At 41.3% G+C, this 144,179-nt stretch overlaps 4 protein-coding genes and 1 long non-coding RNA gene across 10 annotated transcripts; 1 reads left to right on the forward strand and 4 right to left on the reverse strand.

Moving 5' to 3' along the window:
- Positions 1–23,020: 23,020 nt before the first annotated feature.
- LOC308405536 (uncharacterized protein) lies at positions 23,021–27,486 on the reverse strand. Its single transcript, XM_080896207.1, has 6 exons — positions 26,953–27,486; positions 26,753–26,872; positions 26,478–26,596; positions 26,117–26,284; positions 25,381–25,505; positions 23,021–25,268 (listed from the first exon to the last, which is right to left on the reverse strand). Exons 1-6 carry the CDS (start codon positions 27,242–27,244, stop codon positions 23,936–23,938), a joined length of 2,157 nt encoding a protein of 718 aa, XP_080752333.1. The 5' UTR covers positions 27,245–27,486; the 3' UTR covers positions 23,021–23,935.
- A 567-nt stretch (positions 27,487–28,053) lies between these two features.
- tbc1d31 (TBC1 domain family, member 31) lies at positions 28,054–38,757 on the reverse strand. Of its 2 annotated transcripts, none has more exons than XM_080895891.1 (23): positions 38,359–38,757; positions 36,307–36,447; positions 35,992–36,107; positions 35,496–35,674; positions 35,165–35,316; positions 34,923–35,082; positions 34,485–34,685; positions 34,189–34,362; positions 34,022–34,101; positions 33,797–33,943; positions 33,189–33,322; positions 32,807–32,940; positions 32,509–32,688; positions 32,183–32,415; positions 31,993–32,065; positions 31,773–31,852; positions 31,546–31,681; positions 30,855–30,947; positions 30,371–30,499; positions 30,102–30,257; positions 29,286–29,355; positions 29,034–29,204; positions 28,054–28,778 (listed from the first exon to the last, which is right to left on the reverse strand). In XM_080895891.1, exons 1-23 carry the CDS (start codon positions 38,427–38,429, stop codon positions 28,630–28,632), a joined length of 3,159 nt encoding a protein of 1,052 aa, XP_080752017.1. In that variant the 5' UTR covers positions 38,430–38,757; the 3' UTR covers positions 28,054–28,629. The 2 variants fall into 2 exon arrangements, with proteins under 2 accessions (XP_080752017.1, XP_080752016.1); XM_080895890.1 differs by having other exon boundaries at positions 34,022–34,116.
- Positions 38,758–39,922: 1,165 nt separating this feature from the next.
- Positions 39,923–45,252, forward strand: derl1 (derlin 1). The gene is made up of 8 exons (XM_080895429.1): positions 39,923–40,259; positions 41,675–41,786; positions 41,899–41,963; positions 42,599–42,625; positions 43,161–43,256; positions 43,429–43,481; positions 43,599–43,709; positions 44,820–45,252. The coding sequence occupies exons 1-8, from the start codon at positions 40,107–40,109 to the stop codon at positions 44,959–44,961; spliced, it is 759 nt and encodes a 252-aa protein (XP_080751555.1). The 5' UTR covers positions 39,923–40,106; the 3' UTR covers positions 44,962–45,252.
- Positions 45,253–48,450: 3,198 nt separating this feature from the next.
- Positions 48,451–74,837, reverse strand: zhx2a (zinc fingers and homeoboxes 2a). 4 transcript variants are annotated; one of them, XM_080895427.1, is made up of 14 exons: positions 74,403–74,837; positions 62,164–62,324; positions 58,162–58,641; positions 57,228–57,944; positions 56,430–56,642; positions 56,012–56,275; positions 55,688–55,903; positions 55,213–55,297; positions 54,167–54,352; positions 51,924–52,327; positions 50,129–50,375; positions 49,839–49,995; positions 49,367–49,486; positions 48,451–48,770 (listed from the first exon to the last, which is right to left on the reverse strand). In XM_080895427.1, exons 3-13 carry the CDS (start codon positions 58,258–58,260, stop codon positions 49,369–49,371), a joined length of 2,706 nt encoding a protein of 901 aa, XP_080751553.1. In that variant the 5' UTR covers positions 58,261–58,641; positions 62,164–62,324; positions 74,403–74,837; the 3' UTR covers positions 48,451–48,770; positions 49,367–49,368. The 4 variants fall into 4 exon arrangements, with proteins under 4 accessions (XP_080751553.1, XP_080751552.1, XP_080751551.1 ...); XM_080895426.1 differs by lacking the exon at positions 62,164–62,324 and adding an exon at positions 72,786–72,838; XM_080895425.1 differs by lacking the exon at positions 62,164–62,324.
- A 23,933-nt stretch (positions 74,838–98,770) lies between these two features.
- On the reverse strand, positions 98,771–100,326 carry LOC308405259. 2 transcript variants are annotated; one of them, XR_013973294.1, is made up of 3 exons: positions 100,160–100,326; positions 99,448–99,970; positions 98,771–99,358 (listed from the first exon to the last, which is right to left on the reverse strand). It is a non-coding gene; the product is annotated as an uncharacterized lncRNA (long non-coding RNA). The 2 variants fall into 2 exon arrangements; XR_013973295.1 differs by having other exon boundaries at positions 100,117–100,326.
- Positions 100,327–144,179: the final 43,853 nt, after the last annotated feature.

Raw genomic sequence — 144,179 nt, forward strand, 5'->3', positions numbered from 1 at the left:
AGCTTTAATTATTATTATTATTATTATTATTTCGGCAAATGAATTGGCCGTTTGAGAGCCTAAACATGCTCGAAAACTCATGAAATTTTGCACACGCGTCAGGTCTGGTGAAAATTTACGTATTTTAATGTTCTCAGACATGGCCAGGGAAAATTAGCTCAGTAGCGCCACCTAGAAAAATGAAAAACGCGAGCCCCCGGTATGGGTATGACCTACACGTTTGAAAGTCGGTACACCTATATAACGTTCAGAGTCGAACAAAAAAGTCTATTATGGCAATGTCCTAAACCCAACAGGAAGTCCGCCATTTTGGATTGAAGGTGACATTTTGGGTCTGATTTTACCGTTTCCATGCCTTGTACTTTAACGAACTCCTCCTTGGGATTTGGTCCTATAAACTTCAAATTTGGACAGTGTCAACTACACCGTTGTGCCATGTTAAATTGCGGAGCTTTTGAGTTTTCACAATACTATGAGGCCGTGGCGCCATGGCGAATTTCGATGACTCGCCATCAAAATCTTATTGCCTCTCATTCTGTCATACATGTTCCGATCTGGACCAAAGAGCACACATATGATAAGGCTCCACCCCTGAACATATTTCAACTGCCATATTTGACATCAAGGACAGCGCCACCTAGTGGGAACAGGAAATGTCATGTTTTACACTTTGGGGTACAGTATAGTGATGGGTGACATCTGCAGCCTCAAATTTCTCCAGGAAAGCCTTAAGGAGTTGGTCTTGGGTTACAGTGAAAACTGTGACTTTTCGCAAAAGGGTGTGACCCCAGCAGCATGGCGAACTTTGATGTCACGCCATGAAGAAACAAATTAGTATAACTCAATGAAATCCAGTCTGATCAGTACCAGACTTTACAGGCATGATATCAGACCCACCCTGAACAGATTGATGTGCCCATTGTCGGAAATACGGACAGCGCCACCTAGTGGCAACAGGAAATGTCATGGCTTTAATTTTGTTGTACTGATTTTCACAGGTTCATCGTGGCCACCTCAAAAGCGGTGAATATCAACATCAGTCCCTCGTGATGCTTCAGTGCGAAAATTGTGACTTTAAACTGAACGGCGCACCCTGGTGGCAACGCGGTTCACCATGAAAGATGAAGTGGCTTTTGAGGGACTTGGAAAGTTTATAGAGGCTTGAAATTTGGCACACACCTCCAAATGGATGTAGGCTTTGTTGTCATGTGATCATTTTCATTGAATAGCTCGAAATTGCTCCACAGCGCCCCCTACAAAATTTCAAAACAACAGCCCCTGCTCTGTGTTTCATCTATGAGTCTGAAACCTGGTAAGCTTATGGAAAATATCAAGATGTACAAAAAAGTCTCTTGGAGCAATATCCCAAATCCAACAGGAAGTCAGCCATTTTAAAGTTAATGTGTAATTTTGGCGACATTTTCCCCTCTTTTCAGGCTTCATACTTTGACGAACTCCTCCAAGGGATTTCATCATATTGAACCATTCTCCAGTGTGTGGAATCTAAAGACCTTTGTGATGTTAAATTGCGAAGCTTTTTACGTCCAGGGAAACGGGGTGGTTATGGCGGCACTTAGAGTTTCAATCACTCGCCAAAAAGCAGTAATCTGCTGTCACTCAAAAACACAATGTCCAATCTCTCCCAAACGTGTCAGGTGTGATGAGACTCGAGCTTGGAAGTGTTTGTTATGCCATTTGTACATAATGGTTAGAGCGCCACCTAGTGGAACGACTAACTAATCATGAATGAATGAGTTGAAATGTTAGCTGGTGGTTAAATGCATGAATTCCATCAATGTGACATCAGATCGGACGTGCTGGTTTTAGGTGTTGGGCGTGGCTCGACGCGCCGGGGGTGCGAGGGCCCTCATAACGCTGCTTGCAGCTTTAATTATTATTATTATTATTATTATTATTATTATTTCGGCAAATGAATTGGCCGTTTAAGGGCCTAAACATGCTCGAAAACTCATGAAATTTTGCACACGCGTCAGGTCTGGTGAAAATTTACGTATTTTAATGTTCTCAGACATGGCCAGGGAAAATTAGCTCAGTAGCGCCACCTAGAAAAATTAAAAAACGCGAGCCCCCGGTATGGGTATGACCTACATGTTTGAAAGTCGGTACACCTATATAACGTTCAGAGTCGAACAAAAAAGTCTATTATGGCAATGTCCTAAACCCAACAGGAAGTCCGCCATTTTGGATTGAAGGTGACATTTTGGCTCTGATTTTGCCATTTCCATGCCTCGAACTTTAACGAACTCCTCCTTGGGATTTGGTCCTATAAGCTTCATCTTTGGTCAGTGTCAACTACACCCTTGTGCCATGTTAAATTGCGGAGCTTTTGAGTTTTCACAATACTATGAGGCCGTGGCGCCATGGCGAATTTCGATGACTCGCCATGAAAATCGTATTGCCTCTCATTTTGTCATACATTTTCTGACCTTGACCAAAGTGAACACATATGATAAGGCTCCACCCATGAACATATTTCAACTGCCATATTTTACATCAGGGACAGCGCCACCTAGTGGGAACAGGAAATGTCATGTTTTACACTTTGGGGTACAGTATAGTGATGGGTGACACCTGCAGCCTCAAATTTCTCCAGGAAAGCCTTAAGGAGTTGGTCTTGGGTTACAGTGAAAACTGTGAGTTTTCGCAAAAGGGTGTGACCCCAGCAGCATGGCGAACTTTGATGTCACGCCATGAAGAAACAAATTAGTATAACTCAATGAAATCCAGTCTGTTCAGTACCAGACTTTACAGGCATGATGTCAGACCCGCCCTGAACAGATTGATGTGCCCATTGTCGGGAATACGTACAGCGCCACCTAGTGGCAACAGGAAATGTCATGGCTTTAATTTTGTTGTACTGATTTTCACAGGTTCATCGTGGCCACCTCAAAAGCGGTGAATATCAACATCAGTCCCTCATGATGCTTCAGTGCAAAAATTGTGACTTTAAACTGAACGGCGCACCCTGGTGGCAACGCTGTTCAACATGAAAGATGAAGTTACTTTTGAGGGGCTTGGAAAGTTTATAGAGGCTTTAAACTTGGCCCACGCCTCCAATGTGATGAAGGCTTTGTTGTTATGTAACCATTTTCCTTGAATAGCGCAAAATGGCTCCACAGCGCCCCCTACAAAATTCCAAAATATCAGCCCCTGCTCTGTGTTTCATCTATGAGTCTGAAACTTGGTAAGCTTATGGAAGATCTTAAGATGTACAAAAAAGTCTCTTGGAGCAATATCGCAAATCCAACAGGAAGTCAGCCATTTTAAAGTTAATGTGTAATTTTGGCGACATTTTCCCATCTTTTCAGGCACCGTACTTTGACGAACTCCTCCAAGGGATTTCATCAGATTGGACCGATCTGCAGTTTGTGGAATCTAAAGACCTTTGTGATGTTAAATTGCGAAGCTTTTTACGTCCAGGGAAACGGGGTGGTTATGGCGGCACTTAGAGTTTCAATCACTCGCCAAAAAGCAGTAATCTGCTGTCACTCAAAAACACAATGTCCAATCTCTCCCACACGTCTCAGGTGTGATGAGACTCGAGCTCGGAAGTGTTTGTTATGCCATTTGTACATAATGGTTAGAGCGCCACCTAGTGGAACGACTAACTAATCATGAATGAATGAGTTGAAATGTTAGCTGGTGGTTAAATGCATGAATTCCATCAATGTGACATCAGATCGGACGTGCTGGTTTTAGGTGTTGGGTGTGGCTCGACACGCCGGGGTGCGAGGGCCCTCATAACGCTGCTTGCAGCTTTAATTAGGGCCCGAGCACTGATAGTGCGAAGGCCCTATTGTAATTGCTCTGTTTATTATTATTATTATTATTATTATTATTATTATTATTATTATTCCGGCAAATGAATTGGCCGTTTGAGGGCCTAAACATGCTCGAAAACTCATGAAATTTTGCACACGCGTCAGGTCTGGTGAAAATTTACGTATTTTAATGTTCTCAGACATGGCCAGGGAAAATTAGCTCAGTAGCGCCACCTAGAAAAATGAAAAACGCGAGCCCCCGGTATGGGTATGACCTACACGTTTGAAAGTCGGTACACCTATATAACGTTCAGAGTCGAACAAAAAAGTCTATTATGGCAATGTCCTAAACCCAACAGGAAGTCCGCCATTTTGGATTGAAGGTGACATTTTGGGTCTGATTTTACCGTTTCCATGCCTTGTACTTTAACGAACTCCTCCTTGGGATTTGGTCCTATAAACTTCATATTTGGACAGTGTCAACTACACCCTTGTGCCATGTTAAATTGCGGAGCTTTTGAGTTTTCACAATACTATGAGGCCGTGGCGCCATGGCAAATTTCGATGACTCGCCATGAAAATCTTATTGCCTCTCATTCTGTCATACATGTTCCGATCTGGACCAAACAGCACACATATGATAAGGCTCCACCCCTGAACATATTTCAACTGCCATATTTGACATCAAGGACAGCGCCACCTAGTGGGAACAGGAAATGTCATGTTTTACACTTTGGGGTACAGTATTGTGATGGGTGACATCTGCAGCCTCAAATTTCTCCAGGAAAGCCTTAAGGAGTTGGTCTTGGGTTACAGTGAAAACTGTGACTTTTCGCAAAAGGGTGTGACCCCAGCAGCATGGCGAACTTTGATGTCACGCCATGAAGAAACAAATTAGTATAACTCAATGAAATCCAGTCTGATCAGTACCAGACTTTACAGGCATGATGTCAGACCCGCCCTGAACAGATTGATGTGCCCATTGTCGGAAATACGGACAGCGCCACCTAGTGGCAACAGGAAATGTCATGGCTTTAATTTTGTTGTACTGATTTTCACAGGTTCATCTTGGCCACCTCAAAAGCGGTGAATATCACCATCAGTCCCTCGTGATGCTTCAGTGCAAAAATTGTGAGTTTAAAGTGAACGGCGCACCCTGGTGGCAACGCTGTTCAACATGAAAGATGAAGTGGCTTTTGAGGGTCTTTGCAAGTTTATAGAGGCTTGAAATTTGGCACACACCTCCAAATGGATGAACGCTTTGTTGGCATGTGATCATTTTCATTGAATAGCGCGAAGTGGCTCCACAGCGCCCCCTACAAAATTTCAAAACCACAGCCCCAGCTCTGTGTTCTATGTATGATTCTGAAACCTGGTAAGCTTATAGGAGATATGAAGATGTACAAAAAAGTCTCTTGGTGCAATATCCCAAATCCAACAGGAAGTCAGCCATTTTAAAATTAATGTGTAATTTTGGCAACATTTTCCCCTCTTTCCAGGCACCGTTCTTTGACGAACTCCTCCAAGGGATTTCATCATATTGAACCAATCTCCAGTGTGTGGAATCTAAAGACCTTTGTGATGTTAAATTGCGAAGCTTTTTACGTTAAGTGAAACGGGGTGGTTATGGTGGCACTTAGAGTTTGAATCACTCGCCAAAAAGCAGTAATCTGCTGTCACTCAAAAACACAATGTCCAATCTCCCCCAAACGTCTCAGGTGTGATGAGACTCGAGCTCGGAAGTGATTGTTATGCCATTTGTACATAATGGTTAGAGCGCCACCTAGTGGAACGACTAACTAATCATGAATGAATGAGTTGAAATGTTAGCTGGTGGTTAAATGCATGAATTCCATCAATGTGACATCAGAACGGAGGTGCTGGTTTTAGGTGTTGGGCTTGGCTCGACGCGCTGGGGGTGCGAGGGCCCTCGTAACGCTGCTTGCAGCTTTAATTATTATTATTATTATTATTTCGGCAAATGAATTGGCCGTTTGAGGGCCTAAACATGCTCGAAAACTCATGAAATTTTGCACACGCGTCAGGTCTGGTGAAAATTTACGTATTTTAATGTTCTCAGACATGGCCAGGGAAAATTAGCTCAGTAGCGCCACCTAGAAAAATGAAAAACGCGAGCCCCCGGTATGGGTATGACCTACATGTTTGAAAGTCGGTACACCTATATAATGTTCAGAGTCGAACAAAAAAGTCTATTATGGCAATGTCCGAAACCCAACAGGAAGTCCGCCATTTTGGATTGAAGGTGACATTTTGGCTCTGATTTTACCATTTCCATGCCTCGAACTTTGACGAACTCCTCCTTGGGGTTTGATTTCATAACCTTCATATTTGGTCAGTGCCAACTACACCCTTATGCCATGTTAAATTGCGGAGCTTTTGAGTTTTCACAATACCATGAGGCCGTGGCGCCATGGCGAATTTCGATGACTCGCCATGAAAATCTTATTGCCTCTCATTCTGTCATAGATTTTCTGACCTTGACCAAAGTGAACACATATGATAAGGCTCCATCCCTGAACATATTTCAACTGCCATATTTTACATCAGGGACAGCGCCACCTAGTGGGAACAGGAAATGTCATGTTTTACACTTTGGGGTACAGTATTGTGATGGGTGACATCTGCAGCCTCAAATTTCTCCAGGAAAGCCTTAAGGAGTTGGTCTTGGGTTACAGTGAAAACTGTGACTTTTCGCAAAAGGGTGTGACACCAGCGGCATGGCGAACTTTGATGTCACGCCATGAAGAAACAAATTAGTATAACTCAATGAAATCCAGTCTGATCAGTACCAGACTTTACAGGCATGATGTCAGACCCGCCCTGAACAGATTGATGTGCCCATTGTCGGGAATACGTACAGCGCCACCTAGTGGCAACAGGAAATGTCACGTCTTACACTTTGTTGTACTGATTTTCACAGGTTCATCGTGGCCACCTCAAAAGCGGTGAATATCAACATCAGTCCCTCGTGATGCTTCAGTGCAAAAATTGTGACTTTAAACTGAACGGCGCACCCTGGTGGCAACGCGGTTCACCATGAAAGATGAAGTGGCTTTTGAGGGGCTTGGAAAGTTTATAGAGGCTTGAAATTTGGCACACACCTCCAAATGGGTGTAGGCTTTGTTGTCATGTGATCATTTTCATTGAATAGCGCGAAATTGCTCCACAGCGCCCCCTACAAAATTTCAAAAAGTCAGCCCCAGCTCTGTGTTTCATCTATGAGTCTGAAACCTGGTAAGCTTATGGAAAATATCAAGATGTACAAAAAAGTCTCTTGGAGCAATATCCCAAATCCAACAGGAAGTCAGCCATTTTAAAATTAATGTGTAATTTTGGCGACATTTTCCCCTCTTTTCAGGCTTCATACTTTGACGAACTCCTCCAAGGGATTTCATCATATTGAACCAATCTCCAGTGTGTGGAATCTAAAGACCTTTGTGATGTTAAATTGCGAAGCTTTTTACGTTCAGTGAAACGGGGTGGTTATGGTGGCACTTAGAGTTTGAATCACTCGCCAAAAAGCAGTAATCTGCTGTCACTCAAAAACACAATGTCCAATCTCTCCCAAACGTCTCAGGTGTGATGAGACTCGAGCTTGGAAGTGTTTGTTATGCCATTTGTACATAATGGTTAGAGCGCCACCTAGTGGAACGACTAACTAATCATGAATGAATGAGTTGAATTGTTAGCTGGTGGTTAAATGCATGAATTCCATCAATGTGACATCACATCGGACGTGCTGGTTTTAGGTGTTGGGCGTGGCTCGACACGCCGGGGTGCGAGGGCCCTCATAACGCTGCTTGCAGCTTTAATTAGGGCCCGAGCACTGACTGTGCGAAGGCCCTATTGTATCTGCTCCGTTTCTTATTAGGGCCCGAGCACTGACAGTGCGAAGGCCCTATTGTAATTGCTCTGTTTATTATTAGGGCCCGAGCACTGACAGTGCGAAGGCCCTATTGTAATTGCTCCGTTTATTATTATTATTATTATTATTTCGGCAAATGAATTGGCCGTTTGAGGGCCTAAACATGCTCGAAAACTCATGAAATTTTGCACACATGCCAGGTCTGGTGAAAAATTTTGTATTTTAATGGTTTTACATATGAGCACTGGGAAATGGCTCTACAGCGCCACCTATGCCTTGTTAAATGCAGCCCTACGACCACATCGTTTCAGCTACATGTATGAAATTTGGCACACATGTGTATCATGCCGAGTCGAACAAAAAAGTCTGTGGGCCCATTGATGCAAACCCAACAGGAAGTCCGCCATTTGGAAGAGAAGGTGACATTTTGGCTCTAATTTTGCCATTTCCATGCCTCGAACTTTTGCGAACTCCTCCTTGGGATTTGGTTGTATAAGCTTCATCTTTGGTCAGTGTCAACTACACACCTGGGCCATGTTAAATTGCGGAGCTTTTGAGTTTTCACAATACTATGAGGCCGTGGCGCCATGGCGAATTTCGATGACTCGCCATGAAAATCTTATTGCCTCTCATTTTGTCATACATTTTCTGACCTTGACCAAAGTGAACACATATGATAAGGCTCCACCCCTGAACATATTTCAACTGCCATATTTGACACCAGGGACAGCGCCACCTAGTGGGAACAGGAAATGTCATGTTTTACACTTTGGGGTACAGTATTGTGATGGGTGACACCTGCAGCCTCAAATTTCTCCAGGAAAGCCTTAAGGAGTTGGTCTTGGGTTACAGTGAAAACTGTGACTTTTCGCAAAAGGGTGTGACCCCAGCAGCATGGCGAACTTTAATGTCACGCCATGAAGAAACAAATTAGTATAACTCAATGAAATCCAGTCTGTTCAGTACCAGACTTTACAGGCATGATGTCAGACCTGCCCTGAACAGATTGATGTGCCCATTGTCGGGAATACGTACAGCGCCACCTAGTGGCAACAGGAAATGTCATGGCTTTAATTTTGTTGTACTGATTTTCACAGGTTCATCGTGGCCACCTCAAAAGCGGTGAATATCAACATCAGTCCCTCGTGATGCTTCAGTGCAAAAATTGTGACTTTAAACTGAACGGCGCACCCTGGTGGCAACGCGGTCCACCATGAAAGATGAAGTGGCTTTTGAGGGGCTTGGAAAGTATATAGAGGCTTTAAATTTAGCACACCCCTCCAAATGGATGAAGGCTTTGTTGTCATGTGATCATTTTTATTGAATAGCGCGAAATGGCTCCACAGCGCCCCCTACAAAATTTCAAAACCACAGCCCCAGCTCTGTGTTTTATGTATGAGTCTGAAACCTGGTAAGCTTATAGGAGATATCAAGATGTACAAAAAAGTCTCTTGGAGCAATATCCAAAATCCAACAGGAAGTCAGCCATTTTAAAATTAATGTGCAATTTTGGCGACATTTTCCCCTCTTTTCAGGCTTCATACTTTGACGAACTCCTCCAAGGGATTTCATCATATTGAACCATTCTCCAGTGTGTGGAATCTAAAGACCTTTGTGATGTTAAATTGCGAAGCTTTTTACGTTCAAGGAAACGGGGTGGTCATGGCGGCACGTGGAGTTTCAATCACTCGCCAAAAAGCAGTAATCTGCTGTCACTCAAAGACACAAAGTCCAATCTCTCCCAAAGGTCGCAGGCGTGATGAGACTCGAGCTCGGAAATGTTTGTTATGCCATTTGTGCATAAGGGTTAGAGCGCCACCTAGTGGAACGACTAACAAATCATGAATGAATGAGTTGAAATGTTAGCTGGTGGTTAAATGCATGAATTCCATCAATGTGACATCACATCGGATGTGCTGGTTTTAGGTGTTGGGCGTGGCTCGACACGCCGGGGGTGCGAGGGCCCTCATAACGCTGCTTGCAGCTTTAATTATTATTATTATTATTATTTCGGCAAATGAATTGGCCGTTTGAGGGCCTAAACATGCTCGAAAACTCATGAAATTTTGCACACGCGTCAGGTCTGGTGAAAATTTACGTATTTTAATGTTCTCAGACATGGCCAGGGAAAATTAGCTCAGTAGCGCCACCTAGAAAAATGAAAAACGCGAGCCCCCGGTATGGGTATGACCTACATGTTTGAAAGTCGGTACACCTATATAACGTTCAGAGTCGAACAAAAAAGTCTATTATGGCAATGTCCTAAACCCAACAGGAAGTCCGCCATTTTGGATTGAAGGTAAAATTTTGGGTCTGATTTTACCGTTTCCATGCCTTGTACTTTAACGAACTCCTCCTTGGGATTTGGTCCTATAAACTTCAAATTTGGACAGTGTCAACTACACCCTTGTGCCATGTTAAATTGCGGAGCTTTTGAGTTTTCACAATACGGTGAGGCCGTGGCGCCATGGCGAATTTCGATGACTCGCCATGAAAATCTTATTGCCTCTCATTTTGTCATACATTTTCTGACCTTGACCAAAGAGCACACATATGATAAGGCTCCACCCCTGAACATATTTCAACTGCCATATTTGACATAAGGGCCAGCGCCACCTAGTGGGAACAGGAAATGTCATGTTTTATACTTTGGGGTACAGTATTGTGATGGGTGACATCTGCAGCCTCATATTTCTCCAGGAAAGCCTTAAGGAGTTGGTCTTGGGGTACAGTGAAAACTGTGGGTTTTCGCGAAAGGGTGTGACCCCAGCAGCATGGCGAACTTTGATGTCTCGCCATGAAGAAACAAATTAGTATAACTCAATGAAATCCAGTCTGATCAGTACCAGACTTTACAGGCGTGATGTCAGACCCGCCCTGAACAGATTGATGTGCCCATTGTCAGGAATATGAAGAGCGCCACCTAGTGGGAACAGGAAATGTCATGTCTTACACTTTGTTGTACTGATTTTCACAGGTTCATCGTGGCCACCTCAAAAGCGGTGAATATCAACATCAGTCCCTCGTGATGTTTCAGTGCAAAAATTGTGACTTTAAACTGAACGGCGCACCCTGATGGCAACGCTGTTCACCATGAAAGATGAAGTGGCTTTTGAGGGTCTTGGCAAGTTTATAGAGGCTTGAAATTTGGCACACACCTCCAATGTGATGAAGGCTTTGTTGTCATGTGATCATTTTCATTGAATAGCGCGAAATGGCTCCACAGCGCCCCCTACAATATTTCAAAACCACAGCCCCAGCTCTGTGTTTTATGTATGAGTCTGAAACCTGGTAGGCTTATAGGAGATATCAAGATGTACAAAAAAGTCTCTTGGAGCAATATCCCAAATCCAACAGGAAGTCAGCCATTTTAAAATTAATGTGCAATTTTGGCAACATTTTACCCCTCTTTTCAGGCACCGTGCTTTGACGTACTCCTCCAAGGGATTTCATCAGATTGATGCAATCTCCTGTGTGTGGAATCTAAAGACCTTTGTGATGTTAAATTGCGAAGCTTTTTACAGTCAGGGAAACGGGGTGGTCATGGCGGCACGTAGAGTTTCAGTCACTCGCCAAAAAGCACTAATCTGCTGTTACTCAAAAACACAATGTCCAATCTCTCCCAAAGCTCATAGGCGTGATGAGACTCGAGCTCGGAAATGTTTGTTATGCCATTTGTGCATAAGGGTTAGAGCGCCACCTAGTGGAACAACTAACAAATCATGAATGAATGAGTTGAAATGTTAGCTGGTGGTTAAAAGCATGAATTCCATCAATGTGACATCAGATCGGACGTGCCGGTTTGAGGTGTTGGCAGTGGCTCGACGTGCCGGGGGTGCGAGGGCCCTCATAACGCTGCTTGCAGCTTTAATTAGGGCCCGAGCACTGACAGTGCGAAGGCCCTATTGTAATTGCTCTGTTTATTATTATTATTATTATTATTATTATTATTATTATTATTATTCCGGCAAATGAATTGGCCGTTTGAGGGCCTAAACATGCTCGAAAACTCATGAAATGTTGCACACGCGTCAGGTCTGGTGAAAATTTACGTATTTTAATGTTCTCAGACATGGCCAGGGAAAATTAGCTCAGTAGCGCCACCTAGAAAAATGAAAAACGCGAGCCCCCGGTATGGGTATGACCTACATGTTTGAAAGTCGGTACACCTATATAACGTTCAGAGTCGAACAAAAAAGTCTATTATGGCAATGTCCTAAACCCAACAGGAAGTCCGCCATTTTGGATTGAAGGTGACATTTTGGCTCTGATTTTACCGTTTCCATGCCTTGTACTTTAACGAACTCCTCCTTGGGATTTGGTCCTATAAACTTCAAATTTGGACAGTGTCAACTACACCCTTGTGCCATGTTAAATTGCGGAGCTTTTGAGTTTTCACAATACTATGAGGCCGTGGCGCCATGGCGAATTTCGATGACTCGCCATGAAAATCTTATTGCCTCTCATTCTGTCATACATGTTCCAATCTGGACCAACGAGCACACATATGATAAGGCTCCACCCCTGAACATATTTCAACTGCCATATTTGACCTCAAGGACAGCGCCACCTAGTGGGAACAGGAAATGTCATGTTTTACACTTTGGGGTACAGTATAGTGAAGGGTGACATCTGCTGCCTCAAATTTCTCCAGGAAAACCTTAAGGAGTTGGTCTTGGGTTACAGTGAAAACTGTGAGTTTTCGCGAAAGGGTGTGACCCCAGCAGCATGGCGAACTTTGATGTCACGCCATGAAGAAACAAATTAGTATAACTCAATGAAATCCAGTCTGATCAGTACCAGACTTTACAGGCATGATGTCAGACCCGCCCTGAACAGATTGATGTGCCCATTGTCGGAAATACGGACAGCGCCACCTAGTGGCAACAGGAAATTTCATGGCTTTAATTTTGTTGTACTGATTTTCACAGGTTCATCTTGGCCACCTCAAAAGCGGTGAATATCACCATCAGTCCCTCGTGATGCTTCAGTGCAAAAATTGTGACTTTAAACTGAACGGCGCACCCTGGTGGCAACGCTGTTCAACATGAAAGATGAAGTGGCTTTTGAGGGTCTTGGCAAGTTTATAGAGGCTTGAAATTTGGCACACACCTCCAAATGGATGAAGGCTTTGTTGTTATGTGATCATTTTCATTGAATAGCGCGAAATTGCTCCACAGCGCCCCCTACAAAATTTCAAAACCACAGCCCCTGCTCTGTGTTCTATGTATGATTCTGAAACCTGGTAAGCTTATAGGAGATATCAAGATGTACAAAAAAGTCTCTTGGTGCAATATCCCAAATCCAACAGGAAGTCAGCCATTTTAATATTAATGTGTAATTTTGGCAACATTTTCCCCTCTTTCCAGGCACCGTTCTTTGACGAACTCCTCCAAGGGATTTCATCATATTGAACCAATCTCCAGTGTGTGGAATCTAAAGACCTTTGTGATGTTAAATTGCGAAGCTTTTTACGTTCAGTGAAACGGGGTGGTTATGGTGGCACTTAGAGTTTGAATCACTCGCCAAAAAGCAGTAATCTGCTGTCACTCCAAAACACAATGTCCAATCTCTCCCAAAGCTCATAGGCGTGATGAGACTCGAGCTCGGAAATGTTTGTTATGCCATTTGTACATAATGGTTAGAGCGCCACCTAGTGGAACGACTAACTAATCATGAATGAATGAGTTGAAATGTTAGCTGGTGGTTAAATGCATGAATTCCATCAATGTGACATCAGATCGGAGGTGCTGGTTTTAGGTGTTGGGCTTGGCTCGACGCGCCGGGGGTGCGAGGGCCCTCGTAATGCTGCTTGCAGCTTTAATTATTATTATTATTCACCCCAAACAAGGGCCTTTTTGAGGGCCTAAACATGCTCAAAAACTCATGAAATTTTGCAGACATGCCAGGTCTGGTGAAAAATTTTGTATTTTAATGGTTTTACTTATGAGCACTGGGAAATGGCTCTAGAGCGCCACCTATGCCTTGTTAAATGCAGCCCTACGACCACATAGTTTGAGCTACATGTATGAAATTTGGCACACATGTGTATCATGACGAGCCGAACAAAAAAGTCAGTGGGCCCATTGATGCAAACCCAACAGGAAGTCCGCAATTTAGAAGTGAAGGTGACATTTTGGCTCTAATTTTGTCGTTTCCATGCCTCGAACTTTAACGAACTCCTCCTTGGAAATTGGTCGTATAAGCTTCATATTTGGTCAGTGCCAACTACACCCTTGTGCCATGTTAAATTGCGGAGCTTTTGAGTTTTCACAATACCATGAGGCCGTGGCGCCACGGCGAATTTCGATGACTCGCCATGAAAATCTTATTGCCTCTCATTCTGTCATACATTGTCCGATCTGGACCAAAGAGCACACATATGATAAGGCTCCAGCCCTGAACATATTTCAACTGCCATATTTGACGTGAGCGACAGCGCCACCTAGTGGGAACAGGAAATGTCATGTTTTACACTTTGGGGTACAGTATTGTGATGGGTGACATCTGCAGCCTCAAATTTCTCCAGGAAAGGCGTAAGGAGTTGGTCTTGGGGTACAGTGAAAACTGTGACTTTTCACGAAAGGGTGTGACCTCAGCAGCATGGCGAACTTTGATATCTCGCCATGAAGAAACAAATTAGTATAACTCCATGAAATCCAGTCTGATTAGTACCAGACTTTACAGGCATGATATCAGACCCGCCCTGAACAAATTGATGTGCCCATTGTCAGGAATATGAAGAGCGCCACCTAGTGGGAACAGGAAATGTCATGTCTTACACTTTGTTGTACTGATTTTCACAGGTTCATTGTGGATACCTCAAAAGCGGTGAATGTCACCGTCAGTCCTTCATGATGCTGCAGTGCGAAAATTGTGACTTTATACTGAACGGTGCACCCTGGTGGCAACGCTGTTCACCATGAAAAATGAAGTGGTTTTTGAGGGGCTTGGAAAGTTTAAAAAGTCTTGAAATTTGGCCCACACCTCCAATGTGACGAAGGCTTTGTTGTTATGTGATCATTTTCATTGAATATCCCAAAATGGCTCCACAGCGCCCCCTACAAAATTTCAAAACCACAGCCCCAGCTCTGTGTTTTATGTATGAGTCTGAAACCTGGTAAGCTTATAGGAGATATCAAGATGTACAAAAAAGTCTCTTGGAGCAATATCCCAAATCCAACAGGAAGTCAGCCATTTTAAAATTAATGTGCAATTTTGGCAACATTTTCCCCTCTTTCCAGGCACCGTTCTTTGACGAACTCCTCCAAGGGATTTCATCAGATTGGACCGATCTGCAGTTTGTGGAATCTAAAGACCTTTGTGATGTTAAATTGCGAAGCTTTTTACGTCCAGGGAAACGGGGTGGTTATGGCGGCACGTGGAGTTTCAATCACTCGCCAAAAAGCAGTAATCTGCTGTCACTCAAAAACACAATGTCCAATCTCTCCCAAACGTCTCAGGTGTGATGAGACTCGAGCTTGGAAGTGTTTGTTATGCCATTTGTACATAATGGTTAGAGCGCCACCTAGTGGAACGACTAACTAATCATGAATGAATGAGTTGAAATGTTAGCTGATGGTTAAATGCATGAATTCCATCAATGTGACATCAGATCGGAGGTGCTGGTTGTAGGTGTTGGGCGTGGCTCGACGCGATGGGGTGCGAGGGCCCTCATAACGCTGCTTGCAGCTTTAATTATTATTATTATTATTTCGGCAAATGAATTGGCCGTTTGAGGGCCTAAACATGCTCGAAAACTCATGAAATTTTGCACACGCGTCAGGTCTGGTGAAAATTTACGTATTTTAATGTTCTCAGACATGGCCAGGGAAAATTAGCTCAGTAGCGCCACCTAGAAAAATGAAAAACGCGAGCCCCCGGTATGGGTATGACCTACATGTTTGAAAGTTGGTACACCTATATAACGTTCAGAGTCGAACAAAAAAGTCTATTATGGCAATGTCCTAAACCCAACAGGAAGTCAGCCATTTTGGATTGAAGGTGACATTTTGGGTCTGATTTTACCGTTTCCATGCCTTGTACTTTAACGAACTCCTCCTTGGGATTTGGTCCTATAAACTTCAAATTTGGACAGTGTCAACTACACCCTTGTGCCATGTTAAATTGCGGAGCTTTTGAGTTTTCACAATACTATGAGGCCGTGGCGCCATGGCGAATTTTGATGACTCGCCATGAAAATCTTATTGCCTCTCATTCTGTCATACATGTTCCGATCTGGACCAAAGAGCACACATATGATAAGGCTCCACCCCTGAACATATTTCAACTGCCATATTTGACATCAAGGACAGCGCCACCTAGTGGGAACAGGAAATGTCATGTTTTACACTTTGGGGTACAGTATAGTGATGGGTGACATCTGCAGCCTCAAATTTCTCCAGGAAAGCCTTAAGGAGTTGGTCTTGGGTTACAGTGAAAACTGTGACTTTTCGCAAAAGGGTGTGACCCCAGCAGCATGGCGAACTTTGATGTCACGCCATGAAGAAACAAATTAGTATAACTCAATGAAATCCAGTCTGATCAGTACCAGACTTTACAGGCATGATGTCAGACCCGCCCTGAACAGATTGATGTGCCCATTGTCGGGAATACGGACAGCGCCACCTAGTGGCAACAGGAAATGTCATGGCTTTAATTTTGTTGTACTGATTTTCACAGGTTCATCGTGGCCACCTCAAAAGCGGTGAATATCACCATCAGTCCCTCGTGATGCTTCAGTGCAAAAATTGTGACTTTAAACTGAACGGCGCACCCTGGTGGCAACGCTGTTCACCATGAAAGATGAAGTGGCTTTTGAGGGTCTTGGCAAGTTTATAGAGGCTTGAAATTTGGCACACACCTCCAAATGGATGAAGGCTTTGTTGGCATGTGATCATTTTCATTGAATAGCGCGAAATGGCTCCACAGCGCCCCCTACAAAATTTCAAAACCACAGCCCCTGCTCTGTGTTCTATGTATGATTCTGAAACCTGGTAAGCTTATAGGAGATATCAAGATGTACAAAAAAGTCTCTTGGTGCAATATCCCAAATCCAACAGGAAGTCAGCCATTTTAAAATGAATGTGCAATTTTGGCAACATCTTCCCCTCTTTCCAGGCACCGTTCTTTGACGAACTCCTCCAAGGGATTTCATTATATTGAACCAATCTCCAGTGTGTGGAATCTAAAGACCTTTGTGATGTTAAATTGCGAACGTTTTTACGTTCAGGGAAACGGGTGGTCATGGCGGCACGTGGAGTTTCAGTCACTCGCCAAAAAGCAGTAATCTGCTGTCACTCAAAATCAAAATGTCCAATATGTCCCAAAGGTCGCAGGCGTGATGAGACTCGAGCTGGGAAATGTTTGTTATGCCATTTGTCAGTAATGGTTAGAGCGCCACCTAGTGGGACGACTATAATCATGATTGAATGAGATGAAATGTTAGCTGGTGGTTGAATGCATGAATTTCATCAATGTGACATCAGATCGGACGTGCTGGTTGTAGGTGTTGGGCGTAGCTCGACGCGATGGGGTGCGAGGGCCCTCATAACGCTGCTTGCAGCTTTAATTAATGAATTGAATTTTGTTGAAGGGAATTTTGTTCGCTCAAATTAAACTTCTCTTTGCTCAAAATAATTTTCTCCTCAAAATGCAACATTTGCACTTGCAATTTTTAATTAGTGTTTTTTTTTTTATTATTTTTAAGTGCGCTCAGAATAGAGGCACAAAAATTATGCCATAGTGTTTGTTACAGAATAAATATATATTCTTAGTGCTTATTTTTTGTTTATATTGTTTTATAGAGGCCAGTGTAGAAAAACGTCACTGAGTTATAATGTGAGCTAAAGGTCACAGAGTACTGTGTAAGACAGGAAACTCTGCACGCTTTGTGCACCGTTGCAAAAGAACAGGTAGACAGGAAGTGAAACTAGGCAGAGGGTACTGCAGAGTTGTTTTGATCGAAACTGTGTGTGACGTATGACAGAACTATATTATATGCATTTGGCTTGTAATGCTTTAGATTTGCTCAGAATTTTGCCTGAGCACATCCCTTTCCGGAAATAATTCTTGAATAAAAATAATAATTATTTTTGACCACACTGAGTCGGGTTTTCTCTGTTCAGTTCAGGGGATAAAAGAATCGGGTTTAATATGTTACTCCAACTTTAATCTGGGCTTCACACAACTCAACTCACAAGGTGGCAAAAACCCAAAAACATTACCCTTGTTGCTGGGTGTAAGTGGAGCCCCCTGGTGGTCTGTTTTTGCTTTAGCAATAAACATTTTCTTGTTCTTCATCTCCCACTTAGCGTCTAGTTTCAAAAACATGTAACTTTCTGTATTTAGAAAGTTACATGTTACATTTGTGCTGCTACTTGGATGGACGCACAATCTAGGATGAACATGGTGATCATAACAATCACGCTATGTTCACATCTGCAAATCAGATGTAAAAGTCTGGGAATGCTTTGCCTACTGAACATAACAGCCTCACTCTGAGTCTAAACAGGAGAAATGAATATTTTCATGTTGGCAGCTGTGAGGGAAGTGACAGAAATACAAATCCAGCTCTGACTCAGAGAGGGGATCATATCAACATCAGTGTGTCTACAGAAAACTCCAGAGTGAGGGTAGAAGTCTTTTCTTTCTCTTATTAGAGGACACATTTGTGCAAAGAGTCTAAAGTAAAGATGCTGTGGAGTCTGTTGTTCATCACTTTGATTGGTAAGTGGATCATTTGATGTTCCTGCCTGGCACAGTGATGTTTCAATGATCGTTATAAAGAATGGAAAAGTAGTAATTCACTCATTCTTACATCGTTCTCTGAAACTTCACAGAAAGATCAACTCAACAGGATCCAGGTAAGAGTGCATTTCTAATCAGTTTCTTCAGGTTATATCGAAAAGTATGATGGTGCTTCTGTTGTGAATATACTTATTTGTAAAGGAAATAATATCCTATTTCTCAATTCGTTTATTTATGCATCACAGTAGACGTCGCATCTGTGGGAAAATGTTTCATGTGGGGATTTTCTGTTGGACCAAAGCAATATTACAAATATCTGTATAAATATGTTATAAATGTAAATTTATATTGAATTCTTTTATTAGGATACATGATCCCTGTGATTATAAACATGCAGTCATTGGTGTGTGGGTGCGAGTGGATTATATTAAACTGGGTCATCCTTCGGGATGTTTTTAGAGTCAAATTATAAAATTTCATTAATTCTGATGAATTTTTATTTGCTAAAGACAGTGTTGGGAAGGTTCTGAACCGTAGTAAAGGGACATCTGGCTAATACATTGGGTTCCGTGTCGGGCTTGTAGCCGAAAAATAGCTTTACTTTGTTGTCTGGGTCAAGTTTGAGACAGAGAGAGGTGTTAAAAGGCTGCTCCAAAGGAACTTATTGTTTCGGAGGAAAACACGAACACAGTGTACAGTAGATAATATTTTGTATTTTAAATACGTAACGGCGGTACATGTATTCCATTACTCCCCAACACTGGCTAACGGCATAACTATTCAACATTAACTGCAATGTAATGTAGTGATGCTGCTTGGGAATAATCTGCATGCGTGTGTGTGTGTGTGTGTGTGTGTGTGTGTGTGTGTGTGTGTGTGTGTGTGTGTGTGTGTGTGTGTGTGTGTGTGCAGTAGTGGTTTTTGATATGGTCAAGGCGGCATCATGGCATGGCAAAAAAAGAAGTTGCTCGTACCCATTCTGCCTTGACATCATGCTAGCAAATTTTGGGGATTGCATAGTCACTGACCGTTTTCTATTGCCCATTTCTGAAGTATTATTACCACTGACATTGCTTTTTTTAATTTTTTAACTTTACTTTCTGTTACATCATCAGGATGTAGTCCAGGCTGGGAAACTATCAAACTGGATGACAAAGTGGCATTTCAGTCTTCAGTCTACACAGATAAGAATGGTGTCAAATTCAGTGCTGACAGAGCTTTTGATGGGAATATCTTGATATCTGCTCACACTGCACAAGAGACCAACTCCTGGTGGACAGTTGACTTATTGGGTCTATGGGAAATTTCCTGCATCACAATTTACAACACAAATCAAGACAATGTTGATCTAAGAGGCGCTCACATCCTCATCGGGAACTCATCTGAGAGAAATCCTGCTGACACCACTGAGTAATACCTTCATCTTACTTTGAATCATTCTGTTCTCAGTCAGTCCAATATTTTTAGATGGTGTCCATGAATAATTTCAAGGATTTTAATAACCAAGAACAAAATATTGGAGTTTTTTCTGGTTCTAAAACACTTTGATTATTATGCTTGTAGTGAAATTTGTATGTCACAGTGACTGTAGAGAAACCTCTGTGGTTTGATTTTGCTGATTGAATGTAAATGATAGATGTCACAGCTGATATACTGAGAGGCTGATGATGTACAAGTTAGAAAACACCTGCAAACAAGCAAAACAAAAGCAAATGAGGAAAATATTTTCAACATTTTCTATCACATTAAAGTGAGAAAATGAGAACTGAATAGAGAAAAATGTTGTCAAACATAAAATTCAACCAAACACTTAAATGTCTTTAAATACAGTAACACTGTCATGGTCCTGAGTCTGAGGACTCAGTGTTTTGTGTTTCCTTATGCTTTTGTTCATTCCAAATGTGTATTCTGTTGTGATTTTTGCCATTTGTTAGGTTTCTGTTCCTTGCCTGCCTGCTCCCACTTCTCTGTGTTCCCTCTGTCTGTCCATGGTGTTATTGTGTCTGCTCATGAGTCTGCCTGTCAAGTTCAGTGTCCTGTCTGGTTCTCTGTGTCTGTTAAGTTTCCTGTTTTATTCTGAAAGTTCATGTCTCATGTCAGTGTGTTCAGTTTTACCTCTCCCCTGTCTCGTTAGGTCTTATTTCTCCCAGCTGTGTCCCCCTTCTGTCTCTAACTCCTTGATGACTCCCTCAGTGTATTTAAGCCCAGTGTGTCTTTGTGTCAGCGTCGCGTCGTTAACGTCTGTTCACCCTCACTTGCTGCGTGTTTAGGATTTCCAGTCCTCCTGCATCTCTGTTTAGAGTTTTGTTTGCTTTTGTGAGTTTTATTTTATCTTGATGTTCTGCTCCAGCAATAAAGCTGCATTTTCTGTTTAAACCTCGTGTCCTGAGAATCCTGCATTTTGGGTCCACCACTCCTGCCTGCCTGCCACACAGCCGACCATGACAAACACAGAGAACCCTGTATCAGTTCTATCAGATGAAATAGGAGGTCTAATATGGTGTGATGTGGTTTGGAGTAATAATCAAGTATATGTGAAGAATATAAAAATCTTTATTTATTCTCATTTTCCTTTGTTGTTTATTTGTAGGTGTTTTCCTTCTTTCTAAAATGTTCTCAGACAGCAGCTCACATTTATTATCCAGCTGTTCGACTGTCTCCACTGTTTACAGCATGATTTAATCAAACAGAGCCAGAAACTCTTTCTGTACATCTGTCCAACCTTTTGTCTTTGTTTACAGGTGTGCAACAATAAGCACAACTACTAGAGGAGAAAATAAAACATTTAACTGTGAAAATGGAACAAAGTGGGGGCGTTATGTAACTGTGTACAAAAACACACCTGGGCTTGTGATTCTGTGTGAGGTGACGATGAAAGGAAGAAAAAAAGGTACAATAAAACATTCTTACCCACTAAGTTAACTGGTCAGTCAGTAGAGTCAATATAAATGTGTAAATGTTGACAGTAAGAATTATGTGCTTGAATCAACGCAGCATGTTAGACACTCAGAAACACTGTTTGGTTTTGATGCTTCTAAGTTTCATTTTCTTGATGTTTTTCCTTTTAGAGCCCTTTAAACTGATTAAAGAGAACAAGACATGGGCAGACGCCCGGTACCACTGCAGAGAGGAACACATGCATCTGGTTTCCATCCTTGATAACGAGACCCAGGTCTGGGTTGGGTTGGAGGCTCAGAAGGCTGACACTCCCTTTGTCTGGCTGGGTCTTCAATACATCTGTGGCTTCGACTTCTGGATCTGGGTCAACGATCAGTGTGTATTTTTTGATCAGTGGGCTCCAGATGACACAAGAACAGCAGTCTGTGGCATGAACACTGCCATGAATAAAGGTGGGAACCATTTGTGGTACAAGAAGTCTGTTTATGATAAATATAATTTCATCTGTGCAGTGTAAGAAGATCCATGGGTTGGTTTTGTTTATTCAGTTAGACAGGTGTCAGTAGTGGCTTGTTGGGTTCTAGCAAACTTTCCTCTAATAAATCAAAGGTGATGGGTTCAGGCTCAGTGTAGCAGGAAGATAAACAGTGGAGAAATTAAGCAGAACTTTTCTATTAACACTCAGAAAGATGTTATTGTTTATTTTTAACAATCTTCTACAGCCTATTTAACTGTCTTCACTGCCTCCTTTGTGTGTCGGAAGTTACATTTAGGACAAGCTTCTGCTGCATGTATTTTGATATGATGGTTATGTGAATCAATAATTAGTTATCTTTTCCCTTAATTTAAAACATGATTTATTAATGTCTGTCATGTGTGAACCTGTTGTAAAAATAAAACTGCAAATGGAGCACAAATGTTTGTCAATTCATTTTTTTTTCATCTCACCACATCATCACGCCACCTGGTGGATGGGTGATCTGGAGACCCAACTTTGTGAACACAGTAACTCCTTCATTAAGGAAGCTGAGTAGCTGCTGGATCATGGCAAAAGTAAGGACATGCACTTCACTGGCAGTGAATGACTGAGCAGCATCCTCTAACAGCTTTGTGTAGTAAATTTGTTTCTCTCTGCAGTGGTTTTGTCACAGTGCTGCTCTGGATACTGAAGCAGAAAGTTTACAAGTTCAGAGGTGAGCTGGCTGTGAGACAAGGAAACTATCAGGTACTGTCACTCATTCAATTTAGTCTGTGCTCTCTTATATCAAACACTTCATGAAAAAACATCCAGCTTAGTTAACTGGTAATTTTATAGCTGATAAACAAGTGTCCATTCATGACCATCAGTTTACATTTTTATCAGCAGCATCAGTGTTTGAATATTTCCCCGAGTCTTGATCCTAGTTTGCTCATTTCCATGTTTCCTACCCAACAAGTTGTCTCATTAAAAAGGACATTTCTGTCATTTCATTTCACACAGCCAAAGTGCACAGATGTAGTCAGCACTGTGTTACATTGTGTTTTTATTGAAAGTTAAGAAGAACTTGACAAATTTTCTTTCACCTTTATTTTGTCATTTAATTTGCCTTTAAGACCTACAAAATGTAATTTTTCAGTTTTTTTTGTATTTAAAGTTGCTCTTGTCACAAGGCTTAAATTCCAGACAGTTTGGATTAAATTGGCTCCTTTTTATAAACCAACAGTTTTTCTCTCTTTGATCTTGGTGATGTCAGAGGACCTGATCCCAGAGAAGATGAGGGAGGACTACCAGGATGGGGAGAGCCTGACCAGTGTCTCTTTGCACATCTTCAGACAGCGCTGGTGGAACAAGATCTTACTGACAGGCGTGTTAGAGACTGACGGGCAGCAGCATGAAACACAATATCCTCATGCTGCAGTGTTGACTGTTTACAAAGGTGAACACAGACAGGAAGGAAGTGAAGAACCAGCTGAAGATGGTTCAGACAAAGAGCATAGTGACTAAGCCATCACTATTTCAATAACTATACAGCAGTGACTCTTTTTTGCATTAAACCATGAAACAAAGTGAATTATTTTAACTGCTTCATGTTCTGCTTCACATGTTGCTTGTGGTTGTTAGTTTAAACACAGTATTTCTATATTTCTGATAAAAAAAAGTCTGTTTCAGATGCTGTTTGTATCAGACAAGCTGTTCTGAGCATTATGCAGATAATAAAATCTCTCAGGACAGTGTAGGCTTGTTGTTTGTTCTCTTCACGTTAGTGGCAACAGATTAACTCCTCACATCGCTCCACTCAACATCAACCTTAGCAGATGTTTAATAACAGAAAGCACTTTCGTGAGTGTGTGTAGCGGCTGTAAAATTACCCCAAATGTTCTACTTTAACACACCTTTCAGGATTAAAGACATGTAACAGATTACACGTTGTCATGAAGTTATATTTTATTTTAACAAAAATACGCAGATACAGCTGCTGGACTTGTAGCAATAATAAGCTCATCTCTTGGTCTAGTATAATTTCAAGAGGTTTACATTAAAATATCACCCAAGCTCAGTGAAACTTATGAGGATATTGTGTTGTTTTTATAGCTGCAGCTCCTGTGTGTCTGTGGGTGGATAAATGTGACCAATATAGAGTTAGCTAAACGTTCTGTTTAGACTGAACCCTGCTGTCTGTCTCTCGTTCATACTCTTGCTTCTTCTCAGTGGTGTATTCATGCTGCTCTGTAAAGGCCCCCAGCCAGCCATCTGTCCCATCCTATGGGGGGTCCTGAAGGAGCTGTGACGCTCCATAGGATGATTCTGGGGGCTCCAGTTGAGCCTCCAAAGGGGATTAGGCTGCTGGAAAGCGTGGGACTGAAGATTAATCTGGGCTGCTGTACCTGGAAGAAAGAGCTTTGGGTCTTTCTGAAGCTGAGGCCTAAGATGAGCTCCTGTTGAAGCTGGAAGCTCTTTGATAGTTTGTGGTTGGAGCTGGGGCTGGTAGTACCTCTGTGGCTGAGCCTGCCTCCTGGTTTCTAGAAAGGAGAATTTGGTTTGCACACCAGGTGTGTGTCCTCTTAGAGGTGTAAAAAGAAACTGATGAGTGGTGTTTGCTTGTTTGTGTTGTGTTGTAGGAGGAGGGTGGAGTTTGGGATTATCATGTTGAAGTTCCGGTTTGGGTTTGAAACTGTGTGAGGAGCTCCGCTGTCCTCTCTGTGTGTTCAGGTCTGCAGCAGTCCTCAGAGGGTTTGTGTTTCTGTTCCTCTGCTGAAAGAAGAGCCCTTCGGTAGCCACGTCTGCAGGATCAAGATTTGAATTCTTCAAAGGTGTTTCACAGAGTACAGTCCTGTGCTGTCTGTGTGTCGGGGACACAGTGTGCAGAGGGTCTGACTCTTGAATCGCTGCATTCTTTTCAGCTGTAGTGCTGATGTAGTGGGTATGATCAGGCAGGTTTAGGTGGCTCTGAATCTGGTATTCGCTCTTCTCTTTTTCATTATGCCTTGTGTGTCCAGATTCCATTGTATATTTGGGCTTTTCCACAGATTTACTCTGCACCTCACGCTCCATTTCTGGTTGAATCAAAGGCTTCGGGTACAGCTGCAGAGGTTTTCTTTGGATTTGTGTACCAGTGTCTGCTCTGTGCTGAGGTTGGTTATCCCCCCGGCTGCTCACCAGTGCTGGGCTCTGGGGTTTATGTAGAACTGTCCCAGCTGCTTTTGTCTGAGTGTTTTCAGCATCTTTATTCCAGTCCCACTGAAGACCTGTCTGGTTTGATGTCTGCTTACTGATACCAGTATCGCTATGAAGAGCCGCATGTGATGTGGCGTGTCGGCAAAGAGTGTGGGGCACAGTGATAAAGGTGACAAAGCCGGTGACGGGTTTGGAGCTGGAGTGCAGCCTGTGAAATTCCTGCAGGAAACATGTGACTGCGCTGCCCTTTAACAGAACAGCAAGACTCCGATGGACCTGCCAGGACAACCAGGAGAAGCTGAAGGGATCACACGATCACACACACACACGGTTACTAATTGTACAACAGAAAATTTAAGAGAATACATACAAAAATTGTTGATAATGATGATGTTCCTGCATGTTTATACCTGTATGAACCAGTCAGCACTTCAGTCCAGTCACTGATGATAAAACTCTCTGCAATCTGACCTTTCAGCTTCCTGCCTGTCTTTGCACAGTAGGTCTGTCCATAGACGCTGTGTACTGACAGTTTCTGTGCACACACACACAATTATTTAACACAAACTGTATCATTTGTATTTTTATTGCTGTATCATTGATGGATGTAGATGTTTATCTTGACAAACATATCATTTGTTTACTGATTGTCATAAGCAGTCTTTTAAGCAGCAACCTCCAGGGCTAAGAAAACAAATCCTAATTTGGAAGTGATAATTGTGGTACCTGCCTAGACTACAGATTACTGAGTTAAAATGCCCATCCCAGAACAACAGGGATGGGCATCAGCCATTTTTGTTACATGATCCAGTGGCAGCAGCGTGTTTTAGGAAAAGTCCCTTAAAGATCAAATGCTGGCTCATGAAAGAAGAAAACATCACATCAGACAAAAAAGAAAACAGCATGGTCATCATATAGAGCTCGGTGAAGGTGCTTTCCATGTACAGTGTTTGCTTGTGCTGTACTGTTGCATCAGAGATACTGTGGTTCTCTGGCAGGCTTGATTTAAGGTTGCATGGTTACAAGATAAAAAAAAGAACAAGATATAAAGCATGTATATGGATACTTAACGTTTTTACTCTTGATTTCTTCAGAAGAGTGCTGCAATTTGAAGGTAGTGAGAAAGAGAATGACGAGTGGACTCACAGGAAAGTTTTTACTGTCGAGTTTGAGGTCCTGCCACATGCTAACAAACAGGTTCAGGTTCAGCTGGTCCAACAGCAGATGTACAGACACGTTTCTCTTCTTGCTCGCCTCCAGAAGATCGCAAAGCAGCTCCACGTCACTGAAGCTGTCCACCACTATAGCCAGGGCCTATAGACACGTGGTTATGAGTTACTGAGGAATCACTTTACCAAACACCTGCAGTCACAGAGATCACTCACACTGCCTCAGCTCACAAGATCCAGCACTGGGTTTTTATTTCACATGCGCGGGTATGCATGCTATATTCCTTTTTACATGTACAAACATACACAAAGAAACACACAGACACATCCAGGCATACCAGTTTAGCCTTTCTGATGAACTGCCTAACCAGGTCTTTCATGCCAGCTGCTCTGCAGTCTGAGGGGAAGAAAACTTGAATCATCTGTTTAACCAACACAGGACCGCTCGATTTCACGTCTATGAAAAGGAGCAAAAGAAAACTATAAACAGCAGTGAATTGCAACAGAAAGCTCAAAAATACATTGCCCCCAAAATGTGCACTGACCTACAGAGGATTTAAACACTTTTACAAAATATTTAGTACTCCATTAGTACCTTTCAGCTGACACTGACCTGACTCTGCCAGAGTACAGTCACTGTCTGCTGACACTTCAGAGCACTGTGTGGGAGAGTTTGAGCCAGCAGATAAACTCTCCAACTCTTTGCCATCATCATGCTGCTCACTAGGATCATCTGCATGAGACAGAAAACCATTTAAAGCAACTCAACCTGGGATAATGGGAACATTAAAGATGCACGGAAATATTTCTAACCTGTGTGACTATCCCTCCCATTCTTCAGGATGTAATTCTTCTCTGGCTCTGACAGAAAGTCCACTTCTCCCTCTGCTCTCAACACCTCGTGGTAATCCTCCAAGCCCCGGCTGAGCAGACAGTCCGCTGCAAGACGAGCGCTCTCGTTGTGGCTCAGGTCCACTGTGGAGCTGCTAGATATGAAATCATAGGAGGAGGAAGGGATGCGGAGGTCTTGGAGACGTCGTCTTACCTTCCCCAGCGGCTTGGACGTCCTGTACCACAGCGCAGACACACTGTTGGAGGCATCCATGGATACAAAGCCTTATTTTCAGGTTAGAGAAAAGTTAGCATGCTGACGTTACAGCTCTGGAAATCAGTTTCTCTAAGAGAGATCTACTGATTCAGACATGCAGACAGGTAAAGAGAGAAAGGTAGATCCACCCCTGCTGAGGGCAAGATGGTTTCCTAAAACATAATGAGAAGTGACAGGTGAAAAGTGAGTCAGTCAGACTGTGGGTGTAAGACAGTGACCTTCAAGTGTGTAACTGTGAAGGTAAAGATAAAGAAATTTACAGGAAATGATGCAAAGATAGAATAAAAATATTAGCCTGTAAAATTTGAGACATCATTCAAAGAAATTCTGCTTTTAGATGTGATTCTGTGGCTCCAATACCTCCCTGTTTGTGCTTTTGTTTGTTAATTAACTTTGGCAGTGACAACAGGGCAGTGCATGCTTTGCAGTTTCCTTCCCATGGCCTGTGACAGAGTGATGCAGAGCAGGTGAGCACAGATAAAACATGGGTGGAGAGATAGAAAGCAGTGAGTGACAGGAATGGAGATCGCTGCCAGTTCAGCTCATGTCAAATAACACCTGGATGCTCACAAGACCAAAAGTGATGACAGTTAATGCCACACCCAGACAGTGAGAAGAGGCCCATAGGTCAGTGTTTTTGCACTTCTGCTTTGGTAGAGTCTAATCTCTAACTCTAATCAAATCATAAATCCTCTCATCTAAATATAACCCAACCTAAATGCATTCTGAATACAGAAAAGTGTGACTGCAGATATTTAAATTAAAGTTTGTTTTTTAAAAATACATGACTCTGATAAAGAAAGTCATAATGACACAAAGATCAATGCAGATTTTTAAATGTTTTTATGCAAATAGATTTTAAATAAAGCAAATACAAAATACATTAAAGTAAAAAAGGACTCATGTAAGAACTGCACATCTGTTAAAAACATGACAGCAAATTTAAACAGTTTATTCTTCACTATGGACTCTGCAGAAGAAGCGTGTGAGTCCGTTACACACAGTACCGAGAGTATGTCAGATGGTCTTACACACTGCTTAAAGAAAAATAGTCAAAGCTGGTTTTTGAGAGAACCACCCAAACATTACAGGTTGATGCGAGCAACAATGTGCACATGACATGAAGCACAAACAAAGCCAGAAACTGAAATAAACTGTTTCTGTTCTCGACTGGTGTTTTGCTAAAACATGAGTTTTCATGAGGATGAAGAGTGGAAGCTGTTTGACTGCATTTGTACTTTAAGGTGGAGGGATGGATGGCAAAAACATTCTTTGGAAGCAGTTAGCTCATCGGTCTGATTCACTGTCCGTCTGTTCCAGAGGTCTCGAGATAAGAATATGTTTCTGTGACTCTGTGAAGCCAGAGTTTGAGGGAGTTGTGGTCACTGGGAGGACAGTGTGTGGACAGACTGTGAGGAGGCAGAGCTGCCCTCTTTGGCTCTTGCTGCCAGCTTCTGTCTCAGTTCTCTGATTTCCTTCAGCAGTTCTCTCTCACTGCTGTCCAGCTGGGCCCGACCTCGGTCCAGTGAGACTGACAGGAAAAGAAAGAAAGGATTACTGATACAAAAACACATTTGACAAAGGAGGATAGAAGGAAGGCAGCTTCACAGTTTGTAGTTGTGCTCCAACACTTGACAGATTAGTAACAGATTATTATAATCAGATTATAATCGTGCGGTGGTTACAATAGATCATTACTTGAAATACTACCCAGCTTTGGTAAACCGATGGGGAAATACATTTTGCCACTTAATTTTTAAAAAACATGGTGATAACAAGGACTTACAGTTGGTGGAGGTGCTCTCTGAGGGTGAGCTGCTGTTCAGACACAACATCTGACTTCCTGCTGGTCTCGCAGTGGTGAAGGAGTTAGTCCTGACAGGAGTGAAGGCACCGTGTCTGTGTAGAGGGTCTCTACTCAAACACGGTGACCTTATCCTCGTCTGCCCCTCACCATCTGATAAACAATAAATACACTGAGATGAGTCTGAATAATAGACTGTGTGTGTGTCTGTGTGTGGCAGTGAGGCGGTAATACCTGTAAATGCTGAAGGGCATGGTTGGTGATGATCCTGTAGCAGAGCTCTGAGAGTCATCACCTCATCCCACTGCAAATTAACAAGCAGTCATTCTTTAAATGAACAATGCTCACATTACATCAGATGATGATGATAACAATAAACTGGGATCACAAAGATTTGTCTTAAGGTCTAAGCCCAATAAAAACTCATATATTCTGTCACTTTTCAAGCCGACACATAATAAAAATCAGGGCTGCAGCAAACAGTTATTTTAGTAATCAAGAATTCCACTGGTTATAAATAATATATAAGCACTCTCAAGTACAGTAATGTCAAATAAAGCATACATGCAATCTAAACTAAGGCATAAAATAAAATTCCCATTACTCTATTTTCTTGAAGGGGGGACTTTCTGACATTAGGAGGCAAAAAGAGACTGGATAGATTTGGTGTGTGCTCGTGTGCCCTGTGCTGTGATACCAAGTCGTTGTTATGATGTTTTTAATAATAATTCAGTGTCCAGCCTAACAGCCCAAGGTCAGTGGCTTTTTACTGGTATATGTACATTTTATCGGGCTTTATAAAAATCTTTTATTTTTATTTTATGTTTTTTTTTATTTTACTTTATAGAATTATAATCTAAAACAAAATATTTTATTTCTCTATAAATCTGAAAAACAAAAGCCTTGAAATAAATATGGTCTAGTACACCCCATGCCGCCCCTCCCCCATTAATCAGTACTTCAAGTTTTACTCAAGTTTGTAACACAAGTGTATGTACTTCTTAAATGCAGAATGTCTGTATTTTTGCCAGCTCTGCATGTTGTTCTCACCTTCCTTCCTGCCACATCTCCCACAGTGTCCGTCTCTGTCAGTCCCTCTCTCGTCCTGTCCTGCCCAGAGTCCGCCTGCTGCAGGCGTTCCCTCACCTCCCTCCAGTCTGACTCCAGGCCCAGCTGACGTGCCCCTCCGAGGAACTCCTCCCGGCTCTGTGTGTGTGTTTGTGGAGAAATATGATTTAGGTGACTCTACTGCTCCTGTTGAAAAGCCAGATGGACACACGACTTCATGTTTGACAATTACACTGGAATTTGTAACTAGCCTGCATGTCTTCCTCAGCGTTACGCAGCAGCTCTGTGCAACTCTTTCCCTCTCTTTCCGCCGGCCTCGTTCTCCTCTCCACTTGCTCCTCGTCCTCTCGTCCTGCACGCTCCTGCTCTTTCAACAAACGCTGGGACAGTGGTGGAAAAACCATGAAAGAAAAGCAGCAAAACTGATTAGACAGTGGAACTTTTAATAACAGTCACAGTGCTGGGAATTATATAAACATCTGTGAAACCACATTTCACAAGACTTTACCCAAAGCGTAACAGGTCTCATGCTTGAGTGATCTTAATTGAGCATTTAACTGGAAGCTGTAACTGTTTTGGCTATAACCAAAACTTGGTTCGTGAAACACATTTTACTTAGAAATTGTTTTCCAGGTTAATGAGAGTCACTATTGGAAAGAAATGTACTAACACAAAGGGAAGAAGTGCAGAGTGAAGGAGGTGAGGCTGGTAGGGAGTCAGGAGGGTGTTTGTCACCTGTTCAAGTTGTTTCCTTTGAACCTCCATCTCCATCTGTCTGACCTCGAGATCCTGGACTGCTGCAGCTGTCTCCTGGTCATAAAGAGTCATCTGCAGCACAAAATATCAACAAGCACATAAATCTCTGTGACAATACACTGAGTCATTTTGGTGTTCCGGTCCATTACAGGATTTATAATGTGCTAAACTTCCACTATATGAACCAGATTACTAACATAGTGAAGTGTACACATACACATCTAAACATTAACATCCATCCATCCGCTTATCCTTTTCAGGGTCGCGGGGGGTGCTGGAGCCTATCCCAGCTGTCATAGGGCGAGAGGCGGGGTACACCCTGGACAGGTCACCAGTCTGTCACAGGGCTAACACACCTATGGGCAATTTGGATTTATCAATTAACAATTTGGATTTATCAATTAACTTGGACTGTGGGAGGAAGCCGGAGTACCCGGGGAGAACCCACGCAAACACGAGGAGAACATGCAAACTCCACACAGAAAGACCCTGCTGGCCTGATGGTGGGATTGAACTCAGGACCTTCTTGCTGTGCAGCAACAGTGCTAACCACTGTGCCACCGTGCTGCCACGTGCTAAACATTACCATCCACAATACACAGAAGAGATAAATCATTGAAACTTGAAATCTACCAGTATATATGTTTTATGTGTAACTTGCTGCATTTACCTTCCTGCTGATCTCCTGGTCTAGTCTTTGTATCTGTGAGGCTCTCAGGTCCTGCTGGTGTTTGAGAAAGCGTCTTCTGGTTGTGTCCAGCAGCTCTAACTCCTTCACCTTGAGCTCTCTCTTCATGGCGGCCAACCTGAACAACACAGCACAGTGTCACCAACCCATTCTCTGAACTCCCGTCATTCATTTAAGTCATACTTCATTTTCAAAGGTGCAACGTGTACTTTGCCCTCTGCTGTGTCAGTCTCTCCTCTTCCTGTGACAGAATGTTTCTGCGCTGTTCTTCTGCTTTCTGCAGCAGCTCCTAAAACAGATTCAATTAAAACAGTAAAAACTGATTCCCTTTATTTCCACTTTATTTTAAGTGTTTGTTTGTGTTGAACGCCGCACAGTCTGAGGATTACAGTAATATACTCCTTTCAGAATTCGGAAAAATTAATCTACCTGTTGTGCATAAAAGGCCTCCTCTTCAGCCTGGCGACGTAAAAAATCTGCACGCATTGCTGACACCTCCTGCCTGAACACACACTTACATGTTATGCCTTCTTCCTCCCTCCTTATATTAAGTTTTAATATTTACTATTACAAAAAACTTTTTTTTTCTTTCTTTATTATTGTTTTGTTTTAATCTCACCTCTCTCTGAGATACTCCATCTCCTGCAGTCGTATCTTCTCCTTCTCCCTGCTTTGGTATTCCACTATGAATTCTGGGTAATGATTGAACACAGGGTACTGGCCTTTGGTCAGTGGTGTAAAGTCAGAGAGCATGGCCCTGGGATGGATGTCAGCTGGTGTGCTGCTCATGAGTCGGTAGGCCTCCTTTACCATTGCTCCAACATCCAGGTTGTTACGATGGTGGAAGAAATACTACAGAAGAGGAGAGACAGAAAAGTTCATTATGTGTCAAAATTTGTGTTCTCCTGGATTAGATTAGATGAGAAAAAATGATGGGAAAAGTACCTCAAAGTCTTGCTTCTGTGAGCAGAGGAGGAGAGGCTCACGGCAACAGATGATGTAAGCCACACAGGCCATCAGCAGAAATGATGGATGGTTGGAGAAAATGTTGTCAAACAGTTTCAGCCACTCATCCCGAGTCAGAACCTCTGAGAAGAAGGTCTCCAGCAGGGGCCACACGAAGAGCTAGAGCAAGCGGGGAGAAGTGTCATAAAAGTGCAGAGAACGTGTGATCCCACTGAGCGCGTGCAATTTTATGGCACATTATCTGACAGCCTCTCTGTGGTTCTGCAGCTTCTGTTACCTGCGAAGTAACGCCACAGTCCACCAGGTGCTGCAGCAGCTCCTTGTCATGATGAGCCAGGACATTCTCTGCCATGTTCAGGATATTCAGTGGAGGGTTGGGGAAATACTCAAACCAGTGCTGGCACCAGTTCACTGCACAACCAAACAACTGAATCAGCAGAGATTCCTGTGAAAGGTTCAGGTTGACTAAAAGAAAAGAGGACTTTTGCATTTGGATCAAATTTATATAGCAATCAGAAGTGTCTGTACACTCTAAGCAGCAGTGTATTTTGACCTCATGCTTGTAGCAGTACCATTCTCAGACTGATCAAGTTTTCAAATGTTTGCCGATGTAATATTGCAAAAACACACAGCGATGATGGAGCTCTGTAAGAAAATACCTATGACAGTGGCCACCACTTCGAAGCAGAGCATCGGATTGTTCTGGAAGAGCTTGACAAAAGGAAAAGCTACCAGAGGAAGGTATTCCACCTCTCCAAAGATGGCTGCCCAGTGAGCTAAAGCAGACAACACCCTGTGAAGAAGACAAAACAAGCAGTCACAATGTTTTTGGGTCCAACTATGCTGTATGCTCATTAAACATACAAATCTGGCGGTGGTGGTTCTTGAGTTAACCCATTAGTGCCCTTTTACACACGGAGGAAAAGTTCCTGTTAAGGTTTCAACATCGAGTCTTCTATAGTTTTCTTGACAGTAAAACTGGGTCAAGATGGACTGAGAGACACCAACACTTGTGTAAGTTTTTGATTTGCCTTTTTGTCCTGTCTCGCACTCTCTTTTCTTTCCCCTCACCCCCAACAGGTTGCGGAGGATGGGAGTTTTTCCTTCCCATTGTCGCCAAGTGTTTGCGTGATTGTTAAGGTTTCTTTCAAATAGGTACTCTATCTTTACCCTCCAAAATAAAGCGCCTCGAGGTGACTGTTGTTGTGACCTGGTTCTAAATAATTAACACTGCATTGAATTGGATTATATGCGTGAGTGTGAGCACCTCTGCAGTCCTCTCAGCAGTTTGTGACTTTTGATGGGGTATTTCTCATGCAGAGTGAGGAAGGCTGAATGTAGGCCTTTGTCTGTCAGACTGCTGTATGCTGCATGATTCTCTGGCAGGCACAGCAAGGACCGCCACACAAACATTCTGCAATGCAAATATAGAAAATTACTTATTATTTTTCTACATGCATGCCTAAATCTTCCTGGTGAAAGTTGTGTTTACCTGTATTTAGCTGGGTATTCTCCAAATGCCTTTAGCAGAGCCACCAGTCTCTTCTTATTTAAACCAGCTGGAAGTTCATTCTGTTCACAAAGAAACTAAATTCAAAACAACCCTTTAGCTTACACAGTCATTACATCCACAAAATGATGTGTGTTCTAGCAGTTTACCTCTTTATCCTCAGCTGTAGTCCCAGCAGGAGGTCTAAGGGTCTTCACTTGTGTGCGTCTGCCTGAACTCTTGGTTGGTCTTTGAACAGCCTCTGACCTTACCTTGACCTTTAGGTTTGAAAAGTCCTGATCAGCTTCACCACCAGAGACTACTGCCACCTGAGAGGGAGGCGGCTGTGGAGAGTGCCAGGGTAAAACAAACAATCAAACACACACACGCGCACACACAAAATTTCCAATCAAGACATGTGGTAACTTTTGGTATGAACCCTATTCATCACATTCTTGCTTGTCACCTTGTTTAATTCCTGCGTGAGACTCTGGACGCTGTAGATATTGACGCTTCCATTATCCATGATCGCCACAATGTGTCGGCCGTTAGGGCTTACTGCCACTGTAGTGATGGATTCATCATGGGAACCCACGTGAAAGAGAAGCTTGCATGTGTGAATGTGGATGAACCGCATCACACCATCCTGGCTCAACACACCCAGTGTCTATAAGACATCAAAATTATAACCAAAAAGGAAACTGAGAAATTCAGAGGAAATGTACAAATTAACAGCATATAGCCATATTAGTTACATGCCAGTTAATTTTCTCTTCAATGTACAAGATATGAGATTATCTTAAAAAAAAACCTACTTGAGGAATAATTTTTGAGAACGTTATTTTTAACATGAAAACAAGAAAACTGGAAAAAACCTAAACCCTTCTGGTAGTGCTGTTTGTACCTGGCTGGCTCCTCCGTCGAAGCTGTCGGGCAGGAATTCCAGCTGTCTGACAGTTCGAACCTGCGTGGGCATCTGAATCACCCTGAGCAGCTGTTTGGTGTCCAGACACCACAGGTGCAGCAGGTTGGAGCGCCCACCTGCTGCAAGGCTCTTACCGTCACTGCCAACACAGCACAAGTATGCATTAGTTAGAGACTTTTGTAAGGGGCTGTTAATGAGTGGCTGTGAGATGAGAGACCCACCGTGTGACAGCAAAGGCCTTGTAGAAGATTCTGGGTCCACAATCGGGAACAGGGAGCTGGTATTTGCAGAAAAGTGTGTCACTCTCCCACGCAAAGATGGAATCATCACTGAAACAGCTGAGGATGGTGTTGCTGAGAGGCAAGAAAAACACCTGCAATGCAAACAACACCTGACGTGGTCAGTCTACAGTGTGGATGTCCATTCATTTATATCAAATTAGTGCGTCTCGACCTATAGCACCTAGAACAAGCTCCAGCTCACCTGCAACCATTAATTGCCTAAGCAGAAGAAAATGGATGGATAGTTTGCAGAGCATGTCTGCATGCTCACCCTCTGTATGCCTACAGACTGCCTGATGTTGAGCTTTCTCTTCCTTTGGAACGTGTCCAGGTCCCAGAGCTGCGCTGTGTCTGAGGATGTGGTGATTGCATAGCGGCCTGAGCTGTGGACGGAGATTGATGAGACTGCTCCCTCGTGACCTCGCATCCAACTCACCAGCTGCTTAGTGTCTATGTAATTAACCAGAACAAGTTAATTTGTAGTTCAAAAGAAGAACCAAATTACACATTTTGGATTAAAATGACCAGCTGCTACTGGGAGAAATGAAAAAACCCGCAGAGTGCTGGCTGGCTGTGGTTACAATAAAGAAAATCCTTTAAAAATTTTTTGTTAAGAATAAAATTACAATTCAATTTTATTTATATAGCGCCAAATCACAACAACAGTCACCTCAAGGCGCTTTATATTGTACGGTAGACCCTACAATAATTCCGTACAATGAACTACAAATGAAAAACTAAGCAGCACTTTATGTGTGAGGACGTACCTTTGTCGAAGCATTTAATAGTGTAGTCAGCCAAAGCCACGAGGAACTCTGTAGTCCTGCGGAGGCTAAATGCCAAAGAAGTGCACGCCTGTCCTGTTTTCTGCACCAGCCGAAATCTATCAATAAAATAAAATCAAATAAATTTCAAAAGCATCAAAGGTTTTAAGACTCCATTCTGAATATATTTAATATTCTAATTCAAAGGAAGAACATTTATGAATCAAACAATCCTGGTTGATAAAAGTAAATCCTAAACAATACAGAATTCTGTACATTTATATACTAAATAACCAAGTGTCCCTCATAGCCACACACCTGTTTCTACTGATGTCAAAAACATAAATGTTGCCATGGTGATCCCCAGCCAGGAAGGAATCACCAGTGGTGTCGAAGGCCACGTGGAGGAAACGCACCGTCTTGGCCTGCTGAGCAGTGCGGACCACAGTCACTAACACACTGAAAAAGGCAAACAAGGCACCTCATCAGAGACAAAATAGTGTCTGAGTGAATCATCGCTGCTCCCTAGTGGTCACCTAGAAAAAGATCTACTACGATCTCTCTGCACCTGTGTGCATTAACCACCTGAGGTCTTACTTACACAGGTGTGGGATATGAGCTATGTTAACATTACCTTAGGAATAGAACAATTTCTCACTGGCACAGATTCTTTATAAAAGAACTGAAATCGAAATCAAATTTCATCTCTGGGCTCCTTGATGGTGGTGTGAGAGAATGTTAGAAAGAAAATGAGTGAATAGATCATTCTTGCATTATTTAATATTTTCTAAAAACAATAACCTAAAAATGAATGATTAGCAACAAGGATTCGACCTAAATGAAAAGAACAAAATTTGCTTGTTACTAAGTATTATACAAATTTTGCATAAATTTCGTTCACAGCAAAATATGATCAACTAGCACGAGACATTCAAAGCATGTTTTCTGTAAGAGAAAGAATTTAACTACATAATTTAACAACCCCAAGATGACATCTGACGACCTCCCATGAACCCTTAATGACGAGTTATGACACGTTAGTCAAAGATGTGGCGTGACGACCATGTGATGTTTCCAGTTTTTTTCAAGGGCAGCTGCAGAGGCAGAGACCACCCTCTTTAACTTCTGATGCACACTCACTCGTTCTGTTCTACAACCAAATATGACAGGAAGCAACAAAAGACCTCCAAGGTTTTACTCCTAGTAGGGTTTCAAGGAGTAAAGAGTTAAAGGTTTTTGCAACTTGAAAACAGTCACTGTGCGTACTACAAGAAAATATTTTTGTGTTTCTGTGTGTGGAGTGAAACTAGAACTGAAGCAATGTGCAAAGATAAAGCAGTTCAGAAACAGGTATAAAGATAAGGTTTTCGTTAGGTATAAGAAAGAGAGAGATGTTTGAATGTCAATAAATGTCTCTGGTTAATTAGTTAGAATTCCAGGTTTATTCAGATTTTGCAATCAACACACCAAAATTGGAGGTATTTGGATTTTGTATTTCACACAGTGTATGTAAATGCAAGTAAAAGTGAAATTATAAATATGTATATTGTTGTTATTGAGGTTAATATCAATAAAGAGGCAGGATAAACAATAATGGATTTACTGGCAAAGAGTCGGGTTAAATAAGTGTGCACTTCTTCCCACTCTTTTGGATATGTCAACTAAGTCAGCCAAAGTGAAGCAGTGTATTTTGCATGACTTTCTGTGTACTGCTTCCATGTTCAAAAGAAACTGAACTAAACAGCAAACAAATAAATGCCAGGTCTCTCTTGGAAATGAGATTTTTAATCTCAATGAGATTTTTTACCTGGATAAATAAAGGACTAATAATAAATAATTGCCATAGACAATTTCATCCATGTCTCATCCACGGATGTTTGATTGGGGTGAAATTTGGGGTGAGGTCACAGTGCACTAGTCGCAACATTTTTATATTCATGAAGCCAGTCAGAGACTTGTGAAGAAGATTTTCATTTATTTATTCAAAATTTCCTTTAATTTGATTCACATTCAAACATAAATCATTTGTAAATCTGCGATTTGCTAGAACTACAGTTAAAGTTTCATAGTTTTCTAGGATTACTGCTGCCTTAATGAACTAGTAAAACATAACTAATTCTTTGATTGCAATTAGTAAATAAAATAACTCATCACAACAGTAGTAACGAATCAGTATTCGTTATGTAAATACCAACAGACAGCAAAAATACTTAAAGTAAGAGTGCCAAAATACAGCAATCACGGGAATACAGACTGACAACTTAGAGCGCTATGTGTAATAAAGATGCCCCGCATGTAAATGAGTCCGTGCAGCATCAGCTGCTGACAGTCTGAGAAACTAAAGAAGACTTTTGTGAAAATTAAACCTACCTCTTCCCCGGTGTTGGTTTTCGATGCCAGATTTTACCCTCCTCTTTGTTCCCAATGTCCGTCACCTCCATTTTCAAAAAAGTCCACACAGTTCAGGAGGTAAATTTACAAAACACCGCTTGAGTTAACTTAATGTCACTATGATATAGCATGGCTTCCCCGCTAGCAGGTTAGCCGGCTAATCTTTTTACAGGCGGGGTAAACAGCGGCAAATTTAAAAGAGTAACATTGACGAAGTGCGGTAATGAGAGAAACCGTTAATGCCCTCGATTAAGGCTTAGCAATGTAATTCAGATTTAAGTAGTGCCCTAAAGGTTTAGCTGACCCCCTACGAACAGGTTGTATTCACTTGTTATTGTTTTGTTTATTTTATTGGTTGGGTTTAAGAACAGTTATTTTGTCGCCCAAAATTGACGAAATACGGCAGAAGGCGTGGCCAAGGAACATGAACGCGAGGTTTTTTTTCCCACCCCTGTAGATTTCTTTTTCCACAAGACCCAGAAAAAAGTGAATATTAAGTAAATTTTTATTTAAAAATAAAATTGAAAAAATAAATACGTGACGTTTATTTATGTATTAGTGTATATTTGTTTATTTTATATATTTATTCATACATTCATCTACATCCACACAATAAAGCTCCGAGTTTTTCAGTTATTCTTTTTATTATCATAAGTTTTCTTATCTCATATGTCAGACCTCCAAAAGCCATTCTAATACTTAAGTATGTAAGTAAAATATCCAAATCCTTCACCCACTTCTTTAAAGGCAGAGTGAAAGATAAAAGGTAAACTCCAGCAACTGAACCCTGAACTGAACTGATAATTAATTACGATTAACTGATCGCCACCACTTTTTTAAAAAGCATTATTTCGTGCCCAGTTCTCTTCTTGTGGTCTGTTTTTAGATCTCCACAGGGGGCTGCGAGAACGGCGTCGTTCGGCACGCCTCTTTGTGTTGCTGGCTGCCTCTGGATGGTCAAGTGAGCGTGTTTGCAAATTTCACAGGAAGTGCAATAAAATGTAAGGCAAACAAGATATTGTTAGATACTGAAAACACATCCGGTTTAAATGGTTAAATTAAGAGCTTTTTATAAACGAATTTGGTCAATATATGTGCAAGCACACACGGGTTGGCATGTATTTACACTTTATCGTCAACTGTGCACATCCTTAATATTATAAATGACCCCACGAACTGATCATACTGCCTAAGGACCTTTGTAACACTTTTACACAGCGCGAACAGGAATGGTTTCTCTAAAATTCTTCATTTTATGTGTGTATCCAATCACAAGTGCTGTTTTCTGCAACAAGCGTTTAACTTTAAAATGAAAGCATTCCAGTACGCTCAAAAATGCGTAATTTTCCATTATTTGCCTCGGATAAACGTAGTTTGTTAATTGGTAATAATAATTTAAATTATATTTTTGATTTTATTTGTCTCTAGTTCAGTAATAGTCATATAGTAAGTAAATTTTTTGTTTTTGTTTTATCCAGTCTGTGGTAACAGTTGTCGAATTGGGTTTTACTTTGGAAAGCTAAACCGGATGTTTCCTTTCTGATGTCAGTGGCTTCATCGTATTTTGAAGCTAGCTCACCGTGATTAGCCACGTCATGTAAACTTAACAGTGGAGCAGTTGTGATATAAAGACAGGAAGCAGTCGCTGATTTGGGAAGGACTTTAGGGAATTGTTAAAGAAGAAATTTTATTTCAGGTCTCAAAGTTGGCAGTAATCCTATGGAAAGATGTCAGATATCGGGGACTGGTTCAGAAGCATCCCTTTCATCACCCGGTACTGGTTTGCTGCCTCCATTGCTGTTCCCCTTATAGGCAAATTGGGATTGGTTGATATCAGGAATCTCTTGCTATTTCCGGAGATGGTCTTCAGCAGATTTCATGTGAGTGTTTCTTGGTTTTTGGTAACTTGTCTGTCTGTTGGATTAGATAGCGGATAAATGCTGAGTTACTGTCTTTTGGAAACTAGGAGTTAGTTAGCAGGTGGCTAGCACTGCTAACTCAGGAGGCCTGAGTGTGGGGCAACCAATGAGAGGGCGAGACGCAGGAGGGTGGGACTTCCGGATGTTGTCAAAATGCTTGGATATGTAGTGACGCTGAAATGTAAACCAAATATGAAAACAAATACATATTTTTTATAATTTAATTACCAGAGAAGTATAGACATGTTTTATTTTAAAGTATTTGTTGTGGAAATATAAGTTAGTTTTAGTGCGCTCTCGTCCACAAGGTGGAGACATGTATTGCAGGGGATGTTATGAAATTAGGCCCTCAGGCACTGTGAAGGCCTCTAAGTGGGTTCGTGCAAGCTTAGGGCATAGGTGTAAATCAGTAATCAAACACAGCTCAGGGCAAAGGGAATCGGTCAGTGTGATCACTTTAAGTGCTGAAAAGTAGCTACCAAGTAATTCACTTCATATCAGTTCTAGTACTTAACTTAGAAGGACATGTCATGATTTCCACCTTCAGTAATTCGAAATGTATCTCACATCTATAGTTAAGGGATAATCTGAAGAATATTAAATATAAATAATTACAGCATTAATACAGTACTTTGCTATGTACTTTGTTTGCAGTGGTATTACTGTGTTTTCTTAAGTGAAGGAATAAGGTTCTTTTCACTGAACAATCCATGCACCTTCTGGAATTATTGGACTTTCTTGCTGTGGATTATTAATCTTAGGACATGTTGATTAAAACCACAGTTAATTTCATTATGTAGGCAGCCTATTGTATGGCTAATGAAAGAAAGCAAAATAAACTGAAATAAAAGTGTAGTGCAGAGTCAGTATACTATATATAAGCCCCTGATCTTTATGAGCCTATAAAATGTCAAGTTATAGTTAAGATGGTCACGCAAGCTGTGTGAAAGCATTGAATATGAGACTCTGTTGATTGAAAAGTTATTAACCTTTTGTCAAGTCCCAAACAACAAAATAAGATTTTTTTTTTTTTGTTTGACGGCACAAAAACTGGATAATGGTATGATCAGACACTCCTTTAAATTGTAACTGCATCTTGTCTTTTGCCTCCGGATTAATGGGAATTTAACCATTAATTCCCATTAATTTTTTAAATGTGGTATTGATTCAACTTCTTTTACCAATTTTCAAATATTACTGTGAGGAAACACACACTCTGCAGAGGAATACCACACAGGAAGTAATAATTTGCAACCCACATGAGACTTAATGTGTTACAGACTTGGTGGTGAACATCTGGATGTGCAAACAGGCACAGCGACGCTGATGTCTTACTGATTTTTCTGTTGGGTTAATAACTCTTCTGCTTATTTCAGATCTGGAGACCAGTGACAGCCACTCTTTATTTCCCAATAACCCCTAATACCGGCTTCCTGTACCTGGTCAACCTTTATTTCCTCTACCATTACTCCACTCGGCTAGAGACAGGTAAGCTCACCGGCCTAGGCGGTTTATAAACATACAGTGCTCTTTCTAGCATCTTGTTTTCATTTGTGTCATCATCATCATCTTCGTCCTGATTTTCTTTTTCTTATACCAGGGTCATTTGATGGCAGGCCTGCAGACTATATCTTCATGCTTCTCTTCAACTGGATTTGCATAGTTGTATCCTTTCAAACTGGCAATTCCTGTTTTAAAATCTCACATTTTAATCTACCTAACAGGAAATCATTCTTTCATCATCCAGCTACCTCCCTGTTAGCCTGTTTCCCACTCTACCATTCATTCTGACCCCTCCTGCATTTCTCTTTCATCTTCTCTCTGCCTCTCTCTCGTTCGCTGCAGCAGTGTGCCATGTCAGGGTGGCTCTGTGCCAGGGCCCAGTGTCAGTCTGCCCCTGCAGAGCAGAGAAACCTAATCTAGGTCACATGCAGCACCAGCAGTACACTCAGGCCCACATCTCAGCTCTCTGTCTTCTTGTGAGAGTTCAGCTCAGATTGGGTGTTTGCTGCTCAGACATTTCTCCTTTATATGGGAAAAGCAGCAAAACTCTACCTCATCCAAACAACATGTTCAGTCTTTGTCAGTTCAGCTAAATGGTGAGAACGGTTAAAAAAAAAAAGTGGGGGTCTCCCATGCCAAGGTCAGATGCCTTGCTCAAGTGGAAACGGCAGAGGTGACTGGCAGCTTCCAAAAACTGGTGTAGGGGATTTGAACTGGCAACCTCCCGGTCCCCAGCTGTTCTAATTGTACAGCTCCAGCTGTGATTCTATTGTTGTCGTCCTTGACTCAACCTGCAGATAACCGGGCTGCTGATAAACATGCAGGTGAGCATCTTCCTCGTCTGTCTCTCTCTCTGCATGTAGACTGCTGTAGCGTCTATATAAAGCATTTGTTTACAACTGTCCTTTGAAATCTTAGGAGTGTTTCATAACACAAGACACCCACTTTAAAAAGGAAAGATTTACATTTTGGAGAAAAAAAATAAACACTGCAGAGACGCTGCCACCTGCTCCTCTAAAGCTTACTAATTTATGCGGCATTTCACAAAGCGTATCCAGACCATTTCTTTCTGCTCCTGGCCAAGAAGTTGCATTAGGAAAAAAATAAAATTGCACAGATTAAAGAGCAGCGCATTAACTATTAGGTGTGCTAGTACCGGTAAGTGGATTTGACTGTCTTTGGACAGAGCCAGGCTGTTGTGTTGTTTGATGGTATGTGACAATGAACTTGTGGTGGTCGTGGGATGACAATGTGCAGAAAAATGAATCAGACTTACATAAACTAGATGTTTTGCAAACGTACTGTAAAAATACTCCTGGCATGTTGATTGTGACTTGCTGGTTTTGTTCATCTTTTCAGCTGCTGATGATCCCGCTGATTATGTCTGTGTTGTACATCTGGGCTCAGTTCAACAAAGACACCGTGGTGTCCTTCTGGTTTGGAACGCAGTTTAAGGTACGCCCATCAAATGTTGAATGCTCTATCTTCTTGTCAGGTTCACGTTTCACAGAAATATCAGAAAGGATAAAATACACATACCAATGACGTAACTGTGACGGTTTATGCTAACTCAGCATAAATAATTCCAGGATTTTTATGAACACAATTTTCTGCTGCTTTGTTCTAGGCTCATTATCTACCTTGGGTCATTCTGGCGTTCAACTTTATCATCGGAGGATCGTAAGTAACAAATTTAGATCAAAGCCTTTAAATCTGTATTCCAGTCTGGGGAATAACTTGTACTAACTGTGTAATGGTGTTCCTGTGAGTAATCTTCCTCTCTTTGTTCTTGTGCAGATTTGTGAATGAACTGACAGGAAACCTGGTGGGCCATCTCTACTTCTTCCTCATGTTCAAATACCCCATGGACCTGGGAGGACGCGCCTTCCTCTCCACGCCAGAGTTCTTGTACGTTTGTGTGCACGCGCAGCATTTCAGAAGCGCCGTTTTAGTGTTTAAGTGTTATCACTGCATTTACTGAAGTGCACTCAGCTTTAAAACAACACTATGGAGCTTTTTATTAACACATCGCCTGTCACAATCCAGAGTTTAAACTCTCATTTATCTCAGTACACTTGGAGAATCTGCTGCTTTAGCCTTACTTTGTGAGAAGACTTAGTTATTGTGGCTCTTACAGAAAATGTGCATTCCTGCCTAATGAGTCAGTTTTACAGTTTACTTCTTTGCAACTCCAAGACTGTTTTATCAGTTAATGTCATGTTGTAATTGTCACTGGTGGCCACACTGATAACTAACAGGCAAAGTTATATAGTCTTTTCAAACCAGCAGCACAAGGGGTAACCACAACTGTAATGACATGGGGTTTGAAAGTGTTTGTTGCTCGTCCTTGCAAGGTGCAATCATGAAGTCATCTGTGGTTTTGGCTCTTTAGAAGAGCTGCACTGCTTCTAGCAAGGCTCCCATATTTAGATCACTCTCTGAAGGTCCTAATCGGACCATGTGCAAGTGAGCATGACTCAGAGACGCTGAAGGAGATTCAGACATGCACACATGGAAATGGCCAGACTGTCACAGAATGATTCAAATGCAGCAGTGGTGTTGGAAACATTGCTGCACTGCCTGAGGAGATGACCACGAAGGGGAGAGTGGTCCTGTTTAAATTGGGTACTGTTTATTTTTAATGATAGGGTTGTATTTCCACAATTATGAAACCCTCTGTTGCTCGGTTAAAATTTCAAACACAAACTGATATCTGAAGTGTCTTTTAAAAGGGTTGATTTTACCTCTGATTTCCCGTCCAATCACTTATTTGAGTCAAATGTTTGAAAATTAATTTCCCAGTGGAGGGGCTGAGGGTCTGCCACAGAATCATGTAACAACAAAGTCAAGGCAGACAACAAATTATCAAAAAACCGATAACACAGATATGTTTGTGTGGTGTAGCTATGGGTGCTTTTGTCACACTTAAAATTTATAATGCTAATTCTTCTCACCAAAACCAAACAGATTTTGTTGCTTGATTGAGTTCAGAGATCACATTTTAACATCTCTCTGCAGGTACCGGTTCTTTCCTAACAGGAGGGGAGGGGTGTCCGGATTTGGAGTCCCTCCGACCAGGAGGCAAGCTCCCCAGGACAATGCAGGGGGACTCGGAGGACGTCACAACTGGGGGCAAGGTTTCCGACTTGGGGGCGAATGAGAGAGAACTGCACTCTCTCAGCTGCCAGAAGAGCTGGGCAGCTGTTCTCAGATTTAAACGCTTGTTTCATTGAATTTGTTCTTGTTGAATCTTGAGACTTTAAATTTAATTCATGGTTAACTTTAGAAGATGCAACAGGATCAAATTTGAGAAGGCACGCATTTCACTGCCCTGCACAGCAGGACCTGGACTCTGGCTGTAGGCTCTGTTCACTAAGTAAAGTCAGCTCTACTTTTACTACTGGAAATGTGTCCATGTTAGGAAGATAGAAAATTAAATTGTTCTCTTTTTTTTGTTTTGGTGATTATTCTTGACTGCCGCGTCTATTTTCTTCTTTCTTTCTCATCTTCTTCTTACCATCCCTCTTCCGCCTTTCTAACCCACCCTGCCATTGGACTGTCAAGATGAGAGATGTTGCAGCTGCACACCAGCACGCTGTGGATTTCAACTCTTGTGTTCCTCCCCCTCCTCCTCTCACTCTCTGTGATGCCATATCAGATTACATTGTAATTACCAATGCACTGGGAGCGTGCTCCCAGCAGTCCCCTCAGCAGAACATGGGCAAAGCTATTTAGAGAGCACTGTCTCCAGGTCTGATTCTACATTGGTGTGAAATGTTTGTGAGCCTCTGTGGCACAGACCTGGATCTTTTACTGATTTCATCTGAAAAAAAAAATATAGGTAAAGATAGGATCCTGCTCTTTTTTTTGTAAATATAGCAATTGTTTATTGAAAGGTTGAGTGAGTCAGTGTGTCATTGTCTTACTTATACAGGAGACAACCATTCAGCCAATCAGGTGCCAACAAGACATATTGGAAATCACCTTAATATAATAAAACACACATTTAGCACTCATTGTCAATATTTATCCATCTGGATATTAACTTGGAAATCATTTGTTCCCTAAATATCAGGAAATAGTCGGGGGAAGCAAAGTAACGTTTACAACAGCCACAAGTAGTAAAGTCAAAACTCTTTGTGCAAAAGTCTTGAATTCCTGATTTCTTTATATTTTGCTAGGAAAGTGGGTGCAGTGATTTATTACAATGTGCAAACATACATGGACATGCTGTATTTAATGCCAAAAAAAAAAAGAGAGTAGTTGTACAGAACAGACTTCAGGGATGGTTCTCCAGACTTCTTGAAAGGATGTTGAGGTGCGGGCTCTGGCTCTGATGGTGTTCCATTGTGTGGTTTTTTTTTATCCAGGTATGATTTTACTGCATTTGTAAGTGTTTTTGTGATCATTATGCTGAAAATGGAGTGATTGCCAATCAGATGCTTTCCGTATTCTGTTACATGAGGATCAACGTACGTTTCTGTGTCCATCAATTCTGACAATATCTCCAAAACCACTGGCTGATGTGCAGCTGCACCCCGTGACAGAGCCTCCACCGTCCTTTACAGATGGCTGTACACACTCACTGTTTTACCTCTCTCCATCATGGCAATGAACAGTTTGAACCAGCAATTAATTTCAAATTTGGATTCATCTCTCCATAGGAACAGTTGCCAGATTTTCAGTTCATTTTTTGCGTAATTCTGCATGTCTCTACCTCGTTTGTTTCCTTTCCCTATAAATGGCTTTTTGACAGCCATCCTTCCACGGAGAACATTTCTGATGAGGTTTCAGTGAACAATAGATGGATCAACTGAAGCCTGGTGAATACGTGGTGCTAGGACCAGCACCAAAACCTCATCCCAACTCTGTAGCATGGTGGAGAGAGTACATTTTGTGGCTGCTGGCCTGGAACATTTGCGATCGCCAAGTGAAACAATTCAAAATTTTGCCAGGAAATGTTACAGAAGACTATCAGAGCAGCAGTCAATCAACTGAAGGTACAACAGAATGGTTAAAGAGGGGGAAAAAAACCTGATCTTGATTTAAATTCTGTGGTATGACTTGATGAGGGTTCTTCAGTCAAAACACTCCAGAAATATTGAAGTGAAACAGGTGTGGGTGGGGTGGGGTTCTTCTAAATTCCTTCGCATCTTTGTACACAAGCTACAGCTACAGACATCCTTTTCCCCCAGCCCACACAGTGATAGCCCAGTTCATTTCAATGCAAACCCCCTACAGTCAGGCTGTGTTTGCAATTGTGACTTAGATGAAGATTAGACCACATTTTATGAGCACTGAATGCAGAAATTCTGTTAATGCCAAACCTTCACAAAAGGCTTTAAATTTGGTGTGTGTCATTTACACCGGAAGACCAAGGGAAGGCTTTACAGTTGGTTGTGTTTTTATTGAGTTACAGCAGACTGTAAGTAGAAAATGAAAATACAAGCTGTATTTCATACTAGCAAAAAAGAAAAACAAAATTACAGTATCCCAGATACATAACTGAAAGTGAAACTAAAGCAGTAGCAGCAGCAACAGACATTCAGCCAGCACACAGCCATACACCTGCTGTTAAACCGAGGGTTAACTGAACTTTCTTTGACTGCACAAATATTTAATATTTATTATTAAATATTTATTTCTTTTAATCATTCTTGAAAATGAGTAAGAAAAAAAAAAGTTGAAGTACATGCAAGTATTTCATGACAGCTTTGGGTGCTGTGACATTCCAAATGTCTGTCTGTACAGAAATCAGCTGAACCCGATCTGGCTTTGATCAGAAGAACCTACGTAATCACCAGCGGTGTGCTCACAGATCGCAGCTGAGCAAAGTGGATACCTGACACGGCTCAAGTAAAGGAGCTTTGATTATTGTGTGCCATGCATTAAAAGGTTTTTCAAAAATATGCTTTTGGCGTTTTCAGGCAAGTTTTTAAAAACACTGGACCGCTAAGCTGAAATCCTCAGCCCGGCTGTGCTCTGCCCACTTCTGAAGCCGACGGGAAACGTCTGATAAGAGAGCTGAAAAGGCAGCACGGTGCGATCGAACAGACACTCCGCCCTCCGCTCGGTGGAGTTAATCAGGAACGTGAACATTCTGTACTGTTTCAGTGTCTTGGACATGCCCCGGGTTCTGATGCAGGAGCGAGCCGATGAGGAAAGATAACAGAGTTTAGGATGTACGGAGCGTTCATGCATCCACCCTAATGCGGTTAGTCTTGGTCTGTGGCTGTTTGTGTTCATTCTCTGGTCTCTCAGCGGTGAAGCTGTAGCTGTGTTCAGTTTGCCCAAAAGAAAAAACAAAAAGATACCATCACTCCTTCTACTTCCTTTGCTCTGACACTTCTGAGTGATTTCCATCTTCTCTACTGTAATTCTACAGAGGGCGAGTTAAGGTGCAGAAGACAAGCAAAAAGTTACAAAAAAGTTCCTAACAGTTTTCATTCAGGCGGTCATGACAATATCTATCACTACCACAGGGAAATATGCAAGTGCCATCAAAGTCTACTCATAATGAGTAGTGATTTTCAAAAAATACGTCTGATCTTCAGCAAATGACAGACTATATCATACAGTTTGATCTCAAAGAACAAAACCAAACCGAACATTCCAGGTTTTTGGGACAACAGTCAGCCTTTTTCTTTAAAAAACCAAAAAAAAAAAAAACCAAAAAACGTTTTCTCAGGAAAACTGTACAAACTCTAGTAATACAGAAAATATTTACAGGGCTCTTTTTTTTCTTAAAAAACAAAAAACAAAGAGAGCAAGCACTGTAGTAAGAGCAATGCATCAAGTCCAGCTTTGGCACTCCTCTAAATGTCAGGGTCTACGCTTCCATCAAGTGCTTTAATGGTGCAACTCCACAGTCCCCCAGGATGTTGGGATGACATCACAGGCAGACAATGACATCACTGCTTCCATGTTTGGCCATCTCAGGTCGTCGGTGACTCAGCAGTCAGTGATGTACTGTACAGAACCAGAGACAAAGCCTGAATCAATACTTGTGTTACAGTTCTTCCTTTCGTGTTCAAATTAAATGTGTTTCATCTGCTTCCCCAGATTAGAATTCAATATTTTTATGACAGTTTGCTGTTGTGGACATACAGTAGAAACAGAAATCTATTGTCATCTGCTCCCTTTGCTCTGCCTTCTTGTGACTGTAATGATTTGTGTGTGAACATGTAGTCCATCTCCATGCTAATTGATGGTGTCTGCTATCTTTGTGAAGGACCAATCAGAGGTAATTGCACACTAATAACTTCCTGGATAGCCGGAGGCTGCAGCTGTGGCATCTTAAAAAAGGAGCAGTTCACCATTTATTTAAGCCAAGCTTCACTTGGCATGAATAAATCTCTTAGCACGATCCATGTTTCCTATAGGATGGTTGCAGAGGACTGGAACATATCCCAGCATGAGTGAGAGGCAGCGAGACACCATGAAACCTTTGTGGCAGACTTTGAAGGTGCAATGCTTTCACACATCAGTCTTCTGTTTTTACTGCAACAGATTTAAGCTCACACTGCTAACAAATAAAAAGGGCTGTTTCACCCAGTTCAACTCACCATCAACCAGTGACCCTCCCCGGTTGCTCCAAGGTCAGAATGTCCGTGTCAGTTGCCAACCTTTGTCTTTCCGCTCCTCCTTCACCATCCTCCCCCACAGCCAAGGTCACCTTTACCCACCTGGCAAGAAAACAGACTGAAAGTTTGAACACAAACAGACTGCTTCTGGGAACTGGAAATAAAGAAAAGACTTTCTCTTTAAGCTTTGCACTGATGTTTCTAAGAAATGCAGCATAAACCCTTCATGAAAATCAGTAGCTTGGCACCCACAGCTTAGAGTGTCCATATGATGCGGTACTTCTGGACTGCTCTTGGAAAGGTATCTTAAAATAACTCCTCAGATAGGAGTTTAAAATAAATACATAAATAAAAATCAAATATTGGCAGCAAGTTTCTTCTTTTTTTTTTGTTCTGCCTAACATGACTCTGACAATAGAAGATAAAAGACTTTCTTTGCCTCTTCTTCACTCACCTTCCTTTTTCAGTGGCATTTGAGCTGTTCTGGTCCGGCCTGGTCCGGCTCAGGTCGGTCACACCATCTGCCAGTCTGTCTGTCAACCGCTGGACTTTGTCCTGCTCTGGCTGTTTGGACTGTTCTGGAGTAGATACTTTCTCAACAGCCTTGTCCACTGAACACAGAGATGTAGAATTTGGAAAATGAGCAAAAGAAGCACCAAAACAAGCCAAAGAGTTTCAGACTCTACAAAAAAGTAAAGAAAAGAAAAAAAATGACACTACTCTATGTTCTCCTCCAAAACTTACCTTTTACAGCCTTGATTTCCAAGGAAATGCACTTGTTCTTCTCAGAACTCTGACCGTTCTGTTCCTGGCTTGCTTTCTGCTTCTCTGCAACGCCTTGGAAACCTTCCATCCAGTCGAGAGTTTCGCCGTTCTTCAGTGCAGAGCGGTGGTCCTTGAACCAGCGTACAATGTCAGTGCGTCCAAGACTTGTTTGCACCTCCAGCTGACTGTACTCCTCAGGAGATGGCCACTGGGTCCGGCAAAACGTCTGTCATGGCAAGCAACAAAGATATACGTGGAATTCAAAAATTACAAAGCAAAAACAACATGTTTTATTGGGCCTCTGTGCTCTTGCTTCAAGTTAAACAATTAGCAACTAAATAACTTGTCATACAAATATTAACAATTGGCTTATGGATTATTAAAATCTGGAATGCAGTGTTATACATTAAATGACATGTAAAAATTTGTAAAGAGCACCAATAACCAACCAAAACTAACTACAAAAGCCAACTTAAAAATGCTCACCTGAAAGGAACACGTAAATATATTTTATGTACTTTATAACATTATCCAAAATAAAGCGTTCAAAATGACAATGTATTTGTTCCACCCTGGATAACACATGCAGTGCTGGCACACAGGAAATGATGTCAATATCAATCACAGTATGTCCTTTGCCGATTAGTCACATGACCTTTTCCAGCAGAAAAAGGCAGCAGCCTTGACAAGCAGCGGTGAAATCAGCGGGTTACATGTGCAAGGAGCTCTTTTGTAGACGCAGTATTACTTCTTACACTCCTCACCTCCTCTACAGGACATCACCACTTGGATGACAGTCAATCAGCTCAGTATCAGTGGCAATAAAAGTAAAGTTATTCTTATCAAAAGATCAAAAAGCCTCACTTTCCAGAATAAAACCTTTTGTAATCTCTAGTGGATGATTGTCACTCTAATCCCACATGAGTAACGTCTCGTGCTCAGCTTACTTCCACCTTTGTAACATTTCTAGACTTCGCCCTTTTCTTTCTTTCTCAACACAGCATACAAGCCTTGGTTCATAGTCCAGTCACCTCATTTGGATTATTCTAACTGCATTCTTTCTGAGGAGTTCTTTTCTGGGACACCAATTGGCTCCAGATGGTAGAGATCTCTACAACAAGTCTACGGACCATATTACGTCCACCCAGCTCACTCGCTCCCCATTTCTTGGAACTTGTTACGATAGCACCTTCGTCAGCTTGACTCCTTGACAGAGTTCAAATATCAGCTGAAATCCCATTTGGTTCATTTACATATGATCCTGTTTTAGATGTTCTATGTTTAATATTTTTGTTATCCTGACCTTTCAATACTGTTCTTGTTGCTTTGTGTTGAAAGGTGCCCACAAATAAAATTTATTATCATTTATTTTTATTATTGCAACTGCCAGCATTTACAGCAGGCATGTGCAGTGTGTGTTAATGGTTATGCAACATGTTATTAGGTGTTTTCATGTGGAAGATAATATGTGAACAAAGTGCTAAAAATATACGCATGTTATGTGTGAAAATTTTTCTGTTCCAAATTTGCAGAGTACCGTACGTGAAACTCATCTACGGTATTATCTTGCTGTGTGTTACAGAGTCAATCATGTAGATTTTTTCTATATGATAACCGTCCACAATGTTTCACTTCTTTAACATCTCACCAACTAACTTAAAATACCTTTTCCTAAAATTAGGTTTACATTAGTTCATGTTTATACTCTGTTGCATATTCTAACACTCTGCTATGTAATCAGCATAAATGGAAATGTGTCTTTATCAACTCTTACCTCCCTGAGGAGGGCGAGGGAGCGGCTGCTGATGGGAGCTGGGCTCGTGGAGGCTGACAGGATGGGAGGATGTGGAGAAGAGGAGCAGGATGACGTGAGGATGGGAGGCGATGCAGATGAGGGTTGGGTCGGAGGCCGAGGGGAGGAAGCGGCAAGCACAGGGGGGGAGGAAGACGAGGAGGAGGAAAGGACAGGCGGATGCGGAGAGGAGCGGAGAGGCTTCCCGTCCTGCTCTCGATGAGAAGCCCCATTAAGCAGCGCACCCGGCCGCTCTATTCTGTCCTCCGTGTTCTTAGCAGCCATTGTGAGTAAAGTCTTCTCCATGTTGTCCCTCAGTGCCCTGCGCTCCGAAAACCAGCAGTCAACCTCTGTCTTGGACAGCCTGGTCTCCTGGGCCAGCTGATCTGCAGGAGAACAATAGGAGTTCAATAGCTCACAGTTTTATTTATTTAAGTTCTTTTTTTTTTTTTTTAAACCTTGGAATTTGGTCTGTCTCTGGGGGTCTTAAAAAATGGCCTCATTAAAAATATTCCTGCTATTCCTGCCAACCAGGCACCCACCAGGGACGAGCCCGTAGCTCCTCTGGGGCGGAAGGGAATTAAGTCGCATGCTGTGAACTAGTAAAGACTGAAGAAAATATTACTTTTTTCTTAAAGAAATTTTAACATTTACATCCTAAATTTAGGACCATGATATAGAACATAACTAACTAGTTGGCTAATACCACTTCACTTTTTAACGAGTACATTAAAAGTTCTGTAATTCACAACATTTTTTGACTGACACAGAGCGCTCTGTGCATAATTAACTCCTGATCTCCAAGGCGACTGTCCTATGTCTCTGATCTGCACACATCAAAAAATGTGGAGTCAGATGGTTTAACCACCAAGAAATAAAAGAAAAATTACATTCATTACATGACATCAGTTTCTCAGCAAATTTAGAAAGTTTGCAGATAACTTCTTTGGCTGAAGCCTTCAGTGCTCAAATGTTTCTGTCTACTGCAAGATCTGTGATGTGCGGGGGCTGGCCTGGTGTCTTGCTGTGGTGGGAAGGTTGAAGGTCATTTCCTGGCACTGGCCAGAGCGGGTTCGGTGCTGGATGGGGGATGGATCCACCCCAAGGATGGCATCCAATGGGTTCTGCCAGGTTGGCTTTGGACTGGGTGACCTGCAGCTGGTAGACGTATGGAAAAGCATTTTTCTTTTCAGGCCCTATCTAAGAGCTGCGGCTCTCTACCTTGGGTGGTATGGGTTGTTGTGGGACGTGGATCTATAGGGGCCTCTTTTTCTTTCCCGTGGTCTGCCCCCCTCAGTCACGGTGGAGATCAGGTGGGTACCTTGTGGGGCTGGGTCATATTGTGCCACCGCGGTTATGTCCCAGCACCCTGGTTGTGCTGGCTGGTGTCCTTCCTTTACTGGGCTCTGTGTCTGTTCACTTTCCCTCGGCTCATTTTTCTCACTTTTCCTGGGTGGAAATGGGACATGTTATCTGGCCTTTGCTGCGCTCAACAGGGGCACCAAACCGTGGTGGAGAGCTTCCTGCATGTTTCTAGCTCACCACACCAACATGCCAATATCAACTATGGACTAATTTTCACTGTTGATTTTGACCACTTGGTCAGGTCCTCATCACCACTTTCAGTTGAAATATTTAAACTCTGGTGACCTTGATCTTCATAACATAAATCCCTACTCCACCCATTAATGTTTCTTCTTGTTTCTTCATCTCTGCTTGAAAGTTTTGTTCCTGGGTTTCACTGATTTGTCATGAAAGATGCTAGCTAACTAAAACGTAGGTTAATCTTTCAACAAAGCCTGGTGAAGCTCAAAAAGGCCTAATGAGGTATCAGAAGAACACAAGTTGACAGGACAGATGTCTCCACCTGTAGCTGGTGTTACATATAACATGACAGTTTTATATTCATGAGCAGGACACTTGCCAACACTTTCCTGAAGAAACGCGTTTGTATCATTTTGCTACATCCAGCTTTTCTGTGCAACCACTGGAGTTCATCATTACAAACTAGGGGTGTTGCAAGGCAGTGGGCTTTCTGGGCTTGGGCTTATTGTGATATACGTCACTGATGTTTGTGCAGTACTGCCCGGCAAAATTTAAACGACAAGGCTAATGTACAACACTCCAACTTGACCCACAGCCTTGTTTTTTATTTTTTAAATACTTTTCCCTATCATGCACACAGCTATTCCCCCCTGTGAGAGAGACTTTGCTGCAGGCTTTACCTAGCTCTGCCTCTGTTGGAGAGCTACTTTTCTGGAAACTCTCCTCCAGCGCCTTCAGCTGCTCCGACGACTTCCCCTTCACCCGCTCTAACAGTGGAAACTGGCTGGGGACCGCTTTCTTTATTGGGGCATCTTTAGGAAGTGGTGTTACCTCTGCTTTGACCAGCACAGGTGGAGGAGGAACACCTTCAAGTACGACAGAAAGAAATATTTACGGACCAAAACATGCTAGGATATTCTTCTAACACAACACATGTGAGTATTATTTCTGGATGATACAGCGCAATGCCTAGAAACGATCCTTAAAGGCCAGCTTTAGAGTATAATTTTCTAATTATGGTGATGTAGCCATTGAAATCCACCTTTTAGTACTAAATGTACTTGTTGCACATAGAGAAAAATGTAGTTCTCTTGCCAAAAAGAGGCAGTTTGTAATGACTTGTCCGTTAGCAGATTAGTATCCAGTCTTCAAAGATATCATTTTCAAATTCTGTAGAATATTAGATAATAACAGAAACTCAAACTAATTTAATTTAGGTGAAAATCAGGTCACAGTCACACCAAATGCGAAAAATGAAATCAGACACTGCAAAATAAAGATATAATCTTGTAATTTTTTATTGCTTATAAAGATAATAAAATACACTATTTTAGTAGGCAATGCTTCAAGCTCATGACGGGTCATATGAATTAGGAAAAAGAATTAGTTTCCACTGGATCATCTCCAAACTTTAAAGCAATGTATTAGTCACTGGAGGACATAAGCACTCTGTTTGAGCTCTTTAAAACATCCCCCCTGTACAATATTCTGACTTCACAATGAATGAAAAAGATTAAAATACTACACTAAATTTAAATGTTGACATGAGCACAAATAATCTATGAAAACAATACAGAGGTCAATATTAGGGATTCCCAAAAAACAGACTGACGTCAGTATGTTGTAATAAAAACATCATAAAACACAAGTTTTAGTATAGCACTTGCCCTTCAGTGCTCTTGTTTTTCACATGTTTCCTTATTGCAGCACTAAATACGTCACATACCTTTGAGATTGAGGAGTCTTTGCTCACTGAACCACTTCTTTATCTCTCCTCTGGATAACCCGGTGGTCTCTATCAGCCTGTAAATCTACCACATGACAAGATACATCAAAGTAATAACTACAGTAATTTTCCCCTCAACTGCATGTTTGGAAATGGACATGTACACAGCAGGGATATGGGATATGGAAAGACCAAAGAGGACTACCTCTTCCCCACATCCATGAATCTTCCCAGAAAAGATTCATGGTTGTAGTGAAGGAGGACATGGAGGGTTAGTGTGACTGATCAGGATGCTATGGATAAGTCAGATAGATCCACTGTGGCAACAACTAAAAGGAGCAGCCAAAAGAAGAAGAAAAAAACAAAAAACAAAAGAACCACCTGGGTGTTTGGGGAAAAAACAACAACTAGAAAATACAAGCAGTGATACCTATCACGGTAGCACAAAAAACTTTTCTCACTCGCTTATTCTTACCTCATCTTCCTCAGGGAAAGGGCACTGTGTGTAGCTGGACCTCAGCACAGACAGCTGCTCTGATGTTTTATTGGGGTCAACGGTGAAACTCAGCACTTTAGATGATGCCAGCTTGGATGTGGCCATCGGGGCAAAGATGGTCTGAATGATGGAGGGCCGTTTACTCTCTGTAGCAACCGAAGGAGAGGCTAAGGGTCGTTTGAGCGACTGCGCCACCTGCAGTAATCATGAAAGAACATTTTCCATGCTCAAAGCTAAGGCAAGTTACCCCTCCCCTGCTTCTGCTGCCTTAAAGACTGCCATTTTCCACCTAGAGTTTTGTACCTGGTTAGCCACTGTGAGTGCCAGTGGTGCACAAGTAACAGTAGAGCCATTGGCTACAGGAGTCAGCACAAGGCTGGTCTGTCCCAGGAGCTGACAGGGCAGGGACTGCAGGACAGAGGCTGCTGGCTGCATGGGTTTGGAGGGCGTGCTTGAGGTGGACTGGTTGGTAGATGATTGGGAGTTGAGCTGAGGAGTAACCACGGTGAAAGTCTGAGGCACGGAGGATATTGTACCATTGAACATTTTCTTCCTCGCTTCTTCCACCTGTCATTGAAAAACAGACATTTTATACATGTCCCACAACCTGATTGGTACATTTAGTGACTGTAAATTAAATACAGTTATTATTTATATTACTATGTTTTGTTTTTATGTTTATTGTGAAAAACCGGGACAAAAATAAACACAATTCTCCTACCTCCTCAGGTGACCAGCTGATACCCTGTTTGAGCCGCTGTGTGGTGAACCAGACTTTGATCTGCTCCTCTGGATGTTTTGATGCTGCGGTGAGCCACGAGAGCTCAGCCTGTGTTGGGTAGGGGAACTTGTTGAAGGACGAGATCAGCGTCAGGTTGTCGTCCAATGTGGGGTTGTATTTGGTTGTGTTGAGGGGCACTGCAATCTTCGGCACCTAAAAAAAAGAAAGAAAAAAAAAAAGTGCAATGCAACAATGAGATGCCCTCCTAAGAGTAAGCACTTGGTGACAGTGGGAAGGAAAAAAAACTATTTTAACAGGAAGAAACCTGCAGAAAACTTAATTCGCCATGTAAGCTATTCTGCTTTTATAGACTGCAGATGAAGATCGTGTTTTTTTGCATGCAATGATAAACTGCACAAAATAAACACTTATCCAAATATCACAAAACTAACTGGGTTATTGAGTGCATGGTTGTAACAAAGCATTAACAGCAAAATCTTCCAACTTTTGTATGGTTCTAGCGATATCGCTCTAACTACTATCTACTAAATATGGAGCTAAGCCCAAGAATTAGAGTTAGCATAGTTAGCATAAATTCTTCAGGAGAAAAAGCTAGCCAGGCTACTAAGCTAACTAATAATTATGTTACATCTTGTATAATTTAAAACAATGACTTTATTTTAAAAAATTGCTTCAAAATAAAGGTTTTAAATGTGAACAGAATGAAGTTAGTTGTTTCCACTCATGTCCAGGTAAGCTAAGCTAATTCCTGCTTACTGTTCCTCCACTTTTTCCTACCTGGGTATAGTTTAGAGGCCGCTGCAGGGAAGGCATGATGTGAGAAAGGCCGTCTGCTTTAAGGAGAGTCGACTCCGGGATGATGACCGTACCATTCACATTGACAGCTGTGATTGGTTTCTTGGTGAGATCCGCAGTTATTTTTCCCAACTGGGAGTCTGTCCGTTTGTTATCCGATGTCATTATTTTTGGTTTACCGATTTTGACTGTGGTGGGTTTGCTCAGTGGCACAGTGCCGAGTTCGTCCCCTTTGCCGGAAATGGCACCAGAAGTGTTGTAAATGACAGCGTTGTTGCTGCACCCCTCTATCGTCTGTTCTAAGATTGTCTGGTTGTTCATTTTTATACGTTTAAATTTAAAGTTGCTCTCCCCTGGGTGGCACCTCTCGTTGTGTTCCGTCAGGGTGTCAAACTTTTTTGTGTTGAAGTTACAGACAGCACACAGGTACAGGGGGTTAAGGATGACATTTGGGTGGTTTGCGTCTACGTGTTCTTTGAAAGTATTCAAATTCTGGGTAGAAAAGGGGCAGTATTTGCACTCATATCCCCCCTGCTGTCTGCGCTGAGGCTTAGAAACGTCTGGTGGCTCAGCTGCTGGTTTGTCAGGAGCCAAAGGAGGGTCAGAGGCCTTTTCCATTACATCCAAGTCCATGGATTGCTCGGGTTGTGTTGAACTGCTATCCATAGGCACCCCTTGGGTATGGTTCTCTGTTGTTGTCTGGCAGGAGAAGGTACAACAGAATTACATTTTTAAATCTGGATATATCAATTTATCATCTGAATCATGCCCACTGAACTCCAAACAAATCTAATTCTTCCTCCCAACAATTATTCAAATATGGATTACTAAAAGTAATTCAACTAAGTACACCATTAAAAAATAAATAAATAAATAAAACAATACTGAAAACCCACATGCTGTTGGCAGAGCCTACCTCCATGTTCTGAGAGTCCTCCACTTCATCATCCAGCTCCACCATTGTCTGCTCTGGTCGGATCATACAGGGAGTGGAGGCCTTACGTCGACTGGACATGTTGGTGGATGGGTTTGTCCCGGTGCTCGTGTTTGGCCAGGGATGCTATAAAGGAGGCTATGGCTGAAGTTCCAGGATGCAGGACTTGTATGCAAAGACCTTCTTAAGGTGCTGAAGTGCAGTCAGGAGGACTGCCTACTAGAAGAATACAGATATAGATCCCGAGGTAGCAAGCACCGGACAACTTGTGAGACTGGGATCAGAGTCCGAGGAACACTCACCCCCCCCAGAGTAAAATTATTGGCTGGAGAAAGGAGGAGGACAGTAGGCGGTGAAAGTCTGGCAGAGATGGGACTCCTGTAGTGTCATGTAGGCTGGGCTCACTGACAGTGTCAGCTCCAGTGCTGGCTGATCTCCTCGGACTGCATGATAGGACGCTACCTAGATGGCAGAAAGTAGAGAAAAAGCAGTGTATTTTTTTATATATGTTTAAAAACATATATTTCCCTTTTCTTTGCATGTACTCTACTTCCTAAAACACATCTATGAAACTATGATAACTTTAAAGACAAGGAAATCAAAGCTGAGCTAGAATGACATATTTGTATGCAGACAGCAGCATGTTACAGTTATATCAGCAAGGCATGTGTGGCCTAATGTGTCTACATAAGACGCAGGAATATATGAATAACATGAGTCATACCAGCTTTTCACAGGAATGATTTTAAAGAATTACACCAATAAATAAAATGTGTTGGGCTCTAAAATAAAATAAAATAAAATGTTTTTTCTATAATGTACAATATATGCAATGCACCACAAAGTAAGAACCATAAACATTCCCACAACATCAGTTCCCTTTAAACAGACACACACACAAAAAACCAACATGGGAAAGAAGAAACATGAATATTTTTGAGTTGGCACCAAACTGACCCATGTAGGGGTGCAGCACACCACTGTCCAAAGGAGGTAAAGCCAACTGCTGGGCAGTGAGCAAAAATGGCTCAAAGTAAAAAAGGTGGCTGATACATAAGCACAGCAGAAAGCTTACAGGTGGTCAGAGCAGTACAAAGCTGGCCCTCGAAAGACTGGGAAACAGAAAAAGTCCAACAGTGCTTTGGACTTTTCTGGCCAACTACCTTTTAGAAGCTAGGTGAAGTAAACTAGAAGAGCAAACAACACTATACACTGGAAGACTGATGCATAACTCTGTACTTCTTCATTTTAATTCATATACTGCCAAGTTCAACAACCGCTGGGAACTCAACATGCATGCTACATATTAAAAAAAAAAAAAAAAACCTCAAACAAAGAATCAGATGATCACCTATGAGCAAACATGGCAATGGTGGAGAGAAAGAGGACGTCTATTTATCAGGAAGATACCATTCAGAGGGGTGCAGCTGCAACTGGTATGGGGGTTAAGGGATCAAGGGATATTTAAATCCCACATTAAGTCTTGATGAATGAAATATTCAAGTTGAAATCCTTTACTTATAATTTTTTGAGCAGCATAATCATTTTTTCTTCTTTCAACTGCTTCCTTTTAAAGTTGCCACAGAGGATGAAAATCTTATTATTTCTGATCTGCATATTTGATTTGGCAAATATTTTGTACCTCATGCAACCCTCTAATTTACCAGCAGTACACTGGCTCGTGACCTCCTGTGGGTGGGTTGTCTATACTGCAATTTGGATTAATTATTCATTGATCAGACACATCTTCCTGTGCGTGGCTAATGAAAAATGAATATTGGATCAAACAGCAATTCTCTGAAATGGCAACTGAATAAATACAAATATGTGACAAATTAAAAGAAAATCCGAGATACTATACATCAGCGGTCCCCAACCCCCGGGCCTCGGACCGGTACCGGTCCGTGAGAGTTGAGGCTCAGGTGTGAAATGTATGGTTTTCAGGGTTTTTAAAATCGGTTTTCAGCGTTATTTTGTTATCGTTTTTATCGTTAACTCGGTTTTCCTGGGTCTTTTCACGTGTGTTATGAATAAATCTTCTTTTTTTTTGGTACCGGTACTGGTTTTATTTTGTTGCACTTAAAGGCCGGTCCGTGAAAATAATGTCGGGCGCAAAAAAGGTTGGAGACCGCTGTTATACATTACACCTGTGTTTTATTCCCTGCAACAGTCTCTGTCCATGGGGTTTGTAGCTCCCTGTGTTTAGTCTACAACAGAGCACAAACCTGGTCTTGTCAGGTGTTGTCCCAGCATCGATTCTGCCTCAAGACTCTGGACAGTTTGAGACCAGTGGACCCAAACAACGCCAGTATAATGCCATCCATAACAGCATGACTGGATCCCCTGACTAAAGGAGCTCACGAGTCCAGTTCTCCAATCTGTCACTCAAGCAACATTTATTTAAATCACACAAACCTGCTATTGTTACAGTCTGTCGGTTTCACTTGGCCTTCATAAGTGGCAGATATATTCAACTAGATGAGATGATTTTTATTTTAAGTTCCACAACAGTGCTCCAGTGTTGTCTATTTATGTAGAGTAAAACTTTTAATCATCACACTTTCATCACTGTGACTCGGCAACACGGCCGGTATGCAAATATATGCAGCTGACAGGTCTGCTGCTGTAAGACAAGTTGTCCTGAGAAATATTGACTAATCATTCATAAATCAGATTGTGCTGCCAAGCGTGAACAGAGTGAGAAACCAGAGATAAAGCAGCTTCTGATCCAAATCTTTTAAAGCTGCGAGCTTCTTTATTTGAGTTTTAGTGGAAATGAGAACTTCATAAAGTAGCAGCAGTTACAAAAAGCTGAAGGACTGAGAGAATAGGAAACTTTTCTTGGGTAATATTGTACTGAGTGGGAAGAGAGAGGAAAAAGAAAAGCTTATCTGACTGAAAAAGTCTATTGATATTCTGGAGGCCTCACGCTGAAGCTTCATACTCATATCCACATGAGTAAAAATCAAATGAGTCGATGCAGCAGCGGTGCTCTTCTATCAAGCCGCATAAGCACAGAGGACGAGAAAACCTCTTCCAAATATGAATCCCACGTATACAACACCATTTAAATATTTCATACTTCTATTTACCCAGAAGCATCACATGGCAATTTAATCTGGACAGAAGAACGATAAGTAGTATGATTGTACGATGCAGGGCAGAGCAAGAGCAACAATGTGACTTCAGGGTAATCCATCAGCTGCAAATATTAGGCCTGAACTTCGATCATGCGAAAGTCTCACATACTTTTCCTGGATCTCTCCATCAGCTACACATTAATCAAAAGGCGCGATTCCCCTTCAACACGCCATCATTCGCAAGTCCACTCATTGTCCCGAGATATCTCATCCCCTCAAACGACCCACTGAGGCATCATTAAAATGCAGACTCATTACCATGGTGTCGCTATAGCAACTGTGGAGCTGTAGTCAAGTGGCTGCTACATCCTGACGGAGGCTGTATATACACACACACACCACCCAACTGTGTTTGGTGCTTTTAGAGACAAAAACTAAAATAAATTTCAGGCTCAGTGTTTTGACAGTCTGGGAATTTGCAATCCTGCTGGATCCATACACTGGCACATTTCTTGTATTTTTCTGAGCCATTGTGGAAGGTCAAGGTACAGTCAGTGGGAAGGAAAAAAAAAGAAAAAAGAAAACCCACTTTCCAGAATATTGACTTCAAGGCATGAGCAGCACTTTGAAGAGAGTTCTCAGTCTTTTCACCATCCAAAAGCAAAGTAAGCAAACTTACAGTATGGCAGACAGTCTTTACACTACTATGTAAATATGGAGCTATTGTATGCCATGTTATTTCTGGCCATTTAACAAAGAGAAATACTATGGCTGAGCTCATTTAACAAAACGGATATAAAAATACTGCAGTTCTGTTTTTGGCTCAGTTTAAAACCTCCTTGGGATGCTTTTTATGTGGGAAAAAAAAAAAAAAAACATTTGAGCCCTCAAGAGCACCACTTACCATCAGTGTCTCTCACTGGCCTTGCCCAAAATCCAGCACTGTAGCACACATCTGGTAGGGCAGAATGGGAGATGCATCTGTCAGCTGCATCTGAAGAGCCACTTCATATGACCCACTGAACCAGTGCCGCCTCACCGGCCTTGAATGCATTTTTTGGATTTCTGCAGTTACAGTGGGGCAAAAAAGTATTTAGTCAGCCACCGATTGTGCAAGTTCCCCCACTTAAAATGATGACAGAGGTCAGTAATTTGCACCAGAGGTACACTTCAACTGTGAGAGACAGAATGTGAAAAAAAAAAAAATCCATGAATTCACATGGTAGGATTTGTAAAGAATTTATTCGTAAATTAGGGTGGAAAATAAGTATTTGGTCACCTCAAACAAGGAAAATCTCTGGCTCTCACAGACCTGTAACGTCGTCTGTAAAAAGCTTTTCTGTCCCCCACTCGTTACCTGTATGAATGGCACCTGTTTGAACTCATCATCTGTATAAAAGACACCTGTCCACAGCCTCAAACAGTCAGACTCCAAACTCCGCCATGGCCAAGACCAAAGAGCTTTCGAAGGACACCAGGAAAAGTATTGTAGACCTGCACCAGACTGGGAAGAGTGAATCTACAATAGGCAAGCAGCTTGGTGTGAAAAAAATCAACTGTGGGAGCAATCATCAGAAAATGGAAGACATACAAGACCACTGATAATCTCCCTCGATCTGGGGCTCCACGCAAGATCTCATCCCGTGGGGTCAAAATGATCATGGGAACGGTGAGCAAAGATCCCAGAACCACACGGGGGGACCTGGTGAATGACCTGCAGAGAGCTGGGACCAAAGTAACAAAGGTCACCATCAGTAACACACTACAACGGCAGGGAATCAAATCCCGCAGTGCCAGACGTGTTCCGCTGCTGAAGCCAGTGCATGTCCAGGCCCGTCTGAAGTTTGCCAGAGAGCACATGGATGATACAGCAGAGGATTGGGAGAATGTCATGTGGTCAGATGAAACCAAAGTAGAACTTTTTGGTATAAACTCAACTCGTCGTGTTTGGAGGAAGAAGAATACTGAGTTGCATCCCAAGAACACCATACCTACTGTGAAGCATGGGGATGGAAACATCATGCTATGGGGCTGTTTTTCTGCCAAGGGGACAGGACGACTGATCCGTGTTAAGGACAGAATGAATGGGGCCATGTATCGTGAGATTTTGAGCCAAAACCTCCTTCCATCAGTGAGAACTTTGAAGATGAAACGAGGCTGGGTCTTCCAACATGACAATGATCCAAAACACACCGCCCGGGCAACAAAGGAGTGGCTCCGTAAGAAGCATTTGAAAGTCCTGGAGTGGCCTAGCCAGTCTCCAGACCTCAACCCCATAGAAAATCTGTGGCGGGAGTTGAAAGTCCGTGTTGCTCGGCGACAGCCCCAAAACATCACTGCTCTCGAGAAGATCTGCATGGAGGAATGGGCCAAAATACCAGCTACTGTGTGTGCAAACCTGGTAAAGACCTATAGTAAACGTTTGACCTCTGTTATTGCCAACAAAGGTTATGTTACAAAGTATTGAGTTGTATTTTTGTTATTGACCAAATACTTATTTTCCACCCTGATTTACAAATAAATTCTTTACAAATCCTACCATGTGGATTCATGGATTTTTTTTTCACATTCTGTCTCTCACAGTTGAAGTGTACCTCTGGTGCAAATTACTGACCTCTGTCATCATTTTAGGTGGGGGAACTTGCACAATCGGTGGCTGACTAAATACTTTTTTGCCCCACTGTAGGTGATTGAGGCACAACAGGGCAGAGGGAGCACTGAGCTTAACCCACACAAGCAGGGTGGATGCAAGTTAAACGCTTTCCTTTACGCAACATCTGTATTTGTATGCTATAGCAATTTCTACGCGCCTCAACAATGACTCAGTGCTTTCAACTCGCTGCTCCAAGCTTCTCAAAAATGTTCACCAAGTCACTGAATGACATCAGGAGGAGTTTGCTTCATAAGTCAGTACTACTGAGTCACCGGTTTTATTTAAAAAAAAAAAACAAAAACAAAAAACACGCCGAGAACAAGTTTGACTCAGACACTGCTCAGAATCTGATAGAAGTCCATCATATTACACAACATAAACACAGACCGCACTGCAGTCTGATTTGTTGCAGTTAAGTTAAACATGTGCGTGGACTGTCTCAAACAAAGAGAAAAGCCTGTGTAAATACTGGTGAACACTGAGGAAACACTGGCACAGAGAGCCTCTTCCTCTCTCTACTCTGTCATTTTCAGCAGAGGAGGGAGGGGTTGCACTCCCGCTGGCTACTTGGGAGCCCCAAATCCAATGATGGAAAAGACAAGTACGATTAACAGCCACAGTGCTGAAAAACTGTCTAGGTTTATCTAGATACCTTAATAAACTTTTTAATGGATACTCTAAAGTCTCACGCATTAAAAAAAAAAAAAAAAAAAGTATATGTATATATTATCAGGTGTCCTTGAAAAGAATATGAGGCCTTTCCAGAATGATTACTTGGCTCTAAACACCTCAGCTGCAGAGCTGAACGAAATGTGAACTAGTTGGCTGTCTGAGCTTTCGCCATGGCAACTTTCACTTCATACCAAATACCAAAAATATTAATCACTCCGTACTCAAACTTGGCTACGGCCACAACCCAGGTGAAACCTTCAGTCTCCCACCTGTTTGTTAGTGTGTCTAACCTCATCAGCCAGTCAGCGTCTGTGTGCAGAGTGAGCTCCGAGCTGGAGTCACAAACTCCCGACTGTCTGGATGCTCATTAAACTTGTATGAATACTCAGCCTGGCAGCCCCCTTGCCTGCCTGCCTGGCTGCCGTCTGTCTGTCTGTACTTTCCCGTTGTCTAGCTGTCTGTCTGCTTGGTGCATTATATTAGTGGAGCAGTCTTTCTGAAGAAGCAACATTTTAATGCTGCCAGGCAGCGAATACATTTATCATCCCAGGCAGTAATCAGCGTAAGATACACACTGGCATACATACTGAGGAGGACACAGGGGAAATCAATACAAACCCTGCATACCACTGAGCCTGTCTAATGTATGAAGACAGACATCATGATTTAATATGACAGAAACATAACAGTGGTATAAGGCGGGACATCTATCCAAGCGGTAGCGAGAAGGAAACGACAGTGAGCAGATGAGTCACAGCAGCTCTCTCAACTCAACTCCTATTTCTGGACGTCATTAACATAATCTCAAAGTGGGGTAAAGGATAAAAGTGTCTCAAAGGCCGGACTTTTGGTCAAGCAGGGCAGCCTTCTGTCGCACAAAAACACCTATCAGGAGTATAAAGCCCACGTGCCAGCTTGTCACTACCTATTAAACTGCTAATAATTCATAGCAATGCTTTATTTTTCTAGAAGTTAGCATTTTTTAATGGATAACTTAAAAAACTGCAATGAATCAAAGTTATAAAGCAAAAACTGATCAGGAGTCTTTTGCAAGACCACACTGGGTCTGAAATGTGAAATGGTTAGCGTTGACTCATTGCTCTATACAACCTGAACTAAGATTGAGCTAAACAGCTGGTGGATTTCATTGTTAGCAGAGGAGCAAATACGACTGAGGAAATTGATGTTGTAACACATACATAGTACCAGAGTTTTCAGGCATCCAGTCACAAAGGCACATGAATGGCAACCTCTGCGGTTACCGCACTTGAAGCCATGCATGAAGTACAATCCAACCGGGCACACTGAAGCTCTAAAATAACAAGCAGAGGACAAGAAGGCGGCAGAGAAACCAAAAAACTGCAACTGCACCGACTATAAGAGTGACACGACTTTGCTGATACTTTAATACAGGGAAGAAAGAAAAAAAAAAAAAAAGACTCCATGGCTCAGTCACACATCTATCACTAAAACGTATTGCACGCACTGCTCTTTTGGCTTTGCTGTATGGGGCGTGCTCCTCTCTCCCCGTCTTGTTTTGAGAGTTTTCCCTCCTGACTGCTTGTTCCAAGAGTCAGCCACTGCAGTGAGGAGGACAATGCGTACGTCTCACTTGTGTGGTTGAGGAGAAGCACCGTCGCCATTAATACAACGTGTCCCAGTTGGGGCGTGTGTGTGTGTGTGTGCGTGTACATGTGGGGAGGGGAGAAGAGCAGAATTTCGGACCGTCGCAGAATTAATTTAAATCTCATCACGCGGCTCCTCTAGAGCAAAGCAAAGTACTGCACTGTGTTTGAGGGCTTGGTATGTTCTGCATAGCAACAGAGCAGTGCTACTTTTGCTGGGCTGGTATGAAGACTAATGATGAAAATGGTGATTCTGCCAAAAGGGAATGTGGCCCGTCCTATGCTTCTTAAATGGCATTTTATTGTTACATGTGCCATCTTGGAGTCGTGATTAAAATAGTGGTACAAGGACTACTTTTTTCAAATCTACCTGCCCTACTGTACTCTCTAAGCTACTAAAGTTGATGGGACTGAGCAGGAGTTTTCTTTACTAGAATAGATCAATTCACCAAATCCTGATATGACATCTCCAGGAAACTAGGCTCATCATCCCTGTGGTGACCTCATTACAAGTTCCCCATACAGTACACAGGAAACGCCGTCCAGCAGGCTACACTGCATTTGATCATGAATCCAGTCCTCCATTTAATCTTGTTCACACATTAAAACTGCGCGAGCACACACACCTGTCTCTTCATTGAACACACACAAGAGCACCGTCTCTCACACACACAAAAGGGCAGGCTATAAAAATATCCAAGTGTCACCCACTCTACACCCGATGGTTGTGTTACTATGGTAACACTGTAACCAACAGAAAATGTGCGTGAGTGTGTGCTTGCATCCAAGAGCAGAGATGCTGCAGAGGTCAATCAGTGTCACGACAGCTGCGATGTGAATAATCCAACTCAATGTTAATTTTTTTTTTTTTTTTTTTTTAGAGTTTCGTCTTTGGAAAAAAAAAAAAAAAAAAAAAAGGGGGGGGGGGGGGGGGGGGGGGCGCTAGATCCTAAAAAATAAATATATTTGTATGGCATTGGATCCCACATTACTGGACTCTTATGGGATGCATCTTAAACATATGAGTCACACTATGGTGGGCTATCTTAGATTTTGTGTTGCCTGAAGTGTGACAGAAACTGACTTGTAGCCAACACTATTGTGCAACACGTACACAGTCACAACTTACATGTGGGCAGCTATTGCCACTAGGATTTACTTGGGACCCTAGTCCAGGGGACAGTACCTGAGGCCTGCTAAGCTAGTGTAATGTGTGGCAAGGAGACACTTGAATAATGTAAATTCCACTATCATCATATTTGCCATTAGCTAACTTTACTAGCAGAGCAGCCTGGTGCTTAAGCTTTGCTGACATGACCGAGACGTATGCGTACAGCTGCGAGTCAGACTTGGGATACCAGCAGTTAACTGAAGGCTGAAAGAGTGTAGAAGCTAGTTACAGTATTTATATTTACTTCATAACCATCAGCTCAGTCTTAGGCATTGTTACACAAACAAACTTGGTCTCTGCCATTTCTAGAGTAACGTTTTACCTGTCATTTTATAGGACTGTTGTCATAACATATGTTATAACAATTGTGATGAACACTCGTTGATGAGGTTCCCCTGGCGACCCAAATGATGAGGGCCAAAATGTCATTGAGCACTCATTTGATACAGCAACTACAAGAAGTAAGGAATTGATAGCACATGTGGTGTTGGGTAACCACAAATGGGAAAAAAAAAAAAAAGTTTAAAAATATATCTCTCATTAACATTTTTTTTTGTTTAGGCGAATTGGTTCTGTGTTCCTCTTTGCACACTACTCATCCACTGCAACCACACCCACCCCAGCTGTGCACTCTTTTTTCACTCTCCCATCAGATAAAACTCTTGTACTCCACACACTTTTAAAAGCTTAAACGACTTGCCAAACCTTACTATATTAGGCTTTTCCGATCCCTCCGGGAAGGGCAAAAATGTGATTATTCGGTTATATTTAGGGAACAAATTAAGTAGGGCAAAGGTCAAATCAGGTCAACAACAGAACATGAGAGGGATTTTTAAAGCTTTAGTCCAAAGTTTGCCCCAAGTGAAATTGCACTGTAGCGTAATGCGGTGTGATGTTTGCATATAGTATGTCCTCAATATGCAGAGGACACTCTGCCTCCACATTTCTCTAAACTACCTTGCAATGGAGTGTTTCGTGTTTGCCACGAGCCTCGGTGAGCAGTCAATGCTCTGTGCGGATGGATTTCCCACCTGTCAATCTCTGCCTTCCCTGCAGTGGGTGTGGCTTATGTTGTGAACGATCTCCAGCCTTTCCCCATTGGGCTCGGCTGTGCAGAAGGGGTGTGTCTGAGCGTTTCCACTGGTTGACGTGGTGCAGTGCAGAAAGCCTTTTAGCAAGCTCCCTCTTCTCCAAGCACCCTCTCCCTTTCCCTTAAACTTGAAATTCTTGAGGACACAGCCTAATGGTAGCAGGGAAGCCAGTGTGTACACATCCTCAGGCACAAATGGTCTACATGACTGTGTGCAGGAAGATAAAACCCAACTTTTTTTTTTGTTTAACTTCCATGTGGTGGTTGTTAAGTTCAGATTTCACCAGTGGATTTGTTCAGCACAACTTATTTTAAATGGTAAATGGCCTGCATTTGTATAGCGCTTTACTCAGTCCCTAAGGACCCCAAAGCGCTTTACACTACATTCAGTCATTCACCCATTCACACACACATTCACACACTGGTGACGGCAAGCTACATTGTAGCCACAGCTGCCCTGGGGCGCACTGACAGTTTAAGTTTGACCCTGCGGCAGAAGCTGTGAGAAACAAGACCACTGGCTGATGGATGATGTACACAGGAGGGTAAAATCCTTACACAAGGAAAAAAAAAAAGAATTATTTAAGCCTATTGGTGAATAGCAATGTGGCAATTAAGCAGTGAACACTTTAATAAAATACAATGATCCACTGCTTATAAAATGACTGACTGCAGATATTAATGGTGGGTTCCAGTGTACACAGTTTTCTCCCACACACACCCACCTATCTTGCAGTCTCAATGCTAGACTGTCTCTTGTTTCTCTCTCTCTCACACTGCTTAGACATTCTGGCTCTAGTGTCTCCTTTCTTTTCTTTGTCACCCCTTCTTTCTCTCCGTGTCACCAGTTTTCTCCTCGACACCCTTCATTCAGTTTGAATTTCTAGCATTGTAAACGTACATTCAGTTCCTTATCCGTGACCCGCCCCCTATTCGGCGATAAGATTTTCAAGAGAACGAGCGGGCGACACCATATCAAGTGATCCATTAAGAGATGGGGATTGCCTTAGTGGAAACGTAAAACTGTCAGCGGTTAAGAACGCTGCGACCTTTTGTGTGCTTTACCTGGAAATGTTTCTGCTGTGGGGGAATATTTCAAGGAATTCAACTAGGTCCTGAGCTGACGAATGGCAGCTCTTTTAAGCTGAAATATCGACCTGATGCTAACATGGAGAATTACTTTTACAGGTTAAAATGCGTGTGAGGCTCAAGTCTCCATTGGCTCCAGTTGTCCATCTGCATCACTTTCAGTACGGTAAGTGCTAACCAACGTCTTCTTGTGTACCAAGCTCAGACATCACAAGTGGTCTCTAATACAAGTGTTGATTTCTTGTTTTCCCTAAGTTGTCTCCTCACATCCTCCCTCTCAGCCCCACCTACAGGTGATGAGCTCATCTCTGTGGTTGCCTTAGTCACCTAACAACACGTCTGAGAAGCCGGCGGAAGCACAGCGGAGAGGAGGACCTGAACTGAGAAAACACTGGAACAAAGCACAGCGTAGATGCTGGTGATGTCAGTACTGTGCCAAGCTGAGCACGACAGGCCGTGATGACAGCAACAACCTCCATCCTCCAACCCGTGATGACTCATTCCAGTGTTTCACCAAGAGAATGGACAGCCATTATAGGACTCACAGTTTGATGTGGAAATGTGATGTGTGGTCAGGAAATGCATTCCCAATTAGTGTAAAAGAAAAAAAAAAAAAAGTCTGTGTTAAAAACCCACGACAGGTCTGCTAGTCTCTAAAAAACAGCAGCCGTAGATTGTGGAATACAAGCGTGAGCTAAAGACAAACATAAAAATGTGTGACCATAAATTGATGCTTGTGCACTCACATGCAGTTTATATTATTTCTATCCGGATGCATAAACCTGGAGGGAAAAAAAAACAAAAAAAAAAAACAAGCAACGTGGGTTGATGGTTCACTGTTAACATACGGCTGTAAAAAAATAAAAAAAATCAAGCAGACGCCCATCGAGCTACTAAGCGTACATTATGGCAATGACCCCTTTTAACACAAATTTCCCATCATTACACCCTCCAAACTGTCACTGTAAATTGAACAGGCTCTGATGTTATCGTGCTTCAGATTATTGTTTGAGTTAAACAAACTACAACAATCTGCCCGGGGTTAATGTGGAAACCTGTTGCTTACTTCAAATGCTGACAACAGCAGAAAAGAAAGTATATTTTAAAAGTACACATTATATATAGTACTGTGTAAAAGTCTTGATTCACCACATTTGCTTCAGAGGATTTTTGTTTGTTAAGAGATTTAACACTGATCTATGAATTCCAGTAGGCATCCAACTCAAGATATATGAACTATTGTGTGCAAACATAACAGACGACTTATCAAATAACCAATTTTAATAGGTTTCTTTTGTTACTAGCAGCCTGTCACAAAAACATCATTCTGTCCTTTCTTTAGTTGAATTTACTTTTTTTTTAAAAAATATGCCAAAGATAGAAGTCTGAGAGGTGCAAAATAACATTTTTGCACCAACAAGATGATTCCCAAAGAGCTATTAGCCAAAAACCTGCATGTCTCTCCATGGCGTGTAGTGTTCTGTTGGAGGATAAAAGAAGTGGCAGGCCTAACATCCTTAGTGAAAGGGTGGCTGTCAAGCAACCATACTTAAGGAAGGGAAGGTATGACAAATTACACAAGAGCTGGACTGGGAAGAGAAAAGCAATCCAAAAACCAAGAACAGTTCAATCTGATCAAATATGTTATCTAATCCTAATGTCATTCTCTGCCTTCAAGGAAGCTTAGACCCCTAAGGGGGAAAAAAAAACAAAAAAAAACCCTCAAGCTGCCTGTCCACTTTCATTTATCGAAAAAAAAAAAAAAAAAAAAATACAGAATTTCTCTATTACAAAAACAGAAACAACAACAAAAAAAAAAAAAAAAAAAAAAAAAAAAAAAACCCTGAACTGATAGCTTTCTGCTCCATATTAGCTTATTTGCACTCTGACAATCTCACAAGATTGCTAGCATGATTGGCACATACAACATCTGTGCCAATCCTGATGACTGTCAACAATGAGATATCACACGTCCTCTCTAAAAGTCACATTTGACGAGACTGCGCTCAATTCATTGTCAGAATACAAAAACAATGTTGAAAGATTAAAAGCTAGTTTGGTTGCAGCGTGTGTGTAATTTTTTTATTTTTTATTTTAAATAAACAAAACATCAGCCTTGACTTTTCCCGCTGTTAACGCACCTTTTGGCTTTGCTTTGATTTGGAACAGCTTGTGTACAGGCTGTCGGGAGTGAATCAAACAGAAAGATCTTTTTGTTTTCATTCAGTTCCTCGGTTATAATTTGACACCAATTCTTGATGCTCTGATTTTTTTTTTCCCCCTCGTTATTTGAATAACTGTGACAGACTGAGTCTTGTTCATTTTCCACCATCTGACTAGAGCAAACGAATAAAACGCCCCTAGGAACAAATAGAGCGGCTCACTTCCCAGCTGGATGTTTTGGCTGTGACATTCGAAGGGGTCACAGTACATTGAGAAAGACTGTTGAGGAAGCTAGGAAGGAGAGAATAAATAAAATCAGCTTTTAAACAAGAGCAGATTTGTTTTTATGCCAGTTCTTTAAAAACTATAGCAGCATAACGCTTTAATAAATAAACCCAATGATTGTCTGTTTGCTAAAATTCTCCACAGTGTTGTGATGGTGGACCGATGGCTGATGCATCGGACAAGGTAGGACACCGACATCTGTGCATTTCGCTAATCCCTAGAGCTATACCAAGAACACATCCCTTAAAAATAAATAAATTAATTAAACTGTTTCTCACGGGATTAAACACATCTGCCAAACTGTAAAAACAAATCAGTAATGTTGTCCCATATACCTGACTTCAGATGGCAATAGGGATTTTACTGGCTTGTAACAGACTGTTTGTTGAGCAAATTTTCTGGTTTCTTATTAATTTTGGCAGCAACGCTCCCTACACCATTCTGCAATAAAGCAAATTACGATTAAAAAAAGAAAAGAGAAAAAAAACGAAATGTGATTGTGTACTTCTAATCCAGAAAAGAAGGTATCCGCTCTGATTATTCAGCTACCAATGAAAACGATCCGGCTGTCATTCCAAATTACATAACATCTTCTCTGATTTTGGCAGATCACAAGTGGAAAACCACGCGAAGAACAAAAACACGAGCCAAATGTCTCTTCACACAGAAAGAGCAAGGGTGCGTGGCTTAGTGAGCGGAGCCCAAGTTTATACCCAGAGGAATTGCTGGTAACGCGGCTGACAGGAGGGTTAACTGCACTCTGATCAAAATCACTTACATCTTTAACACAAGAGGGTGGGAGGGGAGGAATCGCTGTTGTTCAGAGAAAGCCTAGAAACACAAAACATCAGGTCATCGTAGAGCTGAGGGAACAGCGTGAAATGAACAACACATTTTAAAAATTTACACCAGACAGACAACTGCGGGAATGTTTTCTTTTTTAACCAACTAGTTTTTTCACTTGTAGGGAGTGACCATGCCGACTATACGTGCACTTTTAATTATTATAGACAGTATTTGCAGTGTGGCTTTATATTTAATCTGCGCACTGATAATCAAACCACAAGTGCCACTGGCAGTTGCTGCAGACTGCTGTAACTGAATGTCACCATTAATTTTCCTTATTACAAACACCTCGGTCTGTTATTTGGTAAATAAGAACATTTAACAGTCACCCACATTAATGATTTTTCCCATGTGCTGCATGGAAAATAATAATGATGACTGCCCACATGAATGAAGCGCTAACAGAGCCAACGGCACTGCATTTTACTGCATAGCTGGTAAAGAAATTTAGTGCCAGACTGAGGTATCACCCAACTCTCCTAAAGCACCTCAAATGTTCATAATGAGTATTTATCCAGTAATAAAGATGACAGAGCCAGATCTGTATGCACTGTTATGTGTAAAAATAAATAAACAACGATTAATATAGGAAACATCCTAAATGTATAACTGGGCAATGTGTTAACATTTGTGTTTGGGCATTGTGTCACCTCAGTGTGTACACGCAGGTTACTTCCAAAAACGTACTGGTGGACAGAGAGCACTGACCCCAGCTGAGTGCTACAGAGGCTGCTCACAGTTTGGGCCACGGGCCTCATGACCAAACTTCATATTATTAATAAAAGAGAACCACGCCTGGCTTTTACAGCAGTTTCAGACCCACTGCAACAGCACTGCCTGCCTGCAGTAAGAACCGCGGTCTCGGGAGGGGAGGAGGCATCACCAGGGGTAACGTTACGCCTACATCGCAGAGACTCACGAATCAAAGTCTATAAACAACGTCGGACTCCAAAAGTTACACTCAAACCTCAGCACGCCTGAATGCGAGCTGGTGCACGCCGCTGGTAAGGAGTCCCAACGGTTGTTTCCTCTGGCCAGCCCGAAAACGTGACAGAGGGGCGCAGGGAGGAAAAAAAAAAAATACTCTCCCCAAATGTTCCCCCTCTCGCCATCGACGTAACAACATGTCGGCAAAGGACGGCCATGTTTTGCTGGTTATGTCGACACGGGGAGGAGGAAAAGTAGGCACGATGTTCCTCCCGTCTGCCTTCCCCCGCCACGGTCACACAACACACCGAACACACAACTTGAAACGCGGAGGAGGCGAAAACGTCCAATTAAGAAGTTGTCGGGAAACGTTGCGAGAGCACGCAGGTGGAAACGGCAGGGGCAGGCAAAGTTCACGCGGCCAGACAAGTTAAAATATTTATCCAGAGGCGCGTGGGTGTTTTGGGAACCACGCTAAGCCCGAACGAGCCGCGAGAGGGGCGCAAACAAACAACTACACGCAGTTTTAACTTGAGAGACTTTTCGAGGGGGGAGCCGTGGGGAGAAGGAGGGAGATGAGGGAGAGAAAAAAAACACGAAGAAGAGTTTCTCCATTTCTTACCTGCCCACCGTTTTGGCGCGACGCTCAGGTAGTGCGGTACAATCCCAGAGCCGCTGGAGAGCCGACAAACACGCCGAATCTGTTTCAAACACTCTCTCGGCGGCTCGATAACCGAGCAGACAACAGGCGACAGGAAAGAAAAAATTGGCGATCACAAGGAGGATCTACGCCAAAAGCCACATGATCGCCGACGTCAGAGTACGTATTTGCATGCCGTACCGAAGCGCCGGTGCCCGTCCACAGCGGGTCCATGGTGTTACGGCCGTGAAAAGTTTAACGGCAGGCCGGAGAAAGTGAAACAACTCTCCGGGAACACAACAGGAGTGCTAGTGTCTCCATGAAGCAGTCCCGCTGCTCCAAAAATGAATGAACCGAGTCTTCTTGCCGTCAAGTTTCCCCCCGTGCTGATGCCTGCCTCTCTGCTCGGAGCTAATTGAATATTTAAGAAGCTCAGGGGGTGGGCTTTTGCGGCCCTTAAAGTCCCGCCCCCCGCCTGTTACCACGCCCACTCCAGTATCTCCCTGTATGCAACGTGCATGTGATGTGAGGTGTGGGGCTGCTGCTGCAGTGCCTTCTCAGCTGGAGGCTGTCCTGCATTATGCAGACGGGAATCCTGTATTCACCTCTGCCTCTGCAACACGCTTACATCTGGATCCAAGAAGGTTACTCTGAGGTCAGCTCATACTCAGGAGTTTGTGTTGGTAAAATTCTGCCCTGAGGTGACACATGAGGACCAGCTCCCACGCAACAGTGACCTCCACTGGATTCACTTTAGAACTGATATTGACCTTGGATTATCCATGCATGTGTCATTCATGTTTTCTAACTGCATACTGATGGATTCAGGAGAAATATTAAGAAGCTCTGATTCTCTCTGGTATTCACAAAAGTCAGTGTCAAGAAATGTTCGACAATCAGAGATCAGTGGAGGTTAGATAGGCCAGGGTTGGTTGTTACAGAGCAATGACCCTGGAGTTTTCATTGTTTGGCTTAGACACATGAGCAGGATTAAGCCACTGCGAAGCTTGTTGTTGATGTGGAGACACTGAAGAGGTTGATGAAGAATAGAATAGAATAGGCCTTTATTGTCATTGTACATGTACAACAAAATTGTGGGTGCTTCACACCAACTGTGCCGGAATAAAATATAAATAGTAGTAGACAGCAGGAATTAATAGCAAACAATACAAATATATACAAAACAAGAGAAATATATACAAAAACAATAGAAATGCACACATTAGAGAACAAGTTGCAAAGTGCTTGGAAGTAGTGCAAAGATAAAGACTTGGTCTGAATAGGAAAGTATCTGGGATTTTAAAAAAGTAACAAAAATATTTATAGATTTGGGATCTGTAAATGCAGGAGGACACTGAATTCATCCCATCCATCAGTCATCAATTCATTAATCCCAGCTGCCATAAGACGAGAGGCAGAGTACACCCAGGACAGGTCGCCAGTCTGTAGCAGAGCTAACACATAGAGACAGACAACCATTCATAATTAAATTCATACCTATGGCCCAATTTAGAATCACCAGTTAACGTAACCCCACTGAATGCATGTGTTTGGACTGTGGGAGGAACCCGGAGCACCTAGAGAGAACCCATGCAGACACTGGGAGAACGTCCAGACTCTACACTTAAAGACCCCGACCCCAGGGTGGATTTGAACCAACCCAGGACATTTTTGTTGTGCCACCATGCTGCCCCACACTAAATACAGATATTAAAAAATAATAATAATAACAGTGTAGAGAAACAGTTAGCAATTTAGAAGACAACTGCAAAAAAGGTCACTAAAAGTATCAGTGTGTTGCATACAATGCTACCACTGTTTTGTTGTCTTGGTTAATCCAGTGATGTTTGATCTGGTTTTCTTAGCTCTGTGCACATTGGGCATATTAATTAACTTGTTGCAGGAGAGCTACTTGTCTGTGGCTACTTATTTGATTGATGGTGTGGTATGCTGATAAGCTAATGGCTTCTATTCAGATTTCAGCCACAAATCATCTTAAATATTAAGGTCAGAAATACCAGCTAAATATAAAAATAGATAAATTGTTATTTATGCAGAAATGGCATGCATTGGATTATATAATTTAGGGCAGTATATGTCCGATATAATTTTTTTCAGTCCCTGATTTCCTGATTAGTCAAGTCATAAAGAGGAAAAACTTGATCAGCAGCTTGTTATTTGCATTTAGAGCAGATAATCTACAAACTCATCTGGCTAAATGAACGCAAATATTTAATCTGAAGGGCTGTCGTGTTTGGCCATTGATTCAAGATTACAGCGCTGGTACTGACACCTCCAGAGGAAGTTCACAATCGTTAATATCAAGGTTTCAGATATGACTAAAAAACTTTAAAAAATAAGGACTTGAGTTTAATGATCAAACTGTCCGCACAGATCCTTTGCCACAAAACAGCCCCACTGTTTGAATGATGCTGGGATCACGCTAGTTCTTAAAGCTAAGTGCCTCTTCACCGGTGTCTTTCCTGCCTAATCTGTACCTACAGTGGTTTAGTTGAGCCTTGATATCGTTAAGGATTTTCTGCTGAAGTAGATGAAATTAATTGACCTGTCACAATATGTCTTGATCTCATGTGGCCCTTGGGGAAATACTGTAAAGCACCATGTTATCAAAATATAACAGGGAGAGGTTTTCTTGCCTACCTGTCAGCATTTTTTTAGAACAGGTCAGTGCAGTCAGATCTTCAACCAGTTGCATTTCTGTTGGGGGCATTTCACACACTCTTTGAATATTTAAAAATGTTTCATTTAGCAAACAAGTGTTTTGGGGTCAAATATATGCAGTGCAGTCTTAAGGTTTTAGTTTTAGTTCATCACGGACATTTTTCTTTATAAAATTAAACAAGAACAGAACAGACATTGACTAGGACAAGCCCACAAGTTCATTAAAGCTTCAGTTGTACACAACTATCTAGGGTCATTGTTAAGAAATACAGAGGTAAGAGCTGCTTACTTTGAGGAGGTTGAAGTCTTGTGCGTTTTTATTGTAGATAATGTCTGCTGAAACACTCGCCAAGGCTTGAGTGGGCCTTAAACTCTTTTTGATAAATGACTTAGCACAAAGGATAAGTAATTGAATTAGAAGACATCTGTTTCTTTGCTAAGAAGAAAGCTCATGCACATAAAATGAGAGTTAACTCACAAGATGTGTTGTGTAACAAAAAAAACAAAAACAAAAAAACGCAATTACATGAAGTTCTCCTGCATGCTGAGCCAGTGGCAAAGTTTTCATAGAAACCTTTGTGTATTCAACACTTTAGATAAGTTCCCTTTAAAAGTGTGGGTAAAATGTGCGTCTCTAACTGTGGTACCGTACTACACTGAGTTTGCTGCTCTTTCATTTGAAGATCTCACTTCCTTCTTTGCTGTAAAATGCTAGCTGAGATGCATATTTATGGTTACATTTTAAGCCTTCCAGCATGATATCTGTCAAGCAGAACAGTTATAATTCTGTGCAAGTTAAATGCATTTTAAATATATAAAATAGAGGTTTATTTATTAAAATAATTGATCATTAAGCAAAATATGCTTGGCACTGTATACCAGCTGAGTAAATTTCATTTGACCAGATTTGATGAGATTTAATGTTTTACATTGTGCTTAGGGAACAAATTTACATGGAAATATTTCAAGTGATCAGACTGCTTAAAATCAAAATTTTAGGCATATATATTATTTTTTTAATTATTTCATCCAAAAGATCTTTTTTTATGCTAATGCACACTGGCAGCTGTATGAAAGGGAATCAGGTATGACAAACTTTATTACGAGAAACTTGATAGAAATATTTTCATCTTCATTTTTTCTGTGTTTTTAATGGTAGAAACAGATGTGCATCAGGACTTGTGTGCAGATCAGAAAATCATTACTCTTCCCAAGATAATCGTGATAGATAAAAATGGTCACTAGATGGTGCCAAATAACTGTAGCATCACGCCTGACTGGCATCGAGCTGTTGTGTTTGGATGTGCACACTGTGAAGACTGGAGGTGCTGCCAGCTAAACAGTGACGTTAACTGTCATTTATATTTTTAAATAAAGATGTCTTTAACATGTTAGTCAGCCAGTATATTTGCGGCCTCAAAGACAACTCCAAATATGACGAACATTTTTAACTTATTACTTATTCCTTTACTTATTCCTGATTCTGACAAGATTAATATCACTGCAGGAACTATAGAGTTGAAAAGAGCTGGGAGAGGTTCAAAGACTGAGAAAGAAAGAGGGAGATGCATTCAAGGAAAGCTGATTTAATAATGATATAGTATTCTGACAGGGTGGTTTGTTGAAATGAAAGTGTCAGCATGTGGTATGTGCACGGAAGCTTGCTCATAGTGATTATGTAACATGGAAAAATCTCTCTTGTGTAGATTCATATATGTAGAGTGATGCTTAAGTTTCAAACAGTGTTTATCTGCTGGATTTTAATTTGTTAGACATTTGATTTTTGACTAATACAAATAATAATAAAGCTAGCCTGTGTGAGTTTTCCAAGTTAATTTTTCCTTTGTAACCAACAGGCTTATTAAAAAGAACACATCATCAGAACAGAAACATTTGTCAGTCTTCAGGCTTTGCTAAAAAAAAAAACCACACAAATGTTTCCTGACCAGCTATTGGTAGCTTCCTCTTACACAGCCTAGGGCTAGTGCATGGAGTGACAAGATGATGTGTTCAGACCCAGACGCCTAAGCATTAAAAATCTATATCACAAAGGTCTTAAGACCTTAAAATTGACACAGATTGAACTTGCTTTGGTGGATTCTCCAGCTTAGCATGTTGAAAAAACTGTGCTGAAACAACAATTAAGTTTAAAAATGGTTATTTTCTCTGAGTTTGCCTCCGGTCCAAGTGAAACGTAATATAGAAGGCTGCAGATTGTCATATGGCATACCATTTTACCATCCTCATGCCAGGACACATACAATTTTGACCACTTCTAACACACGTGGTAAGTCTCAGTTTTCCCACTCTGTCATCCCCTCAAATATGCGATCCATTCACAACAGCACCACCAGTGCCACCTCACTAATGTTTTTATCTTTATTATTATTAATTTGTTAGTACCAATAAGTGCTTGGGTTCTTTTGGCTTCCAGAAATAATATAAGCTTGGCCTTTTGGACCTGTTATGCTAAGTTCTTTCTCAACTTTTTTTATTCTTGACTACAAGAGAAGCTTTACATGATCCACGGCTCAAAATAACCCGCATTTATCTTATCTTAGACTGCAGTGCTGCCCCAGAGTTCATCAGCTGTCCTAAACAACTCTGCTCCTCCCTTTAAGCAAACCTTCTTCTGATTGGCTGTCTCTTATAAACACAAGGTATAAACAGCAGCTGGGTGGCTGTTCTATGATCACAGCTTGAGCTGTGTGCTCGGGATACTGGCTCACAGTGACATCATACAGAGCCAAGAAAAGAGAAAAAGAAAATCTTAAAATGTTTAGAGGAGCTTTTGGCTCTCAGGGACTTGCACAGACACTGACCCCATTATTTCAAATTTAGGCCTGGAGTATGAGCATGACCATAACAGTGTACATAAATATGAGAGAAAACATTCAAAAGCATGCTGACTTGTTTAAAAGTCTCAAAAGGTGAGACTGGAGAGTCTTCATTTGTAATGAGCTCTGTGGAGGATGTAGTTAGTGAATGATGTGAATGTGTTTAGATGTTGTCTCCAAGTTGTGCATGTTCTTCCCCTGCGAGAAGTTTTGGCCCATTCACACATTAGACAGCTGTAATATTATCAAGAAGCTGCTTTGGTAACAATACATTCACAGACAGCTGATCCATTGGGAGTTTATAAATCCTGTCAAGGCTCTTCCCACATTACACACACACATCCCGATACAACCATGATACAGGAAATGAAGAGTGGGGATACTATGAAGAGGGAGAGGGAGATGAGAAGGAATGGCAGAAAGATACAAGGAAGAGGAAGGGATGGCTGGGTGGCTAAAGAGAACATGTTCTTACAGCTGCGCTCCCACAGCGTGTTCTGGCAAAGCAGCTTGGTAAAATATCTCAAGAGCTAGACAAGAAGAAATGAGAAACAGGATGCAGAGTTGAGCAGCTAAAAAGTGGAACAGGTAACATTTTTGGAATAAGAGCTATGCATAAATCCTCTGTCGGTGTGTTTTAGGTAGGAATGCATCCTGGATTGTAGTATCAGATGGTCCTGTCTCAGTCTCCGGAGAATCTTAGGATCCCCTTGTTTAGCCTACTGCCAAGATCTAGTTCTTTCTTGTAAAGAGCTTCACTTTCTGTCATCTTAATGATGCAACATATTCAACAGAAAGCATTTTCATAAACTAGAATCCACTGCATCCACGCCAAGTGCTTGTTCACATGCTGATCATGGTCCAGAATTACCAGCTCGTGCACATCTGCTCACCACCTTAGCATCTGTGTGTCTGCATTTTTAAGAGTGGCTGCATAGTTCTTAACTGGAGAACACTAAACGCTTATAAACTGGTGAGCGGACCAAACTGGCAGTAGCAGAGGGCTCACTGCCTGGCAGGAGAGCGACTAATATTTCCTGTCTTTCATGTTTTTTACACCAATCTTCACTAACAAGCTGAAAGAATTTAGACTCCTTATTGGAGAAAATTGTACATACTGCATTCACTTTTAGTCATAGTTTATAAGCAGAACCATTAATATACTCTTAGCTACAGGTCTTTTGAAAGTTGTCTTCCTCCACAAATGTTTTCCTTACTCCTTTCACATGTTCTTAGTTATTATTCATCTGTAGCTCTTTTCCACAGCGTGTCTTTGTCCTGTCTTCCTCCCCTCACCTCTTAATGGTCCCAGCAGATGGCTGCCCCTCCCTGAGCCGGGGTCTACCATGGGTTTCTTCCTTTTAAAAGGGAGTTTTTCCTTACCACTGTCGCAAAAGTGATTCCTCATACAGAGTCATATGATTGTCAGGTTTTTTATTATTGTACGGGCTTTATCTTACAATATAAAGTGCCTTGAGGTGACTGTTGTTATGATTTGGCGCTATATAAATAAAATTGAATTGAATTGAATTCTTATTGACAGCAAAACCGTAACGACTACTTGCTCATTTCGCTCGACTTGAGAGCACAATCCAAAGTAGCACAGCGCTGTAAGAAAATCCAGCTTTCTAATGGTCGTGCTGGAGTGCCACTGGAGTGGCCCAGAACGGACTGCACATACAACCTATAACTTAGCCTTCGTAGGTCAAAATATTTATCAAGCATTTTAAATTTTTTTAAAGGAACTACTTAATGTGTTTATAACAATGTGCTTTGGAGGACAGGGCATTTATACCAGAGTAATAAACTTAAGTGGATTTACTTTTAAATGGCAGCAGAAAGAAAATGCGAGAAACCTGGATCCTTCTTTCTACTACATCCTTCAGAGGAACAGAGAGTCTCAGATTTCTTTGGGTTTCAATAGGTGATTATAAGTGAGAATATACAACGGCATTTTCTCAAATGTGTTTTTGAGATTCCCATCTGCTTCTACTAACTTGATGAGGAAAAAAGCCCAAACCCTTACTCTTCTCCTCTTAACAAGCAGGAAACCAGATCGCCGCTCTTCCTCTTCTCTCATGCCCTCTGCTCCTGCCTCTCTTCCCTCTTTGCCCCAGCTTTCTTTAATTTCAAATCCATGTAATTCTTTTGTTTTGGAGGACAAAAACAGCATTCTTTCTAATTGAGAAAATCAGCAGCACAATGCACAAAGCCTGGCACTATTATATTTTCCCAGGGCATACAGAAAAGAGGAAGAGGACCATTTATCCAACGATTTGTCACCCCCATTTCCATTTCTGTGAAATCCTTATCCTTGCGGTTTGGACCACTGTCACTTCACAAAACCATGATATGAAAATATTTACCACAGTGACATGAATTGGGAGGAGACACTTTGAAATTGCTTCCTATGCGTTTTTTTCCCTTCTTCTCTGGAGTCATCAATGGCACAGATGTGTGTGTGTCTGTATGTGTGTGTTTATCTGCACACACGTGCATGTGTAGGTGCCGCCTCTCTGTGCTATACTTGCGTTTCTCAGAGTCTGACAGAGCTACCACTGTAATCATCAAACACACAGATGGTTACAATTAGATATGGCTTTGAGTATCCGAAGGGGAGGGGTTGGGGTTGGGGGTGGGAGCAGAGGGAGAGATAGCAGAGGCAAAGCCGATTAGCTGAAATCACAGGGATAGGTAAGCAGAAAGCGTGATGCAGGGAAACAAGAGAAGATGATGGGCAAAAGATGAAGACAGTGGAGACAATAATGAGAAAAAAGATTTTTTTTAGAAAGCAAAAAACAAAGCAAGGGTGCAGACAATGAAAGAGTGGCTCCAAGAAACTTACAGCCACTTATTTATTTTAAGGTGTGAGCAACAAACTGTCTCTTTACTTGTCATCATTTGGCTAAGTGGCACTTCGGGCCCAGATCAGCACAATGAAACCAGTCAGTCTAAACTCTCTTGCTGAACTCTATTGTTGCTCCCTCTCCTTTTCTTTCCTATTCCTGCTCCGGCATACCCATATGTCATCTGCTTCCAGCAAGGTATAGTTATGGCTAATTTATAGTTCCGCAAATTTGTCCGTCTGCATACACGTTTTTGTTAGGACAGGGGGTTCACCCACCTCAGACATGCTCTCGTGCAGGCCAGAAAGAGCCTGACTGACTGTGCATCACTGATGACATAAGCATTTCACGAATGTTGATTGGTTGAGAAACGCGTGGGAATACGGAAGGGATTGACTGAGGAGCTAACTGGGAACAGGAGAACTGTGGGAAAAAAAGCCATAAAAGATCAAACAATACAATATGAACAGCACTAACCATGCTAGATACTTGTCATTGTTTTTAACATTTGGTTACATTCAGCTTTGTGTGTTATAACTTTGTTCTTCTACGCGGCTAGCTGATGGACCAATAACAGCAGAAGCAAGAGTGGCCCGCAGACTGGTTGTTGCACATACTTTGTACACTGCCTCCATGTGGCAGGTAGATGGGCAGTCCCTGGACAGGTGAAGAATGTGAACACGCTACACTGAACCATAAATTTACAAATTTGGAAGATTTCATGAGTACATGTCGAGGCTGTGTAATTCTGCTGGAAAGTGGTCATATTCACTATTTTTGTTGTACAAGTGACAGTGAGGGTCATGTTAAGGTAAAGTATTGCAGTTAACTACACATGAAAGGCAACTTTTCTCACCATCACACACTTGACAAATTGATGCGTTCAGTGAGTGACTGTCAATGACTGTTTGTTGGCTTGGGAAGTGCACGAGAGCAGAATGTACTGCAATCTGCTGCCACAGCAAATATAAGAAGAGTGGTGGAAAACCCGAAGAATACAAGAATGGTTTGTTCAGTGTGTAGTATGGGACACAGCAAAGGACCGGAATAAGGAAGCATAGACATGATAACACGTTACTAAATATAACATCTTTAGCAGGACATATGCTTAAATGTATTTTACATGCAGATAGTTCCAGAAACCTCAGTGGGATTCAGCGCAACGCAAACTAACTGTGTTTCCTAGCTGGAGTAGGAAATCAGGCTCCACACAGAAACAATGCTCTCTTTGTGGCATAGTCAGTGCAGCCATATGGATAGGCCTGACAAAACACAGTTGCATGTCAAAGCATAGAAACCGATCTCATCTACTCTGTAACCATCCACCTTGTTGCTGATTCTTTGTTCCCTCCCTTCAGTGGACGCATTTGTGTGTGCATATATGTGAAACTTATGTCAGTTTCACTGTGTATCTACCTCGTTTATATATGCATGATGCACTTGGCCTCATGGTCTGTAATCAAAGTATACAAGACCAACATTATGTAATCTGTTGCAATGTGCTTCCCATTTCCCCTTTCATTTGGTTGTATACAGCGTGTCAGAGAACCTCTCTCTTGCTTGTCTGGTAGGAACTTAACATGTACCTTGTAGCAGAATTCAGACAGGGCTCTAAACAGCACTGTGGTTGTATTTGGTAAATACACAGCTTATATATTTATATGAAGTTTTTATTGCAGGGCTGGGGACTAAGGCTATAATCACCTAAAGAGCACTACATCTTCTCAGCATTTTTCTCTGTTTTTGCTTGTTTTTGAATAAATATTTTTCACTGAGTCATTTAAGGGTTTCCCTTTTTCACTCTCTCTCTCTCTCTCTTCCTCTCTTCTCTGTTATTTGGAAACCGCAACATTTTTTAGCTGTCATCATTTCATTTTGCTGATTACAGATGTTACAGTATATTGTAGCAAGTGCTTTTCTGTTTCCCTTTTATGTCTTGTAGTTATTGAATGAGCAATGTGTTCGTGTAGTCATTAAAGCATTTCAGGATGCTCAAAAATCCTCTAGTAAGACTAAAAATACTGTAAATTACCGTGGGATACAGATTGAAATCAACACCAAGTTCTGATTCACTGCCTCACATCCTTTCCTTTTCGGTCTCTCCTTACCTGACCTTTCTACCTCTCCGCTCCTTCTCATTTCCTTCCTTTCACTCCCTCTTTGAAAAGCGTCAGTCTTTAATTTGCAGCCAGCATAACACAATAATGGATGTTTTGTTATTAAGCATTAAATAAAAAACAGCTTTCGTGCTCCTCACAGTCTCCCACTTCTTTTGTCTTTGTTAAAACCTAAACACGAGCTTTCCAGCTGAGTGTGTTGCGTGTCAAGGAACGTTAATTGGCCTAAAGTGGCTTAACGACCCTACTGGCTAATGGTGTCCGTTTACAGCCAAGTGAAAAAAACCCAGCAAACGAGTGAATGGGTGCACTGCTGTGACCACAGCCTGAGCCGGTCAACTTGAATCGGGTTCATCTTGGAAGCAGGATATATTCCAGCTTGATTCACTCAGATTTACTAGTTTAATTGAACGTCTGACCCATGGTCATGGGCGCGGGTTAAACAGCTTGCTTGAATAATGGGCTGGAACAGAAGTGAATAGATATGTGATCGCTGAAGAGGAAAATTGTTTGAACCCTGAGAACACTGTTTGATGTCCAGTATGGGTTCTGGAGGGCTCCCTGATTTCATGCTGTTTCTTCTTTGTGTTTTGTAACAAATTCAGTTTTGGCTGGTTATTTAAGAGACGGCAAAAGAACCAAAAGTGATGGATACTGCGTACGCTGTTATTCTGGGCCTAAAGTTGTACACGTTTAAATTGTTTCTAACTTGCTGGATGTAATACTTCAGGTTGTTCTTGGTTAATGGTAATTTGCTTCCATCTAAATCACAGTTAAACATGATTATCTCTTAATCTTATCGTGTATTCATGTAGCAAAGACTGAAGAAAACCACTAATGTGGGCATGCAAGGGGAGGGTAGCAAGCTGCTACATGTTTGCTTATTGTCACGAGACAAAATGAGATTTTATTCGGTGCCAGTTAACCATGTCACACAGTCATCTACTGCGATATGGTCAAAAGCCACAGAACATGCAAGTACTGTACATAGATCTTAATTACTAATAGTTACTATTGATTTTCTCTAATTGGTTGCAGATTTTGCACTAGCCGTGGCTGGCATAGTGCTTCATTGTGCAGTTTCAATCAAGTTTAAAAGTGACTAGTGCTGATGTTTACCAATGTAATGCAGTTCTCAGCACTAGTCACTTTAATCTTTGTGTTCTTTACAAGTTCATTGAGGCATACCCGGAAATGTGATGGAACAAGTGGCAGTACTCATCCATCCCTCAAGAACTTACTGCACATCAACTGAAATTATGCATGGATTGAGAAGTTTCTTCACATTCTTGCTACACTTTGACACTTAGATAATTAGAGAGGAATCATCTTATATCTAGCTATCCATGCACGCTTTAGCAAACCAATTAGACAATTGGTAAACTTCAGCATGGAATTGACTATGTGCACGTTAGCATGCTACTTCCGGTGCGGAAACTCCTGTGGGGAGCTTTGTTTCCGGTGTCCTATTCACGCCCTGTTTATGGTCCAAAACAAGTTAAGCAAATGAATGAATCAAGCAGTGATTTACATTTCTATAGATGTCTTGGGCATTTACCCAATATATCTGTAAATGATGTTCATCGACTTGTCGATATTTTTTCCCCGTGCCTCAGAGCAAAAGAGAAAAGGGATTCAAATGTTATATTTCTCAGCTGTCCCTCGTTTATCGCGGGTGTTATGTTCTAAAAATAACCAGCGATAGGTGAAATCAAGTAGCCAATTTTATTTTTTGACGATGCAAAGCGTTTCGTGGACATCGTGGACATACAGTACTGCACTTCAGAGTCACACTGCTAGCGATCGATGCAGCGATTCTGTACTGTACAGGAGAGACGTCACGGAGGAGATCGTCTGCAGCAATCAGGACGCAGGACACAATGTGACGTAAAAAAACCCGTGCAAACTTGCACTAAAAAAATCTGTGAAACAGCGAGGTGAAAAGTGAACCGTGTTATTAGCAAGGGACCACTGTAATTTTGAAGGTAAGTCACAACATACCCTTCGTAAATACTAATGTATAGAAACCGTTACCAGCAATCATTCATTTTTTGTGTGGCTTTTTTCACGGTTTGTTAACATGCTGTGTAGGTGTGTACTTGACTAGCTGATATCGACATAACGGGGAAACATCTGGTTTGACTATTCTTCACCTGTAGTTTGAATGCTGAACATTTGCCTGTTTAAATCATAAGACCAGTCACTATACAGAGATGTGCTTCTGAATGTGGATGATGTGTCTTCTGCTGCAGTAATGCAGTTCTGCTTGTGTTGAGTGATGTAAACAACTGATCGATCTAAACTCTTTAAACATCAAAATTGATCATTAGATTTTTTATGACACAACAGCGGTGAGTGTTCCCACCTTCTGCTCTTTGTAACTTAACGCGATCTTTCCGTTTTCGAGTTTTGGACATGATTTTGGAGGATATCTTCGCAGTAGCGATTGACCGCAAAGTAAAGCTACCGGAAATGTACAACCCCACATTCAGTCTCAAACCAGGAAGTTAGCATTTTCTCGTGCACAGGGTCTATAAGATGCAGACCCTAAAATGACAACCACAGTATCATCTACTGTTAGAAGATGACCTGTCTCTGTGTTTGGGATTATTTAATGAAGTTGCTATGCATAAATAAATAAACTTTCTCGCTTTGGAAATGTTCATAAATGATTTTACTCCTGTTTTTCTTTTTCTTTACTGCTGAGACTGTGCCTCCATTTGAGTGAGACAAACCTCAACATGAAGAAAAAAAAGGTGTTTGGTGATTTTGGAGAGATGTCTAGTGTTGAAATGAAAACACATATTCAGATTTAGTCTAGTATGCAAAAAAAGAAAAGAAAAAAAAGCTGGTTTTAACAAATATTTGATATTTGTTGACGCCACAAAGGCGGCTTCTGTGACATTAGTTTCAGAAGCATATAACTGTGAGAGACAGAGTCTGACAGATGGGTGAGTCACAAAAGTCTGTTTTTTTTCTGATGTTGTTGCTTTTGAAGGCGTTTCCAATACATGTCTTTTAGTAAGCTGAGCAATGCAGGATGCAGACACTGACAAACAGTCCTTTATTGTTTGTGCCTATTCATTAAGGTCAGGCTATGCACGCAGACTTGAGCAGTGATAAAAGTGAGAGGTAAATGTTAATAGCAAAACTGACAAAAGCGGGCAGACATGAAACTGATGCCTTCAGATGCTGTCAGATTAAACGAAAAGAGTGCATCTCAAAGGGGACTAAAAGAGGCTTTGGGAGCCTCTACAAAATAGTCGTATAATAATCTCAGCAACAAACATATTCAGAATTCGTTCATGCACAAAGCCCCATCCAAGTATTTTTTAAATTAATGTCTACTGCAGTGGCCAATTTGGTGCTGATCTGGTTCCAGATGGACATTTTCTAACATTAAGATAATGAATTGAGAGAATGAAGTGGCCGTGTGGAGATACGTGCTGTTTGGGTGGTTTCTAGTTAGGCTTACTGGTAACCATGCTTTGGTTGCTTGCCAAACTCATGGATGGGCATCTCATCAAAGCAGCAAAACATAAATTATTTTTTTATTTTAGTTTATTTTGTTTTACCACTCACCCTTTGGGGGAAATGAATTCTTAAAGATCCATTCCACCAGTAGCCCTGCCCAAAAATGGTCATTGTCTATCATTAATGTTTGATTCGATAACACCAATCATTTGTTTGTGTCAGGAGGTAAAAAAAGAGCATGCACTCCTAAAGGAAACCCTCTTCGCTTTAGGCTGCTTGTTGAAGTTTTCTTGTAAATGTGGCCACAGTTAGTCCCCTCCTCTTCACTTTTTAGTGGCATGTGTGTGTGTGTGTGTGTGTGTGTGTGTGTGTGTGTTCTGGTTTCCTTTCCTCAGATCTATAAAAGCTGGGAGACCATTTGTTAACTGTCAGTCGGTTAACCTCTGTCCCCACTCTAACCCGGAATAAAAACCACTGCATCCATACCAGCTTATACTCTGCTGTACCTTCACCACCTGGAGGCTGGGGCACTTAATGTCAATGGGCAGTGTCTTTGATCTTTAGTGTTTTCTCAACACTGGGTTAGCCTTGTCCACAGGCCATTTTGCAGTTTCTGAATGCTGAAGCACTGAACATTACAATAAAAAGTGATTCACATCCGTGCCTAGTAAAATAAGGATGTCTTGAAGACCTTGTACTCATTACCAAACACATGGAATTCAGATGCATTTCTGGACCAAACCAAATGATGTCACTAGATAGCTAAATAGCTATAACACTAATTGCAAGAGTCTTACCAGTTTCCTCCTTTTGCACGAGCCATTCACAGCTTTCACTTTGATCTCACTTTTCAAACTTTTTAATAATGGCAGCTGCTCTGGAAATGTAAAAATTCGCCTATGTAAAATAACTTTCATATTGTCATTTTGGCTGCTTGAAGTGTGGACAAATAGTACATCACAGAATAGTAAGTGTACCATTAAGGATTTGTTATGTTTTCCGATAAACTAAACAAATCCACCATTATGGTTTTCACGGTACTTCAACAGGAAACATTAAATATAAATCACGTCTATCAGCTGGACTTTAGCCTGGTGCGGTCATCAACAATGGGAGTATTGCTCCAGCACTCATGACTCACTCAAACACAACATGATAAGTCTCATGTCTTTGACCAATAAAAGATGGTTGGATAATGCATCCGTCTTAAACTTCCTTCGCAGCTGTTCTGTCCCAAACGAAGAGAAAAGTGGAGCTATGCATAAATCTCCAAATCAGACTAGCCAAACAGCTCATAGCTCCAAACTGTAATGTGCAGGAACTCAACACGGAGCTTCTAGAAACTGTACGGTTTCATAAGGACTTTCATGAGATGCATCCATATCATATTATCACATAGAGAGTCTGATGTAATGTAAATAGATACCAGAAATTTTTAAGAGCCCTGATGGTAGGCTGCGCTATGTGCAACAGTATAGTTGCAGTTTAGATTGTAGTGTACATCAACATCCTGCCAGCTTTATAACACAAACAGAAATCTAAGTTTTATAAGCCTGGTGCTCATTTAGAAAGCTGTAATCAGAGCTCAATAAGATCAGTAGCTAACAAAAAGATAGATTTTAAGTATATTTTACTTATTGCAAATATAGACTGTATAAATGATGGATTTCACTACCATAATTTAACTTACTGGTTTGTGAAATTCTGGGTTGAAATCTCCAGGTGAGTGTTTTCACCAACATCACCTTGATGTTTTGAAACTAGATGTGACAATAAAGGGGTGGGTCTGAGTCTGAAACTAGTTGTTAGTTGATGAACACACATAAGCCCTTCTTTAATTCAGTATAACCTGAAATGAGCTGTTAGCCTATAACCTCATCAGGAAAGTGTTTACAAAGGTCAAATCAGAGAGTCGCTTTCCCACACAGTTCTGTTGGACTGGAAGTCTTTAGCAACCACACCTGCTGCCCCTGGTAGCACACTAAGACTGCAGGTTTAAAGCACTTCATTGCTTTCACTTTTTAGACCTGGAAGCCACATACATCTTTTACATTGTCTACAAATAAGGCAATGTCCAAAAAACTGACAGCGTCTTTAAAATTTTTAGTTAAACATTAATAGCCCTGCTACCACTTGGGCTCCGGATAGGCAAAGACAGTATCCCATCTGGTTCACCACTTTGGTTTAGACCTAAAAAAAAGTCATTAAAGGGATTACCAGAAACCTTTGCACAGACATTTGTGATCCCCAGGGTGTTAAGCGCCATTTAATGCAAGAGTGGGCAATCATTTTCCCAAGGGGCCACGTGACAAACTGGGACTGTTGTGGAGGGCCCCACCAGTGTGTGTAAAGAGATTAAAAAAAATTAATACTGAGCATGTTATTGGTGGGGGCCAACAACAACAACAGTCGCAGTTTCTTATGTGGCCCCCGGGGGAAACTAATTGCCCACCCTTGATTTGAGCGATCCCTTAGTCTTTCTTTTTTTACTACACAACAGACATTTTGGTCTTTTAGCAGAAATTTGTGAGCAAATATTGGATGAAGTGTCAATCGGTAATCTAATTACTATCCTACTGACCTCAGCTTTATTTGTTGTTTAGCTCTAATGAGCTATTAGTAATTTAGTGCTAATGCTAACATTTTTAGAATGCTAAGTTTAGCACGCAGGTCAAAGCACAGATGCAGAACAAAACTGCTAACATTATCAATTTTTGACAGAAAGAAAGAAATCCCAGAATTTAAAGATTGCAGTGGACTACAGAACAGATTATGACTTTGTATAAATAATAATAATAATAAAATAAAAAGTCCAAATACAGCATGTGTAATTACTGAATGAGGAAGAGATACAACAGAGAGAAATAAAGGGTGTGATGTCCAACACAGAGGCACAGTGTCAAAGGTCATTCGCAGTAATTAACCCTGGGTGGTCTACTGGTATAGGGACTCCAAATGACTCAATAAGTGCTCATCCTGAGGGGACCCCAGGCCAATTAGAGAAAGTACAAACACCAAGAGTGAGCTTGAGTTAATAACTGGACCATGAGAATATACGTGTATGTGCTCAGGCTGATGTAATCTTGATACCAAAGTTCACGGCAGTTAAAACAACCCATTGGTCCGGCACTTACAGAGTTCATTAACAGAAACACGTGCCTATACACGCATGTGGACAAAGCTGGTTGATATTTTCAGTGTAAGCATGATGACATAGGAAGTGACCATTGACCATCACTGAATTGTACAAAAGCATAATGTATCATTCAAACGTTGTTTTTTTTTTTTAAAGGAAATGACATTTTCCCCATTGCATGTGAAAATGGATCACAGTGGAATCTTCTGATCTAATGTGTTGAAATCCCCATAAGTGCTCATTATACCAATGCAGTGACTCGCAGTCCAACCCCTGTGCAGCTCAGTGGGCTTACTGTGGGGGCTTTGTTCAGTCTGTGAGCCTATATTTTAAAACAGACGGTGGGGACTGCCCTGGTGGTGGCCTGTTATGGAAAAAGGCAGCAGGAGGCTAGGTACACACACACACATATGGTGCCTCAAAACGGACATAGATACATGTGCATCCGCGCACGTAGCTGCCGCCCCCTCCCCCCTTGCACACACAGAGCCTCATCAGAAAGGTTACTGGAGGTAATTGTGTCAGAGATGTTTGGTGTAGGAAGCTGAGCAAAGGGGGTAGCTGTAAAGAGAGAACAGAGGGGGCTGAGTAAAAGGGAGGTAGAGAAAGAGGAAGCTGGAGCTAGAGGGGGCTGCAAGCTAATTGGAGCCAAATGGGCAGCAGATGAAGTGGTCTACTATGTAGCCTCAACATTCACACACCCAGATACACATGCACTCTGTCTTCATTGTTCTTTATCTGTCTTTTTCAATATAGTTTTGCATAATTACTTTGTGTTTTATCCCCTTTTCATCTTCCTCTCTTGCTCAGCCCCTCTCCACAACATACAGTGTTGGACTATAAATCACACGGGATAAATATATACGATCACAGGGAGACCATTAACCGTAATGACAAACTTAAATTAACTTATATGGCTGTTGATGCGTTAACAAACAGGCAGGTATATTAAGAATACCAAATACCAAATGCTCCAATGTATTCAACAGAAACTAGCTTTGTATATTTTCGGGTGATGGTGGAAGCCACGGCCAGTATTCACAGACATTCAAAATATCCTCCAACAAAAAGTTGGAGGATATAATGTAAACTTTTGTGTTACATTGCTGCATACAGAATATTAAAGCATGGGGGAAAATAAAATGACTGCAAATGTTCAAATAAGTCTTTTAGCCATAGTGGATCCACACAGACTTTGTGGATTATCTTCGGATGGCTCGTGTGGATTTCTGACTCCTCTTGGTCTTTGACTGGGCTCATTCACACAATAGGCAAATGTGTTAACAACTACACTTCTGGAACACAAATAAAGAGAAAGAAAAAGCTATTCAAATCTTTAGATACAACAGGAAGAGACAACCAAATGCCCTTTCCAGGGACTTTTTTGATTTCCACTTTTGATTTTAAAACATTACATTGCAGACTAAACAATCAAAAGGAGTCAGGCAAAAAAGCAACATATCTTATTAAAGACAAGTTAGAAAAACATGACAATATAGAGGAAAACCCTAAGAAGAAACCTAAGAGATTGCTAAATTGAAGACATAAGTAAATACAATAGAGAGATGCTGAAAAATTTGACATGTTTGATTTCCAGTTATGAAACTGTTGTCGAAATAGGGTTTCCTATGAGCTTCAGCTTTCAATAAAGCACTTAGCTTAGTCTTTATCTTAATTCCCAAGTCTTTACTTACATAGTAAATAGCATTACAACAACAGCAAACTGCTCACAGAACCTTATCATCAAATAGATGAGATTACAAAATCCGTTTTACATACATATGTAAGATAACATCGATGTGTTTGACTGTGCACAAATGCATGCGAATATAATGTTCAGTTTATACATCCTTATATCTATAAGTGTTTCAAATAAAAATTTGGAAGAAAGAAAACCTCAGCATAGATAATAATGTGAATAACTGTGTTGATCCAATTAGGTGCTGGCCTGCCGTGTCAAAGCCACTCAGGACACAGAGCACCAGGGGGTGGTTAGAGAAGAAGCAGAGGCCAAACACTAATTAGCCGGCTAGCTTTTAATTCTAGCAGGCTCTGTGTGAAGAGGAAGAACAGATAGGAATAAAGGCACACAATCAGGCACCAGACATACTTCCTCTAACAGAGGCACAGGCACACTGGATGTAGTGAGTGTGTCCGCACAGTATTCACCTGCTGGGATATTTTTGAGAAGCACGCTGTAATCCACCTGTTAATGCTTGACTTAACGATGAAGGTTAACACTGGAGTGCAGCCACCAAATCAAAGAGAACATCTATACAAAATATCCAACTGTGACTAAATGAAAAATGTCACAATTGTATGTAAGAGACCAAATTTAGTTATGTTTGCCTTGTGTGCGCATATGTGTGTGTAAAGGTGTAAGAAGATTAACAAAAGTTTGCTGTGCTGAATGTGCTGACCGCTAACTGCAACTGCAGAGTCCAGAGCAAACCGCTGACTCCGTGCTTATAGTGATGTTATCTATGTGTTAATAGTAAACAGTATAATATATTATCTAAACTCCCCATAAAACATAAATTACCCAAAAGTGCAAAAGCAAGATAAGAATAGAATACACTTAGAAACTGCATTCACGCTAATGATATGTAATTGACCCACTGGTTTAAAGTGTCAGTGTCTCACACTCTCTCGGACTGTCCGAGAGAGTGTGTGGTGCTTTTCCACGCTGGCTTGAGCCACACCTGCCTCCTTCACCTGTTCCTCATCGCTGGCAATCAGCATGAGGGATATTTCAGAACACTCAGAACATTAACCGACTTCTCCTTCTTTTTCAGTGTCACCCCTTCAAAATCATCCACACTTTGTACCGGCCAGATTTCAGATAACATTGTTGTCCCTTCATTTAAAGAGGGTTATTTGTCCACAAGATTTGGGGCATTTTACCAATGACTGAGAGAAAGAGTTGCTCCTGTGGTAACTGGAGTATTTGGGTAGGTGCCCTCAAACTGGGCAAGTGGCTAAAGGAGATCCCAGAAACAACATCTGAAATGTCAGTCCAGAACAGTGCAGTCCTAGGGACAGCAAAGATGCTCTACCACAGGTGCAGGACGTCTGGTAGAGTATCTTTGCTCTGGTAGGGGGCCCAAGCTTTAAGGATAAAGAGAGCCCACAGGGGTGACTTAATTAGCTACCAAAACAATTAGACCAAATGTGATAGGAGCATACATTCCATGGAAACATGAGCTGTAATAATTGGGGTTTGTTGGAGTTTATGAATTTTTGCTGTTGGATCCTTAGTCTTTACATTTTGCCACTTCTTAAATATAGTTTCCTTTTAGAGTCTATTAATTATTTGCATCGGATTCTTTCTCCCCTCCGCTCCCCTCCCCAAGTATTCCTCTGAGTGTCAGTGTCTTACTTCTGTGTGTAGTTTGTTACTTTGTGTTTGATGTCGTTAGTTTCTGGCTTGACTTTAGTTTTATGTCTTGTGTGTGATTATCCTGATTATGTTCAGCCATGTCTTTTTTTCCACCTGCCCCAGATTACCTTTATGTGCATGTATAATCCGGTCTTTCCTTTCATTCTTACTGTCTGTTTTTCCTCTGCATGCACATGTTTCCGAGGTTGCTGTAATTTGGGACTCTGATGTCAACCTCAATGAAAGGTTCTGGTTTTTTTTTGTTTACTACAACCTGTTTCTGAGTCCTGCATTTAAATCCTTTAACCTTCAAATCATGACAGGAATTTCTCATGTTGGACTGAGGGAGCTCAGTGGATACAATGTCATAGCTTTATTTTTTAATACACTAAATATTTTAAAATCAGACTGCAACACGTCCCGCATAAATTTCAATGTATGACAAGCTGTGCGTGAGATCAGTCTGATTATTGCATCAAGTCACAGTCAAAGAGCTGCCTGGGCCCACGTCTAATGAGACTGCATTAAAATGCTTCTTTCTGTATGAACATTTCAGTATAGATAAGTAGTAAAAAAAAGCATTGATCTTACAGGGTTCAGGATGATTTCAACTATGGTTTTTAGGGCCATTTCTTTTATATTACCATTTGAAAGGAAATGTACAGTGTACAGTTGACATTTGGTGTATAGTACAAGTTTAATTTAATTTATCTCATTATCCTTACAATGGGAATACATTTCTTATCTGAACGCATATAATTTATGCAAAAAACAGTAAACTTTCTATTGATATTGGCTATATAAGAAGGAAATCTAATAATCTTTAAGAATTTCTGGGCTTCGTTTTATGGAGTTTCTGTTGTTTTCCAGCTGCTAACCGTCTGAAGATGAAGCAATGGCAGATGCCAGCATATAAATCAGAAATACAATGTCCTATCATCTCCACAGCGATGCCAATAAGAAGTTAAGTGAGTTTCTGGCAAGATTAAACTCTTGTGGGAAAACCTCTTGAAAGTATCATTATTTAGTGTATGAAAAAAAGAAAACAGATGCACTAAATGTGTGGGGCTATGCAGTATCTTTGTCTGTATGTACAGCACTGTGCACAAGTCTTGAGCCACTTCCTTACATTTCGAAATGGGAAGTAGGAGCAGCAGCTTTGTTGAAATGTGTAAACAGACATGGAAATTAGGTTAATATGGTTTGTACATTTCTAACAAGCTTAAAAGTGAACGGCCACCTTTAACTCTACAACGCAGCCTGAACTATCTTAGGAAAGCTTGTAATTTCTTTGTTTTCAGGTATGGTTCTCCAGACTTTTTGAAATATACTCAGAGCTCATCTTTGGATGCTGACTGCCTTTTGTTCTGTTGTCAAGCTGATTCACCGCTGCATTGGGGAGGCCAATCCATGACTGACAGTGTTTAACCCCCCCCCCCCCTCCCTCCCTCCCCCCAAAACCTGAAAAATAAAGCTGTTGCCAATTACTTTCCAGATGGTACATGGTGGATCGCAATCTGAAAGTACTTTTCTGTACTTTTTTTTCTCTTGTAATTTTCATCAATTTCAACAAAATCGGCAACACCAAACCATGACAGACCCTCCATGTTTAAAGATTGGTGCAGAGACTCACTGTTGTGCACCTCTTCTGATCTGCTCTGTACGTACTGATAGTGATTTTAACCAAAAGCCTCAAATTTAGATTAATCTTTCCATAAGATCTTTTGGCAGGCCTTGTGTAATTAGGCATAACTCGGATACTGAAAAGTTTTAGCCCTGACATTTCATTTGTCCTTCACTTGTCCAGTTTCCTATTTTTTATTTTGTAAGGAGCTCTCCACACCATGCAGAAATAGAAATATATCTTAGCTAATAGCTATTTGGGAATCAAGATGTTGGTGAAAATATATTTGTTCATTCCTGTCAAACTCTGTTATTGGTGGCATTTTTTAAATAGATTTAACTAAAGAAATGGGTTCAAATGTTCAATTTGCCAAATGTTCCAAAACATTTTCCAAATTGGTCAAAGTATTCAGACCCTCTTCAGCACAGATTTTAACTGACACATGAATTTTATGTTTACAGCATAAATGTGTGTGAAAGAGAGGGAGGCGGGTGGAAGGGGGAAGATGCAAGGAAGAGTTTGGAGACAGTAGCACTTACAAAAAGAAAGGAGGCAGAGCTGGAAGTGGCTGAAGGATGGAGATGCAAACCAGAATGAACAGAAGTAGAAACAAGTGTATCATTGAAGATGAAACACTAAAGATGTGAGACAAATTAGCACCCTTATCCCAGGAAACAATGCCCCACTTCATCTAGTTCATTAAAGGTTTTACTAGCAAAATATTTTCTTGGCCATTCTATGCGATAAAGAGAAACTCCCAGTGGTCACAATGGTCCACATGAACCAAATTGTCCAAGCTAGTTGGAAAATATGGCTTAGTATGTTTTTGTTAAGTGACCCTTAACACATTGCCAAATAGTTCTGTCCAACATTTAAGGCTGCATTTATGTGCGTCACTTGGCTGAAACCTCTGTTTGAGTTCATTGAGGTCACCTCTGCAGGGAGATTTTTAGTGACAGTACTAGTGTCAGTATTAGTGGCTACAAATTTTATTTTATGAAACATGATATATCTCTTCATATTGTGCTTAACGTTAAACAGATATCACTGGTTTTCACATGAGTTGTAAAAAGCTCAGTGTGGGCAAGAGGAATATTGAAAACCTTTTCATTCTTCCGCCTCTTAATTTTCTGTATTTTCTGGATTGAAGATCTCTATGTTAACCACTTTCCCTCAAACACTTTTACATAATCGTTTGAGATGATAAAACCACAACTGTAGCTAATCAGTAAGTCTACAGCTGTGGTTGTTCCATGTTATCAACCCGATGCTTCACACGCAAGATCAATTATGGCTCAGCTCCACCAAGACATTTTCCAATTTTAATTATAACAATGGTTATTTCACTGGCTACTTTTCTTGTCTGTCTCATTTTATGTCTTTCATTTTGTTTCTCCATCGTGGTGTCTTTTCATGTGAAAGCATGCGTGACTGGCTTTTTTTCCCCCTCCAGTGTCTCTAAGAAAACATCCAGGACACTTAAGCCAATTACATGCTTCCTGACTCTGAAACAGGGATGTAGCACATTGAGGAAGTGTAATAAATCAAGTTAAATGCTCAAAATGATCAGAAATTGGCCACAAAATACTCAAAGTCAAAGTGAATAGAAGTGACATGCATCAACAATAATGGGAATGCCTGTGCTTAGGCGATATCAATCCCACCACCTTTCTTCAGGATTTTTGACCCGTTTGAGGCTATTTTTCCCCACAGATATATCATTGATCTCTATTAAGGATATATGTCATACATTTGACCAGAAAATAATTTACAGTCTATTTTATTTCGTTAATAAAGAGTAGAAAAAGATGGACATAGGTACAACAATATAAACCAATGGTTAGTATCAGGGTTATGGGTCAGACATACTAGATTAAAACTAGGACATTATGACATCATGACTAGAAAAATCAGTGACTGCTCCGTGATTTTTGCATTCAGTGACCAATTGCAAGACGTTGCGGTGACCACCATGTTCACCTAGGGATTGAACATGCAAACATGACATAAATCACTGGAAGTCCCAGAGAGTAGCTATTTGGCTTTTCTACCTTTAAAACCCGCCTTCCAGCCAAATGGCTGGTAGGCTTTTAGCTAATATCCTTAATCACCTGTGAACAGCTGCTTTTGTTATGTAAATAAGGTGGGGCCATGCTGAGCCACTTGGAGTGGTTAGTTTCCTGAGCCACAAGGAAACTTGTGTTTCAGTTTGCCATCTTAGGGAGAAATCAACACACATGGGTGTATTTCCTTGTTGCTGAGATTTATTGATAAAAACAGTACAAAAAACCAACCATTTGTACACATATTTACAAATAATAATAAAAAGTGAGTGAGTACATTTCAACATTTTCAGCAATCACTCACAATCCTGGCACTGCCATGGTATCTGTAGTCTGCATTTACCACATGTGTATCTGTAGCAGTGAACACATCGCACAGTGGCATGATTGTTCTTGCATTTGTGTTTGACCTGACACATGGCTCTTTTTCCAGGGGTCGTGTGGAGGGTTGTGTCCGAAGCAACTGTTCTTTTCTTGCCTTCTTCCCAGCCATATGAGAGTTAGCCAACTCTCTTGCAAGCTCCACCAGGAAGTCCACCCGTCTTTCCTGCGTCCCGGTGCATGCTTGATACAGCATCCTCTGCAGACAGTGTACTCCCGCACCATCTGGTCCATCACACCCACGCCACACTTTGTGGTGTTGTAAAGGGTGACAGTGTTTGGCTTCCTTTTGGTGGTGTTATCAGTCTGAACCACGCTGTGCATGCTGCTAAGAATATAGACTGTCTTCTTCCGTTTGGCCGCATACGCCATCAGCGTGGCAGCAGAGGTTGAAAACACCTAAGAAATAAGATAAATTGTTATTTCCATAGCACTTTTACACACAATGAAACACATAAACATAGAACCACAAAAGACCTGCAACATACCTGAGTGGTGAATTCATTGCGATCTGTGTGTCTAGCGGATTGAGGAATTTCCCGGCGAATCTTGTTGACTGTGTCGAGGATGGTGGTTTTCTGTCTAAGAAGTTTTTGCGCAAGTGACAGCGATGAGAAGTTCCAATGATCTGTGGGTTTCCCAGGTTTGCTGACCAGCAGTCACGTAGTGATGGAACCCTAGTAACCCCCCGCAAGATGACAATTGCAATAAATGCCATTAGTTCAGGGAGGTCCATGAACCAATGAACATGCTCCGTTTGTTGAGCATGTTGAATAGTCCATTCTTGAATGCTATGAAGCATGTCAAGAGTGATGAAACACAGGAAGGTCTGAAGGCGACTCGAGATACTTTTCCTGGCCTTAGCCGTTGGCTCTCCATCTGCAGCGTACGCTTCTATTGGGGTGAAAGGGAGACAGGTCCCCACCTGTTCTTCACGCCACACTGTGCCATCTTTCGCTGTCTCAGTCCCCAAACAAGCTCTCTTTTTAGGTTGAGAAGTAGTCTCCTCATCTGCAGTGTGAACAAATTCAAATTGTGAGCAATGGGAAGGTCAAACGAAATCACAAATGCATGCATAGATACTAATTATAATTCCAGTATCTCCTCCTCTGTATCGGAATAATGTCTGAAATATCTTACTTACTACATCCACTTACTTGTTTGAAATGAAATAGGAAATGATATGAAATGAAACCTAACCGGAAGACTGATCAGACAGCTCTGAGTCCGAATCCGGCTGAAGTTCTAGGTCTTCTCCATCCGAGTCACAAGGGTTGACTTCACTCAGGATCATTTCCAAGGCCTGCTGAGTGGTGAGTCTTCTCTGCATTTTCTTTCCTTGGAGAGGAGGTTCGTACACCACAGAATTCTTCAGGGCAATGAAGGATTAGGCTAAATGCAGTGAGATTGTATCCACCTCAACACAAAAGGAAGTTCACAGCTTTTAGCAGCTCCCCCCCACACACAAACAAAGAGGCAGTTGGCAGTTAGAAATCAGCAATCATTCACACACCCCCACTCCCCTCCAGAATTCTCAGGTAACGACCTAATTTACATATGAATTGATGCTAAAAGACTAGCCAAGATAGCTTCCACTTGGCTGACAGAGGGTTAGAAAAGTCTGGGACTTCTAATAATGGCCATCTAATTTAGAAATACTCACAGACTACCGTTTACCAGAGGTGAAAATGTGATGCACAGTTTCAGACAGATGTCCCTGAGTAAAAGGACTTTATAAAGCATACCGACTGCACTTAACCAGAGCATGAAAATAACCTGTGTAATTTCTGAGGAATCAGATTGAGTCCTTTTAAGCTTAAAAAGATTTTTCAGTGACTCTTCACAAACAAAATTAAAAGTTTGTGAGGTAAAAAAAAGCAGAAAATTTCCTCACACCCCTATTCATACTGCTTAGACTCATGAAAAACGTATAATATGACCAGCTTGCTGTACCTAAATTACAGGTTGCGCCATCCTATGTGCTCGTTTCAGAGTAGTAAGTTGGTTTTAGTTAAATGGCTCTTTAAGTTCCCACGAGTGGAAGTCTTAGATCAGGTTTGTCCTATGTGTTTGTTTGTGCTTTTGTATGTGTAAGTATATCTGCGTGTGCATGTGTGGTCTATACGGCCTTATTCCTAAAATAACACTTCCCTGCTTGAGAGGTCATCAGCAGTCAGACAGGAGACAATCAGCCATTGTAAGGTGATTACATGTTTGGTGTCAAGTTTCTGTTTAGCGAATGGAAGCGTGAATGAATTAGTTAAATGTAAAAGTGTGAAACATTGTGTAATAGTAAGAACCAATGTAGGAAAATTTTGTTTTTGTGCAAAGTAAATGATGAACTGAAGGAATAAAGTAGCATTAAGAAAGATTACATGTGTGTCAGAGAACAGTTAAGCATACCATTACTTTTTAAAGGGCTCTAGTCCCTTTTACACATTTGATGAATAAACAAAAATGCTATTGTGTTTATATTCCATAAAAATGATGTAATAATTATAATACCATTTCTAACTGTAATATCCATCCATCCATTTTACATCCTACTCAGGATCGCGGGGAGTCTGGTACTCATCCCAGCTACCATAGGGCAAGAAGCAGGGTACACCTTGGACCTGTCGTTAGTCTGTCACGGGATTAACTTTGTATTAGCCCTGTAATAGAAATGATAATATATTGTAATAAACTTTACATATAGCTGGTGTTCAATAAATCTACTGCATGGACAACAAAAAGGAGATACTGTATAGTAAAGGGAAATGGTGTTTTATATGATTTAGTATAAGATCTTTAGCAGTATCCAAACAACTTTTTCCTCCTTACTCACTGGTTTATTGTGTGTGGATGCAGAACTGTGAACAATCAAATAGTTTTGAGACTGCTCCACTGTATTCAGTCTTGAGAAAGGGAGAGAAATAATGTGAGAGATTACAAACAGTGAGGTAACAATGGGCCTATTAGCAGAGTTTAGGCTGCAGACTTTATTACTTAGTATTCAGTGACAGAATGCAACCATACAAGCTGTTCAATTGCAGCTGGAATATAAAGGACTGCTGCTTTTCTCCCTTAATGCTGGCTCATGAGTAAATATACTGTAAAACATGTTCCAAACCAAAAGTATAAAATAATGGAAAAACTGACACTGCTTTCACATTTTTAAACTAAAAATATAGCCGGAGCGAGTAGATGTTATCTCAGCTGTGTAGTAAGACTGGAATTACGAGGTAACAGCTAACCTGGCAAAGGAAAAAGCTACCAAACTAACATATTTAAAGCTCACATATTAGTGTGGCGTCCTTAAGATGATTAAAGAAAAACAGAAAGGTTAAAATGACCCTTGGTGTTGCCTTGTCTTTAAGCAACACTTGGTTCACCATAGAAATCCAGTGAGCACCAGTATTGGCTACTGATATCAGGATAACCCAAGGGACGGGGGATTCTCTCTCACCTCCAGTCTGCATATCCCTTCCTCTGGGTGGGGGAGTCCGGAAGAGCATTTGGCAAAAAAAACATCAAATATGCTGTGCTGCCTGCTGTGGCGACCCCTTGTCAGTAAGCAAGCAGAAAGTAGCTTCATTTATTGACTGTCAAACTCGAAATGTCTGCGGTTATGCTCAGTAGCAGGACGCATCCTCCATGTCCATAAATTTGCAGATGTTGGTAGAAGAGGGTGATGCGCTGCAGATGATGCTCTGCAGGAAGGCAGGAAAAGCCTATCATCAAAGCAGACTGTTTTTAAAAAAAAAATCTATTTCAGTAGAATATTTATTTATCCTTTTGTAATGGCAGAATTTTGTGTGATTAGTGTGTGTGTGAGCATGGAACACTGTGGCTTTATATGCACACACACACACACACACACACACACACACACACACACACTTCAAGCCAATAGCACAAGTCACCATCAAGTGTGGGATCTACCAGCAATTGTCTGCTACCTCCTGTACATGGATGACATCCAGCTGTATGCCAGGAGTGAATGACATTGATTCACTGATCCACACCACAAGGATATATTGCAGTGACCAACATTGGAATGTCATTCAAACTGGAGAAGTGTAGTCGGATGGTAATGAAACGAGGGAAGATAGACAGAACTGATGGGATCACACAACCAGTAGGCAACATTGCAGACATTGAGGACAGCTACAATTACCTGGGAATCCCACAGGCAAATGGAAACCACAAAGAAGCTGCAAGGAAAGCTACAACTGCCACATACCTGCAGAGGGTCAGGCAAGTCCTCAGGAGCCAGCTGAATGGGAATAACAAGATCCAGACGATCAATACCTACACCTTGCCCTTGATTAGGCACCCTGCTGGGATAATAAGCTGGCCAAAGTAGAAGATAGAAGCTGCTTACATCAAGACCAGGAAGCTCCTGACCATGCATGGTGGGTTTAAACTCAAATCCAGCACCCTGAGACTGTACGCTAAGTGTAAGGAAGGAGGCCGAGGACTAGTGAGTATCAGAAACATGGTCCAGGATGAGACAACGAACATCCATGAATACATCAGGAAGATGGCCACAACCGACCACATGTTCAGTGAATAGCTGAGACAGCAGAAACCCAAACAAGAAGAGGAAACATCAGGGAAGGATAGGCTCCTATATGATATGTCCAAAGCTGGACTGAAAAACAGAACAGAAACACTAATCATGGCAGCACAGGAATAAGGTCCCATCACAAGATCCATAAAGGCTGGGGTCTACCACACTAGTCAAGACCCCAGGTGCAGGCTGTGTAAAGATGCCCCTGAGAAAATCCAGCACATAACAGCAGGGTGTAAGATGCTAGCATTCAGGGCATACATACATGGAACGCCATAACCAAGTGGCCGGCATAGTGTACAGGAACATCTGTGCCGAGTATGGCCTGCAAGTCCTGAGGTAAAAATGGGAGACTCCCCCAAGGGTGGTGGAAAATGACCAAGCTACGATCGTGTGGGACTTCCAGATGCAGACAGAAAAAACGGCAATGTTAACCAACTGGATACAGTAGTGGTGGACAAGCAGAGGAAGACGGCCGTAGAGATAGATATAGCAATACTGAATGACAACAACATCAGGAAGAAGGAACACGAAAAGCTGGAGAAGTACCAAGGGCTCAGAAAAGAGCTTAAGAAGATGTGGAGGGTGAAGGTAAAAGTGGTCCCAGTGGTAGTCAGAGCACTCAGTGCAGTGATCCACAAGCTAGTAAGTGGCTCCAGCAACTCCCTGGATCAACATCTGAGAGCTCTGTCCAGCTTATAACAGTGTACTGAACTTTCTCCCGTGACTTCATTCGCACATTGGTAAAGACTTATCCAGCATACGACATGTTATGCAACTGGTGGTTGCTCAGGAAGCATGTATTCCCTATAGGTTGGAAGTGGTTCCAGGAAGTTTTTGTCTCTTGATAGATAAAACTGGTTCCAAAAAAGGTGTTGCACCAAAAACCTCCTGTTGCTTTGGTTGTTAGTTGTTTGGTTGCAAATACTTGCTAGTGACCAGGCTATTGGCAGCAAAACTCGAAAAAGTGCAACACCAACTGGAAACGGAAAAGTTGTGCCTCAGTGTTGCAGCCAGCTTTTCCTTTGCAAATGTTTGTGTCTGATTTGTGTTGCACTTTGCAGTTTCACTACAGCTAGGAGAGTAAATGAACAGTGTAGGTATGTATGTCACTTCTATGCAAACTCTGTGTGACTGCAGCAACATGCTAGCAGTTTTTGCCAACATTGTGATTGTGATTTCATCAGTGATGTTCAAAAACTGTATGAGAAACTCACATTTTTCCTTTATGGCAGGTGGGTTGCTAGGTAAAAATGGGGTCCTTGATCAGTCTCTAAGCCTGTGTAGGTGGGGTCTTATTCTTTTGATCCTCATTGTCACTATGATTATCACATATCCAAAGTTTCCAACAAGTTAATGATATGTTGTTAATAGTCATGTGTCTGCAAAACCTCAAGAAGACTACTCTGGTTCCTTAATTACATGATAATTACTTGATTCAGATTTATAATCAATTTTGTGCCTTCAGTCTGTGTTTACACACTTGTGTGAGCTGCTCTGGCACAGAAAATGCACTGGCACTCTGCTGTGGATTACTCTTGCAGTTTCTGTCAGCCAAGTATTTCCTCACTGTGTGGAACTGAGACAAAAAGTGTCTCTTTCACTGATTTTATTGCAGCCACAATCTGTCAACTCGTTGTTTAATCAAATTTGCATTAAAGGTTATGAAGGGTCTGCTTTTGGTTAAAATTCATGGAGGCAGTTTTTATAGTTGTGTCCCCCCCCAAAACAAGGAGAAATTGTTTTACTGCATGTAATATACATATATACATGATACAGAGATTTACAGTTTTTTTCCTACTTCCTCATTTTAATGACTAGAAACATGGACCAGAAGTGTACAAATAGATTAAACTAAATAAAATTATATCACATTCGATCACATCATGTGATTAGATTAGAACATAGAAAGTTTCACAAGAATACATTTCTCTGAGCTGCTCCTCTTAATCTCCATTCAGACCACAGTGGAGTGTTGTGCTGTGCTTTCCTAATGATGATGAATTTGTGCAATTACATACACAGCTAGGCCCACAGAGTACTGGCCCTCATGACTAATAATGCAAGGACTCACACTGGTTCCATACTGTTTGCTAATGGGCTTAATGTAACCACACTGTGTATATATCTCAGTAAGAGAGAAGGGTGGAGTGAATAAATGTGAGGCAAATCAGAGACAGCAGGAGGTAAAGTGAGGGTGAGAGAAGAGAGTATGCGCATATGAAAACAGATTTAATGGCTACACTAATAGAATTAAAGAATGTGTCCCCTCTCTTAGCCAAATAAGGAAAAGGTGCTTTCGCATTGTTACCTACAGGTGGTCATCTATTCTCTGCCAACATATACAAAGCAGAGCATTTATTCATCTATGTTTTCAGAAACTCTTTCAAGGAGTTCCGAGTTTGGATGAGACCGAGTCAGGGTGGCGCAGCAATAAAATGATTCAGCTAAGAGTGACAGTAGAGCCGAACTTGTTCAGTCTCCGTGGTATTGATGATAGCACACTCCTCTTAATGATGGATGGAACCTCGAAAGCACACCCGAGTACAATTTTAGAGGTGCGACGTAACTTCACTCCACCTGTTAACCCAATCAGAAAATTAAATGTTTCCACAGCAGCTCTGTATCTGGATTATTTTTATCACTATGGAGCTGGGTAAACACAGAGAGAAAGTTTGCCACTTGTTATAGCTGAATTTTGCAATGCTAATGTGTGTGTCTGAAAGAAATAAAAAAAAGAAACAAAGTCATTTCATGCAGTTGTGGGAACATTTTTGGCTTCTTGGACAAGTAAAGATTTGATTATCTATAAATAGGGATGGGTAAACGGTAGTAACCAGACCGAAAAGCAGTGCACATTTTGGTGCTTTATTTCAGTGCTTTTTTTTCCCCCCTGAGATGTCATACACTTTTGATTCTAGCCAATCATTTTACCTTTCCAAGGATAGTAGGGAGGCCCAGGTACGAACGTTCTTTTAGAGCAGAGCTACAGATTAACAATGCCCAAGGTGAAGCGGTCAAAAGTCTGGCTGTACCTTCACAGCAAAAGGTGCAAACTCAGCAGCCTGCAACAAGTGCTTTAAGCTGATACTGTGCAAAGGAGGTAACACCTCGAATCTGATGAAACACCTGGCGATGCATAGCGTTTTTTAAAGCCGAGAAATGCACCGTATTTGATAGCTTGCTTCAAGCCCTCACACCGTGCACATCCACTGCGGGTGTGGTGCCTGTTATCGGACCCGGAGTTAGCAACATCCCCCAAGAACACGAGGAGAGGAGAGTCCTGGCCCCTAGCCCTGCCAGTGTAGCAGAAATGATGACGGATGATGATGGCAGCAGCAGCCGTTCTTCTCTGCGTGAGTAGCTTAATGTTGTTTGCGTGTAATTTACGTTGAGTAGGCTAACCACGTTATTAAATTAATGCACGTAATGTGAACTAGCAAACACCGTTGTAGTTACATGCAGCTGTCTTCTTGTTTGATAGAGTGATACCATATATGCCCTATAGCTGCAGAAATGGCTAACATTGTTATCTTTTTAGAAAAAAAACAGCTAAACATGAGAGATTTTAGGACAAAGTTTATGTTTTCCATTGTTTGAGCACCGGTTCCAACCAAAAGAGGTATGTTGTATCTACAGAAAAGGCTAACTTGGTAATCATTTTGCAGAAAAAAAGAGACTGCTAAAAATAAAGAGGTTTTTGGACAAAGTTTGTGTTCTCCATTCTTTAAGCACCGGTCCGAGCACCGTTTAAGCACCAGCACCGTTTCAAAAGTACCGGTTTGGCACCGGTATCGGAAAAAACCTAAACGATACCCATCCCTATCTATAAAACACCACCTGCGGGTAAAGGTGGTTCTCACTTGCATCATAGTTTTGAAGCCCTCTATAAGCCTCTATTTCGTCTTCTGTTCCTTGGTGGATTAGCTTTTGTGCTAAAGGATCATTATCATGCTGAGGGCTTATGCCTCTTCTACCTTTGGACATATGGCTTTGTGTTGTCTTCCACTACTTGACGTGACTGAGACTTGGAGGAGAATGAATACAGGCTTCCCAGTGTCAGACCACAACATTTCTATCAACATGTATCACAGTTCATGTGGGAAGTGCTTTTGTTAGTAATGGGTACACCAGATCAAATGTTTAAATAATATGGCTTTGTGTTGTCTTCCACTACTTGACGTGACTGAGACTTGGAGGAGAATGAATACAGGCTTCCCAGTGTCAGACCACAACATTTCTATCAACATGTATCACAGTTCATGTGGGAAGTGCTTTTGTTAGTAATGGGTACACCAGATCAAATGTTTAAATAACTCAGGGTAAAGAGCTTCTAGGCATGTCTTGACACTTTATGGAATTAAAAGGCATAAATGATAAAGATAAATGTTGGGTACTAACTTTTTTTTTCTTACATCAATTTGTCCTTAATCCTTCCACGACATGGAAGGATTAAGGAAAGACATTCTAAGCAGAGAAATCTAGACTTCCCCCACCCTGAACACCTGTTCCAGCTCATCTGGGCGAACACTGGATCCAAACCAGTTGAGACATATAATCTTTCCAGCAAGTCCTCCGTCTGCCCCAGGGTCTCTCCTCTTTAGGACATGACCAAAACACCTCACCTAGGAGGCATCCCCGAGGCATGCCCGAACCACCTCAACTACCTCATTTAAAGTAAGTTAAGTCCCTCTTGAATGACCAAGTTCCTCAGGGGGAGCCCAGCCAACCTTTAAAGACACTCATTTCTCCTGCTTTTTTCCATGACCTCATTCTTTCAGTCACTACCCAGAGCTTGTGAGGGTACAAATAGGTAATGGTGCAAATGCAGATTGACCATGTCAGTTTCACCTTTACACTCTTTTTCTTTGGTTATCTATTCAAATTACAAAAATGGATGAAAAAGTCAATTTCATCGATTTTGATAAGTATATTCTGTTCATACACACTGCTTCAGAGATGATGGTCATATATTTTCAGGTTAAAATATGTTGAAAAAGTCAAATAAATCCATGGGATGAACTTTGTTTTTCTGTGTGTGGGAATGTTGTCAGTGTAATAGCACTGGACTAGGTCTGCAAACATGACAATGCTCTGGTGTCACGCTGATTGTTAAAAGCATCTTGTTAGCATCTGGTGTTAGTTAGCAAGTGTAAAGTCAGCATTGCTGTTGGACTAAGTGAATAGATAAAGTGACACATCTATACAATCAATTGTTTTGTTTTTTTTTTTTCAAATTTTAGTGTGAACTATATTCACTCTGCTGACCCCTGGCTTTCTAAAATAGCACAGCACCCACTCTCTAAGCTTCTTTGTCATGAAAAGCGCTTGCAAGAATCTGTAGTGCTGAAAGATTGGTGGCCACTTATTTTGAGAACTTTCATCCAGCACCCTCTAGGGGAACTGCAACCACTTTTTGTTGACTGGGAGTTACAGGAAGTAAATAGGCTCTACAGTATGGCTTTGACTAACACCAGGTCATTATCATAGTGTTGGCATTGTCACTGAGAGCATGTAGCCATGCTAGCATCAAATATTTAATTTAATTTAAAAACGCCACTCTGCACTTGAACTGAGATACCTATACATACAGTTAAGCACTTTGTTGCCTTGTTTTACATCTTAGTTGCATCTACTTTGTGATTTACAGCGTGCTGTAGTCATACCATTAGGTTTAAATCATAGCTCATACAGTATAGTTTGTGTGCTGATTCACAAGTCTTTTGGCAGCCATAAGTAAGGACTAAGCTCTTAGTGGCGCTTTTGGAATTTAGGGAGCTGTATTCTCTTTGATGCTTGATGATAAGAGTCATCAAACAACAGTGCTACAAGTCACATGAGAAAGTCTGAATAATGTGCATCTTTGAGACAGACACACAGTCACAGACGTCAGAACAATGGAAACCCCCATTTCTCTCACATACTGTGTCATTTATTCTTGGGGATTTGAAATGATCACTGATGCACGGTTCCTCAATTTTAGTTGTTAAGTAATTCAGCATTTATACCTGTCCTGCATAAATTTAGTTACCATGAAAGACTAGCAGAAGGGTCAAAGTTCTTCAGACTCCATTTGTGGTACATAGAGCTCTTTATCCTGTTTCCTGTTCTGTTACATGTTTCCAGTCTAAATCTTGTAAAGAAGGAAAATACACACACATATATATGTACATGTACATATACACCATATATATGTACATATCTCTCCCTCTCTCTCTCTCTCTCTCTCGCAATATATATATATATATATATATATATATTGCCACCTCCTGTACATGGATGACATCAAGCTGTATGGCAAGAGTGAACGAGGCATTGATTCACTGATCCACACCACCAGGATATACGGCAATGACATCAGAATGTCGTTCGGGCTGGAGAAGTGTAGTCAGATGGTAACAAAGAGAGGGAAGGTAGTCAGAAATGAGGGGATCGAGCTACCAGAAGGCAACATTGCAGACATAGAGGACAGTTACAAGTACCCGGGGATCCCGCAGGTAAATGGGAACCATGAAGAGGCCGCTAGGAAAGCTGCAACCATCAGCAGAAACCCAAGAAAGAGGAGGGAGGCGAGGAACCATCATGGAAGGACAGGTCCCTGCACGGTATGTACCACCGGTACATACCGTGGCTGATATCCAGAAATCCTACCAGTGGTTGGACAAAGCTGGACTGAAAGACAGCACAGAGGCACTAATCATGGCAGCACAAGAACAAGCTCTGAGTACAAGATCCATAGAGGCTGGGGTCTATCACACCAGGCAAGACCCCAGGTGCAGGCTGTGTAAAGATGCCCCAGAGACAATCCAGCACATAACAGCAGGGTGCAAGATGCTAGCAGGGAGGGCATACATGGAACGCCATAACCAAGTGGCCGGCATAGTGTACAGGAACATCTGTGCCAAGTATGACCTGGAAGTTCCGAGGTCAAAATGGGAGATGCCCCCAAGGGTGGTGGAGAATGACTGAGCTAAGATCCTGTGGGACTTCCAGATACAGACGGACAAAATGGTGATGGCTAACCAACCGGACATAGTGGTGGTAGACAAACAGAAGAAGACGGCCGTAGTGATCGATGTAGCGGTTTCGAATAACAGCAACATCAGGAAGAAGGAACACGAGAAGCTTTATAAATACCAAGGGCTCAGAGAAGAGCTTGAGAAGATGTGGAGGGTGAAGGTAACAGTGGTCCCAGTGGTAATCGGAGCACTAGGCACGGTGACTCCAAAGCTAGGCGAGTGGCTCCAGCTGGTCCCAGGAACAACATCCGAGATCTCTGTCCAGAAGAGCGCAGTCCTAGGAACAGCTAAGATACTGTTCTAAGATAATGTGCATGATATATACATATAAAACCTTTGTAGTGCATGAAGGAGAAAAAGGCTGTGGGCAGTAGTGTAACATATGGAGCCACAGAGCTGTATAGACATGGTAAATTATTTCTTTAAGTGGTATTTTAGTTTTCAATCCAACACATTGCCTTTGCTCCCATTTTTAATCTTTCATGTTTTTGTCATGAGTTAATCAGGTGTAACACCTCATATGTGCCATATAACTCCATAAAGTCTAAGAGAACGGCAATGGCTTTTTTGCTTTTATCTCTATGCTAATACTTAACCATTATTTTGGCACAGAGATTTGTGGTCAGTGTAGTTACTCTCAACAGATGTTGAGCAACATAAACACACAGGGAGAATGTAGCAGTTCCATATGTGTATTCAGTCCAGCTTTTGGCTTTTCTCTGATGGAGACTGGAGTGACAAAGCAAAGGAGCCAATCCTTAAAACAACAAACCACACTGTACTATTGTCAAAGCTTTGATTCTTCTGCTGCTTGTGCATTTAATCTGATTCTGCCCTTTCTCTTTTTCTGGCTGTAGAAAACTTAAATGTTCTGTTGCATGACCCCCTACCAGACTCTATCATAGTTTACACATTTTAAGTCATTATATTGTCTGTTTAAAATATTAGTGCTGACGTTTTTTACCCAGATACAGATCTGTAGGTTTGTCTTTTGTTTAGTGTATGTGGTTTATATTTTCATTTTCGTCATTACTCACCAGGTCTGGCTTGTATCGCTGATAAGCTTCTGCCACAAATGGACCGCTTATCGGACAACTTCCTGTGACACAGGATTAGTGGTCAGAGGTTTGGAAGTTACGATATTCTGCTATTATTAATGGAAGAATAAATACATTACAGATATTTTTACAGCTATTATCACTGTAGTCTTTCTTAGAATTGGGACCTTTATTTAGTCCAATAAAGTTTACTTTGTCATCTAACCACGTCAATACACTATATTTATATGTTAAACCTTGGATAAGCAAGCTCATCTGACTTCCTTGCTGTGCGTTAAGGTTTAAAGAAGATTAATGCCTTGCAAAAAAATTTTTTGAGCCATATTCTACGAGGAAGATACCTAAACAGTTTTAGAGAGAGGCCTGCCTAAACTCCTCTCTCCTTTATGTGTTCAGGAACATTTCACTACAAAATGACAGAGTGTAACAAATCTGCTGAGGGTGGAAACCTCAATGATGTCACGCACCGGGTGTTTTTCCTTCAACAGCTGATGGGAAACACCTGTAGGCCAACACTGAACTAGGTGTAGTCACATGTCAGTGTCCTATAAAATGGTGACACTGTAATTGATTTCCACCTAGATTATCTTGGTGTACTATCTTGCTTCTAGGCGCAGCCAAGTGGCGGAGGGCTTTCGCTTTGGTGGCCTCAGAATCTCATCTCTGATTTTTGCAGATGATGTGGTTCTGTTGGCTTCATCGGGTGAGGGCCTCCAGCTCGCACTGGAACGGTTCGCAGCCGAGTGTGAAGCAGCGGGAATGAGGATCAGCACCTCCAAATCTGAGGCCATGGTTCTCAGCCGGAAAAGGGTGGAGTGCCCACTCCGGGTCGGGGATGAGTTCCTGCCCCAAGTGGAGGAGTTCAAGTATCTCGGGGTCTTGTTCGCGAGTGATGGGAGAAGGGAGCGACAGACGGATTGGGGCTGCAGCTGCAGTAATGCGGACGCTGCACCGGTCCGTCGTGGTGAAGAGGGAGCTGAGTGTAAAAGCGAAGCTCTCAATTTACCGGTCGATCTACGTCCCTACCCTCACCTATGGCCACGAGCTGTGGGTAGTGACCGAAAGAACGAGATCGCGGATACAAGCGGCAGAAATGAGCTTCCTCCGAAGGGTGGCTGGCCTCTCCCTTAGAGATAGGGTGAGAAGTTCGGCCATCCGGGAGGGGCTCAGAGTAGAGCAGCTGCTGCTCCACATCGAAAGGAGCCAGCTGAGGTGGTTCGGGCATCTGACAAGGATGCCCCCTGGGCGCCTCCTGGGTGAGGTGTTCCAGGCATGTCCCACCGGGAGGAGGCCCCGGGGCAGACCCAGGACACGCTGGAGAGATTATATCTCTCGGCTGGCCTGGGAACGTCTTGGTATTCCCCCGGATAAGCTGGAGGAGGTGGCTGGGGAGAGGGAGGTCTGGGCCTCTTTGCTTAGGCTGCTGCCCCCGCGACCCGGCCCCGGACAAAGCGGATGAAGATGGATGGATGGATGGATGGTTTTCCCACCCATAGTAAAAAAAAGAAAAAGAAAAAAAAAAGCATTTTTTAAAAAAAATTTTAAAACCCTGTTTATTTAACCCTTGTATGGTGTTCGGGTCTGTGAGACCCGTTTTCAGTTTTTCTCAAAAGAAAAATTAAACAATTAATTATTTTTTCAACCTGAAATTCATTGGCTTTGGCTTATTTTCTGTGAAGAACATGAATCCGAACTAATTTTCAATGACCTCATACTGTACCTCCCCCCACGCATTTACATTACATACAAGGTGTTCGGGTCCACTGGACCCAGGCCTAATAAAAGTGTTGAAAGTGCAGGTCCTGTGTTCCCACACTCTGTCTTCCTCCTTTCTGGTGCTGCTGATGGTGTTTTCTTCCCCTCCTGCTCCGCACAAAGTTGCAACATTGTTGAAAATTCAACTATCAACACCGTCTGCTCTTACATTTCCACACATTTTACCCTCTTTCTTGAGGGATCCAAATTTTCTCATCCCCTGTCCCACCTGCAAATTAGGGGCATAATACTATAAATAAGACTTTGCCAGTGTGGTTCTTTATCACAACTGATCAAGATGGCAAAAGATTATCTGCTGCGAGGGCCATCCAATTGATTTTGGAAGAGAGAGTGGCTTCGGATGATGATGTTGACAAAGAGGTTTCAGAATATTTCACATTTCTGAAAATTTAGAGTCTGACAGTGACTTTGAAGAAGAGGATGAGGTTGAGCACCATTTAGTAACAAAACGAAGACGAGCACCCCATCTGCAGCCAGCTCCAGGACCAGAACAAGCCCACCAGACAGCAAGTGAAGAAATATGGATGTCAATAACTGGTGAAATTGAATGGTCTTCTTGCCCAAGAAATGAGCCACCCTGCAGAGCTGTTACTGTGATAAGCCAGGGCCAACACGGCTGACAGTTACTCATGTGCAGGACATCAAGTCTTCATTTGAGCTTTTCATCCCAGATTACATCCAGAAAATTATTCTGGATTGCAGTAATCTAGAAGGAAGGTGTGTTTTTGGAGAGAGGTGGAAGGAGATGGACCAAATTGATCTGCAGGCCTACTTTGGGGTTCTTATCCTTGCAGGAGTTTTCAGGTCCAAAGGGGAATCCACAGAATCCTGTGGGATGCAGAAACCGGCAAGAACCTTTCCGTGCATCAATGTCTCTGGAAAACTTCCACAAAATTTCCAGGATTATCCGTTTTGATAGCCGAGACGACAGACCAGCTCGACGGCAGAGAGACAAGCTAGCTGCCATCAGGACAGTGTGGGATAAGTGTGTGCACCACCTACCCCTGTTTTACAACCCTGGGCCTAATGTCACCATTGATGAGCAGCTGATCCCATTTAGTTGTGAAACATATTGCTTCACGTGTAAATGTGTTGTCTTTCCACTCACTCCACTTGATTATAACTGATTTATGTTTTTATAACATTTTATAAAAAAACAAAAAAACAAAACAAAAACGAGAAGCACATTAATTCATAAATGTGATCTAACAAAGGTAAAGGGAAAAAATTAACCATGTTTACTGTTCATATGGCTTGTAATTGGGATGAAGTAAACATCTGTTGAGTAATTTAACATAAAATTGTTTGATAGTGTTAATTTGGAAAGCCAAAACTCTAGCGGGTCCACCAGACCCATGAACACTGGCTGAGTAACAAAAATATGAACACCACACAAGGGTTAAAATCCTGTCACTTGAGCGTATCAGTCATCAGCTAAACTGTTGTCTTCCAAGTCTCAGTTTGATTATAATATGTCAATCTACATGCCAGGGCATACAGTGCTTAAACCTTATGAAGACTGCAACCTGCATTACATGTGGTGTGTTGTCACAATAGAGTGTTGTTTAATACGTTTCAGGGAAGAGAACCTGAGGGGTTCAGAAAGGAAGAGAAAAGCAGAAGGTAGAGAAAACACTCTCAGTAGTGCGCTTTAAAAAAAAATATAGTTCACTTATAACCAAATCCATTATTATCTATTTCAAACCGTTCCAATATGTTTTAATGACATTGTATGTGTCATTGTGTGTGCACGTGCACACTTGTTAATGCGCATGCTTCAGACCTGGCTAGTTTCCTGCCTTCTGGCTCACACACCTAGTGCTAATCACACACCTGCTCCTGATGACCTCATCTGGGCAGCTTCACGAGGAAGCAGCAGAGAATCAGTCTTTGCTGAATCATTGCTAGTGGGACAGTAAAGGCTGCCTCCAAAGCTTGCTCTTTTGTTTTTCTGTTTGCAAAGAGGTTCTTACCTGCCTGTCCTTGTGGCTAGGTTTGCTTGGAGATTGATGTGGAGTGGTTAGGTGATGTTTGTGTAGATTTGGGAGAGAACTGGATACTGTCTGGATAGAAAAATGTTCAGACACTGGACTGTTTTTTGCCTTTCTCAACTGTGTTAAAAATTCACTGTAAATTAAGGCACTGTCGTTTCACTTGGAACCCTGCATCTTGAGTCCTGCTTTTAAATAAGTGTTCCGACCCGGCTCAATAGCCGCAACATAAATAAGGAGACGAACACCAGATTGTAGGTGAGAAGAGGTTTTAATCCTAAAATGCATAGCAGGTTGGCTAACATGGCTGGTACCACCAAGGCACAGCTAGTGAGGCTGCCAAAAGCCTGCCTCAGGTGCTTTTATCAACACCTGACTAGGTGTGGCCAATTAGCACCAGCTGAACACACTGAGGAGATTAGGGGCTGCAGAGGGACGTAACAATAAGTGAGCTTGACAGCCAACAAGGAGAAAGTGTTATAACTTTGATGTTTCTCTGACCCTTCCTCTAGTGCGAGTCACTGCCTCTGCTGCTTTTACTTCATGAAATGGTACACATGTTAAATAACTGAACATTCACAGTCCAAATCTAATTTTAAAACTAATAGGATTTATCAGCTTTAACTGGAAAATGTCAGCATAATGGCATACTAATACACTAGAGTGGTAAACCCTATAACTCCTTACCATACAAATATTAGAATTATGAGTGCCTTATTAGTACTTATTCTAAAACACTGTGGTCTTCCCAAGGCCCAAATAACACAGGATTAGAGACTCCAGTTTCGATGTACAATTCCCTGAGTGGTTGCGTGTGGCTGTTGAAGGTTGCTGTGAAGACTGGTAGTTTACACATTGGTCAGTACCCATAAAAACCACTAGTTGCCTGGGAAAAATCTTTATTCCCCCAACCGGTTGGTGAGTGATTGTTTTTGCTACATGAAATTGGTCAAATATATTGGGTTTATGTGGTGCTGCACTGAAAGCTTGATATTCGTGGTTGCTAGTAAATGGTAAATGGCCTGTATTTGTATAGCGCTTTACTAGTCCCTAAGGACCCCAAAGCACTTTACACATCCAGTCATCCACCCATTCAGGTGATGGTAAGCTACATTGTAGCCACAGCCACCCTGGGGCGCACTGACAGAGGCGAAGCTGACGAACACTGGCACCACCGGGCCCTCTGACCACCACCAGTAGACAACGGGTGAAGTGTCTTGCCCAAGGACACAACGACCGAGGCTGTTCCAGCCGGGGCCCGAACCGGCAACCTCCCAACTCTTGAGCCACGATCACTCAAGAGTTGTATGGAAGAGGCCATCTTATCCGCAAATATTTGCAAACTCTTCTGAAAGTAGCTGTGAAACTATCAAGAGTGCAAGGTAAGCTAGAAACAAAGTATTTTCTGTCAAAGTAAAAAGTTGTGCACAACTTTACTTTGAAGGTGAAAAAAATCTTAGTTTCCAGTTTGATTTGATTTGCGCTTTTTGAAGTTACACTACAACTAGGTTTTTGGCGCAACAGCCTCTTTGTGACCTGATCAGGAAATATGTTTTTATATGTGGCAATGTTGCTAATTGGTCTTCTAAGTCTGTATGATTTCTGCTGGCATGCCTTATGACTTTTTTTCTGGCCTTTATTGTAATTTAGAGAAAAGGATATCTTATGTTACCATCAAATAACCCAAAAAACCCTCATGGCACCTTTAAAACATTTTCTGCAGTTGAGGATATTTCAAGAAAAGGAAGGCCCATTTCAAATCAAGAAACCCAAATCACTGATTTCATATTTAAAATATGTGAGATTTGCACAATTCTTAGATTTCTGCTGACCAATTACTGTAATACTACAAATTTCAAATCAAATCAAATCAAATCACTTTTATTGTCACATCACATGTGCAGGTACATTGGTACAGCACATGTGAGTGAAATTCTTGTGTGCGAGCCCCACAAGCAACAGAGTTGTGCAAAATACAATAATGTAAACAAGCAAAATACAAGAATGGCTACATCTGAAACTAATAAATATATGTACAATATATAATAGTATAGACAGCTTTTTCCATCAGGCCATCAGACTGCTGAACACGTCATAGACACCTCAGCTTCACTACTGGAACTTCAACATTATGCACTCCACACTGTATATAAATGCCACTTGTTCTGCACATATTCAACTCTGTATATTTTATATATTTTATTATTATTATTATTATTATTATTATTATTATTATTTTTTTATTATTATTTTTTTTTTTACTATTTAATTTGTAAAAATGTGTATACACACACACACACACACACACACACACACACACACACACACGTAGGAAAATATTTAGTATACACATCCAGAAATGCATACACTATTATATATTGTACATATATTTATTAGTTTCAGGTTGGCCATTCTTGTATTTTGCTCGTTTGTGTTGTTGTGTTTGCACATCTCTGTTGCTTGTGGGGCTCGCACACAAGAATTTCACTCGCATGTGCTGTGCCAGTGTGCCTGCACATGTGATGTGACAATAAAAGTGATTTGATTTGATTTGATTTGATTTGATTTCTGGATGTGTATACTAAATATTTTTCTACGTGTGTGTGTGTGTGTGTGTGTGTACACATATTTTACAAATTAAATAGAGTAAACAATAAATAAAATATATAAAATAAAATATACAGAGTGAGACATGTGCAAAACAGTGGCGTTACTGTACAGTATGGAGTGCATAATGTTAAAGTTCCAGTAGTGAAGGTGAGGTGTCTATGAAGTGTTCAGCAGTCTGATGGCCTGATGGAAAAAGCTGTCTCTCAGTCTGCTGGTACGGGACCGGATGCTGCAGAACCTCCTTCCTGATGGAAGTAGTCTGAACAGTTTATGGCTGGGGTGACTGGAGTCCTTGATGATCCTCCCCACTTTCCTCAGGCACCGCTTCCTGTAGATGTCTTGGAGGGAGGGAAGCTCACCTCCAATTATCCGTTCAGAGCACCGCACTACTCTCTGGAGAGCTTTGCAGTTGTAGGCGGTGCTGTTGCCATACCAGGTGGTGATGCATCCAGTGAGGATGCTCTCAATGGCACAGTGATAGAAGGTCCTGAGGATGCAGGGGCTCATGCCGAATCTTTTCAGTCTCCTGAGAAAGAAGAGGCGCTGCTGCGCCTTCTTCACTGTTTTGTTTGTGTGTACTGACCACGTAAGATCCTCAGCCAGGTGTACACCAAGGAACCGGAAGCTGCTCACTCTCTCCACAGCAGCGCCGTTGATGGTGATGGGGGTGTGTACTTCTCTGCACCTCCGGAAGTCCACTATCAACTCCTTTGTCTTTGCGACGTTGAGGGTGAGATGGTTGTCTTGACACCAGTGGGTCAGGGCGCTGACCTCCTCCCTGTAAGCTGTCTCATCACTGTTGGTGATAAGACCCACCACTGTAGTGTCGTCCGCAAACTTCACAATGATGTTGGAGTTGTTAGTGGCCGTGCAGTCGTAGGTGTAGAGTGAGTAATAATAATAATAATAATAATGGATACTTTATTGATCCCCATGGGGAAATTACTTGTTTTTCTCTGCATTTGACCCATTCACTCAGTGAAGCAGTGGGCAGCCCACTAAGCAGGCGCCCGGGGAGCAGTGTGTAGGGACGGTACCTTGCTCAGGGGTACCTCAGGGTAGCCGTTAAGTGGATTCGAACCGCCGACCTTCCGATCATGGGGCGACCACTTTACCTACTGAGCTATCCCTGCCCCGTACAGGAGAGGGCTCAGTACACACCCCTGTGGAGCACCAGTGTTCAGTGTGACGGGGGATGAGGTGATGCTGCCCAGTCTGACCACTTGGCGTCTGTCAGACAGGAAGCTAAGGATCCAGCTGCAGAGGGAGCTGCTCAGTCCTAGATCCTGCAGTTTCCTGTCCAGCTTCGAGGGAACGATGGTATTGAATGCTGAGCTGTAATCTACAAACAGCATCCTCACATACGTGTCTCTCTTCTCCAGGTGTGACAGGGCAGTATGTAGTGTCAGGGCTATGGCATCATCAGTGGACCTGTTGTGGCGGTATGCAAACTGTAGAGGGTCCAGTGAGTCGGGTAGTGCAGAGCAGATGAAGTCCCTGACCAGCTTCTCGAAGCATTTGCTTACGATGGGGGTCAGGGCTACAGGTCGCCAGTCGTTCAATGAGGAGATGGTGGAGGATTTGGGTACAGGGACGATGGTGGCCATTTTGAAGCAGGCTGGGACTACAGACAGAGAGAGGAAAAGGTTGAAGATGTGCGTGAACACTCCAGCCAGCTGAGCCGCGCATGACTTGAGGACGCGGCCGGGAATCCCGTTCCGGACCAGTAGCTTTGCGTGCGTTCACCTTCCTGAAGCACCTCCGCACATCCTCCTCAGACACAGTGTGCGCACTGACGTCATCCGCGGTGCGCACACTGTCCGGTCTCATGGTGTTCGCTGTGTCGAATCTAGCGTAGAATACGTTTAGATCCTCACACAGAGAGGCCGTGGTCTGCGGTGTGCTGGTTTTCCCTCTAAAGTCTGTGATCGTGTTTAGTCCCTGCCACATACTCCGAGGGTTGTCAAACTGTTGCTCCACCCTGTCCCTGTACTCACGTTTGGCTGCTTTGATCGTCTTCCGGAGTAGGTAATGTGCGTGTTTGTAGTCCGATGTGTTCGCAGAGGCAAAGGCGGTGCTCCGTGCCGCGCGAACATCTCCGTTAATCCAGGGTTTTTGATTTGGGAAGGATTTAACTGTTCTGGATGGGACGACATCTTCCACGCATGTCCTGATAAATCCGCAGACTGAGTCTGTGTATTCATCAATGTCCCTAGCAGCCACGTGAAACATTTCCCAGTCCGCGTGATCAAAACAGTCCCGCAGCGCAGACTCCGATTGGTCCGTCCAACAGTGCACCGCCCTCCGGGTTGGAGCTTCCTGTTTCAGCTTCTGCCTGTAGGCGGGCAGGAGCAGGATGGAGCGGTGATCTGATTGGCCGAATGGGGAGCGGGGGAGGGCTTTGTACGCATCCCGGAAAGAGGTGTAGCAGTGGTCGAGTAGCCGATCTCCACGAGTGTTAAAATGGATGTGTTGGTGGAGTTTGGGTGAGACTTTCTTCAGGTTTCCCTTATTAAAGTCTCCGGCTGTGATAAACGCTGCCTCTGGGTGTGCGGTTTCCTCGCTGCTGATCGCGCTGTACAGTTCCCTGAGTGCTCGGTCAGTGTCGGCTTGTGGGGGAATGTAAACAGCCGTAATAATCACTGCTGTAAATTCCCTCGGTAGCCAGAATGGCCGGCACTTAATCATCAGGTACTCCAGGTCCGGTGAGCAGAAGGATTTGACCGGGTGCACGTTCGCATAATCACACCAGCTGTTGTTGATCATGAAACACACACCACCGCCTCTGCTTTTCCCAGTAAGATCCTGTGACCTGTCTGCGCGATGCACGGAGAACCCCGGTAGTTGTATTGCGGAGTCCGGTACCTTGTCCGATAGCCAGGTTTCTGTGAGGCAGATCACGCAGCAGTCCCGCATCTCTCGCTGGGATGAGATCCGTGCCCGAAGCTCGCACAGCTTGTTCTCCAGAGACTGCACATTAGCCAGTAATAAACTGGGTAACGGTGGTCTGTTAGTGCGCCGTCTCAGTGGAACCAGAACGCCAGATCTTCTCCCTCTGCGTCGGCGTTTGCGGCCTCCAGGGCCAGAGAACAAAGGCGTCTCAGGTGAGATGAATGGGGGGTCTGCAAACGGAGCGTCCGTGTTGCAAAACTTGAACTCCAGAAAGTTATAAGAAAGACCGTCTTTTATGTCCAGTAAGGTTTGTCGGTCGTACACAAGGAGACATGTGCTACTCGCGAAAAAATAAAGGAAAAGTAAAATTAAACACAGAAAAAAGCTGTTGCTTGGGGGAGCTCGCGACAAGGCTGCCATACTCGGCGCCATCTTGTACGTAAATTTCTACATTTACAAATAAAAACAACGTCTAATTGCTTATTCAGTGGTTTGTATTGTTCTACATGCTGGCCTGTTAGTGTCTGTTGTTATTAAATACACAATGGAAAACTCTAAGCTGTTTGATTTGCGCTTTGGTGAAGACACTTGTAATTCACAACACACAATATCCACACACAGACACAGACTTACAAGATAAAATGTAAGTCTTCATGTGAATATGAATACAGAAAAATACTGAGCCATGTCTATTGTCTGTTTATCAGAAAAGAAAAACTGAATCAGCCACTCTTTTCCATTCCTGCTCTTTAAAATCAGATTTCCAGACTATACTGATAATATCTCTTCAGATATAAGAACTGAAGTTATAGATAAACTTGTAGCTTACAGTTAAGGCTGCCACGATTAGTCGACTAGTCACGATTACGTCGACTATCAAAATCGTCGATGACGAATTTAATAGTCGACGCGTCGTTTGAAGCTTTGTAAGATCCCAAAATTAATAATAGTAGGATTTAGGAGTTTAATAACGGACTGAAACAGAGGATGGCAGCACTGCATGTATAAGGATGCCAGCTGCCCTTAAACCCCGAAGAAGAAGAAGTAGTGTCCGGTATCGTAGCTGTGTCCAAATTCAGGAACAGCATCCTCCTGTGCCCACATTTGTAGGCTAATTACGTTACAGCGACACAACAAAGACTTTCCAAATTCGAAGACACCGACAAATACGGCCTTCGTTTCCCCAGATTTAAAGGATCGGTCGGGTGTATACTTCGTGGCCCAACCTATCCCAGAATTCATAGCGCTGCCCTGCTCAGTTTCCAACAATGGCGGCAGCTAGTTAGTTTTAATATTACTCTTATTATACTTTCTGGGTCACAAAATAAACGTTTAACATATTTTCAGGCGAGAATGTAGCTGTGTGAACTTGAAATATCTGCTTGGTTTATCAAGACACCACATATTTTCAAAAGAGCTCCGACGTTTTCGGAGACGTCTGTTATCCACTAGCTCGATAGCTAGCCGAAGTTCAAGGCTCACTAGAGCCGGTGAGAACACCGGACTCCCGGCAAATCGTTTTCAAACCCACCGCCGTCTTTTGCTACTCAGGTTAAATATATATAAGTCACTTAGATAACTTAAAAATGTTATTGTTTGGCTTTTTTTTTTTTTGTATTTTATTTGTTCCTGAGTAAATCGGTTTGGCTGAGATTAAAGTTATAGTTTTTACACAGGTGAATAAACGTCAAGCAGACAGCTGATTATCAGAAGTGTGAGATGCTCGAGATTATACTCCGGTGTCCTGTTATATTTTAGATAGCAAGGAGCAGACGGCTGTTTCATTAAAATTTAATAAACTATCATCTTGTCTTTATTTTTAGTTAGCACATACCTTAAACACTTAAAGCTGTAAGCTAATGATAGTTATATAAGAGCATGCTGGTGCAACAAGCTGTAGGTTTTACGTCCAATGGATGCATGATCTGATTAGTCCACTAATCGCAAAAATAATCGGTGACTTTTCGACTATCAAAATAATCGTTTGTGGCAGCCCTACTTACAGTGTAAAAGAAGATGCCACACTTATGGCAGAATTAATGTAATTTGCATGGCAAATTATCAGGAATGGAAGTACAAAGGGTGATCTCCTTACAGTGCACTCCTTCATAAACACAGACACAGAGACTATTATCGTACCAAGGGCTGTGGGGCAAAAACTTGCAGACCCAATGAGGATTGAGTAATCTGCCAATTCAAATAACACCTGATGCTGTAAAAGTCTAGCATAACTTAAATACAGAACACACATTAAAACTTTTCCACAGACGTTAACGAACAGGCAAGCTGTTGTGACTGATTTCTCCATGATTTCTTACTACCAAGGGCAGTGAGTCAAAGACAAGCAGACCCAATGAGAGCTCGATGAATGTGCCAATCCAAATAACACAACAAGGGCGCTGTCAAAGTTAACTGTAGGATGAGTCAAATACAAGACACACATTTACACTGAATTTAATGAACAGAGTTAGTACTGTACAGCATCAGGAAATGTTCAGTGGAGGATTCATTGGAACAGGTTTGTGTTAATGAAATTACTGCTACAATGCATTCATACTTCTGTGCTAAATCTCCACCGGATGTACACCATTACTGCAAACCCCATGCAGTGTAACCAACACCTTAACTAGGGCTAAAGTCAGCAATTTGGTATAATATTCTTGTCCACTTGGAATATAAGGAGTTAAATCTGATAGGCAGGTGAATGAATAACAGTGTTGGATGCGTAAATGTTTTTGCGCTGCTGCCTGGAGTTGTTGAGTAATGAGAAAATAATGAAATCCCACAGAATAGCTATAGCACTAGCTAAATTCCTCCAGAATTTAGCTAGCGCTACCAAAATGGAGCGGATGCAAACACAATAGCCTAGCCTAGCCATTGCGATATTATTTTGAAAACATTCCATATCGGAGTAACATTAAGATTTATATCTGGAGGCATTTCAATATGTAACACATCCAAGTGTTAAAAAAAAACAGGCAAGATTTGTAAATTGGTACAGAAATTTATACCTGTATGCAATAGAATGCTTGTGTCTTATAACACATGCATTCCCATGTCGCCCATACGCCAGAAGAAGTACTGAAGACCAGAAACATATGATGCTCTGCCCTTTGTTTTGCAATAAATAATGCAGTAAGCTGCTTTGCTAACACAAACACATATTGCGGTCCATTTGAATACTTTCTTTTCCAAATGTTGCCCTCTGAAAGGGAAACACCTACAAATATGTAAAAACCCTGGCTGCAAAAGTAACTTTGTTAGTTTTAAAATTAAAACTACACCTCTATAGTTAATTGTGAAAGTACTGTAGCTTGGGAAATAATCATCAGAAAGAGAAAGTCTAAGCCTGAAACAACATGAACAACCTGCTTCAGGAGGCGAGTTTTTTACCCACATATGTTATCAAGTTCTCTTTTACCCTTTGGTGTACACTGAACTTTATACGGTCACTTTAGCTTCCACTTTCCTTCTCTTATATTTCTTAAATAAAATGAAAAGCTCATGCATTTTAGTGTGAAACAGCCTTCAGGTTCAGATCATGTTGGTGAAATTCATACATTTCGTTCGAGTTCGTGTGAGTGCAGCCAACTTTGAGATCATGTTACCTGCAGTTGTGAGGTGATAACAGATTTGATCATTTTTAAATGCAGCATTTTGAGAGAGGTCCGTTATATTTTAATCTACAGCATCTGCTTTTTTAGGACCGAAACAGTCACAGATGACTTGAGCTGCATCACATTTCTGCTGTATAAAAAAAACACAACTTGTCATGAAAATGCCGCCCACTCTGCATGGTAATGTTTGATAAAAAATATTGCTTCATAATTATTATTTTAAAATAGACCATTGGTGTTTACACTGTGCCACACTGTGCCTCTAGGCTGGAGAAACTGATCAGGAGGGCTAGCTCTGTGGTCGGCATGAAGCTGGACACTCTGGTGACAGTGGCAGAGAAAAGGACATTAAAGAAACTGATGGACATTATGGACAATGCTGGGCATCCTCTGCACACGGCCATAAACAATCAGAAGAGTCTGTTCAGTGACAGGTTGCTTCTCCCCAAGACAAGAACTAACAGACTTAAAAACTCCTTTGTCCCACACGCCATCAGACTGTTTAACTCCTCTCTGGAGGGGAGAGGGAGGGGAAACAGGAGGACAAAGGAGGGGGGAACAACTAAGCTGTAGTGCCTCTGCACCTCACTGTACAATACCTTGTGCAATACTTTTTGTAAATAGTCAACAGTGCAATAGACTCAATACTTGAAATGTGCAATTCACTTGTATTTTTATTTTTTATTCCTATTTATTCTATTTATCCCCTTTGTATATTTTATTTATATTTGTCTCTGTATTTATATGTGTGTGTGTGTGTGTGTGTGTGTGTGTGTGTGTGTGTGTGTGTGTGTGTGTGTGTGTGTGTGTGTGTGTGTATATATATATATATAACAGTTCTGTAACTGTAACTTCGGTCGTTGCTGTGCTTTTTTTGGAAGTCGAATTTCCCAGAGGAACCCACCCGAGGGATTAATAAAGTTCTATCTTATCTTATCTTACATACACAGTTACACTACTACACAGTTTTGAGCAGGGCTGTGAGCTGGCAGCTCTTGTAGACAAAGTTACTCAAATGAAACTAAAAACCTTCAATGCCAGTAGATCAGGACTGATTAAGGTAAATAGTTTGCTCTGCGCTGACCCCGTGTCTCCCAGAGTTTTCCCAGAGTAAAAAAAACAGTGCATATTATAAAATTCAAAATCACTTAATCATCTCCAGCCATTGGGTATGCTCAGTGTACCCCCGAGGAAGTGCACTCCCTCTTTCTTTTTTAAAATCCCCATCTTTCCACACTCTTTAAACTCTGTTCTCCGGCCTCCTTTCCCGTGCTTTACTTGGTATATTAATATGAATTTCTTTGACTTTGAGCAAAGCTTTTGACTGACAGTGCACTGCTGTAATTACTGCAGCTACCACTGTTTGCACAACTTTTGCGCTGTGCCCCCTGCAGAGGCGCGCTTAGTTCTAATGGGAACCACATTGTGGGATCTATCTGGTTAGATGTTCAAAGATATTTTAATGTTTGTGATAAAATCACATATAAAGAAGCAAAAATATACAATGGATGGTAAGCAGTCCTGTGGGATGGTAGTAAGTAAAAATACATGTATTTTGAGTAATAACACAATTTCTACTTTCCTCCTTTCTTAGTTTCTTTTTTCTAGATATATAATTATTATACTTAGAGAACTTGATCAGTGGCATTTGCTGTATGTGTACATAACAACTAGACTACAGTTGAAGGTCCGAGACAGGAAGCATGTTCTGGTTCTTGCATACATCCACGCCGACATCTTTGCAATTGTTCTTGCTATATAATGTATGTCTACAGATGTGTTTTATAATTTACCCAAAGAAAGTCACAAGTCTAGGTAACACGGGAACAGGAAACGGAAAGGTGTGTGTATGTGTGTGTGTGTGTGTTACAAATCTTGTGGATGTATGGTAAAATATTTTGAGAAAGTGGCTTGTTTAATCATGTGGAGAATGGCTACAACTACTGTGTAGCTTATATTCATTAAGAATGCATTGGGCTTTACACATACACCGCCTATCTCTGGTACATTTATGATATGAAAAAATATACACTTTTTAGAGGCAATCACAAATGGAAATACACGCGCACTTTTTTTCTGAGAAAATATCCGTTAGAATCTATCACATCTTATCAGTAGTGACGAACCTATGGAAACTCTGGAGCGCACAATAGCCTTCACAGCAGGACAAGTAGTTCCTGACTTCACGCTCTGTCTGTCTGTGCACACATATCCATGGCTCAGTCACTGTAAAGAGCAAGAGAGGACTGTGAAGTCATTTTCTCTTTATAGGCACAGTGACCTGCTGTTCATGGCTTTGTCTTGTTCATCTCAATATTTTTATGTCTCACAGTTTAAAAGTCATCTCTCCAACGAAACTTGCCTCTTCCTCTCTTCCTCACTTCTCTATTGTAAGATATACACATGTTCTCAGACAAGTGCAACTGATCTGAATGATAAATCATGATAAAATCAAAATGTTCTTTTGTTCCTTCTTCTGTTTCCTTTGTTTGTTCACCCCCAACACACAAATTTCCACTAAACCTACAACTCTCCTTGGCCAAGTTTTGTTCTCGTCTGAGGAATTTCAACATAAATCAAAACTAGAATACAGGGAACAACTTGGCATGATATCACTCCACGGTTTTACTCTCTGTGGCTCTGATAAGAGAACACAATACAAAAGACACTGCAGATAAACACTGCAGTAGGTGATCAAAGCTCATCACATGTTGGTTTAAAATGGAGCACTGTAACAAAAAATAATTTCCCCCAGGGATCAATAAAGTATTCTGATTCTGATTCTGATCACAGCAACAACAACAGATCAAACATTTTTAAAAGTTGTACAGGTTTACTATTGATTACATTCACTACTGCCATTTTGGATTGTGAACTTGCTGGTGCCGCTTTGCCTTTCAGAGTGGGAATGCAGCAGCAGATCAACTAGAAGCACTTTGAGAATCTTATCCAGGGATTCAGTATCCCTGCTTTTAGAGTCAATCTGCTCGGCATCTTTCTGTCCAATCAGTCTGAAACGTCTTAGTCTTACAAGTTCATATATTCCAAGCTACAGCAAATTTGTTGAAATACACTTATATACACAGCACTTCAAAAATATTTTTACCTATTTCTTTTCCAATATTCCAGTAAGAATTGGCTTTCTACTGCAAGCCACTACAATCCTGAGACTTTAATTATACAGAATTGTCAGGACAGTGGTGTTCCTGGCTACTTGATTTACACACTGGATTTCAGTGAGTTGAATACCAGCTTCACGAGGAATATTATTGGGGAATTGTTGTCTGCATTACTGCCCTTAACCAGTATTGAATATTCACTTTGAGACAACAAACAATAAAAACATTATAAGTGACCTATCAAAATCAAGTGTAATGTTGTTCTTGTTTCAGTGTTGAACTAACTAACTTTGCTGCTACGGGAATATTTCATCATACCATGGCTCATTTAGTTAACAAAACAGTTTTTTTAATAGCATGCACAAAGACACACAGGTGCTAAATATACACTGTCAACTGTGTATATATGTTTTATGTTACTGAGGTCTGTACAGGTTTAAAAAAAAGAAGAAGAAATGCACAGAATACATGTGGCACAGTTGGAGTTGTTTTTCTCAGTTTACATAGTCAAGGCTTTGAGATTTAGTTTAGCACCACCAGCTACAACTGTTTTCCATAAACCAGGCTTGTGTGGGTAAAGCTTTTGGTCAAGTACAATATTTACTACACAATTTCTGTAGTAAAATGAAAGCGTATGAAACAAATAATTATACTTAACTGTCAGGACCTACTGCAAAGCTGTGAAATAGCGAGCACTGGAGAGAGAGTACACTGTACACTGATGAGCCAAAATGTTTTGGTCCCTTTGGCCTAATATGCTTTTAAAATGCTAATGAGAAGTCTTAATGATCTTTCTGACTCTCCACATTATGCAGACCATTGAGTTATTTGGCTAAAATGTGACTTATTGTTGAGAAGACTATTTGCCCATTTAAGACTAAATGTTTTTAGTCTTAAACAACTTTCCTTAGATGCTTTCAACACCATTTAAAAGATGAACTGAGAAACTACAGCTATTTATCTGTCCTCTGACGCTAATGAGGATACCATCTCCTTTATCCATGTAACAAATGCGCCATGAGACAGAAAGCTCATGGTCAGAGAAACAGACTAGAACAGAGTGGAAGTGAGTCAGAGGCGGGCAGACAGTCTGCATACCAGCCAGGCATGCAGTCATCCATCTATGCTGCCAGACAGACAACATGCTCTGTTGCTGCTCACCCTCCAGGTGAAAGAGGTCAGTGCTAGTGTGTGCTTCACAGAGGCTCTCTTGTAAAGATGCAAAGGAAATCTTTCCGTTGAAAATTCACAGACTGAAAAAATTTTTTCCAACTCAGGGATTTCACGTTTTAAACGGGGGCTACTGGATACTAAAGTTTCTTCTTAGCGGAGCAGTTAGAGAGCTGTGTGCATGTGTGACCTTCTCATAGCAACAAGCAATGAACTCTTAAAAGGTTTTCACATGTTCCACACACTGGGAGGAACCACACGTAGCATTTCACTCAAGCAGATGTTAATAGCTTTAAGCTAAAATGCGAGTGATTGGCGGAAGGAGCACTATTATTCTTTGCAAAACAGCTATCCGTCCAGGGTTTACAGTTTGTTAAGTTTTGCCTCCTGACCCAAATGTTGACAGTGTGTGTCTACTCAAAGGAAACACCTGCATGGTGTCAATGAGCACCTCAGGGGGCACAGGAGGCCTTTGAAGTAGTGGAAACTCACACATAGTCACAGACAGAAACATAAACAAACCCCGACTCTATCCTAATCCCCCCATTAACCCCAAATCAGTATGCTTCATTGTGAGAACTGAGAGAAAGCCCTAAAAGTAGTCTTTGTGTCATCCCACTGAGAACCTCTGGATCTTCCAAATATCTGCAAACACAATAAACAGAAACAAAAACTGCTCTATAAATTAGCCGAAGCAGGTTTATACTAATGACAGTGTAACAGAAACACATTTGAACAAAGTCTTGATTATTGTACTGTCGTTGTTAGATTAAGATTGTTAGATTAACACATAACAATAACATGTCATACAGTTTGACTTTGCTTTATCTGGCTGCAGAACATTAATTGTGTTGGGCTAGTCATTGTTTGTAACCTGGTAGATGCAACCAAAACCTTCTCAGTTCACACTAAGCTCCTCTGTATCATCAGTCCCCTCTCATCTTCTCATACCCTCTCCTCTGGGTCAGTGTGTCAGGGCCCCAGACTGTGCCAAGCAGTAAACAGTCTGTTCAATTTATCTCCAAAATGATGAAAACATACTTCAGAGCTTTAATGATAAATGATAGGAAACCAGTAAACACCTCACTTCCATTTGTCTAAGTTTATTATGAGCACACTTCAACATATAAATCTGAAGAAGAGCTAATAAATAATTGGGAATTGCCTTTTTGACCTAATAAGCAAGCCAGACCAGGCCATTCTTTTTCAGATGCTGACCTTTACAATAACCTCTGTTTCATGCAAAAATAATTTCTCACCAAGCAGCATGCTCAGTTTCTTTATAGTTGAACTGATAAAATATTTGCTTTTGTTTGTTTGGCTTGTGTAGACACCCTCAAGGCAGCAATAAGAACAATAATAAAGAGTAGAGTTTATACTGAGGCGAAGCAGAGATAGTAGAGCAGTGAGTAGATCTTCCAGATACATGTAAACATGCTGACATTAAATTAAGTTTTGGTTTAGTTACTTCCCATTTTATTTTGAAATCCTCCTTGTTATTCATTGGAGTTAGTTTTACTTCTTGCCTTAGTTATTTCCTGCCCTTTTTGTGTCTCATCAGTTAATCACCTGCTTCATTATATATTCCTCTTTTGTCCATTAGTAAATCTTTCCAGTGTTCCCTTCATTTTTTCCCCTTTCATGTTACCACTGACTATCCTGTGCGTGACTATTTTGACTTGTTAGCTCTAAAAGCCCTACACAGCATTTAAGCATCTTTGTTGCATTACATATTTTCGGTTCATCATGTGCCAAATGTTTTCAGTTGGTGAAAGGTCTGGACTGCAGGCAGGCCAATTCAGCACTCTGGTTCTCCTACTACAAAGCCATGCTGTTGTAATAGTTGCAGCATGCAACTTCTCTCCTCCAAATAATTAATTAATAATAATAATAATAATTTAGCATTGTTTTGCTGAAATATGCAAGGCCTTCCCTGAAAAGAGCATAATCTGGATTGGATGTTACTCTAAAATTTGTACGTATCTTGCAACACTGATGTGTAGGATTTTGAACTGAGTGCTGATAACAAGCCTCTCCCTGCCATCCTTAGATCAGATGATGCAGCATCAATGTTTTCCAGAAAGCGTTCACCTGCATTTGTGGATGGCATGGCAAACTGTGTTCACAGCCCATAATTTCTGAAAGTGTTCCTGCGCCCACACATCTTGGTGATTTCTATTGCATACTCATGCCTCTTTTTAATGTAGTGGCATTTGAAGGCCTGAATGTTGGAGGCATCCAATATTCATTTTCAGTCTTGTCTGGAAAAGTCTTCCTGCTACCATGTGTGCCTCTGACTCCATTCAATCCTTTAAAGCACGCTTGAAAACGTACCTGTTCAACATGGCTTTTCCGACTCACTAATTCTCACCCCTCATTAATTGCTGTATCGCTACTCATTTCTCTGGATAATCATGATTTCTCCCTATCTCTACTTACTTATGCTTTTGTTTGTTCTCTATTTTCTCTATTTTTATTCTTCCATTGTAAAAATAAAACACATTGGTGTTTACAGAAAAGCTAAATCTCAATGTGTTTCTAAAGTTAAGGCATAACAGTGATAAAAGTATAATTAAATGGTTTCAGATGCTGATGTGAAAGAAGTGAATACCACAGAAATAAAGTAGAGCCAAGAACAGAACCCTGTGGAACACCGTGAGAAATTTGGCAAAAGATGTAAATAGTTGTCTATATGTAGGTGTCTGCAGACAGCAGATACCTCTGTGAGTGAGATATGAAGAAAACCATTCAGGTGCCTTTACCAGATATGCCTACCAGGTGCTCCAGTCTCTGGATCAAAGGCTGAACTGAAGACTCTCCTGTATCACTGCACATCAGCAAGTTATTTGATAGTCCGAGGAAAGAAGTTTCACTAGAATAGGCCCTACAGAAATCAGATTGAAATGTGCACAGAGGTATGTTAGTGGCTTATCATTTTAAGGGGAGCATTTGTTTTCTTTTGAAAAAAAGAGAGAAAAAGAAAAGAAAAAGAAAGGGCCTTTAGCCCAGACACATTCACCACAGAACACCAGCTACATTCCAAGTAAATGTCTTTTCTAGTAATCATTTGGCTACTGCTGCCCTGAAAGTTTTTCAGCAGTGAATTTCCATCCTGTGATTCAATCCTTAAAGGGAAGCCAGAAAAACAGCTGGAACCTGCAGACACTTTGTAAAAGATCAAGGTTTTCCATTAGCTCACCAATTTTTCCAGGACGTGTTTGAAATGCAAGTCTTCTGTCAGCCCGCTAGCATCACACAAGCTCAGTGTATCCACTTTTCCTTGAACCATTGTCTTATTTTGAGGTCTAGGTTAAGAAAATACAATTCAGTGTTTACTGTAACTTTGATTATTGTGGCATGCGTTCAGTTAGTAATATTAAACGCGGCATTGAGAACTCTGGTGTCCAAATGGGTTAATAATTTAAAGCGTTTTACAACTGCTGCAGTAAAACTTTTGTTTAAGCCTCAATGAAAACATAGTTTTTGACTTTCCCCTGTTTAACACAGCCTCAGCTAAGAGTGTTAAAGGACCTATCACATTTTATTGGTTTGACCATAGAGGAGATTGAAGTTTTGCAATGTTTGCATGCTTTAATTTACATCATTCTAACTGGCTTGAGAGAGGGTACATATGCACGTTTACAGAATCCTCGAGAGGTCCAAATGGCCGTATGTGAACTTGGTGATATACACTAGCTCACTTGTGCTTCTGCGTGTGTGTTTGCATCTAAATATGGTCATGTGCATGTGTGTAATTTTAAAGCTGGATAGCCTCAGTCAGAGAGGCCCCACTGAGAAACTCAACATGGGTGGGCATTGACAGACTAATTCCTGACTTCCTTAGTGACAATGTATGAAAAGTTACAACTGTTTACTGGGGATTTATGCTTCAGTGGGAGACCTACGTCATAGCTACTTCATAACCACAAACCCCTGAAACCATAACCCATCGTGTAACCTGACGTGCACCTTCCTAGAAATATAACTACACGTGAAGTGATTGTGACAATTGTGATTGTTTTGTCCAGTATCACCAGTTGTTCCTGTGCTTTCTTTTGGGGTACTGTTTAATCAGTTTTTGAATTTATCAAAGAGAAAATAACAATCATTGCCTCAAAATTAGGAATAATAATCATAGCCTCAATAGAAGAACTCACAAAGTTTAGCAAATTAATGGATGGAGGCAGATGGAAAACAAAGAGTACTTGGGGGGATGGATATTTTTGCCCCTGAAAAAAAACAACAACAATAAATAGTGGGGATCCAGGAGGGAAAAAGTCCCAGCATTTAATTTGTTTCTTCCAGTTGGCACTGCATATAAAGCACTGGGACACAACCACAAGATAACTAACATGTAATGAACCAGCACATGGATGTATGGTTTCGACACTTGAGCAGGTTACATTGTAACCTTAACAATGATTCCCTGCAGTAGCCTAAATCAGGACATAGTAAACCATTTGACAATCCAGACCGCTCTTTTTACAACTAAAATAGCATAAAAAAGTCTTTCTTATTCCATAGGATCTGTTGAGAGTCTTTGAAATGATGAACTACCAACTCCTCAAGTCATCAATATATGAACTGCACATCTCTGGTATTTGGTTTGAGTCCTACCATAATTATCTCACACTGATTTTCATTGAACTCCTAATGATCCCAGCCAGACAGCACTAATCACTGCACATTGGTAAGACAGAGGTGAAGAGAGCAAGCACATTTAAATGCTTTGACGTTTAAAAACACAACAGTGAAGATACATGTATCAAGACAATTAAATCTCTCTCAAACTGAGTCAAAACATTTTAAATGCTTACATCAACCTTATTTTCAGCTTTTAATAACTTGTTGACAACTATGGCAAAAAGACCACATGTGGTCTTGTTGCCTTTTGATCCAGCTGTTCTGTGAGAAAATATTCTTACTATCACAGCAGAATATCCATCAAGAACAAAAGTCATCATGAAGGTTAATAAGGCAATTAAGGATAACAGCTCCCACTGCAAAGCCTATTCACACTCCTATGAGGAAGAAACCACGAGAGTGCAAAACCAAAAACAGCCCAACTGTTCAGGCACACCTCGTCTTCTAGTCTTGACAGGTGCTAAGTTTCACTCCATCCTACTTACTGCTTTAATTCACACATTGGGCTTGATTTTTTTTAAAGTGTGTTTTAGGCTACGTCCACACTAGCCCAGATAGATTTGAAGATGGCGTTTTCGTCTGAAAGTGCTCCGCGTCCACACTGTCGTTTTCAGTCGTTTTCACAAAGTTGTGCGTCGACATTGAAAGGCCGAAAGCGGTGACGTTCCAGTACTGCGCATGCGTGAAATGCAAGACGATTTGACCTGCCTCACTTCTGTCTGCCATTTCTTTACTTTCCGGGTCTTTGAAACGTCGTGGCAAAATGTTCAGGAAAAGCACCAAGTTTTTTTAATGGACTAACAATAAGGTGGAGTTGTTGCTGCGAGAATCACAAAAGTACAAAGTTGCAAAAGCGAGTGAGAATAAAAGAATTCGAAGAAAAGCTATCTGGAGCATGTACAGACTGATATTAATCTTTAATCTGTCAAAATTGACTGCTGTGTAATGCCCTCCACTATCTTAGTTTAATTGGTCACTTGACTGCATCACATGACTAAAATATGTCATTGTTTTCAAAAAAGTCTCAGTTTTCGCTGTCCACACTGCGACGTGAAAGCACCATTTTCAAATGTATGCGTTTTCGAGAGCATTTTCAAAACGTGGTGTTTTCCTTGAGCCAAAACGTTGTCTCAGTGTGGACAGGAGGCCAAAACGAGGTGTTTTCAAACGAAAACGCATTAGTGTGGACGTAGCCTTAGTGTCTTGTCTGATGTTGCTGTGTGGATTTCCAGAGTAGGAATTTCATTGCATCATTGTAACAGTTGCCTAGGCATGACACCAAACCCTTGTATTTTTAATCTCTTTTATCTTCAAAAAAGAACTTGAAATCTTACCACTTATGAGACTTGTTGAAAACTTTCTACTTTATATCTCCTCTAATCTGTCTCTGGACAAAAGCTTCTTCTAAATGAAGGACTAAAACATCTATAAAAGTCCAACTGTTCTAAAAGAATAACATTGTGCTTTGATACATGATAATGCCCTGGCCACGCTGTGTTAAAATCTGACAGGCTTGCTCTCTTTGGTTCATGGTTCATCCACCATGATGGTGAATTTAAAATACCGCTCCCTCTTTTTAAGCCTTTGCACTTTCACACATACTGTACATGTGTGCAGATGTTCAAAGCAATGCTCACTGCACAAAAACAGTGAGCTGGAGAGTTCACATGTAATGCTGTAATCAGTGTAGGGGAATTTGACACAAGGTTATGTAAACTACTCAAAAACTCTACCTCGGCTGACCAAATTAGGCTTCAACAGAGCCGGAGAATTCAAATGACAGTGAGAATGGGAGGTACAGTATTTATGCTGTTCCACTCTGTCATCTTTTGCTCCTAGGGAAACTTTAAGTGAAGTATTATTTAGCCATGTGTTGTAGCTTCACCTAAGAAATGTGAAAATCTAGGGTGAATGTGGAAGCAGCTCGGTAGACTCAATCGTGCTCCTTTATTTGATGTCTCTTCATGCAGTTCTACAATGGGCAGAAAGACATAGATGGTCAGAGCTTTTCTTGTTTTCCTTATCTCCATGGAAGGAGCAGAGTCTACAACATAGGGCCACCTTTAACCTTTTTACCCTGCCACACCTCAGTACCTCAGAGGAGCAGATTTGTTCCAGAAAGATTACACACACAGCCAGCATGAAGGTCAAGAAAATGAAGCATAAACTAAAGAGAAACTCACAAGGTTTGTGAGAATTAAAAGTACATTTAAACACTTATCACCACACTTTCTTTTTTACTCTCTCTCTCTCTCTCTCTCTCACACACACACACACACACACACACACACACACACACACACACACACACACACACACACACACACACACACACACACACACACACACACACACACAGTACCACATGCCTTGCACACCTACAGCACATGACATACGTTACGCTAACCAGACGTCAGCTTTGGTCAGATGGTGTCAGAGAGCAGAAAGAAAATAGGTGAGCTCATCTGGGAAAATCATAACTGAAAAAACATTAAGGACCCTCTATTCGTGAGAAAAAAAAGACTTTTTGTAACACTTTAGTGGAGATTGAAATGACAGCCAAATCTCACCCTCATTATACTGAAAAAATAACATAAAAGAATAATAATAATAATAAAAAGTTTAGTTCTTTTGCACCAGTTATTAAGAATCATAGCATTAAGCAACACTCACAGCTCAGGGATTTAAAGTGGTCCTCTTTCTCAGAAGTGATGTGTTGCAGAGTCTTTCAAGGACACTGAGAAATGTAACTATGGCAACAATGTGTATTTGTTATGGAAGAGCTGAATCCGAATGTCAGGAAAACACTGAAAACGCAGAGAAACACAGACAGGAAGACAGAAACAAAGAGAGTGGAAGGGTGGAGGATGTTTGAGTGTCAAACTTTGTTTTACACACCTACAGCAAGATGCTGCTGAATTGAAAAGTTGCTAGCTTGCAGTGACTAAGTGATATCTCCACATGACCTAACACAACTGTACAAGTCTGATTAGAAATGTAATATTTTCACTATATGTTTGTAAAAAAAATTACAAAGCTGTGTGGTCCAATAATTGCTAAACACTTACTAACGTGGACATGTATAATTGCTCTACAAGTGTAATAACAGAACACAAGAGCATGATGACCATGTAGTCTTTTCATTACTATTATTATTTCCAATATTATTATTAGCACAGCTTCTTCAAACCTGTGGTGGGGACTTGCAGTTAAAGGTGTAATTGATGCAGTGCTTGTTATTTTGGACCACTCTTCTGTTGGCTGTAGAATATTAACAAGTGCCTAAAGAATGGTTCTTTCTAACTTTAGTAAAATATTAGACAATGTAGGGATTATAGCATCAGTCTATAGTTTTTGTCCAGAGTGAAATTAGAGCAGGGCGATATGACCAAAAATATTTATCACGATATACATTTGAAAATTTGCGATAACGATATAACTGGCGATATAATTGACACTAGACAAAATGCTTTACAACTCCACAACTTTATTAATGCAAAAAACCCCATTAATGTATTTTCACTTAAACAAGCAGGTGTTTTTTATGTGCATTAAAGTTATATAAAAATGTAACCGTGCAAATTCCTTGCTGACAGTTTAACCAAAAGGCATTTCCAGTGGAAATTGGCCGACATGTCCTCAGCATAACCATGTATAATATCCACAAAACTTAAAAAGAGGTTATACACACACAATACGGCAATATTATGTTAAAGCACAGTACGTATCATTCCGCGAGGCGCCTGCCTACGATAGCCGTAATGCTGCGACAATCCATCAAGCGGTGCGGGTTCGTAGCTTAGCAAAGTCGTACTGAAACATTTGACAGATTTTCGAGCGCCGTGTACGACATAAAATCGTTTCGAGGTCAGTAAACACAACCAGAATTCATACATAAGGCCCACTAGATTATAAAGAGCACTGTCGACTTTCAGAAAAATCAAAGGATTGATTTTAAGTGTGCCGTATTTTCCAAACAACACAGTATGACGGCCCGCTAGCATGCGCTACCAAAAATAGTGCTTTGTTGTGTATCTGACGGACGAAAGCTAAACCAGTTCCACACCACTGAAGTTGCAGCATTTTTACAAACCAATTCTGGTTCATCTGTTTCATTCAACGATCCACTTTCACTCTTCTCATTCTGCGTCACTGCCATGTGCGTATGTAAACATAGGCACTGCGCATGCGCGTTTTACCCACATTCTATCGCGATATTTCATTTTCCTATCGTTGCCCAAAATTACCCTAAGTGAAATATCTAATTTTTTCACTTTTCAAAATCCACTACCTGATCTTTCAGTCATCCTCTGTGGGATGTTTACTCATCACACCCAAATTTCTATGTATCTACTCAAGATTTCTGTTAAGAATTATCATTCTGTCATTATGTATTTTCTGCACTATAAGGCGCACTTAAAATCCTTTAATTTTTTTAAAAATCGACAGTGCACCTTTTAATCCGGTGCGCCTTATGTATGAATTCTGGTTGTGCTTACTTGCTGCTTTATCAGGTGTAACAATTAAGTTTAACATCCATGCATCCATGAAAACAGAATTTATTAACTTTAACGGAGTTAGAAGCTAGCAGGAAGTTAGCCCACTAGTTTCCACCTAAACATGATATACCATGTTCTGACTGAGAGATTTCTGAAAAAATGTAAACGTACAGCTCTGCTATCACTTCCAACATAAATGACGACAGAAAACTAAACAGCAGTGATGTTTGTAGTGTTGCAGAAGTTAGCTGGTATATAATATTGTGCTATGTGATTGCTAGCGACACAGCTATGTTAGCATAACATAAACACAGTGAAGCTGGAGGATGAACGCTAACTTTTTTTCCACTCGATAAAAGTTAACGTGAGGGTTCCTGATGGTTAGGGACAAATGCAATCGCATGGCAGGATGTAAACGGACCAAACAACACTGGAATAGAGCATCTACGAGAGAATTTAACATTAATGAATCAATGGTACAGAAGTGGAGGAAGCAAGAAGAATGAGTTTAGAAAAGTTTGACTTATCTGACTGTTTTGTTTCACTTAATACGCCTTATAATCTGGTGCACCTTATGGTCCGTACAATACGATACCTAATTACTGTGGTGTAGTATGAATGGCTGTGGGGGAGGTCTTTATCAGTAGCACAAGATATAAAATTACTCAAAATCCAAAATTTATGCCCTCATTTTCTAATGATGTTCAGTGGGCTGGATTGGAGACTTTGCCAGGTCAAATCTGGCCCCGATCCTTATGTTTGACACCTCTGATCTAAAATAGCAGTGTAGGTGTTACGTAGTTCTCCGCCTTTAATACAAATGCTACTGCAACTCTGTTTCTTTAGCTTAAAAGTATATCAACATCCCACTGATAGTAACATTTTTTAAAATACTTTAATCTGTATCACACAGTCACTTACATTTGTAACTGTAGCTTGCAACTAGGTGCTGCAAAGCACAGCAACAACTATAGTGCGCTTATCTGTTCTGCAGTCTGTTTTGTTCTCCATTCTCCAAACTACACTTCTGTGTGACTGACCTCAGGGAAGTTACACTACAGAGAAGAAGGGTGGGAGTGCTATTGACTGTTGTCATGGAAATAAATGAATAAACGTGTTTACTGGAGGTTGGAAAGTCTCTGACATGGGCGTATGCGCAGTAATCTCTATGTATCTGTACACTTTAACTGCTGTGTACGCTATACAGTTTTGGTGAACTTGTGAACTTTTAGGCTTTGAGTTGACTTTTAGGCTTTAAGATGTTTCAAGTTTATTTGCGCACACACAGAGATCCTACAGAGGTCCAGATGTGAGGATTTTACTTGTTGGTAAGTCCCACCATAAATAATAATAACAATAAAAACTAATGAACAAATAGCGGAAAAATGAAAGAGTCAAACCAAGCAGAGAGAAAAGCAGACTTGTGTGGACTGACTGAACAACAAGGAAGAAAGAAATTAAGAACATACTGTAAGTGGAGGAGAAATCTGCTTTTAAAGTACTACTGTATCTGAGACTACACTGTTTAATTTGTAGCACGGTCGTAACGCTCACAGTTATGCATTGTTTTGGACTGGCACAGAGTTGGTTGTGGTGTTAATGGTAAATGTTAGGTGACATCAAGGATAGGAGAATTCATTTTAAATTTAAGGTGATGCTGATTGGATTTACTCTTTTAATTGCATTTTTATACTAGCTTTACACTGCTTAGAGGTTTGGCCCCAGTCACATTAGACAAGCCGACTGCTGTACAATCTTTTGTACAATATGTGGCTATTTGCATTTTTTGTGCTGTCTGGGACTGATTCCAAGTAGATGCTAACCAACTGGTCACCAAGAGACTGAGCGGAGATTAGACTTAACTTCAGGATGACCAATTTTGGTTGCAAATGACAGGTGACAGGCAACTTATCTCAGTGTGACTCTGACTGCAATTAGTCTAAAAGGTTTGCAAATATTTGCCATCTAACTTATAAAGGGCAAACAGACGGTCAACACATTGCAATCACTTGTAATCAGTGTCGATCAATGAACAACTCATCTGAACTATCATTTAGGTCTCCAAGTGCGTAATGTAAAGGATCACAAAAACCTGAGCTTCTAATAAACAGCCACAAATAAACACAACAGGACAAAGGGTGCTATTTGGTGAGGGCATCTCACCAATGCATCTTGGTGGAAAGGGGGCATCTTGTTCCATTTATTGAAATCAACAGCAGACCTTTGAAGTTTGACAGCTAATAAATATGTGAAAATGACTCCGCTCTGCAACATGTTTTACAGTATTATGGAGCACAAGTTCTAGCTCTGAATGATGCAATTAATGATAGGAGTGTGACTGGTTCTTTCTATCGGGCCATCATAGCAGCTGCAAAGCTAGCAAACAGTGTGCGTAGCATTTCATCAGAGACTCCCTAATAGCAATATGAGACAGCTGTCCCAGTGCATCGCTCTGTGCAGTCCCAGTGCTTACATGTAACACAGTAAGTACTTTAATCTTTAGTCTCCACAATTCGACTGTATTCTCAAAATAGCATTTCGACTTTATTCCCAAAATGAACACTATTTTTTTTCCTAATATGACCACATATTGTACTCTGTTGTACATTGTTTACAGAGAGAAACATAAGCATAAAACTTGGGCTTGCATTGTCTTACTTTATTAGTAAAAAGTCCAGACTGTGAGGCTTGACATGTGGATTCTCTGTGGTCTGCCAGTGGCAGTGTAACGCACTACAGGTCTGATGCAGATGACAACAGATTTGAGATTCACCACAGTTAATTTTAGCAGTATTTCAAACAGATTGAATGTGCCAACTTGACTCTTGATAGCAGACTGTCTTCGTCTTATTGCTACAGTATTATATCCCCATTTTATGAATGTTTTGAAGCACCTATGTCGCTTCAAATATGGAAAACTGTGTGGAAGTCATCTCAGACTTGGTTCCCTTCTTTGAAGTGACCACTTCAAAGGCACTTGGAATTATTTTGGTTGTGCCCCCGACTCCAATCACTGTTTTCCCTAAAGTGACTGCATCCTTATGGAGTATCTGGTTATATCTTGTTGAATTCAGTTAGCTAAATCCACAAAGCACAAATCAGCTGATCGCAGCCTGCAGATAAAGAACCCTATCTGCTCTTACACTAAAAGTATTTTGATTCTAAGTGATTCTTTTCCCACGCTGCACCATAACAACCGATCTTAGGGTTAATACTTTTCCACTGATTATAGTCATTATCCTGTTTAGGTGAGGAGGCAAAATCACCCATCTACAATGTAGGCAGCAACAAATAGAGATAGTTTTTAAAATTCCCTTTGTTTTTCTCTGCATATGTCCAATGTTCAGAGTAAGTATATTCATTAGAATTTGAATTTAATTTGAAATACAGCACGTGTTTTTCCATACACGCTGTGTATTCCATCACATGTAGTTCAGTTTCCTCTGCACAGCAACACCTGGTAGAGCTCATTTGTATTTGTAATTTTGTAATTTGAGTACATTTCAGAGTCTGTAGTTTTTCATTTTTACTTGAGTAAAGAAGTTGAATCAGTATGTCAACTTTTACTGGTATCTGTACTTAAGTGAAAAATATGTGACCTTTTTGGCAATAGTAAAACGTTGGTTCTTAAAAGAAATCATTGTAAGCACAAGAAATTGTAATTTCAGCCGAGTGACCTGAAGCATGAATTTAAGTTTTCTTGATGTTGCCAGGCTTGTTGTTTTACTTTCTAAAATGCATCCAGGCAAAATCATTCCTGGTCCCACCTGGATGATCACTATAGAATTTGTTTAAGTTTATATATTGAGAATGTGATTCTCACTGCAGAAACAACACCATGTGGCTTTCTTGTGTGCCCTTCCATTCCATTGTAGTTGATCAGATTCCTCATATATCCAGTCCCTGCTGTACTCTGCACCTCTGTATTTTGTTATTACATTAATACATCACATTTATTTATTTAATAATTTTCTTGCTTGTGTTTTTAGTTGCTTTTTAATACCTCCTCCTTGTCCTTCCCCTTTTCTTTCCTGTACTAGACGCCACATGATAAAACAAACTTGACACATCTGCCACTGTGGATCAGCCGCCTGGTCTCTCCATCTGTAACATTATCGCTGTCTGTAATGCCATAAGGGCTTTGGGAAATGGTGTGGTTTTATTTGAATTTGGAAGTGCAGGAATGTTTACATGCTGACATCTATGACATGAGAACATATGAATGAATATGTATGATTTCCTCCATTCACGTGATGAATATTTATGTTTGTCATGTTTTTCTGTCGTGGTTAACTTAAGAGACAGTCATTTAAAGAAAGTTAAAAAAAAGCTCAAAGAAAGAAAAATATATGTTGCTGCATGCCAGCACAATCTCTCTCTCATCATTATTATTTATAAAGGGAATATAGTCATATACAATCCATATGCAACATCTGGCCATTGTTCTTTGGTATATTGTTTTCATTTCTAGTATTGATTGTCACCAAGCTTTCCTTCACTCGTCAGCTAATATACATTCAACAGTGCCTCTTTTTTGTTATGTAGAGTGGACTGAAATGGCAGGCTGATGTTGACATCCAAGATACCTGTCGTTTTGGTCGGTAAAAATGCTGGTGCATATTGAGATGATGGCATTGTGTTTATACAGGAGCTGTTGATAGACTGTACCCTTCACCACTTAAGCTTAAATGAATCACCTGAAATTTTATTAGGCACACATTGCTACCACCTACGTGGTTGGACTTCTGCCTTCAGAATTGTCTTGATTTGTTGTTGCATAGATTCAGGAAGGTGTGGAAACATTCCTCTGAAATATTGTTTTGTTGACAGTGCAGATTTGTCGACTGCAAATCCATGATGCGAGTCTTGGTTTCCAGAGGCATGACACAGTTCTTCCTCCACAGTCACCAGTTCATAAAACCACTTTCAAATGATTTAAAGTTTGTGACATGGCATCCTGCTTGAAGCAACCATTAGAAGATGGGTAAACAATGGATATAAAGGGATGGACATGGTCAGAAACAATGCTCTGGTAGGCTGTGGCATTTAAGTGATGCTCAAGTAGTACTAAAGGGTCCAAAGTACGTCAGGAAAATTACACCACCAGCAGTATAAATTGTTAGTACAAGTCAGGATGGACCCAGGCTATGGGCAGAAATCTGTGCCATCAGAAACTGAATTTGAATAAGTTAAATTTGAATTGCTCAGATTGAATCTGAATTGTAACTTGAATAAATGCTTTTGAAAACTGAATTTGAATTAGTCTAATTTGAAATTGAATTTATGGTTTGAAAATTATCATCACTAAATTGAAATTGAATTTTATATTTTGAAAATGAATTGATTTGCTTTGAAACTGCATTTTATCCTTTAAAAATTCAGCTCTCAAATAATTTCAGTTTCATTTCTCACCATTCAGTTTCAGTTCTACAATTCAATTACAGTTCCAAAATTAAGGTTTTTTGGAACTTACATCCGGTTCCGGTTCAAGCGCTGTCACGGTCCTGGGTCTTATGACCCAGTGTTTTGAGTTTTAGTTCATTTCGATGTTTATAGTTTTTGTTTAAGCCCTTCAGGTTTTCTAAGTTCATTTGTTACCATGCCTAGGTGATTTTAGTTCTTATTAATTCCCCCTCGTGTTTCCAACCCATGTTAAGTCTCCCCTGCTCTTCATGTGTTTCATGTCTGTGTCTTACGTTGTCAAGTTCTGGTTGTCATATCTGCGTTTCATTATGTTTCCTGTTTTATTTTGGAAGGAGTCGTGTGTTCTTGGTTCTTTGTATTTAGCTTCACTGCTCCTGTCATTAGGTTCATGTTAGTCAGCTGTTTCCTCATGTGTCTCCACTTCCCCTGATCACCTCATGTGTGTATTTAAGTCCTCTGTTTTTGCATGTCATTTGTCAGGTCGTCTGCTCATTCATGTCTCATCTCCAGGTATCTCTGTCAGTTCACTATGCTTAAGGTTTTTTTCATGTTTAGTTTTAGTTCACCCAGTTTAGGTTAGTGTTTCGTGTTCACCTATGCCCTATTGTTTGGTACCCTTGTTTCTAGGGATGGGTATCGTTTAGGTTTTATCCGATACCGGTGCCAAATCGGTACTTTTGAAACGGTGCCAGTGCTCAAACGGTGCTCAAACCGGTGCTTAAAGAATGGAGAACACAAAATTGGTCCAAAAACCTCTCATGTTCAGCTGTTTTTTGTAAAAAGATAACAATGTTAGCCTTTTCTGCAGCTGTGGGGCATATATGGTATCACTCTTGGCTGGAAGCA

This window comes from Rhamphochromis sp. 'chilingali', assembly GCF_963969265.1.
Source record: "Rhamphochromis sp. 'chilingali' genome assembly, chromosome: 11".
Taxonomy (NCBI): Eukaryota; Metazoa; Chordata; class Actinopteri; order Cichliformes; family Cichlidae; genus Rhamphochromis; species Rhamphochromis sp. 'chilingali'.

Excerpts from the sequence above, each read along its gene's own strand:
- zhx2a (XM_080895425.1), bottom strand. The coding sequence starts at position 58,260 with ATGTCCAGTCGACGTAAGGCCTCCACTCCCTGTATGATCCGACCAGAG. Across the intron at positions 55,298-55,687 it reads CTTTCCCTGAGGAAGATGAG|ATTTACAGGCTGATAGAGAC; the intron begins GTAAGAATAAGC and ends GTCATGTGGTAG. Across the intron at positions 49,996-50,128 it reads GGAAATCAAGGCTGTAAAAG|TGGACAAGGCTGTTGAGAAA; the intron begins GTAAGTTTTGGA and ends CTCTGTGTTCAG.
- tbc1d31 (XM_080895890.1), bottom strand. The coding sequence starts at position 38,429 with ATGGAGGTGACGGACATTGGGAACAAAGAGGAGGGTAAAATCTGGCAT. Across the intron at positions 36,448-38,358 it reads AAACCAACACCGGGGAAGAG|TGTGTTAGTGACTGTGGTCC; the intron begins GTAGGTTTAATT and ends TGCCTTTTTCAG. Across the intron at positions 29,205-29,285 it reads ATGCCCTTCAGCATTTACAG|ATGGTGAGGGGCAGACGAGG; the intron begins GTATTACCGCCT and ends ATTGTTTATCAG.
- derl1 (XM_080895429.1), top strand. The coding sequence starts at position 40,107 with ATGTCAGATATCGGGGACTGGTTCAGAAGCATCCCTTTCATCACCCGG. Across the intron at positions 41,787-41,898 it reads CTCCACTCGGCTAGAGACAG|GGTCATTTGATGGCAGGCCT; the intron begins GTAAGCTCACCG and ends TTCTTATACCAG. Across the intron at positions 43,257-43,428 it reads GGTTTGGAACGCAGTTTAAG|GCTCATTATCTACCTTGGGT; the intron begins GTACGCCCATCA and ends GCTTTGTTCTAG.
- LOC308405536 (XM_080896207.1), bottom strand. The coding sequence starts at position 27,244 with ATGGATGCCTCCAACAGTGTGTCTGCGCTGTGGTACAGGACGTCCAAG. Across the intron at positions 26,597-26,752 it reads CTGTACTCTGGCAGAGTCAG|ACGTGAAATCGAGCGGTCCT; the intron begins GTCAGTGTCAGC and ends TCCTTTTCATAG. Across the intron at positions 25,269-25,380 it reads GTGCTGACTGGTTCATACAG|CTTCTCCTGGTTGTCCTGGC; the intron begins GTATAAACATGC and ends TGATCCCTTCAG.